At 39.9% G+C, this 144,179-nt stretch overlaps 1 protein-coding gene, 1 long non-coding RNA gene and 2 gene segments (V, D, J or C); 3 read left to right on the top strand and 1 right to left on the bottom strand.

Annotated features, from left to right (window-relative positions):
• The first annotated feature begins 11,380 nt into the window (after positions 1-11,380).
• LOC101105166 (actin-related protein 2/3 complex subunit 1A-like) lies at positions 11,381-12,941 on the top strand. Its single transcript, XM_042248569.1, is given in 2 exon segments — positions 11,381-11,882; positions 11,884-12,941. Coding segments are annotated over 2 exon segments (1,158 nt in total). The 5' UTR covers positions 11,381-11,426; the 3' UTR covers positions 12,586-12,941.
• A 78,776-nt stretch (positions 12,942-91,717) lies between these two features.
• On the top strand, positions 91,718-111,607 carry LOC101110403 (T-cell receptor gamma chain C region C10.5-like). The segment is given in 6 exon segments: positions 91,718-91,831; positions 91,985-92,278; positions 98,657-98,716; positions 104,482-104,811; positions 108,517-108,576; positions 111,155-111,607. Coding segments are annotated over 6 exon segments (927 nt in total).
• Positions 111,608-116,196: 4,589 nt separating this feature from the next.
• On the bottom strand, positions 116,197-119,636 carry LOC132659736 (uncharacterized). The gene is made up of 2 exons (XR_009600486.1): positions 119,184-119,636; positions 116,197-118,890 (listed from the first exon to the last, which is right to left on the bottom strand). It is a non-coding gene; the product is annotated as an uncharacterized LOC132659736 (long non-coding RNA).
• A 1,139-nt stretch (positions 119,637-120,775) lies between these two features.
• On the top strand, positions 120,776-143,123 carry LOC101107518 (T cell receptor gamma constant 2-like). The segment is given in 8 exon segments: positions 120,776-120,862; positions 121,031-121,314; positions 127,756-127,813; positions 133,728-134,057; positions 138,072-138,161; positions 138,444-138,491; positions 140,233-140,283; positions 142,674-143,123. Coding segments are annotated over 8 exon segments (1,044 nt in total).
• The last annotated feature ends 1,056 nt before the right edge of the window (positions 143,124-144,179 follow it).

The following is a 144,179-nucleotide window of genomic DNA, read 5'->3' as shown; positions in this document are numbered from 1 at the left end:
AAAACATAGTTTTGACTAGACAGACCTTTGTTGGCAAAGTAATATCACTTGTTTCAGCTGAAACCAAAATGAGGTTTGGCTACAGAGTTGAGTGCACAGGTAATGAACACATACCTTGCAGCAAACACCGTGGCAAAAGCATCTGGGTTTTCAGGATCAACTGTAGCAGAGTTCTAGCATCCAATACTTGATTTGTTTCAGCCTAAACATTGTAATGACTAAGAAATCATTGCATTTGACAGAGTCTACCTAAGAAATGACTTGATGTGTCTTCCTCCATTAGAGATAAGGGAAGTAAGATTCAGATACTATGGTAAGGAAAGTGAAGTTATATTTTCGTACAACAAAGCTTGTGACTATGAAAAATCCTACTTGCTACCTCATTTGTCTTGAAGATGGCTCCACATCAATAAATGTAGATTGACCACATTCCTTCACTTGCTGCCAAGATATGCTGTGGCTTTTTTCTAAGTCATCTCCATATATCATTGAAATCTTGGAAAGAATCACTTTTAGTAGCTGCACAAAATTTCACTGCATGTTTACACCATGATTTATGGAGCCATAGCTTCCTTTTTGCACATTTCTGTAACACATTTTTGCTATACTAACAACTCTGGGATAAAAATTCTTTTGACATTTTGAATTATTTCCTACAAAATATCCATAATCAAACTTTATGTTAATACTTTTGGTCATTTCCATATTCTGTAAGACTTTAATTTAGAACAAGACTAGCTTTCCAAAGAATATTCCTTATACTAACAATCCTCAGTTGCAAGAGAAACTGGCAATGAAATAGCCACCTTTATAGCATTTTACAAAACAGAAATTCTACAGTAGTTTTGATTTATATTTGTCCAGAAAGTACTTTGTTTTATTTACTCTTTGTTCGACTCTAATGTAAATGAGTTCAGAGAGAACAGAGAACCTATAAACACTCTCTGTGCTGAATGCCAGGACTGGGTTGGGAGTCTTATCTCCACAGGTCTCCTGGGTATTTAATCTGCGCTTTCATTCCTGCTTGGAGAGGCTGGCTCTCATTCAACCCCCTTCACCCTCACCCTCCCATCACTTGGGAGACTGATCCCTCAGGCACATACCATGCCTGAGGGCCAGTGTCATAGACCAGGTGGCAAGTCACAGAATGAATTTCTAGAGAACTATACTGATTAAACCACTGAAATGGACCATTTGATTAAGCTGGTCATCAAGGCCCTTCTGGATGATTCAGACAGGTGGCAGAAACATTGAACTTACTCTCATGAGGGGAGACCAATCTCTTAAGATTCTTAAACCCTGAAGAAACAGAAATATGTTGCTGAAATTGAAAAACAAAAAGAAGAAACAAAAGAAAGCATCATGACAAATAAAACTGTACTTGTGGCAATTTTTAAATTCAAATCATGGATGATTCTCAAAATGGGCTGCAGGCATTTCCATTCCATTTCTCTAGACTTCCAATTCCTGGGATAAATTTCCCTTTCTTAACACTGAACATTTTTTATATAGAAACTGAAGGGTAGAAGTCTGCAGGGAAGAGGGGTAGGGAGGTAGAAGAGGAATGAGGATGAAGAGGGAAAATGAGGGAACAGGGGAGAAAATAACAAAGGTCAAGAGGGAGGAAAGAGGAGAAAGGGGAGAAGTTAGCGAAATAAGCTGCATCGAAATGCCTTGCTCAGACTTCTTTAAATCACCACATCTCTTGTTTGATAATTTTGAAGTGTTTTTTTTTAAACAACAACAACAACTTTTGGGGTTTTTGTTTGGTTGGTTTCACTTTTGCTTGTTGGATTTGAGTTTTAACTGTAAAAGTTGTTTAATTGCCTTTTGTCGCAAGCACTGAAAGCTTTCCACTGTAGCAAACTGCAGATCTTCCAGATAAAGCATTTCTGCTTCTCTCCACCTTCTTTTGCTGCCCTGCAGCAGGTGGAGTGGTCCTGCAGCGCTGGCAGTGTCAAAGTCGAGGCTGTCGTGTTTGCAGTCCACTTGTTTGATGAGTGGCTCACTAGACAGAAATGACCATGCCCCACCATAAATCACAGGCTAACCAGCTCACAGGGAAGAGGAGGCCGAGATCTGCAGGCTGGCCTTGCTTTCTTCTTTGTGCAGACAAGCAAGAATTAAGTCAATGTTCTTTGCAGTAAAGTTCTAACTGCTTCAGAATTTGGGTTGTTTAAATAATGAAATATTTTTTATCACTTTGAAAACAAGAATACTTATGCTTGAAATAGCTGCTGCTGCTACTGCTAAGTCGCATCAGTCATGTCCGACTCTTAGCGACCCCATAGACTGTAGCCTACGAGGCTCCTCCGTCCATGGGATTTCCCAGGCGAGAGTACTGGAGTGGGGTGCCATTGCCTTCTCCAGCTTAAAATAGCATGGAATGACAAATATATGTGTATGTGTATATGTATATACATATATTTGGCTTCCCAGGTTACACTAGTGGTAAGAACACCCAGTCGCCAATGCAGGAGACACAAGAAATGTGGGTTGGATCCCTGGGTTGGGAAGATCCCTTGAAGAAGGACATGGCAACCCACTTCAGTTTTCTTGCCTGGAGAATCCCATGGACCAGAGGAGCCCGGCGGGCTACTGCCCAAGGGGTCTCAAAGAGTCAGACATGACTGAAGTGACTTAGCATAGGGGTGGGGGTGGGGGTGGGTGTGTGGGTGTGTGTGTGGGGGGGTGTGTGTGGGTGTGGGTGTGTGTGTCTTGATTCCAGCTTGTGCTTAATCCAGCCCAGCGTTCCTCATGATGTACTCTGCATATAAATTAAATAAGCAGGGTGACAGTATACAGCCTTGAACTGCTCCTTTCCCTATTGGAACCAGTCTGTTGTTCCATGTTCAGTGCTTTTTAAAAAGTTTATTTATTTATTTTAATTGGAGGCTAATTACTTTACAATATTGTAGTGGTTTTTGCCATACATTGACATGAGTCAGCCACAGGTGTACATGTGTCCATGTCCAGTTCTAACTGTTGCTTCTTGACCTGCCTTACAGACTTCTCAGGAGGCAGATCAGGTGGTGTGGTATTCCCATCTCTTTAAGAATTTTCCACAGTTTGTTGTGTTCCACATAGTCAAAGGCTTTGGTGTTATCAATAAAGCAGAAGTAGATGTTTTTTAGGAACTCTCTTGCTTTTCCTATGATCCAACAGGTGTTGGCAATTTGATCTCTGGTTCCTCTGCCTTTTCTAAATCCAGCTTGAACACATGGACGCTCACAGTTCACGTACTGTTGAAGCCAAAGATGGGCACAATAAAGGACAGAAATGGTATGGACCTAACAGAAGCAGAAGATGTTAAGAAGAGGTGGCAAGAGTACACAGAAGAATTATACAAAAATGATCTTCATGACCCAGACTTTGATACAACCTTTAAAATCAGAAGATGCTGTTTCAGAGATAATGATAAATGAGCCACTCTTCAGAGTAAATTAAACATACTTCTATATGAAAACTTCCTCATGCCCAAAAGGAGAAAATGATGCCATATTTTTTAATGTAATATTTCTAATTAGGGCATTGTTAGAAATGCCAAGAAACTTCAAGGAAGTTCATTTTATGTTATTATAGTCTGACACATTAAACCTCAACACCATGAAAAAAGAAATGTGTCCTTTCTATGTTAATAAATACTAAGAATCAGGAATTATGGAAGATTTAGGATACATAAGGTTTTCCAACTTTTCCATAGAAGCTCAATGGACTTCCCAGGTGGTCCAGTGGCTAAGACTCCATGCTCCCAATGCAGGGATCCCTGGTTGGGGAACTAGATCCTACATACAGCAACTAAGGACTCACATACTGCAACTGCAGGTCCCACGTGCCACACTGAAGATCAAAGATCCTGCGTGATGCATCCAAGACCTAGTGCGGCCAAATACAATTCATAGAAAAAAGAGAGAAAGAGAGAGAGAAGAGAGAGAAGGAAGAAACTCTAGTTTTAAAGTACCGAAAGTGACAGAAATATTCACTGACTCAGCTCATGAAGACAGGTTTCAGCCTCAAGTCATAACATTGGTGAAATAAGGATTTCTATTGGTGTGGCTTGTAAATGGAGATTTTGCTATTCTGACGTAAAACATCTAACTGCGCAGTCACCCGTTGAATGTGCTGTTTATAACGTTGACCTAACCACTTAGAACTCTGGCAACTCTCTTGGAAACATTACTCTTCCTAAGGATCAAGGATGGCCAAAAGCTTACACGACTCGCTCCCAATGTGCAGTTCTTCACAAGTGCAAAAAGCTTCATTCTTTTTACTCAAGCATGAAATTCTTATTTTCCATTTTTTCCCATAACAGTTCTCTAAAATTTTTTGCAGTGTTTGAGATTATTAATAACCTCCTTAAAAAAGTCTCAGCTTTTGAATTTTTCACAGTGCCCTATTAGTCTAAAACTTCTCTCTTCTACTATTTCACGTATCTTAAAAAGCAGCTCTAAGGAAGTGGGCAGGTTATCAAAAGATCTGGAGTGAAATCTCAGTTTTCTTAGCTACAAGCTGTATGATCTCAGGCAGGTCAGTTAAGGTCTGGTCCATCCTTCCTCTGCTCATGCATAAATGGAGATGATTACAACTGCTCAGCAAAGCTGTAAAAGAGGAATATAAGTCAGAGCAGTTTGTAAACCACAAAGTGATATTAAATCTAAGGTTTATCTGAGGGCTCTTCTGTGTCCTGTTAGCGAAACCGGAGCCTTCCCTTTGACTCCATCTCTTCTCAAGGTTTCTATATTGAAAAGAAGTAAGTTCCACAACTCCCATCCTGACCCCTGTCCCTAGCTTCAGTCACTCTCCCTGGCCTTCTAGAACTTATGTAACCTCAAGGTCATGGGACTCTTTTCTATATCTTTGCATGTGTGAGGCCAAGCAGCACAAAACTAGACCAGTCATATTTTCTCACTCATAATTTAAACATAAACTCAAATTTAGCATATCCATTTTAACCATTTTCCCCAAAACCTGATTTCTTTCCAAGTTTTCCAATTTTTCATAAACGTCATCAACACCCTGGAGCCATCTGTGAATCCAAGTCATCACTGTTCCTTTTTTTCTCACTTTGATACCCAGACTGGAAGCAATGATTTTCAAGTCATTCTTTTCTGCCTGTTTTGCATGTATAGCCTCCTTTTCAGCTTCCTACCATCCTGGTTTAGACTCATTACTTCCTGTCAGGACTGTTACAGTCGTCCTTTAGTTTACTGCTTCAACCACACACAGTCTCTAATTCACCTCATATATTGCTGCCAGATTTTATTTCTGAAGTAATTACAAAGCAAATCTGAGAATACGAGCCTGTACAAGTTCAGGTATTTCTGAGTTTGCCTGGTACTTCTACAAGAAACTCAAGATACAATCACCTCAAGAAACAAAAGGATACGATCACCTGAAAAGATGATAAATTCTCAAAAGTTGTGGAAGGCAGCCTCTGAAAGGGCCCCAGTGATCTTTCCTTCCAGGCATTCATGTCCTTAGTAATTCCCTCCCCTTGAATATGGCCTGGACCAACTGATTTCCTAACAAATAAAATATAGCAAAAGTGATGACACTTCAGAGATTAGTTTACAAAAGGAAGAGAATTATGTCTTGCTAGTTCTCAGTTGCTTTCTCCCTCACGTGCCCTGAGAAAAGCCAGCCGCTGTGTTCTGAGCTGCTGTAAGACAGGCCAATCTGATAAGGAACTGGTTAGCAGGAGACCTGAGCCCTCCTTCAGGTGAACCTTGATGTGAGACCCCTGCTGACGCCTTGACTCTGCCTGATGAGGAACACTGGGCCAGAGGACCTGGCTAAGCCATGCCTCAAGTCCTGACTAGCAGAAATCATGTGATATAGTACTTTTCTTTAAGTGGTTAAGTTTTGGAATAATGTGTTATACAGTAGCTAACTAATACAACTGTTTCGTGTGTGTAAATCAAAACTCTCTTCTGGCTTTCTCCCTTACCCTCTACAATTTGTAGTCAGAGCCCATGGGGAAATAGGCTGTGATAATTTTAGGCAACTTTATTTTCTTGAGCTCTAAATTCACTGCAGATGGTGACTTCAGCCATGAAATTAAAATATGCTTGATCCTTGGAAGAAAAGCTATGACCATCTTAGACAGCATATTAAAAAGCAGAGACATTACTTTGCCGACAAAGGTTTGTATAGTCAAAGCTGTGATTTTTCCAATAGTCATGTATGGATGTGAGAGTTGGACTACAAAGAAGGCTGGGAGTCATGAACTGATGCTTTTGAACTATGGTGCTGAAGAAGACTCTTGAGAGTCCCTTGGACAGCAGGGAGATCAAACCAGTCAAGTCCAGAATGTTCTTTGGAAGGACTGATGCTGAAACTGAAGCTCCAATACTTTGGCCATGTGATGCAAAGAACTGACTCACTGGAAAATACCTTGATGCTGGGAATGTTTGAAGGCAGGAGAAGAAGGGGATGACAGAAGGTGAGATGGTTGGATGGCATCACTGACTCAATGGACATGAGTTTGAGCAGGCTCTGGGACATAGTGATGGACAGGGAAGTCTGGCGTGCTGCAGTCCATGGGGTTGCAAAGAGTTGGACATGACTGAGCAACTGAACAACAATTTTAGGCAAGGCCCTGAGAAGAGAGAGCTTGCTGCTTCATTAACCAAGTAACAGAGTGTAACTTAAGTGGGCATAGTCCCACTTTAGCCATAGGACCATGAAGAGTTGAATGTTACAGACATTAGAAGCACAACAAAAGCAGGAGATAGAACCGTGACCTGGGTGCCAAGCCACAACATCTACACTGGAGATGAGAGATGATGTCATGGCAACAACCGAGGACACATGCAGCCATCGTTCAGGTTCATCATGGGGAGTTAGAGAGAAAACAAGATCGGCAGGATAAAACAGAGTCACTCACGATACACTCTAGAGTCTTCTTGAATAATTTAAGGAGAGCTGGTACCAAAGTCAAAGAGCATCCAATTTGTTTCTTTTGCGCTACTGAGCGGAAGAAAGTATAGACCTCACCTGCTTCCATAATGTCACTTCACTACTTTTGTTGCTTGCTTTTGAGTATTCCAGCATTCAGCTTTCACTTCTATTTTCAGCCTCTAATACAGTCAAATGGATGTTCTCACCCTCTCATAATCACTGTATTCACTGTCACTGGCCTTCCTACTAAATATAACCTTTTCTCCCTGTTTATCTAATGCCCATCCATTTGCAAAGTTCAAAGGAAATTCTAAATTCCATATGCCATGCAAAATTATTAAAACTTTTTCTGAGTTTGTACCATGAAATTATAGATTAATCTACTGAGTATAATATACTAACTTATCTAGAACATAGCTAATATTGCTTAGACATTTTCAGAAATACATGACATATCTGTGGCATAGTCACTCATCTTAAATCTCAATCAAATTATTAAGACAAAAACTTCTCCTGTGACACAATCAGAAAACATCGACACTCTTGAGTACATATTCTTGATCCTTTCAGAACAACTCAAGTTGCTGCTTAGAAGTACTTGCCTTCTAAATTGAAAGGAGAGACTAAAATGCTTTTGGATATTTCAAAGCAAATTTCTGTTTTCACTGTTATCTTGACATTGATCATAAATGCAGGAGAAGTGGGTTCAATCCCTATGTCAGGAAGATGCCCTGGAGGAGGGCACAGCAACCCACTTCAGTATTCTTGCCTGGAGAATCCCATGGACAGAGGAGCCTGGTGGACTACAGTCCACAGGGTCACAAAGAGTCGGACAAGACTCAAGTGAGCTAGCATGCATGCACACAGTGGTGGCAAAGATGGTTGCCAGGAAGTTAGTCCTTACTTGAATCTAATTTATCAGAGTTAATCCTAATGAGTAACTGCTGTTCTCAGCTGTTCCCTGCTGTTCTCAGCTGTCTGTCACCAAATCTAGATGTTAGAGCACCACAGAGAGGTTTTGAGAGAGTAGGAGTAATATCAGTCATATAATATCACCAACATAAATTTAACCTCATAACTTATTATGTGATACCACCAACACATCAACTCAATCTTCTTCTCATGCCCTCTCTTCATATGATTTAAAAAGTAGAAGAATCTATATTCCTTAAACTTGTTTCATAGGATAATTTTACTCTATCATGGAATACTCTTTCATTTCTTATAACTTGCCTATAATGCTGGTCCCGGAAAAGAATATACTTATGCTTGGAAATAACTAGAAGTGGTTAATAACTGTAAAATAGGGTAATAGTTTGAAATACCATCTGATATAATTTTCACTTTGGGGGTAATTCCTCTTATCCAAATCTTCATCAAGGATGAAGTGGTCATTATTTCAGAGCATAAGCAGAACCAGCCAAGAACAAAGAAGAAAGTCTTCATTTTCAGGTTTCAAAATAAACTTTTAAAAAGTTAGGTACAGTTGGTCATGAAAGCATAGGCTTAATGCCAAGCTCTGCACCTGAGAAAGAAAAGGGTTTCCTAAATTCCTAAAGCTTTCCTTTAAAGAACAAGAATCATAAAGCACAGATTTGCTACAAGCCATGGAGAAGAAAGGATGTAAACTGTAGTCTTTCTAGAGGCCTTTCTTGTCGCACAGGAGGGAGAGGGTGAGAGGAGAGAAAGGTGAGGTGACTGTGGAACCTCTGTTAATGTTTTGGCCCTGCCCCTCCCCCACCACAAACACCGTGGCTGAGAGTAGGGAGGGGATGGAAGGAAAGAGAGTTGGTGAGATCTGAGGGCAAACAGTAATTACACTTCTTTTAGAACTGATACCGATGTGCTCTGCATCGATACTGGGTAACTGTTGTTGGGAACATACAGCAATTAGCTGTGTTCAGATAAAAAGAAAGGTCTCAAATGAGAATTTGCTTTGGATTATTCAGGATTTATGCAACTCAAGGAAAGATCCAGAAGTTCCACCCAGGGAGAACTAGTAAAAGAAAAATGTTGAGAAGGTGCATGGAGCCATAGATTCGTAAGGCGAGTAGCCAGAAGCCATCACAAGGATCGCAGACAGCGGCAGCAACAGCTGCTGACTTGCCCTGAATACAAACAGAACCCACTGCTTTGTTGCTGTTGTTCAATTGCTGAGTCATGTTCGACTCTGTGACTCCATGGACAGCAGCACACCAGGCCCCCCTGTCCTCCGCTATCTCCCGGAGTTTGCTCAAGTTCATGTCTATGAAGCTGGTGACGCAATCTAACCATCTCATCCTCTGCCTCCCACTTCTCCTTTTGCCTTCAGTCTTTCCCAGCATCAGGGTCTTTTCCAGTGAGCTGGCTCTTCACATCAGGCGGCCAAAGTGGCCATCTTCAGCTTCAGCATCAGTCCTTCCAATGAATATTCAGGGTTGATTTCCTTTAGGATTGACTTGTTTACTTACAGTATCATAAATCCCACAGAGAATGAAACACACTCAGAGATGTTAGAGAACTCCCCAGGTCAGCACATAGGCCAGACAACTCTCCCTCTGATGCCATAAGGTTTCAGAGGTTTCCGGGTGCCCATATGCCATCTGGCAAGAAGAGAAGGAAGAAGGGAGGGAAAGAAAATTCGAGAAACTGACATTTATTCTAACCCTCTCCCCATCAAAAAAGTTAGTATAGAAGAGACAAATTTTCAAAAAGACAAACACCTTTGACTTGAAAAATCAAGGTTCTCATACCTGCTATCAGTATCTCCAGTCCTCTTCACCCCTTGCCCCCACCTACAGAGGTAAGCTGAGCTCAGTCTCAGTACCGTTATTACCATTCTTCCATTTGAATCATAGTATCTATAAATCTGATAGATTTCCCTTTAATACTTCTTCCTTTCCACATATATTCAGAGAAAAATGGGGAATATGTAGGGTCCTAAGCTTTAGTGTTTAGTTCTGAAACACAGTTTAACTACAGAGTAAAAGTCCATCATACACTGTTCAGAAAGGTCCAAAACCTTCAACTGTATAAATGGGGCAACAATTTGCTAAGTTAACGAAATAAGTCTGGTGACAGCCAATCACTGATCATATTATGTTCAAATTTACATCGTATACAAATTCGTAATGTTTCAAGGTGCTGCATCTGGAGGTAGTTAGAGTTCTTAAAAAATATATTGGGATAAGTATTTATTTTAAAACAGACAAGATGAAGACTACACCCTTTCGACAAAACCATTTTGTTTCTTTTTTCCTTTAATCAGAGTGCTGAGCAGACCACCAACAGACAGTGGAAGGATTTTAAGAAATGATCTCCTGCTTTTTTAAGTGTTTATAATAGTACTCATTATTTCTCTTTTTTAAAAAAAATATAAATTTATTTAGTTAGAGGCTAATTACTTTACAATATTGTATTGGTTTTGCCATACATTGACATGAATCCACCACGGGTATACATGTATTCCCCATCCTGGACCCCCCTCCCATCTCCTTCCCCACCCCATCCCTCTGGGTCATCCCAGTGCACCAGCCCCAAGCATCCCGCATCAGGCATCAAACCTGGGTACTCATTGTTTCTCATCTGAATAGACTGAAATCCTATAATACTTCATATTCCAAACACAAGAAATGCCTGAGAATTATGTATAAATCTGACCCATTCTTTCCATCTGTGCAAGTGAGGCCACACTTTCTGGTGATGAAAGTGATGGCACAGGAAAGGAGTCCTTTCCTATACCATCAAAATGTGCTACAATATCTGAAGGTTTAGCCTTATGTCCTCAGACCACCCAAATAATACCTGTTCTTGAAATTAGTTTATTTTTTGAAATACTGATCAAGATACAACCTATACCATGTTATAAAGTCTGGAGATGGAAGATGGAGTATTTCTATTTTCTGAGCATCTGAACCCACCCCGGTTGTAACAGTCTTCTTAATCTCCTGCTCTTTGAAAAGCAGCAAGTCTGCTTGGCCTTCAGCTGAATAAAAATTTCAACAAAGTCACTTTCACATGACTTGTCACAACTGTATCTGCTTCTCTCAAGCAAATGAGTCCAGTTAATGCTGCTGACAGCCCTTACCATTCTATTGTACCATACTGATATGGGGAGAATGAACATACAGACTGATGGAGACTGTCTCCTTCCCCCGCCAGTTTCCATTCCAAAACTCCTAGATCAGCATTATAAGCCATGTCTGAATATGCAATCCCTATGAAGACAGAGGAGCCCTCCAAGATATCTCCCATGGCACTCTCCAACATGCCACGTCTCCATCAACTTATATCACTGCTGGTCTTAGACAATTCTCCCTGATTACAGATGAAGGAAAACTATGGTACTCTCCAACAGAAACTCTCAGCAAATAGGAATTGTGACAATCCTCCCTTCACTCCCACCACAGCCAGACAACAGAAACACAGAGAAATCTAAGTGTGACCATGCTGCTGTTAGAAAGAAAACTCGCTCCGCCCGCGCCCTCCGGAGCCTGTTCGTGTCGACTGACCAGAGTCCGCGAATTCAACGCTCCAAGCCCGTCCGGATGGCCCCGATCCCAGCTTTCTATCCTTTGAAAACACTAAGAATAATGTCCCTGCATCAGTTTTTACTGGAGCCAATCACCTGTCATGCCTGGAACAGGGATCGTACCCAGATCGCCCTTAGCCCCAATAATCACGAGGTCCACATCTATAAGAAGAATGGGGGCCAGTGGGTGAAAGCCCATGAACTCAAGGAACACAATGGACACATCACAGGTATCGACTGGGCTCCCAAGAGTGACCGCATCGTCACTTGCGGGGCCGACCGCAACGCTTACGTCTGGAGTCAGAAGGATGGTGTCTGGAAGCCAACCCTGGTGATCCTGAGAATTAACCGGGCGGCCACTTTCGTCAAGTGGTCCCCGCTAGAGAACAGGTTTGCTGTGGGCAGTGGAGCACGACTCATCTCTGTCTGTTACTTCGAGTCTGAAAATGACTGGTGGGTGAGCAAGCACATTAAAAAAACCCATCCGCTCCACGGTCCTCAGCTTGGACTGGCATCCCAACAACGTCTTGCTGGCCGCGGGATCCTGCGACTTCAAATGCAGAGTGTTTTCTACCTACATTAAAGAAGTGGATGAGAAGCCAGCCAGCACGCCCTGGGGCAGCAAGATGCCTTTCGGTCAGCTGATGTCCGAGTTTGGGGGCAGCGGCACCGGCGGCTGGGTGCATGGGGTCAGCTTCTCAGCCAGCGGCAGCCGCCTGGCCTGGGTCAGCCATGACAGCACCGTGTCCGTTGCCGACGCCTCAAAAAGCGTGCAGGTCTCAACTCTGAAGACAGAGTTCCTGCCCCTCCTGAGTGTGTCGTTCGTCTCAGAGAACAGCGTCGTGGCTGCTGGCCACGATTGCTGCCCCATGCTCTTTAACTACGACGACCGCGGCTGCTTGACCTTCGTCTCCAAGCTGGACATCCCCAAACAGAGCATCCAGCGCAACATGTCGGCCATGGAGCGCTTCCGCAACATGGACAAGCGGGCCACGGCCGAGGACCGCAACACGGCCCTGGAGACGCTGCACCAGAACAGCATTACTCAAGTGTCTATTTACGAGGTGGACAAGCAAGATTGTCGCAAGTTCTGCACGACCGGCATCGACGGGGCCATGACCATTTGGGACTTCAAGACCTTAGAGTCTTCCATCCAGGGTCTTCGGATAATGTGAAGCTGAGCGAGCCTCCAGACCCAGCATGAGGACGGACCGGCTGCGCCGGGGCAGCGCTGCCATGTCACGGGGAGGGGAGCCCGCTGCCAGGAAACACTGAAGACGCACATGGCGCAAACCTCATTGTGTGTTTTGTTTGAATATAATTGGTGAAAGTGTTGGGTTTTTTTAAAGCAGCAGTGATTTGGGTTTTGCTTGGGGGGTTGTTTTGTTTTGTTTTGCAATTTCATTCCATTCTTGACCAAAGCTTCTCTTTAAGTAGTTTATTATGGAACGTTGTCAACACTAACTTAAAGGAAGGGGTGGGGAGGTATGTAAATTGTCTGCTAAAAAAAAAATTAAATAAAAACACTGAATATGAAAAAAAAAAAAGAAAGAAAACTCATGTATGCCTGGAAGGCACAATTTTCTTCATCATAAATGTCAATTGACACTTGCTCCACAGGTTACAACAAAGCTAGACAGTGTGTTGAGAAGCAAAGACACCACCTTGCTGACAAAGGTCTGTGTAGTCAAGGCTATGGTCTTTCCAGTAGTCACATACGGTTGTGAGAGCTGGACTGTAAAGAAGGCTAAGCCCCAAAGAATTGATGCCTTTGAACTATGGTGCTGGAGAATACTCTTGAGAGTCCCTTGGACAGCAAGGAGATCAAACCAGTCAAATCTTCAAGGAAATCAACCCTGAATACTCATTGGAAGGAATGATGCTGAAGCTGAAGCTCTAATATTTTTGGTCACCTGATACAAACAGTCAATTCATTGGAAAAGACTCTGATGCTGGGAAAGATTGAGGACAGAAGGAGAAGAGGGCATCAGAGGATGAGATGGCTGAATGGCATCACCGATGCAATGGATATGAACTTGGGCAAATGCCAGGAGATGGTGAGGGACAGAGAGGTCTGGCATGCTGCAGTCCATAGCGATGCAAAGAGTCAGACATGACTGGGTGACCAAACAACAACAAGTACAGGTTATGGTTTTCAATGTGGCTAGTTATATTTACTTGATCTAAATCAAGGTTCTTAGTGCTGTTGGGCAGTAAAGTATTATCCTTATGCTCCCTATGTGATAGTCATCACTGTTTTATAGGTCATTGTAAAGGGGATATTTGCATACTCAAATAAAAGGGGATGAGGAAACTGAGCCACAGAAATAGCATGTCTTCTCATAAATGAATACTGAAAAAAAAAGAATTAAAATCCTAGTAGCAAATTGTTCCTGTCACCTTCTAATCATAAAGTCAGAGCCAAAGGGAAGATAGTTGGGTGACAAGCAAGGAAGTTCCCACCATGTGGATATGGCAAGTTCCCACCGTAGGGATATGGACAACTTCCGAGGCAGCTCTGTTACTTGGTTGATGGTCATTATGTTCCAGTATGAGTTAGCACACATTTAAGACTTTCCCATTATTTTTGTAAATACTATACATATTGCAAACCACTGATCAAGCTTACTAATACTTTCCTTTTTACTGGAGATAATATTTAGGAACACTCTTCCTACTAGAACATCATGCTAAGAAGCCTGGGCCCATGTGAAAGGCAGAATCAAGGCCCACATTTCTGTGCACAGGTGGTGCTTGGAGATTTCTGTTCTCCATAATTTTGCCAGTGTTTTAATGATTGTATTTTAAGCAAAACAGAGTGAACATGTTTCAAACTCATTTACACTTCAGTACAGTTCAGTTCAGTCACTCAGTCGTGTCCAACTCTTTGCGAGCCCATGAATCGCAGCACGCCAGGCCTCCTGGTCCATCACCATCTCCCGGAGTTCACTCAGACTCATATCCATCGAGTCCGTGATGCCATCCAGCCATCTCATCCTCAGTTGTCCCCTTCTCCTCCTGCCCCCAATCCCTCCCAGCATCAGTCTTTTCCAATCAGTCAACTGTTCGCATGAGGTGGCCAAAGTACTGGAGCTTCAGCTTTAGCATCATTCCTTCCAAAGAAATCCCAGGGCTGATCTCCTTCAGAATGAACTGGTTGGATCTCCTTGCAGTCCAAGGGACTCTCAAGAGTCTTCTCCAACACCACAGTGCAAAAGCATCAATTCTTCAGCACTCAGCCTTCCTCACAGTCCAACTCTCACATCCATACATGACCACTGGAAATACCATAGCCTTGACTAGACGGACCTTTGGTGGCAAAGTAATGTCTCTGCTTTTGAATATGCTATTTAGGTTGGTCATAACTTTTCTTCCAAGGAGTAAGCGTCTTTTAATTTCATGGCTGCAATCACCATCTGCAGTGATTTCAGAGCACCCCCCAAAAAAGTCTGACACTGTTTCCACTGTTTCCCCATCTATTTCCCATGAAGTGATGGGACTGGATGCCATATCTTCGTTTTCTAAATGTTGAGCTTTAAGAGGGCCTGGAATCTGGCCTGTTTTAAGTTATTCTTAGCACTCTTGCCCTTCCTTCTCTGTGCAACGTAAAGGGTTTCAGTCACTTTAAACTCAATGAATACATTTTCATGACCCTAACTTTACTCTTTAATATACTTATCTAGGATAAAAGCTTTTACAAGCTAGATGACAATAACATAATCTCTTCAGCCCTTCTTTCATATTTCTGTGCCCTATCAAAATATACTGAATTTAGACTAAGATTTTAGAAACAAAATAGCAACCACAATATGGAAAAACCAACATTTAATGAAAAGAACATGTTTCCTGATTTCAAGTTTTGAGTTGACATCTAAACTATACATTAGTGAAGTAGCCAATCCATGGTGGCAATTACTATGCAATGTGATGGTTTAAAATAAAGGGTAGCTATTTTAATTTACTGTTGTGTCAGTGAAAGCTATCTTTATTTCTTGAAAATATTAGACATGTGGCCACCTAAAGAAGAACTAGATGACTCAGTTATTCATAAGTCGAAGACCATTCATTTACTTGTAAACTGTACTCAGAGTCTTAGCTACTAGAAGTCCTATCTGTTTTAGTCTTCCTGGAACTCACAGAAAATGGCATTAGTAGTTTTCATCTCACCACTCACAACAATGTAGCAGCTAAGGACAAGTCTTTATTTTTGTATCGATAACTTCAGCATCATCAGTTATACCTATGTTTTCCTAGGACTCCTATGTGGGAATTCAAATCACTAAATGCTGTTTAAATTATTAAATCCCCCCATGTTGCCATTCTCTGAAGAAAATATATGCCAAACATAGTAATTCTATATAAAAACGATTACACAAGTTATAACTTGCTCAGCAACCTTCATGAAACCTAGAAAAAAAAAAAGTGTACAAAGGTCTAATTAAACAAAAATTATTCAGACATTAAACAGAAATAAAAAAGATTGTTCCCCCCAATACCAACTAATACTTCATATTAAAATGCCTAATTTCCAAAAATAAATAGGGATAATTAAATCTGAACCTCTGGGGGATAGGTCTCAGGCATCTGTATTTTTTCAAACCATCTCAGATGATTCTTATATGAAGGCAGATTTGAAAAATCACTGACTTACAGGAATATAAACTAGAAACTAAACATAGGCTAGAGTAACTTTGTAGAAAATACATGCTGTAACAGGGTTCAGTGCAAGGCTCTGAACTTAGTCTTGGGAACCCGGGTAAAACCATGGCAAAATTAGTTTTGAAACCTGTAGTACTAAATGCTGAGTCTTTTGTTTGAAGCAGATAATTTGAATAATAGTTTCCTCATTCCTTTACAGGCCTGATTGTATCTTAGGCTTAACAAAACCACTGTTTATTTCATAAATATTTATTGAGTTCCAGGCAGTATGCTACTCACAGAATGACCCAGAGCAGAGAAAGCCTAGCCAGAGGCCCAGAAACTGTTTGTACCAACCATTGCATTTTCCAGAACATACTGACAATACTCATCACATCAAATCTGTTTTTTTTTCCCCCCCAGGCAGTTAATCTTTGTGGTAGTAACATTGCTACCATTCATTATTCTTACACTGCCAATTTTTATGATTTATATACATATAATTAGCACTGATGTGATTTTTTAAAAAAACAGCCAGCAGTCCACTCTCAGAAGGAAAAGCCTGTTTGAGAGCTATAAATGGGATAAAGAACCATAAGAAAATTTACATAGCCAGTCATACAGGTAAATATCAGACCAGTCAGAGATGAAGCTAACCACTGCAGGACAAAACAAAGAGAGTGAAGTTAACGAATCATTTATCCTCCTTAGGGTGGCATACTGAGTTCTGGCTCCTGAACTTAGTTTGGTTCAGGAATGGTTTCATACCAGAAAGTATTATATGGTAGTTATAATTGTTATAGGGTTTTGTTTTGTTTTCCCAGAGATCATAGAAGAAAACAAAATCTCACTGGTCATGGTGGGGAATGAGGTTGGGGAAGTCTTGTCAGAGGAGGGACCACTTGAGCTGAGTTCTAACAGACAAGTTGCTTCTAGCTAAATAAAAAAGAATGTATGAATGGAGAGGGAGAAGTGTACTTAAGACTAAGGGGATGTGTATATGTGAAGGCCCAGATGCAGGAGCCAACAGGATTGTTTCGAAATTTTCAAGTATTTGGCTGGAGCATAAGAAGGCAAGAGAGGGACAGCTGAAAGTTAAAGCCAGAACATAGGCTCTGATACACTGAAAAGACACTGGTGATTTAGCCCATAAACTGTGCAATTTTTAAATCACTTTAGTAATACAGAAGCACCAAAAGATTTATATTTTATGTTTAAGATTTGTTTGGGGGAGATTTCAGGATGAAAGACTGTGGAGGTGTGGAGATGGCTGGGGGCTATGGAAACTGAGAGCTTGGACTCAGGAATGGCAGTGGGGATGGAGAGAAGGGACTCCTACGAACCTACTTTAGTCTACAACTTTTGCCATTGTCTTTCTTTTCTGCAATACACACACACACGCACACATGCACACACAAGAATTATTTTCTATATAAAATGCTATGAGATACTATCTCCATCATGTTACCTGGATAAGAAAGAGGAGGGCAACTCCTATGTTTCTGGGTTAAAAACTGGTAAATAATGACACCTCTTGTGGAAACAGGATGCAGAGGAGACCCAGGGCTGGTTAAGGGGAAATGAGTTCAGAGTAAGATGCAGTTTTAAGTTAGTTTGAGAAACAGAAAATACACAGTCTCTAAAATCTCAAAAAATTCTTTTGAAAACCCAAATTTAAGAATATTCTACAAAAATAACTGATCTAGACTCATCAAAAATGTCAAGTTCATGATAAGAAAGAAAGACTAAAAATGCTTCTAGACTTAAGACAACTAAGGAGACTTGACAGCCAACATGGGTCCAGGATTTCCTTCCCCTAAAAAGGGTATTATTGTGAAAACTGGAATAGCAAATATTATTGTGTCAGTACAATCCAAACATTGTATTAATTTCTGGTAAAGGTACTGTAAGAAATGGCCTTGATTTTTAGGAAATGTACACTGAAGAATTGAGGGGTAAAAGAATATCAGACATGCAACTTACTACAAATGACTCAGGAAAAAACAAAACATGTATATGTAGAAAGACTGAATTGTAAAGGTAGTATGGTAAAGTATTAAATTTTGAGAATTTGAGCAAAGGGTATGTAGGAATTCTATGTTCTAGTCTTGTTAATTTTAAGTAAATATTAAGTTATGTCAAAATAAAAGTATTATAGTAAAAGTTCTTTTGTGAAATATTTAAAAATGTTGAGAAAGCATAGAGAATAACATTAACAGACACTAGTATTTCCTTCAACCAGAACAACTGATAGATAATATTATTTCATTTACTTTCAGTCATTTTTTAAGAAACAATTGCAACATTTTATATAGAAAATAATTTTTCAATGTGTATGCATATTGCAGAAAAAGAATTTGCATTTCTCTAATAAAGAACTACAAAGAACTATTTCTCTAATAAGGAACTATGGCAAAGGCCATAGATTAAAGAAGGCTGAATCATCCCTTAATTTAAGAAACAATGAAGCCTGTAATCTCCAAAATATACAAACAGCTCATACAACTCAACAACAAAAATTAAACAATCCAATAAGAAATAGGCAGGAGACCTTAATAGATATTTCTCCAAAGAAGACAGAAAGATGGCAAGTAGGCACATGAAAAGATGCTCAACGTCGCTAATTATTAGAGAAATGTAAATCAAAACTATAATGAGGTATACCTCACATGGGCCAGAATGGCCATCATTAAAGTCTACAAATAAAAAATGCTAGAGAGTGTGGAGAAAAGGGAACCCTCCTACACTATTAGAGGTAACGTTAAGTTGGTGCAACCACTAGAGAAAATAGTAGGGAGGCTCCTAAGAAAACTAAAAATAGAATTTCATACATCCAGCCTTCCCACTCTTGAGCATATACCTGGACAAAGTGTTAGTCACTAAACTGTGTCCAACTTTTGGTGACTCGTGGACTGTGGTCCACGGCTCCTCTGTCCATGGAATTCTCCACGCAAGAGTACTGGAGTGGGTTGCCATTTCCATTTCCAGGGAATCGTCCCAACCCAGGTTTCAAATCTGAGTCTCCCGCGCTGCAGGCAGATTCTTTACCATCTGAGCCATGAGGGAAGTCTACCTAGACAAAACTCTAATTCAAAAAGCTACATGCACCCCTATGTTATAGCAGGACTATTTGGAATAGTCAGATCATAGAAACAACCTAACTATCCATTGGCAGATGAATAGATACAGATGTGGTACATATATACAATGGAAAATTACTCAGCCATAAAAAAGAACAAAATAATGGCATTTGTAGCAACATGGATGTAATCAGAGATTATCATAGTAAGTGAAATAAGCCAGAAAGAGATACACAAATATGTAATATCACTTATGTGTAGGATCTAAAATACAAAATAAATGAACCTATCTACAAAGCAGAAGGGGCTTCCCAGGTGGCACTAGTGGTAAGAACTTGCCTGCCAATGCAGGAGACATGAGAGACATGGGTTCGATCCCTGGGTCGGGAAGATCCCCTTGAGGAAGGCACAGAAACCTACTCCAGTACTCTTGCCTAGAGAATCTCCCTGGACAGAGGAGCCTGGCAGGCTACAGTCCATGGGGGTCACAAAGAGTTGGACACGACTGAAGTGACTTAGTACGCATGCACACACAAAGCAGAAACGGACTCACAGATATAGAGATCAGACTTGTGGTTGCCAAGGGGGTAGGGGGAAGGGAAATGAATGCGCTAGGAGTTCAGGGTTGGCTAGAGGCAAACTTACTTTTAGAATGAATAAACAACAGGGTCCTACTCTATAGCACAGGGAATTATATTCAATGTCCTGGGACAAACTGGAATGGAAATGAATATTAAAAAAGAATATATGTATGTATATAAATGTGTCACTTTGCTGTATAGCAAATATTGACACCACATTGTAAATCAACTATACTTCTATACAAAATAAAAACTAAAAGAAAAAAAGTTTTTTAATATGGGTTAAAAAAATACGGAGGACTTCCCTGGTGGTCCAATGGCTAATATTCTGCATTCTTGATGCAGAGGGGCCAGGTTCAATCCCTGGTCAGGGAACTAGATCTCACATGCCACAAAAAAGGGTAAAGATCTCGCCTGCTGCAACTGAGACCTGGTGCAGACAAATAAATAAGTAAAATTTCTTAAAAAGGAAAAGAAGAGAAATGATCAAACCTAGAGTATTCTCAGAGATTATTAACCTTGCAGTAAAGCTAATCTTAGAGCATAATTTAGCTATCCACAAAAGGTCCAAAAAGTTAAGTTTTAATTTTAGTTTCTATAAAAAGCAAAAACAGTTTCTTCCCCATATACCAGCAAATGAAAAGAAAGTGTTTTTTTGTTGTCGTTGTCTGGATTTGATGGGAATGCACATAGAAAAGCTATTATACTTCAAAGGTGCCATTGGATTGAAAGTATAATACAAAAAAAAAAAAAAGACTAGCTATTAACAAAATGGGCTTCCCTTGCAGTTAGGCTGGTAAAGAATCCACCTGCAGTGCAGGAGACCCTGCTTCAAATCCTGGGTTGAGAAAATCCCCTGGAGAAGGGATAGGCTACCCACTCCAGTATTCTTGGGCTTGCCTGGTGGCTTAGCTGGTAAGAATCTGCCTGCGATTCTGTGGGAGACCTGGGTTCAATCCCTGAGTTGGAAAGATCCCCTGGAGAAGGGAAAGGCTACCCACTTTGGTATTCCGGCCTGGAGAATGACATAGACTGTATATCCATGGGGTGGCAAAGAGTCAAACAAAACTGAGTGACTTTCACTTTCAAGACTGGGCCACTTTCCTTCCAAATGTACAGTAGTAAAAAGAAAGCTCATCTTCACTTTCTAAGACACCATCTTGACGAAAGTGAAAGAAGAGAGTGAAAAATTGGCTTAAAACTCAGCATTCAGAAGACTGAGATCATGGCATCTGGTCCCATCATTTCATGGGAAATAGATGGGGAAACAATGGAAACAGTGACAGACTATTTCCTTGGGATCCAAAATCACTGTAGATGGTGATTGCAACCATGAAATTAAAAGACACTTGATCCTTAGAAGAAAAGCTATGATCAACCTAGACAGCATATTAAAAAGCAGAGACATTACTTTGCTGACAAAGGTCCATCTAGGCAAAGCTATAGTTTTCCCAGTAGTCATGTATAGATGTGAGAGCTGGAAAAGAAAGCAAGCTGAGTGCCAAAGAATTGATGCTTTTTTACTGTGGTGTTGGAGAGGACTCTTGAGAGTCCCCTGGACTTGCAAGAAGATCCAATCCGTCCATCTTAAAGGAAATCAGTCTTGAATATTCATTGGAAGGACTGATGCTGAAGCTGAAGCTCCAATACTTTGGCCACCTGATGCGAAGAACTGACTCACTGGAAAAGACCCTGATGCTGAAAAGATTGAAGGCAGGAGGAGAAGGGAATGACAGAGAATGAGACGGTTGGATGGCATCATCAACTCAATGGACATGAGTTTGAGTAAGCTCTGGTAGTTGGTGATGGACAGGGAAGTTGGTGTGCTGCAGTCCATGGGGTTGCAAAGAGTCAGACATGACTGAGCAACTGAACTGATTAACAAATAGACCCTTTGGAGAGCATCTCTTAAAAAAAAATAATAATATAAACTGGTAAAAATTAACAAAATATGTGATAACAAGTGTTAAAACCAGTGATAGATATTATATCCCAGATTTGCAACCAAGATATAATTTTTGCCCTTCTCTTCTTCCTCTGGGTTCCTGTATACTTTCCTTTTCAGGAAGGATTCAGGTCACTGCCTGGTGTTCATTTGGCTCCAGATAGAAGTCAGGAGACTTGATCTGAAAGGAAATTTAGATGGATACATGATATTAGCCTGGCCATTCAGGATGTCTGGTCTCCTTCAGCTATCTTTATCCAGATAGTCATCTCTAAGGTGTTTAATCTTGGTTTCATTGGAAAACAGAAGAAAATTTAACAGAGAAACAGGAATCCAAGACCAGTAAGCAAGTCAAAACAGTGTACACACAAGAACACATGGAACAAACCCATGTGACCCCATGAGAAGGAACAATGGTTTCCAAGGGTGGAGCCAGGACAGGGCACTTGGCCCCTTTGAGCAGAGGAGGGAATTAGAGGTCCTTGGGATTGAGGGTGCTGGCTCCCACATCCACCTTCTGCTTCACTTTCCTTTAACTCACCAAATGCATCCCTGGTGACTCAGAGGGTAAAGCATCTGCCTACAATGTGGGAGACTCAGGTTTGATCCCAGGGTCGAGAAGACCCCCCTGGAGAAGGAAATGGCAACCCACTCCAGTACACTTGCCTGGAAAATCCCATGGTCTGAGAAGCCTGGTAGGCTACAGTCCATGGGGTTGCAAAGAGGTGGACACAACTGAGCGACTTCACTTCACTTCACTTCATCTATGTTACAGTGTAAGCTAAAGTACAAAGAACATTTAGAAGCCATGGTTTCCAATTCCTGAAAATTAAATTCTGAAATTTAAAATAAAGTTTAAAAAATCAAGTTTTATGACATCATTAAAAAATATAGATTTAATGAAATTTTGATAAGCATATATGTGATATGTGCATTTACAGAGGTGTCTGAGGAGATGGTTGCCTAAATATGAACAAGACTGATCTCTAGGTGGTAGCATTTTATAAAATTTTAAGTGTTTTATGTATTTTAATGTTCTAATTATAGTATACATTATTTTTCTAATCAATAAAATGTTGTTTTCTTTTCAAATTGCAAAGCAATTCATGAACTGTCAAACACCAATTATTTTTCAGAGTTAAAAGTCATCTTAGAAGTACATATTTTTTAATACAAATACATTTTTTAAAGTGTGTGTATGCTCAGTTGCACTTGACTGTTTTCAACCCACCAGGCTCCTCTGTCCCTGGGATATTTTTTCAGGCAAGAATACTGGAGTGGGTTGCTACTTCCTCCTCCAGATTTTTAAATGAAGCAGCATTAGAATTGTTTACTACTAATGTTTAGATTCTTAAAATATTGAGTGTTTGTGACAGTCCTGATGTTAAATACAGGTTCCTGTGTACAAAAGGAGGTGCTATGGTGTCATCACTTTACTTGCCTCTGACACTTCTATGTTATAGGTTTATAATTTCATAATATCTCATTCCAACTTAGCTTTTTTAAAAAGTGCTTTTGATTATCAGCTATGGGGCTCAAATGACTCTTGCATTACTTTGCAGACAGAGAGACCACCAATCATAAGCAGTGAAAATAAGTTCTCAACACATTTGTAAGCAGAATCCAGGCCCATCTCAGCCCCCATCCCTTCCCACCTACCATCTGGACCTCCCTGCGGTGACGGAGCAGCAGGAGGAGGCAGAAAGGTGCACCCCTCCTCCATTAACCACTGCAGCCACTAGAAGCAGGATCCAGAAAAACGGGCCCCACATCATGACTTTCCTCCTTTTCAGCACCTTACTGACCTGACAAAAACTTTACAAGATTCTTCAAATCCCTTTCAAATCTATAATCTATGAATTTACAAATAATATCAAACAGTAGGCTTTCAAATTGAGTGAAATTGAGTATTTTATCCCCCCTTACTAATTAGATCAACTTTTTGATGGCAGATGTATGAATAAATTTCCAATTCAAACCCTATCTTTCCACCATTTTAAGAATTTTTTTTAATTTTAATTTTTATTTTATTTTACTTTACAATACTGTATTGGTTTTGCCATACATTGACATGAATCCACCACAGGTGTGCATGAGTTCCCAAACATGAACCCCCCCTCCCACCTCCCACCCCATATCATCTCTCTGGATCATCCCCGTACACCAGCCCCAAGCATCCTGTATCCTGCATCGAACATAGACTGGCGATTCGTTTCTTACATGATAGTATACCTGTTTCAATGCCATTCTCCCAAATCATCCCACCCTCTCCCTCTCCCTCAGAGTCCAAAAGTCCACTCTACACATCTGTGTCTCTTTTGCTGTCTCGCATACCAGGTCATCATTACCATCTTTCTAAATTCCGTATATATGTGTTAGTATACTGTATTAGTGTTATTCTTTCTGGCTTACTTCACTCTGTTTAATAGGCTCCAGTTTCATCCATCTCATTAGAACTGATTCAAATGTATTCTTTTTTTTTAATTTTAGTTTTTATTTTTAAATTTTAAAATCTTTAATTCTTACATGCATTCCCAACATAACATCTTTCTGGGTCATCCCCATGCACCAGCCCCAAGCATGCTGCATCCTGCGTCAGACATAGACTGGCGATTCAATTCACATGATAGTATACATGTTAGAATGTCATTCTCCCAAATCATCCCACCTCTCCCTCTCCTCTGAGTCCAAAAGTCCGTTATACACATCTGTGTCTCTTTCCTGTCTTGCATACAGGGTCATCATTGCCATCTTCCTAAATTCCATATATATGTGTTAGTATACTGTATTGGTGTTTTTCTTTCTGGCTTACTTCACTCTGTATAATCGGCTCCAGTTTCATCCATCTCATCAGAACTGATTCAAATGAATTCTTTTTAACTGCTGAGTAATACTCCATTGTGTATATGTACCACAGCTTTCTTATCCATTCATCTGCTGATGGACATCTAGGTTGTTTCCATGTCCTGGCTATTATAAACAGTGCTGCGATGAACATTGGGGTACATGTGTCTCTTTCAATTCTGGTTTCCTCGGTGTGTATGCCCAGCAGTGGGATTGCTGGGTCATAAGGTAGTTCTATTTGCAATTTTTTAAGGAATCTCCACACTGTTCTCCATAGTGGCTGTACTAGTTTGCATTCCCACCAACAGTGTAGGAGGGTTCCCTTTTCTCCACACCCTCTCCAGCATTTATTGCTTGCAGATTTTTGGATCGCAGCCATTCTGACTGGTGTGAAGTGGTACCTCATTGTGGTCTTGATTTGCATTTCTCTGATAATGAGTGATGTTGAGCATTTTTCGTGTGTTTATTAGCCATCTGTATGTCTTCTTTGGAGAAATGTCTATTTAGTTCTTTGGCCCATTTTTTGATTGGGTCGTTTATTTTTCTGGAATTGAGCTGCATAAGTTGCTTGTATATTTTTTTGATTAGTTGTTTGTCAGTTGCTTCATTTGCTATTATTTTCTCCCATTCAGAAGGCTGTCTTTTCACCTTGCTTATATTTTCCTTTGTTGTGCAGAAGCTTTTAATTTTAATTAGATCCCATTTGTTTATTTTTGCTTTTATTTCCAGAATTCTGGGAGGTGGATCATAGAGGATCCTGCTGTGATTTATGTAGGAGAGTGTTTTGCCTATGTTCTCCTCTAGGAGTTTTATAGTTTCTGGTCTTATGTTTAGATCTTTAATCCATTTTATTTCTGTGTGTGGTGTTAGAAAGTGATCTAGTTTCATTCTTTTACAAGTGGTTGACCAGTTTTCCCAGCACCACTTGTTAAAGACATTGTCTTTAATCTATTGTATAGTCTTGCCTCCTTTGTCAAAAATAAGGTGTCCATAGGTGTGTGGATTTATCTCTGGGCTTTCTATTTTGTTCCATTGATCTATATTTCTGTCTTTGTGCCAGTACCATACTGTCTTGATGACTGTGGCTTTGTAGTAGAGCCTGAAGTCAGGCAAGTTGATTCCTCCAGTTCCATTCTTCTTTCTCAAGATTGCTTTGGCTATTCGAGGTTTTTTGTATTTCCATACAAATCTTGAAATTATTTGTTCTAGTTCTGTGAAAAATACCGCTGGTAGCTTGATAGGGATTGCATTGAATCTGTAGATTGCTTTGGGTGGTATACTCATTAAACTCTGAAGTTCTTCTCATAAAATCATCTTTACCAATTTAGTGACATCTCCTTGCTTGGGGACTTTTCTGGGATTTGATCCACCAAGTACTCTCTCTCTCTGTCTCTATCTCTTCTGAAGTTCTCTACTGACTTGACATTTATAAACAAGTTTATCTGCTCCCATCCTTAAAAGGACTTTCCAGGTGGCACCATGGTAAAGAATCCAAAGCAGGAGACAAGAGTTCAATCCCTGGGTCAGGAAGATCCCCTGGAGGAGGGCGTGGCAACCCACTCCAGTATTCTTGCCTGGAAAATTCCATAGACAGAGGAGCCTGGTGGGCTACTGTCCAGGGGGTTGCAAAGTCAGGCCTGACTGAGTGACTGACCATGCATGCTTAAAGCAAGGCCTAACAATACCTTCTACTTCAGCTACAACCCCACCTTTTCTTCGCTCCACCCCCATCTTCACCTTTTATTTCTCCTCTTCACCCGTGATTGACTCCCCCTGCTGTCACTCTGAGTAGTACTGGCTTCTAAAGACAGAACCAATGGTCATCAGGCGGCACCTTGATGAATCATTTTATTTTGTTCATTTTTTCTTTCCTTCTTAAAATGTACTTCCATCAGGATCATGGACACTAAACTCTCCTGGTTTTTTCCCATTCCACTAGACTCTTTGCTGGTTTCTTGTCTTTTGCTTACTTCTAAATATTGGTGTTTTCAAGAGCCCATCCTATTTTCTCCATTTTCCTAGGCATCTCACCCAACTGATATTGTTGGTCACCCCTACTGCTGCTGCTGCTAAGTCACTTCAGTCGTGTCCGACTCTGTGTGACCCCATAGACGGCAGCCCACCAGGCTCCCCCGTCCCTGGGATTCTCCAAGCAGGAACACTGGAGTGGGTTGCCATTTCCTTCTCCAATGCATGAAAGTGAAAAGTGAAAGTGAAGTCGCTCAGTTGTGTTCAACCCTCAGCGACCCCCATGGGATTTTCCAGGCAAGAGTACTGGAGTGGGGTGCCATTGCCTTTTCCGGGTCACCCCTATATACCTCCATTTTTTTCTGAGTCCCACCCACATTAATATTTTTAATTTCTCAGCAGATATTTATTTTTTTCCTCAAACACTCAGGGAGTCTATCAGTGTACCAGTTAACAAACAAAAATATTTAGTCTGACTATTGGTTTCTTTTTATTCATTTTTCCCTCTTTCCAACCTATGTTTCATTCCAAGATGCAAATCTGATCAGGTTAATCCTCAACATTAAAAAAATTCCAGGTCTTCCTAAGGGTCCAAGTGAAAAATCCAAAATGTCAAAGCCTGGTTTGCAGAGTCCTTCCTCTCCAGCCTGCCTGTAGATCTTCATTTTCTTTCTTTCTCTTTTTTATGTCCTCAGGCCTGCCAAGCAACCATACATATAGAGAGGTACTCTCAAGCACACCATCTTCATGCATATCACTAGGTTTCATCAGATGGTTTTCTCAGACTGAAATGCTCTCCCCTTCCTTCACAGCTCAAATGCTTCCTGCTAAAATAAAATTCCCCAGTTTCATCTTCTTTTTCCCCACTCATGTGTTGATCTTTAATATGATATTTTTACTGTACTGCAAATCTTGGGCAAACTAGTACCCCATTTTTTGTGTCTAGAATAATTCTTAATAAACAGGAAGGCTCTTCAAATTTATGAATGAATTAACAAATGAAACTACAGATTCACACAATGGGTGAAATTTGGATAGCCAGAAAAATGAGAAAGTTTGGAGTTTAAGTGAATAAATAGGGCTTTCATTTATATCTCAGTTCAGTCCAGTCACTCAGTCATGCCTGACTCTGCAAAAACATGGACTGCAGCAAACCAGGCCCCAGAGCTTGCTCCAACTCATGTCCATTGGATCAGTGATGCCATCCAACCATCTCATCCTCTGTCAGCACCTTCTCCTTCCACCTTCATCTTGCCCAGCATCAGGGTCTTTTCCAATGAGTCAGTTCTTCACATCAGGTGGCCAAAGTATTGGAGCTTCAGCATCAGTCCTTCCAATGAATATTCAGGACTGATTTCTTTTAGGATTGACTGATTTGACCTTCTTGCAGTCCAAGGGTCTCTCAAGAGTTCTCCAACACCACCGCTCAAAAGCATCAATTCTTTGGCACTCAGCTTTCTTTATAGTCCAACTCTCATATCCATACATGACCACTGGAAAAACCACAGTTTTGATTACATGGACCTTTGTCGGCAAAGTAATATCTCTGCTTTTTAATATGCTGTCTAGGTTGATCATAGCTTTTCTTCCAAGGAGCAAGCATCTTTTAATTTCATGGCTTCAGTCACCATCTGCAGTGATTTTGGATCCCAAGAAAATAAAGTCTGTCACTATTTTCATCGTTTACCACCTATTTGCCAGGAAGCGATCGGACCAGATGCCATGATCTTTGTTTTTGAATATTGAGTTTTAAGCCAACTTTTCACTCTCTTCTTTCACTTTCATGACGAGGCTCTTTAGTTCCTCTTTGCTTTCTGCCGTAAGGGTGGTGTCATCTGCACATCTGAGGTTATTGACATTTCTCCTGGCAATCTTGATTCCAGCTTGTGCTCCATCCAGCCCAGGATTTTACATGATATACTCTGCATATAAGTTGAAAAAGCAGGATGACAGTATACAGCCTTGACGTACTCCTTTCCCAGTTTGAAACAAGTCCATTGTTCCAAGTCTGGTTCTAACTGTTGCTTCTTGACCTGCATACAGATTTCTAAGGAGGCAGATAAGGTGGTCTGGTATTCCCATCTCTTGAAGAATTTTCCAGTTTGTTGTGATCCACACAGTCAAGGCTTTAGCAGTTAAGCAGAAATAGATTTTTTTCTGGAATTCTCTTGTTTTTTCTGTGATGCAACAGATGCTGGCAATTTGGTCTCTAGTTCCACTGCCTTTCCTCAATCCAACTTGAAAATCTGGAAGTTCTCAGTTCACTTCATTCATATTTGTATGAATTACTTGTAACAACTATAATTAATATGTGCTATTATATGACTCCCTACTCTTTCCCCAATCCAAGCATTTTCATCAGGAGAAGTAGACTTTTGTCATCCTCTCCAACATTCCCTAGCTTGGCCTCCATGTCTCTCCCTGAATGCCCTTCTGTTCCTGACATTCTTCTCAGCACTAAATACTTACCCTGTGCTGCCATCTTGAACTTAACTGAGCTAATTCTGATTACTAAATCAAAACATTATTTCACACTTGTTTCAGTCTAATGGTGGTAAACTGGATAAGTACTTGTGACTAATACTTATTTATTCATCCATTTACCTCTTTGCAGTTGTAAAATAATGCATGCAAAGTGTACTGGAATAAGACAGATAGTAGAAGTTATTGATGATAAAGCTTAGTACATCTCTATACTGATACATCCTTAGCAGAAAGGTTAGGAATTGGTTTTCAGATCTTTTTCTTTCCTCAGGAGCAATCCTGAGATTCTATGTCCAGAGTAGAGGAGGACTTGTATTTGACATCCACTTTTCTAAGGTTATCATACCCAGCCACTGAAATTTAGAGAAAAACTAGAACCTATAAGCTGATAAAAGTCAGAAGTTCTTAATTTTTGGAGTGAGTGCCACTCCAGTAGTGAAATAGCAACCTGTTTACTACCTTTTATTTAGGTATCAAAGTCTTACCGTTTCACTGGAATGTAGCTATCATTCAAAATAAACTATTCATCATCATATTGGGGAGTCTCAATTGATTCAAACAATCACAAACTAAGTAATTGCTAAATGTCAATATATGTGATTTAGAAAAATAATTATAAACTGAGTATCACCTGAGGGAGAAGAAATATAGCTCAAATCTCCTTAAATAAATGTCTATGTCCTGTTTTGAATGAAGCAAGTATTTTGCATCTCAGAGCAAATTTTTAAAAACCACAAAATATGAATCAATTCTAATAATTTATCCATGTTTTCAGTATATGGGTACAGCAAAGATACAGGTTTTGATTTTGCTCAATTCAACTCCATTCTTAAGGACAGATATACATGAAATGTTACTGAACAGTGATACTATGTCTCCATCATTTTTACTTTTTTCTGTACAAAAGAGAATATCCAAGACTGAAGTTATTGAATCAACCAGAAAGGTTGATTGAGAACATATTATTATTGGTAGCAGTGAACCGTTGACAGAGCTGTGGGAAAACCCTAGCAACCTGGGGAAACATGGCCTCATAATCCTGGGAAAACTGAGCAAGATACCCTCCATGCTACTGTGCATTTTGTGCTAGACTTTGAGAGACAGGAGAGAGTAAACAGAAAGACAAACATTTTAAGTCTGTGCCTAAGGGATGCCAATACAGGAAATACTGAATACTCAATACCACCGATTCAACTTTGCCTGTGGAGGAAGCAGATTTAAAGGAAGGTGAGGCAGGCCTGAAGAGAATAAAAGACATGCCCAGAGATCATCCTAGGGGACCTGTGGAAGGACAATAAACAAAAACATCCCTCAGTGATGGGTGGGGGGGGGGGGGTGGATGTCACAAGTTGCTTAAGTGTGTATGAAACTTCAGTGTTTATGACCCCAGCTGATGGAATCAGCTCTCTCCTATTACTCATTGTATCACTACCCACTTACTAGCAGAAAGAATAGAGAAAGGGACCTTGTTTCATGGACAATGAGAGCTATCTCTCTGCTCAGATATCTAAAGAGTCTTGCTGGTGGGATGGTGCTTAGATAATGTTCATTAGCTGCGTATCTCTGTTGAGAAAACATGCCTACTTAACCTGTACGTGACATAAAAAGGCCACCTTTCATTTCTTTCTGTGCACAATTTTCCCCATGCCATGAAAATGAGGTAAATGGTAAGAATAACACACACATGTGCTGGTTCAGAATATTTATTTCTTCTAAAGGCCTCATGATTTTCTTTTTTAATGGCAGCTGCTGAAAATATGGAATAGCTACTGTATACTTGGTTTTATTATCCTTACTGAAAAATCTCTAGAAATAAATAATTCACATAGTTGAATTTATAAGGGCGACTTGGTTACTGTTGCTTTGGAAACTAGCTTTTCTGTGTATGTCCACAGACTCAGTTGATATTAACCATTATTTTTTAAATATCACAAATAATTCCAAATTTGCCAGGGATTGTTTTTCTTCTCCCTTTATTGGTTGGATAAAGGCTATTCAAATTACTTAGAAAAGGGTCTGATCACGAGTAACATCTAACCTGCACTTTCTGCTCTAGGAACTGCAAAAAGTATAGCAGAACTAGGGCTTTGTGTTCAGTCAGGGAAGCTAGGGGTTAAATCTAGGGTGCCTTTCAGGCATTATAAATTTGAAATTTATAATGTAGCAAGTGTAGCAAGGGTTGCTTTGTGATTCACTGAAGATTTCATTTAGGAAAATTTAATTAAATATTTACATGTGTAGATGCTATTAACAGATGGAAAATCCCATGGACAGAGGAGCCTGATAGGCTGCAGTCCATGAGGTCGCTAAGAGTCAGACACGACTGAGCAACTTCACTTTCACTTTTCACTTTCATGCATTGGAGAAGGAAATGGCAACCCACTCCAGTGTTCTTGCCTGGAGAATCCCAGGGACGGGGGAGCCTGGTGGGCTGCTGTCTATGGGGTCGCACAGAGTCGGACACAACTGAAGTGACTTAGCGGCAGCAGCAGCAGCAGTGTTCTTTTAAAAATAGTTAACAAGTTAAGGCTGTAGCTACCACTCCTCTGTTCCACCATAATTATATAATTTAATACTATTATTATTTAAAGAAAAAAATCACAAATAAATAAATATCAAAGCTATCTATTCAGGACATTTCCCTCTAGCTCTTAATTGTATAAAACAAAAATTGTAGAATCTTGGTTTTGAAATAAACTTTGGAAGTCCTCTAAGAATAGAGTGATAAGATTTTGTCTTGATGAGGATAAAAATGAATGATGGTGATTGAAGGCTGGATCTATGGACTGTCCAATCAGATAGGGGTGAAAGGAAAATCACAAAACTGCCCAGGGACGAAAGATACGCATAATGGAAGCTCTAAACTGCCCAGATATCCTGTAAAGATACAATCTGCTAAAAACCAGTTTATCTCATAAAATTTGCTTTGTTTTTCAGACAATATCATTTTTCAGATTTTAGAGAAAACAATAAAGGCAATTATTAGTCTGAACTTGGTTACTAAGACTGCGAAGGATTGATGAACAAAAACTGATGGGTGCTTTGGGACCATGCTGCTTCAAAATTTAGAACAGCCAAGGAAGTATGTATTAGGTAGAATCAATAGGGTCAGCAGTCTTTGAAAAGTAAGTAGTTCCACTACCCACCTATTAGAATGGCCAAAATCTAGGAACACTGGTAATACCAAAAGCTGGTGAGCTTGGAAGCAATAGAAATTCTCATTCATTGCTGGTGGGTGTGCAAAACAGTACAGCCACGTTGAAAACCAGTTTGGTGCTTTCTCATAAAACTAAAGCCACTTTTACCATAAAATCCAGCAACTGTACTCCTTGAAATTAACCCAATTGAACTGAAAACTTAAGTACACATAAAAACTTTCCCAAAATATTTATAGCAGCTTCATTTATACTCAGCAAAAGTTGGAAGCAACCAAGATATCCTTCAGTAGAGGAATGGATAAATAAACTGTGGTACACCCAAACAGTGAATATTATTCAGCACAAAACCAAATGACCTATCAAGCCGAAAAGATATGGAGGAACATTAAATGCATGTTACTAAGTGAAAGAAGTCAGTCTAAAAAGGTTACATACTGGGTGAGTCCAACTGCAGGACATTCTGGAAAAGTGAAAATTATGGACAGGATAAAAAAGATTAGTGGTTGCCAGGGGTCCAGGGGTGGTGAGAGGAGGTGAGGTGAGGGAACATGTTCAACAAACATTTGGTGACTAAGTAAGAGAATGAAAATGACCTGGAGAGAATTTGGAAAAACAAAGACAGTGATTATTAGATGGTGACCTTTGTCTCTCTTTTTTATTTCTTTTATTGCTGTTCTACATTTCATAAAGAACACTTTCAAATAACAAAGAATTCAAGATATACGTGCAAATAATGTTTCCCTGATTTTCCATTCTGGTAACTGAAAGAGAAAGCAAATCTAATTTGTTGTAACTTGTAGTTTACACCTTCTGATAATGACCACATTTTATTCTCTGCATTCACAAGTTATCTAAGTATTCACAAGCTTAATTATCATTCTGAGTGTTGCTCAAACTTGATATTAATCAGGTTTACCCAAACACAAAATACCCAACTTTTTTTCTTTTTTGATTGTTGAAAGTAGATTTGTCTATAAATTTAAACTGTCACACTGAGGAACTATCATGCTGAAGGAATGCTAAAAGATGACTAATACAGGTACATTCTTTATGAGGACAGAATATGTGGAGTTTGTAATATATTTTTGCTACTGCTGGTGTCCTTGCAAAAGATATAAGGCTGATTCTGAATCAGTTTATGAATGACTCATTTGGTTTCAAGTAGTAATACCATTTACTTCCTATTGTCTGGGACTAGATTTTAACTGGAAGTTAAAAATGAGAGCCTAAATATGCTTCTTCACCTCTTAACAATGCAAGTTTGCTTCCAAGGAGCACTAAATCATAAAGAAGACAAAATATTATGTTACTAATTCAATAAATATTTACCACATCTACTTAAAATACAAAGTACTGTGGGTGAATTAAAATTAAATAAAATTTATTTATTTAAAAAATGTATGATGTGGTAAGAGAATAATGGATATACAAACTACTTAAGACCTGACCTATAGAAATAAGTTCATAAAAACATTGGTGTTTGGCCACACTTCATGAAGAAGGTGGCATTTCATAGGTCCTTGCAGAATAATAAAATATGTAGAAGAAAAAGAGGAAGTTGAGGGGGGAGTGCACGTAAGGGGAGAGGTGGGGAGGTGGTTGGTCTAAGCAAAAACAACTTCATTAGCAAAGGCAGAGAGGACTAAAAGGGTCAGGTGTTTGTGGGATGTATGGAATATTTCCACAAAGGATGATTGTTTAAAAGGATAAAATGGAAGACAGACCTAAAGAGTATGTTTTGGATAATATTGTGGGAAGCAGCAGATTCTAGGCTAAAATGATTGTATTTGTTCCATAGGAAATGAGGAACGTATTAAGAGTTTACATGGAGAAGTGACATTATCATAGCTGTACTCCAGGGCCCTGAATATTCATTGGAAGGACTAACGCTAAAACTGAAGCTCCAATGCTTTGGCAGCTTGATGCGAAGAGCTGACTTATTGGAAAAGATCCTGATGTTGGGAAAGATTGAGGGCAGGAGGAGAAGCAGAAGACAGGATAAGATGGTTGGATGGCCATCACCGACTCAATGGACATGAATTTGAGCAACTCTAGGAGGTAGTGAAGAACAGGGAAGCTTGGTGTGCTACAGTCCATGGGGTCACAAAGAGTCAGACACAACTGAGTGACTGAACAACAACTCCTCCAGGGAAATTCTTTCAGCAGTGACATTTTTAATGTATTTCAGAGAAAGAGTTTGACATGGGTGATTAATAAAGAGTCTAAGTGAGTAACAAGGAGGGATGGTCTAAGTGGTGGCATAATATGCCTTATTTCATTACTCAATATATTTGAGTCTTTAATACAAAGTTTTCTTTTATAAACAAATATCATGGAAAATATTTATTCAGTATATTTTACTTAAAACCAAAGCAAAAGATCATAGGATAGATTATGGTAAAAATAAAAAATTTAAAATAATTCTATCATTACTGACATTTATAATACTGTTTCAGTTCAGTTCAGTTCAGTCACTCAATCATGTCTGACTCTTTGCGACCCCATGGACTGCAGCATGCCAGGCTTTCCTGTACATTATCAACTCCTGTACACCTACTCAAACATATGTCCATCACATCAGTGATGCCTGTCAACCATCTCATCTTCTGTTGCCCCCTTCTCCTCTGCCTTCAGTCTTTCCCAGCATCAGGGTCTTTTCCAGTGAATCAGCTCTTCACATCAGGTGGCCAAAATATTGGAGTTTCAGCTTCAGCATCAATTCTTCCAAAGAATATTCAGGCCTGATTTCTTTTAGGATGGACTGGTTGGATCTCCTTGCTGTTTAAGGCATTGCCAAGAGTCTTCTCCAACAACAGTTCAAAAGCATCAGTCCTTCAGTGCTCAGCTTTCTTTATAGTCCAGCTCTCACATTCATACATGACTACTGGAAAAACCGTAGCTTTGACCAGACGGACCTTTGTTGGTAAAGTAACGTCTCTGCTTTTTAATATGCAGTCTAGGTTGGTTAATAATTGTAAAATAAAAGGAGAGATCTAAAAATATTTTATAAACAAATCAATAACATTTTCAAAAATAATCTGAGAAAATAGATCTCTGACATAATGTAAAATGCAAAGGCCCTGCTAGTTGTCACTTCAACATCTTTCCTTCTATTCTTCTTGGTAACAGAACCCACAAACGTGTTAAGGTATGTGGTCACCCAGATTAAAGGGTGCTAGCTTCCCTGCAGCTAGCTGGGCTCATGTCACTAAATTCTGGCCTAGGTGATTTAGCAAAAATGTACTATATGACTTCTAGAAAACGTCCTTACACAGAGAAGATGTGTTTTGTCCCTACTCCTCCTTACCACTTGTTGTAGCGCAGACTCTGGGGCCAGAAGGTAAGAAGAGGCCAGGTATTCGGGATGGCAAAGCAATGATGCAGAAGGAATCTGGTGCTCTGATGACCATAGAGTCGCTACATGTTGCTAGGATGTGGGAGATAGATAAAAATCTTGCTTATGCTTATGGTTTTGATTTCCCCATCACTTGCAACCAAGTCTAATCTTTAGAATTACTATTGTTCTAGATCTTAAAATTTGTCATCAGAAGAAAAAAATTGTAAGTATATATGGGGATGGGTGTTAATAATACTTATTGCAGATATCGTTTTGTAATATATGCAAATTATGAGTTATTATGCTGTATACCTGAAAGTATTATAATGTTATATGCAAAATTCTTTGGACTTGGCAGGTGTTAAAAGCTCTATTCTCTACGGGAATGATTTTCAAGTTTCTTTGGAGGGAAGCCCATTACTGGGAAGACTTATCCAAGTTTCCTGTGGTGCAGGGCAATGCACCACCTCTGATTGACTGCCCATGATTCCTACCTGGGCCCCTAGACTTTCAGGGTGCCCCTCCAGCATCTCTCTTCTGAGAGAGAAAATCTCTCAGAGCCTCCTCACCTACTCTCCTCTACCTCTTTCCCTCGTCTGGTCTGTAAGAAACTCACGCATTCTTTGTTCCCAACAAATTCTGGAAAAACAGAATACCTCCATGGATCAATGTCTCCTCATTCCACCATCAGAGCAGCCAACCAGCCAACCACAGTCAGCCTCCTACCCTTTCATTTGTCTGACCTGAGACTGGGTCCAGTAGGTCTCCAAGAAGCAAGAGCTTGGAAGAACCATGCCAAGCTCGCTGGTTCTTCTGATGCCTGTTTTTCAAGGCAGTATAAAAAAGCAGAGGATAGTAGACTTAGAGTTCTCTGATAGCTTTCCCCTAATTCCTCTTCTAGTCTCCATTTCTGCCCTTTTGGATCATCAACATGGGTGGAGACCTACTCAGAACTAGTTTTTGATCATCTCCTTTGCAAGTACCCTAGGCTAATCTCACACCTCATTTGATATATGGGAGACATTTGCACATGCTTACAAGGCCTCAGCCAAAGCTAAGACTTAGATACTTTAGTTTTAGTATTCAGTTATAATCATGAATATCTACTTTTTTAAATTTAGTTTTCATCATGTTTAGATACACTTTGTTGGATTTTTGTTATTATTGTTTCGAAAACAATCTTTTGCTTGTATGGACAAGATTCACTATTAAAAATGATTGCCACCCACTGATCACAAAAGGCAACATGTTGCCCAATCTTCCAAATTTCCACTGGCTAACTTTCAAGGAATTCGCTTAAACTACCTGAGGCATGTTTGCTACTACCCCACCTTATTTTGTAACAGTTAGCCATTGTTTTCTCCCTGTTTAAGTTGGTACATCTGCAAAGGTTGTTACCTGGCCTTCCAAGCTAACAATAATGGCACTAAAGATGTTCGGCATAGTTGGAGACAATGGAAGGGATATCATAAGTAGGTTACACTTACTTGATCTTTTTTTCTATTTTGGTTTAATGAAAATAAAGCAATGGTTTTGTTGTACTGTAGGACCAACTTTAAGAAAACTGTAGAATAAAATTATTGAAATTTTCCAAATAATTTATCCTTTTGTATTTAGGATTTTTAAACTTTAGAATTTTAGAAGTTGATATTTTATTAGTTGGTCCCCAATTCAGAGGTTGGCTACTGCCCACTTTTGATTTTGGGCATCACCTCATTACAGACATGTAAAAAAATAGCCACCTCAGTGCTTTGTTAGAGAGGATAAGAAGAGGTCTGTAGCAATGCTACCAAATAAATATTTTGTGCTGATACTAGCAATCAAGCACTTTATTCACCAAAAATATAGTTAATAAAGTGTCTACTCAGTTAATAAGATAAAATTCTGAGGTTTTGTATGTGTTGGGATGTATTGTGTGTATGGTGGGAGGAGATAGAAAAAAGGGGGGGAAATGGTAAAATCTAAGAAGTTACACATGTGAAAGCAGCATTTTAAAAATGTGAAAGGAAACAGAATAAAGTGTATTTAATAACTGCCACATATAAACTGAGGTATGTTCACAGAAAAATTATCCAAAAGTGATAAAGTCAAACCATATTATGTGAAGAGGACCGAAGAATTGATGCTTTTGAACTGTGGTGTTGGAGAAGACTCTTAAGGGTCCCTTGGATAGCAAGGAGATCCAATCAGTCCATCCTAAAAGAAATCAGTCCTGAATATTCTTTGGAAGGACTGATGCTGAAGCTGAAACTCCAATGCTTTGGCCACCTGATGTGAAGAACTGACTCACTGGAAAAGACCCCAATGCTGGGAAAGATTGAAGGCGGGAGGAGAAGGGGACAACAGAGGATTAAATGGTTGGATGTCATTACCAACTCAATGGACATGAGTTTGAGTAAACTCCAGGAGTTGGTGATGGACAGGGAGGCCTAGTGTGCTGCAGTCCATGGGGTGGCAAAAAGACAGACACGACTGAGCAACTGAGCTGAACTGACTGATTCGTGTGCAGAAGACAATCTCAAGGGAAATATGTGAGCTACTTCATGTGTTGGAAGGTTTCTCATTTATAGAGAGAATAGACTCTCATGGTTCCCAGTTTCTTAAAGAACAAAGCCCATGCATCTCAGTCTGGCATACAAAAACCTTACACAATCTGATTCCAAACTGCTTTTCCAACTGTAGGCTTTCTAATTGCAAACACGTCAACTCCAAACAATTTCTCTCTTACTTCTACTTTTTCCTTGTATCATTTTTCTACCAAGAATGCCTTATTCCTCTTTTCTGTCTAAAGGACACTTACTCATCATCTAAAGATCAGTATGGATTTTTCTTTTTTAAAATTAATTAATTTTTAATTGAATGATAATTGCTTTACAGAATTTTTTCTTCTATCAAATTTCAACATGAATCAGCCATAGGTATACATATAATCCCTCCCTTTTGAACTTCCCTCCCATCTCGCTCCCCACCCCACCCCTCTAAGTTGATACAGAGTCCCTGCTTAAGTTTCCTGATCCGTACAGCAAATTCCTGTTGGCTATCTATTTTACATATGGTAATGTAAGTTTCCATGTTACTCTTTCCATATATCTCACCCTCTCTTCCCCTCTCCCCGTGTTCATAAATCTATCCTCTATGTCTGTTTCTCCATTGCTGCCCTGTAAATAATTTCTTCTGTATCATTTTTTAAGATTCTGTTTAAATGCATTAGAATATGGTATCTATCTTTCTCTTTCTGACTTACTTCACTCTGTATAATAGGTTCTAGGTTCATCCACTTCATTAGAACTGACTCAAATGCATTCCATTTTATGACTGAGCAGTATTCCATTGTGCCTATGTACCACAACTTCTTTATCCATTCATCTGTCGATGGACACCAAGGTCACTTCCATGTTCTAGCTATTGTAAATAGTGTTGCAGTGAACAGTAGGCTACATGTGTCTTTTTCAAGTTTGGTTTCCTTAGGGTATACGCCTAGGAATTGGCTTTGTGGGTCATGGGAATAAAAAATTATTCCTAATTTTTTAAGGAATCTCCATAACATCATCCATAGTGGCTGTATCAATTTACATTCCCACCAACAGTACAAAAGCATTCCCTTTTCTCCACACCCTCTCCAGCATTTATTGTTTGTAGACTTTTTGATGATGGCCATTCTCACTGGTGTGAGGTGATATCTCATTGTAGTTTTGATTTGCATTTCTCTATGCAAATGAGAATGAGAATGAGCGATGGTGAGTATCTTTTCATGCGTTTGTTAGCCATCTGTATGTCTTTGGAGAAATGTCTGTTTAGGTCTTTCCCCCACTTTTTGATTGGGTTGTTTGCTTTTCTGGCATTGAGTTGTATGAGCTGCTTGTATAGTTTGGAAATTAATCCTCTGTCAGTTGTTTCATTTGCTGTCGTTTTCTCCCATTCTGAGGGTTGTCTTTTCACCTTATCATTTCCTTTGCTATGCAAAAGCTTTTAAGTTTAATCAGGTCCCACTTGTTCACTTTTGTCATTTCCACTACTCTGGGAGGTGGGTCATAGAGGATCTTGCTTTATGTCATCAAGTGTTCTGCCTATGTTTCCCTCTAAGAGTTTTATAGTTTCTGATCTTCCATTTAGATCTTTAATCCATTTTGAGTTTATCTTTGTGTATGGTGTTAGGAAGTGTCCTTTTTTTTTTTAATTTATTTTGCTTTACAATACTGTATTGGTTTTGCCATACATTGACATGAATCCACCACGGGTATATACAAGCTCCCAATCCTGAATCCCCCTCCCACCTCCCACCCCATATCATCTCTCTGGATCATCCCCATGCACCAGCCCCAAGTATCCTGTATCCTGTATCGAACATAGACTGGCACTTCGTTTGTTACATGATAGTATACATGTTTCAATGCCATTCTCCCAAATCATCCCACCCTCTTCCTCTCCCTCAGAGTCCAAAAGTCCGTTCTATACATCTGTGTCTCCTTTGCTGTCTCGCATACAGGGTCATCATTACCATCTTTCTAAATTCCGTATATATGTGTCAGTATACTGTATTGGTGTTTTTCCTTCTGGCTTACTTCACTCTGTATAATCGGCTCCAGTTTCATCCATCTCATCAGAACTGATTCAAATGTATTCTTTTTAATGGCTGAGTAATACTCCATTGTGTATATGTACCACTGCTTTCTTATCCATTCATCTGCTGATGGATATCTAGGCCAAAGAACTAAATAGGCATTTCTCCAAAGAAGATATATAGATGGCTAACAAACACACGAAAAGATGCTCAACATCACTCATTATCAGAGAAATGCAAATCAAGACCACAATAAGGTACCATTTCACACCAGTCAGAATGGCTGTGATCCAAAAGTCTACAAGCAATAAATGCTGGAGAGGATGTGGAGAAAAAGGAACCCTCTTACACTGTTGGTGGGAATGCAAACTAGTACAGCCACTACGGAAAACAGTGTGGAGATTCCTTAAAAAATTGCAAATAGAGCTGCCTTATGACCCAACAATCCCACTGCTGGGCATACACACCGAGGAAACCAGAACTGAAAGAGACACATGTACCCCAATGTTCATTGCAGCACTATTTATAATAGCCAGGAAGTGTTCTAATTTCATTCTTTTACATGTAGCTGTCCAGTTTCCCTTGCACCATTTATTGAAGAGGCTGTCTTTGCCCCAGTGTATATTCTTGCCTCCTTTGTCAAAAATAAGGTACCCATAGGTGTGTGTGTTTATTTCTGGGCTTTCTATCTTTCTTCATTGGTCTATATTTATGTTTTTGTGCCAGTACCATACTGCCTTGATGACTGCAGCTTTGTGGTATAATCTGAAGTCAGGAAGGTTGATTCCTCCAGCTCTATTCTTCTTTCTTAAGACTGCTTTGGCTATTTGGGGTCTTTTGTGTTTCCATAAGAATTGTGGAATTTATTGCCCTAGTTCTGTGAAAAATGCCACTGGTAATTTGATAGGGATCACACTGAATCTGTAGATTGGTAATATAGTCATTTTCACACTATTGATTCTTCCTACCCAGAAACATGGAATATCTCTCCATCTGTTTATATCAAATTTGATTTCTTTCATCAGTGTCTTATAATTTTCTGTGTACAGTTCTTTTGTCTCCTTAGGTAAGTTTATTCCTAGATATTTCATTCTTTTTGTTGCAATGGTGAATGGGATTGATTCCTTAATTTCTCTTTCTGATTTTTCATTGTTAGTGTATATAAATGCAATTGATTTCTGTGTATTGATTTTGTATCCTGCAACTTTGCTAAATTCACTGATTAGCTCTAGTAATTTTCTGATACTATCTTAAGGGTTCCTATATATAGTATCATGTCATCTGCAAACAACAGGAGCTTTACTTTTTCTTTTCCAATCTGGATTCCTTTTATTTCTTTTTCTTCTCTGATTGCTGTAGCTATATGCAGAGTACATCAAGGGAAACGCTGAGCTGGAAGAAGCACAAGCTGGAATCAAGACTGCTGGGGGAACTATCAATAACCTCAGATATGCAGATATACCACCCTTACGGCAGAAAGTGAAGAGGAACTAAAAAGCCTCTTGATGAAAGTGAAAGAGGAGAATGAAAAAGTTGGCTTAAAGCTCAACATTTAGAAAATGAAGATCATGGCATCTGGTCCCATCACTTTATGGGAAACAGTGTCAGGCTTTATTTTGGGGGGCTCCAAAATCACTGCAGATGGTGATTGCAGCCATGAAATTAAAAGACGCTTACTCCTTGGAAGGAAAGTTATGACCAACCTAGATAGCATATTAAAACGCAGAGACATTACTTTGTCAACAAAGGTCCATCTAGTCAAGGCTATGGTTTTTCCAGTAGTCATGTATGGATGTGAGAGTTGAACTGAGAAGAAAGTTGAGTGCCGAAGAATTGATGCTTTTGAACTGTGGTGTTGGAGAAGACTCTTGAGAGTCTCTTGGACTGCAAGGAGATCCAGCTGGTCCATCCTAAAGGAGATCAGTCCTGGGTGTTCATTGGAAGGACAGATGCTGAAGCTGAAACTCCAATACTTTGACCACCTCATGCGAAGAATTGACTCATTGGAAAAGACCCTGATCCTGGGAGGGATCGGGGGCAGGAGGAGAAGGGGACAACAGAGGATGAGATGGCTGGATGGCATCACCAACTTGATGCACATGAGTTTGGGTGAACTCCAGGAGTTGGTGATGGACAGGGAGGCCTGGAGTGCTGCAATTCATGGGGTCGCAAAGAGTCGGACACGACTGAGTGAGTGAACTAAATTGAACTGAACTGAGGACTTCCTAAAACAAAAAAGCAAAAGCCCAGCACTAGATGGCTTCACAAGAGAATTCTATCAAACATTTAGAGAAGAGCTAATGCCTATCCTTCTAAAATGCTTTCAAAAAATTACAGAGAAAGGAACACTTCCAAACTCATTCTATGAGGTCACCATCACCCTGATACCAAAACCAGACAAAGACAACACAAAAAAAGAAAACTACAGGCCAATATCACTGATGAATATGGATGCAAAAATCCTCAAGAAAACTTTAGCAAACAGAATTCAGCAACACATCAAAAAGCTCATACACCATGATCAAATTGGGTTTGTTTCAGGGACACAAGGATTCTTCAGTATGTGCAAATCAATCAATGTGATATACTATATTAACAGATTAAAAGATAAAAACCATATGATAATCTCAATAGATGCAGAAAAAGCCTTTGACAAAATTCAGCACCCATTTATGATTTAAACTCTTCAAAAAAATGGGCATAGGAGAAATACATCAATATAGTAAAGGCCATATATGATAAGCCTACAGCAAATATTATTCTCAATGGTGAAAGACTGAAAGCATTCCCCCTAAGATAAGGACCAAGACAAGGGTATCCACTTTCACCACCATTGTTCAACATAGTTTTGGAAGTCCTAGCTACAGCAATCAGAGAAGATAAAAATCAGAATGAATTTCTAAGTAAACATTTAACTTCCTATGCTTCCTACATGATGATTCCTAGATCTAGGATTATTATTGTTGCTGCAATTTCCCATTATCATTTTTACATAATAAAGTTTAAATTTCCATAATGTAGATTAATAATTTGAAAACGAAAATTGAGCTTGGCCATTATGTCCCCACAATTACTGATGAATAGCTATGTAAGGTTGAGATGAAGAAAGTCTTTGTCAGCAAACACTAAAGACATAATACATTAGGAAAATATTACCTGATTTGTCACAAAAAATAGAAATAAAAAGTAAAAAATGAAATTAAGGGGCAAACAATAATGTTCCCATTATAAGTTGGGAAATTAAATATAGTCAAAACACACAGAGCACTGACTATTCAGTGCTCCACCTGCCTAATCAGAATGGATCACTTGTTCCCATCTAGTCTCATAGCATTTTTGTTTTCAATCACTTTCATCATGTTCTAATTCTATATGGATCTTTTTTGACTAGTCTGAGATTCCCTAAAATGGAGCTAGTTCACATTTATCTTCTCCTTTTTGCTCTTCAATTAGTAATTCAAACAGTGGAACTGTAATAATCTGAATTATGGGCTGAATTATGCCCCCCTAAATAATATGTGTATTTTCTAACCCATGGTACTTGTGAACATGATAATACTTGGAAATAGGGTATTTGCAGATATAGTCAAGCTAGAATGACATCATTAGGGTGAGCCCTAATCTGTGTTTTATAAGAAGTGAAAATACAAACACAGATACACAGGGAAATACCATATTATGATGGAGGCAGAGATGGGAGTGTGCTCAGCCACCCAGTCATGTCCAACTCTGCAACCCTTTGGACTGCAGCCTGCCAGGCTCCTGTGTCCATGGGATTCTCAAGGCAGGAATACTAGAGTGGGTTGCCACTGCCTACTCCAGGGGATCTTCCTGACCCAGGGATCAAAACCCTGTCTCCAGCACTGGCAGACGGATTCTTTACCACTTGGCCACCTGCGAAGCCTCAGAGATGGGAGAGATGCATCTAAAGCTAAACAAAAACAAAAACAAAAACAAGAACTGCTGGCAACACCAGAAGCTACGAAAAGAGCATGGAACAGATTCTTTCCCAGAAATTTCAGTGAGAGAATGGCCCTGCCAGTTCCTTGATTTTGGACTTCTAGGCTCCAGAGATATAATAAATTTCTATTGTTGTAAGCCATCCAGTTTTTGGTACTTTGTTACATCAGCTTCTACATGACCTCCAGGGATAAATTCAGAACCAAAAGTTGGATTTTAGAGGGAGAAAATTCTTACTCTATATTAGGAAAACGCTTCTTAGCGTGAAAGTAGTTCATAGGCGAAATTACTTCAGGAGGTACGGAGTTCTGCTTTGTGGCAAGGAATATAAATACAAATATATGATGCAGCTGTATAAAGAAATGCAAGCCACAGATAGGTATTTAGACGCTGTTCTAAATCTAAGATTCTGAAATATGCTACTTCAAATTAACAAAATAGTTAATAACTGTTCGACAGTCTAGTTTTTATAATCCAAGATTCATTGAAATAAGTAAGCTTAGTCAAGTTGTCCTGGGCTGAACGAGGTCAAGTAACATTAGCTCCATCTACTGGTATATGAACAATGACTCTGTGATAATATTTATGCAAGTTACCTTGAACAGCACATAACAGATATTCAGTAAAAAATGATTTCCTTTCCTTTTCCTTTTCCAGAAGGTAGAAAAACAAAAATAAGAACTATGGATGTCTTAAAGTTTTTAAATTTATCTAAAATCCCTATATCTGAAAAAGATAATTGAGGTAATACGCAAAGTTCATTTTAGACACTGATTTAGATTAAGGAGGTCTTATTAAAGTAGAATTAAAATTTGAGTACAACTGGGCCAAGCCAAAATACAAGATTATAATTCAATTAAACCAACACATAAAGCCCTTTGTAAGAGTCAAAAATAATGCAAGATGAGAATACAAATGTAAATACGGCTATTTTTGACAACACATTTCAATTACTGGAATAAATATAATCTTTCTTTATTGTGCTTGTATAGAAGAAAACATTCAATTAAGATACATTGAATTGTAAATGTCCGATGACTATTGGGGTTAAAACACTCTTCAAATAACTATGACGATTATAGCTCACCTTCTGTACTTTTTGTGGACTATTATTTTATGAAAACAAGCCAAAGAAAATCTCAACAATTTTGTATGTACATGAGAATAAATGGATATCATGCATATGTATAAGTGTATATATAAATATCTACATATTTATAGAGTCTCTGAATTGCTACAGTTTAGAGTATAAACACGTACCACATGTATATTTTTCACCAATTATGCGACAAATCTGTGTTAGAGTCGACTTTTCATAAATGTGTCTTCTCTACCTCAACTTTATTGTTGTAGTCTCCCTCTATTGCTCCCTATAGGAAAACATTTAGGAGCAAACATATTCCCACACCAGATCAGATCGACTATATTCTTTGTAGCCAAAGATGGAGAAGTTCTATACTGTCAGCAAAAACAAGACTGGGAGCTGACTGTGGCTCAGATCATGAACACCTTATTACAAATTTCAGACTGAAATTGAAGAAAGCAGGGAAAAACAATAGGCCATTCAGGTATGACCTCAATCATATTCCTTAAGATTATATGGTGGAAGTGACAAATAGATTCAAGGGATCAGATACGATAGACAGAGTGCCTGAAGAATTATGGACAGAGGTTCGTAACATTGTAGAGGAGGTGGTAATCAAAAAGAAATGCAGAAAGGCAAAGTAGTTGTCTGAGGAGTCCTTACAAATAGCTGAGAAAAGAAGAGAAAAATCAAGGAAGGAAAGGAAAGATATACCCATCTGAATGCAGAGTTCCACAGAATAGCAAGAAAGAGAACAAACATTTTTAACTGAACAGTGCAAAGAAATAGGGGGAAATAGTACAATGGGAAAGACTAGAGATCTCTTTGAGAATATTAGAGACACCAAGGGAGAATTTCATGCAAAGATGGGCACAATAAAGGACAGAAATGGTATGGACCTAACAGAAGCAGAAGATATTAAGAAGAGATGGCAAGAATACACAGAAGAACTATACAAAAAAGATCTTCATGACCCAGATAATCACAATGGTATGATCACTCACCTAGAGCTAGACATCCTGGAGTGCAAAGTCAAGTGGGTCTTAGGCAGCATCACTACAAACAAAGCTAATAGAGGTGATAGAACTCCAGTTAAGCTATTTCAAATCTTAAAAGATGATGCTGTGAAAGTGCTGCACTCAATATGCCAGCAAATTTGGAAAACTCAGCAGTGGCCATAGGAATGGCGAAGTTCAAATTTTCATTCCAATCCCAAAGAAGGGTAATGCCAAAGAATGTTCAAACTACTGCAAAATTGCACTCATTTCACATTCTAGCAAGGTAATGCTCAAAATCCTTCAAACTAGGCTTGTGAACTAAGTTGTTATGAATAGTATGTGAACTAAGAACTTCCAGACGTACAAGTTGGATTTCGAAAAGGCAGAGGAACCGGAGGTCAAATTGCCAACATTGACTGGATCATAGAAAAAGCAAGAGAATTCCAGAAAAACATCTACTTCTGCTTCATTGACTACACTAAAGCTTTGACTGTGTGGATCACGACAAACTGGAAAATTCTTCAAGAGATGGGAATACCAGACCAGCTGAGCTGCCTCTTGAGAAACCTGTATGCAGGTCAGGAAGCAACAGTTAGAACCGGACATGGAACAATGGACTGGTTCCAATTTGGGAAAGGAGTACATCAAGACTATATTGTCACCCTGCATATTTAACTTATATGCAGAGTACATCATGAGAAATGCTGGGCTGGATGAAGCTCAAGTTGGAATCAAGATTGCTGGGAGAAATATCAATAACCTCAGATATGCAGATGACACCATCCCAATGGCAGAAATCAAAGAGGAATTAAAGAGCCTCTTGATGAAGGTGAAAGAGAAGAGCTGGCTTAAAATTCAACATTCAAAAATTGAAGATCATGGCTCTGGTCCCATCAATTCATGAAAATAGGTGAGAACACAAGGAAACAGTGATAGACTTTATTTTCTTGGGCTCCAAAATCACTGTGGACAGTGGGCGCAGCCATGAAAATAAAAGACTTGCTTCACAGAAGAAAAACTATGACAAACCTAGATAGCATATGAAAAAGCAGAGATATCACTTTGCCAAAAATGGTCCACATAATCAAAGCTATGGTTTTTCCAGTATTCATGTACAGATGTAAGATCTGAACAATAAAAAAGGCTGAGCATCGAAGTTTTAATGTCTTGGAACTGTGGTGCTGGAGAAGACTCTTGAGAGCCCCTTGGACAGCAAGGATATCAAGCCAGTCAATTCTAAAAGAAATCAACCCTGTATATTCATTGGAAAGAATGATTCTGAAGCTCCAATGCTTTGGCCACCTGATGTGAAAAGCTAACTCATTGGAAAAGACCCTGATGCTGGGAAAGATTGAAGACAGGAGGACAAGGGGGCAACAGAAGATGAGATGGTTGGATGGCATCACCGACTCAATGGATATGAGTTTGAGCAAACTCTGGGATATAGTGAAGGACAGGGAAGCCTGGCGTGCTGCAGTCTATAGGGTCGCAAAGAGTAGGACATCACTGCATAACCGAACAACAACCCTCTACTGCCCCCTAAGGAAAACATTTAGCAGCAAACATATTCCCATACCAAAATCCTGAGTCCGTCGAACCTGACTCTGAGCGACCCCATGAAACAGAGCCCGCCAAGCTCCTCTGTTCATGGGATTCTCTAGGCAAAAATGATGGAGTAGATTGCCATGCCCTCCTCCATGGTATCTTCCCGACCCAGGGGTCAAACCAGTGTCTCTATCTCTCTTGCATTGGTAGGCAGGTTCTTTACCACTATGGGCCACCTGGGAACCCCAAATATCTTATTACATACCATTATTTTTTAACCTGTGTCTTATGAGGTAATAGATAATGAAATTACAGTATATCTATTCCCAGTCAAAATAACTCCTTGGAAAGACCATTTATGTGCCCTGTGCAAAAGTTAGTCCATTGTTCCAATATTTTAAGAAACTATAGTCCCAGAAAGAATATTGCCTGGTAAATGTTTATTTAAAACATGCCCCCAAACTGGACTGGAACTCTGAAATGTTAGAGTTCCTTCAGAAGTATTTACCCAGATTCACAAATCTTTCAGACTGTGTCTATACAGAGTTGCTGACTCAAGTCATTTCTTCAGGCAGGCTTCTCTGGTACCTTCTTATTTTGTTCCAAGAAAAATATTTTCAAGAGCAAGGAAAGTTTTTCTTGAGAGGCCATTTCTACACACTGAAAAGTTTATTTCAATAATTCTGCCTTTTTGGAAATAAATAAACTTTGAAACTGAAGAAGAAAAAGAGTAACTTAAATACTTGTGTAGCTTTAGCTATGTATCATTAATTTCCTTTCTAAACAGTTACCTTTGTGGGGTCTCCCACACTGTCAACTCTCACCATTATAAAAGTCTGATTACAGCACAGTAATTAAAATAAAGCTGAGAAAAGAAGATTTTTAAACTAATTTGCATCTCTGTTGGAGTTGTGTGATTTCCAGTGTGCACTTATTGCTTTGAGATGTTGGGAGGAATATAGCACAGGTTTTCAAATCAAACAGGCAGATTCAAATCCTAGCTCATAGTCATTAACCATGTGCCCTTGGGACATTCCTTCCCAGTAGTCTTGAGCAAATTGGAGAAGGGAATGGCAACCGGTTTCAGTATTCTTGCCTGGAGAATCCCATGGACAGAGGAGCCTGGTGGGCTACAGTCCATGGGGTCGCAAGGAGTTGGACATTACTGAACAACTAACAGTGTGCAAATAAGGGTAAGGTATACCTATACACTAGCTAGTATTGTTGTGAAAGTTAAATTAGATCTTTAAAATATCTAATATCCTTTATTAGACATAAAGCTTATGTCACATGAGGACACTTAATACTGACATTTCCTCTTTCCTTTTGTGATGAATAACTGGGGGGGTGGTGAAAGCAATCAAAATCAACTTTCAAAATATTCGTCATATGATTTTGGATTCACATTCTTTTTTGGAAAACAATGTTGGGTAGTTCATACGGATGGTTCCAGGAAGGCAGGGTACCATCCATGTCTTTATTTTTGGTAGAAATCACATGACTAAGAAATAAACAGTACTTTCAGAGACAGAGAGATCTGAAATTAAATGAAGGGTGGGTGAATGTCATTGCATTTCAGTATTTCATTTTTAAAAAATTTCAAGAGCGTGTTTGCACATAATGCCGCTCACATCATTATGTGCCTGCAGTAACATGGATGTTTAAGGCGGGGCCAGATTCACTGCAGGGTGTGGCATACAGATATCAATACATGGCAAATGTGGCTTGAGTAATTTTAGACTCCAGGTTTCTCAGTCATCTGATGGGCTTTCTGATAGAACACTGTAGGTGGAGGGCGTTAACACCAAAAGCTAAGAAAAATAAAGACAAACCTAGGGGTATTGCCATGGTTAGTTTCTTACCAGTGCATGGTGGCCTCCACAAGTTTGAAATTCATTCAACAACTATTGGTTAAGTACTAATTCCATGCCAGTCTCTGTATGGTTACTAACTAGAATACAGCAGTCAACAAAACTGATACTGTTCTTGACCTCATGGAGCATGCAGTCTTGTGTCAGAAAGACGTATCTGTAAGTACTTTTGAAGATGATTAGAACATTAATAAAAGGGCAACCAGACAACCCCATGAAGACAACTGGAAGGTTTAGTAGCCATCAAGGGGATGTACCTAAAATCTCTGTGAGCAATGATACTTCTTCAATAAGCTGATACATAAATACGTAGTGACAATATCACTTAGAGAAAATAGGCAAAATAAACCAAAAGAGTTAGAACTGTTGAAATATTTTCTGAATATGAAATATTTTACATAGTAAGTCTCTTATTTGGGCAATTCTTAAAGGCTGATGGCCACCATTTGCTTAGAATTCATCTGTTATGGGGGCTAATTTCAACAATCTCTTTGGGAAGATTCTGAGTATGAGTATCTTTTTAAGTTGACCTTTGAAGGATAAAATATCTAGATAATTTTACAAGGTATGACATATCTGTTGTGTCTGTTTTTTGGCTTTAGCCATTGAATTTTCATGCCTAATAACTGTCTTCAAATAGACATGGACTCAGACTCAAAATGACGGAATGCCACTTATAAAATTGAGAAAGATGATATAAGGAGTATCTGGGTATATTAACAACTAGGTATGGTACCTTTCTGGGAAGAATAAGATCAATACATATTGATGGAGTCTCTGGCTGTAATCCATAAGCTCTGCCAGCTGCTTTCTGCTAATCATTGAAAGGGCCTTAGTTGGTTTTCGAGCACTTCCAATCATGCCTTAAATGTTTTAAAGTATTTCTTTTTCCTTCTATATTGCCTAAGAAGAAGGAAAAATTATATTTGCATAGATGCATTCCTGTGATGTCAGCATGAAGTCTTTACAGATGTCTTTTTCAATCAGAAATAAGAAATTTTTTATATTATTTTCAAAAATCAAGAACACTGCTTTTCCTAAAAATAACCTCAATTACCATATAGCCATTGCTCAAATTTAAATGTGAAAATCTATTTTCGTTTGAGGTTATCCTTGTGTGCGTGCTCAGTTTCTCAGTCGTGTCCACCGCTCTGTGACCCTGTGGACAGTAGCCTGCCAGGCTCCTCTATCCATGGAATTTTCCAGGCAAGAATACTGGAGTGGGTTGCCATTTCCTACTCTGTGGGATTTTCCCAGCCCAGGAATTGAACATGTGTCTCTTGTATTGGCGGGTGTATCCTTTACCACTCTGTCACCTGGGAAGCCCACGGTTATCCTCAGTTCAGTTCACTCACTCAGTCAGCCCCATGGACTGCAGCACACCAGGCCTCCCTGTCCATCACCGACTCCAGGAGTTTACAGTTAGCCTAGAAATATGCAAATTTTATAAGCTGACTTCTTATACAGTAAGAAGTAGTTTCTTAAAGTATTAATTTCTACCTATGAACACAACTATTAATAATAATACCAGCTGTGAACACCTTACAAATAGGTAAGTGTAATTATTGATATTTTCCTGTTATAGAAAGTAACAAAGCAGGCAATTAATTTCCTCAATGTTATAGCAGAAGAGTTAGGGTCTGAATCGAAGTCTTTTTTACTTCAAAATTCTTGTACTTGACCACAAAGGCCTTATTTTGAACATAAATTTAAAAGAATATTTACATGTGATTTGTAATAGTTTCATTTTATGGCTCATAAAGTTTAAGTGATGGTTGGATAAGGACTCCAAAAAGACCCAATAGGGAGATTTTTTTTTTCCTGTAAAAATCATTTAGTTCACTTTCTTTGGCATCAGAGAGTAAATATCAAGTTCTTGTCAATGAAGAGTAGGGTAGACCCTGCCTCTAGAAGTTGGGGCAGTATGAAAACAGCTAATACTTGCTGCTTTAGTCTTCATTAAAATGAAAATCTTGGTAACTGCATTTCTTTTCTGTGTGTGAGTGTGTGTCTGTATATGCACATATTCTACTTGAAGCATTCTTAAATGTATTCTTAAGAATGTATGTATTTTGAACAGGATGCCACTATTGAATATTTTTTCCTTAAGGTTTCTATTTGTGAGTATGAAATATTTCCTGGTCTTCTTCCAAAAGTTTATTCAATTTTCAATCAAATTGCACTTACTAGCAAAAATTTTGGAAGGGTGGTCTTTCTCTGATAAATAGTATTAGATTGTAAATTGGTGTTCTTTCGTTTCACAATATAGAAAACAATTCTAGTTAATTTAGTCAAAAAGAGAAGCTTATAGGATATGAAGTGAGGGCTCCCAAAGGTGAATGAGAAGTTGAGGGACTGATCTAAGAGCAAGACCAGGGCAGTTCCAGGAGATGAGGAACAATGTCTTCAAGGAGCAACCTCCCCAGTGAATCAGCATCAATGGCATAGTGTCCTCTGTTTGGTCACTGAGCTCAAGATTCCTGTTCCAGGAGACAGGACTTGGACAGCTTCCACTGGGGCACAGGTCCACTAGCTGCCCAAAAAGGACAAGGCACCTTCCCCTCTTACCAGACTGTGCGCAGTGAGGATTAAGTCTTCCCCTCTTACCAGACTGTGCGCAGTGAGGATTAAGTCTTCCCCTCTTACCAGACTGTGCACAGTGAGGATTAAGTACCTTCCTCAGGACAAAATAGAGGTGCCTTACCCAAAGGAGGAGGAATGAATATTAAGAGGCTAAACAAATAAAGTTATCCTAGTTCAGTAACTACAGCATATTATTCTCTTCATATTTTTTTAATAAAGGGCATCAACATGCACTATTCTTAGTATTAAAATTTAATTTTGACAGCTACTTTTTTAACCAACAATAAAAAGCATGACCTTTTAGATGTACTTAACATTTTTGATGCTATCAAAATAATGTTGCAATTAACTTTTAGAATTAATTCACATTTTTAGCATCTACAGGAAGAGACGTCTTCACTTTCAAAATGCAAGATTTTTATTTCCAGGTTTGGGGTGGGGGTGAGTTGCTGGGAGGAGGACTCAAGTAGTCATCTAGAAACTTCATTTCATCTCTTTTTTCTCCTTGCCGTTCTATCCCAAGTCCCTTACACCCACTTTAGCTCATGGTTTTTTTTCATATGTAACTTCTGAGAAAACTAAAACTACAGTTTTTGTATTCCAAATCCAATTTTTAGTTTTAGCATCTAAATCTTATTTTTATGCTCACCTTTACCAAGCTTTCTAGATAATAAAAATTTACTTTGAAAGTACAGATCATTAGATATTAGTACATTCAACTTCACTTTTTATGTAAGTTTTTTTTTGTCAACTCAGGGTTCTTTTTAAATTTTTTTTAGCAACTCCTATGAACTTTCTATGTAGAAAATATGTCTATTTTTACTATCTGTCTGTCTCACATTGTATTATTAGGAAAGCACCTTTCAGTATGAATTTCATGAGATCAAGCAGATGACTAATTCCTGTCACACGGTTGCAGTGAGTTTCTTAAGCTTCCCTCTCCTGATTTCCAAAGATATCACCTCCTCGGTGGCCCATCACTCTACATCCACATCATTTGCTGTGCAGAAAATGTTTAGCATAAATGCAGAGTTAAATTGAGAAATAATTACTTTAGGAAGGGGAAATGCATGATAATGAATCCAGGTAATGTTTTGTTTCTGAATCTCGGTGCTGGTTCAGTTCAGCTCAGTTGCTCAGTTGTGTCCGACTCTTTGCGACCCCATGAATCACAGCACGCCAGGCCTCCCTGTCCATCACCAACTCCCGGAGTTCACTCAGACTCATGTCCATTGAGTCGGTGGTGCCATCCAGCCATCTCATCCTCTGTCGTCCCCTTCTCCTCCTGCCCCCTATCCCTCCCAGCATCAGAGTATTTTCCAAAGAGTCAACTCTTCGCATGAGGTGGCCAAAGTACTGGAGTTTCAGCTTTAGCATCATTCCTTCCAAAAGAACACCCAGGGCTGATCTCCTTCAGAATGGACTGGTTGGATCTCCTTGCAGTCCAAGGGACTCTCAAGAGTCTTTTCCAACACCACAGTGCAAAAGCATCAATTCTTCAGCACTCAGCTTTCTTTACAGTCCAACTCTCACATCCATACATGACCACTGGAAATACCATAGCCTTGACTAGACGGACCTTTGTTGACAAAGTAACATCTCTGCTTTTCAATATGCTGTCTAGGTTGGCCATAACTTTTCTTCCAAGGAGTAAGCGTCTTTTAATTTCATGGCTGCAATCACCATCTGAAGTGATTTTGGAGCCCCCCAAAATAAAGTCTGACACTGTTTCCACTGTTTCCCCATCTATTTCCCATGAAGTGATGGGACAGATGCCATGATCTTCGTTTTCTGAATGTTGAGCTTTAAGCCAACTTTTTCACTCTCCACTTTCACTTTCATTAAGAGGCTTTTTACAAGGGTGTGTTTTGTACACTTTGTGAATATTCATCCAGCTGTATGCTTACAATTTGTGCACTTTTCTTGGATAAAGATTTACTTAAAAAAATACTTTAAGGAAAATCACTTTCTATGTTCAATTACATCATGATCCATTTTTCCACCAATGTGCTCATCATTTTCTAATTGATCTACAAGGGCTCTTCAGTAACTCAGGACAAAAAAATCCTCAGTCAACCTCAACTTCTCTTTGTGTCACAACTATGTCCAATTTTAAGAAAATACCACCAATTAGCCCTTCAAATAGATCCACAGTCCTATCACTTCTCCCCACTCCACTGCTACTGCCCTACCCAAGCCAACATCATCTTTTGTGCAGATTATTACAATGTTAGTTGCTCAGTCATGTCTGACTCTTTGAGATCCCATGGACTGTAGCCCAACAGACTCTGTCCATGGGATTCTCAGGCAAGAGTACTGGAGTGGGTTGCCATTTCCTTCTCCAGGGGATCTTCCCAATCCATGGGGTAGAACCTGGGTCTCCTGCACTGCAGGCAGATTCTTTACCATCTCAGCCACCAGGCACGCCCAATTACAAAGGTCATAGTAAGTTACATTACTATGTCATGTCATAATAAATGTAATGGTCATAGTAAATGGTCTCACCACTCCCACGCTGTCTCCACCCCATTTCGTCTTTATATCACACAGCATCCTGTACAAATGAAAGACAGCTTTTATGATACCCCTGCTCCCAATCTGCTAGTAGCTTCACATTTCACTCCAAGTAAAAGCAAAATCATTCCTGTGGCTCAAAGGATCTCGTACAATTGTCCTGTGGTGACTGTTCTCATGTCACCACCTACTACTCACTTCCTGTTGCTTCTCCAAAACACTAGACAAGCTCCAACATCAGTTTCTTGCAGTCACTGTTCCCTCTGCCTGGAAAACTCTTCCTCAAGATACCCATCCACTTGTCTTGCTCTCCTCACCTTCAGATCTTAACACAAATGTCACCTCATTGAGACCTTCCCTGATTATCCTGTTTAAAGTTTCAACTGTCCTCTTCCCCTGCTTAACTTTTAGGTTTATCATCATTTAATACCTTACATATAGGTACACAGATAACAAATAAATGCAGATACAGAAATGTATAAACACGGTTGGCAGAAGATTGCTTTCAATAACTTCAATAATCCCTTGCCAACCATGAGAATCACATTCTTGAGGAAAATATTATTATTAAAAGCACTATTAGTAATCATGTTTCAGAAAATTAATGATACATGCTAAAATAATTTAAAAATCATTATATATTTCTGTAATGGATTTTGTAATGGATTTCATAGATTTGAAACAGGGTTCAGTTCAATTCAATTCAGTTCAGTCGCTCAGTCATGTCTGACTCTTTATGATCCCATGAATCACATCATGCCAGGCCTCCCTGTCCATCACCAACTCCCGGAGTTCACTCAGACTCACATCCATCGACTCAGTGTTGCCATCCAGCCATCTCATCCTCTGTCGTCCCCTTTTCTTCCTGCCCCCAACCCCTCCCAGCATCAGAGTCTTTACCAATGAGTCAACTCTTCACATGAGGTGGCCAAAGTACTGGAGTTTCAGCTTTAGCATCATTCCTTCCAAAGAAATCCCAGGGCTGATCTCCTTCAGAATGGACTGGTTGGATCTCCTTGCAGTCCAAGGGACTCTCAAGAGTCTTCTCTAACATCACAGTTCAAAAGCATCAATTCTTCGGCGCTCAGCCTTCTTCACAGTCCAACTCTCACATCCATACATGACCACTGGAAAAACCATAGCCTTGACTAGACGGACCTTAGTCAGCAAAGTAATGTCTCTGCTTTTGAATATGCTATCTAGGTTGGTCATAACTTTCCTTCCAAGGAGTAAGCATCTTTTAATTTCATGGCTGCAATCATCATCTGCAGTGATTTTGGAGCCCAAAAAAATAAAGTCTGACACTGTTTCCACTGTTTCCCATCTATTTCCCATGAAGTGATGGGACCAGATGCCATGATCTTCACTTTCTAAATGTTGAGCTTTAACCCAACTTTTTCACTCTCCACTTTCACTTTCATCAAGAGGCTTTTAGTTCCTCTTCACTTTTTGCCATAAGGGTGGTGTCATCTGCATATTTGAGGTGATTGATATTTCTCCCGGCAATCTTGATTCCAGCTTGTGTTTCTTCCAGTCTAGCATTTCTCATGATGTACTCTGCATATAAGTTAAATAAGCAGGGTGACAATATACAGCCTTGACGTACTCCTTTTCCTATTTGGAACCAGTCTGTTGTTCCATGTCCGGTTCTAACTGCCGCTTCCTGACCTGCATACAGATTTCTCAACAGGCAGGTCAGGTGGTCTGTATTCCCATCTCTTTCAGAATTTTCCACAGTTTATTGTGATCCACACAGGGTGAATAGAAGTTATAGAAGGCATCTGCTTCTGAAACAACCTAGATTAATCAGCAATAAAACCCTACCCTCAGGCACTCCTGAGTTTCATGTAATTGTTTACAAAATATTTCTGAGCCTTTCTGTGTCACCAGGCATGCCCTCCCACAAATTTCCATTTCTGTAGATGATTGAACCTGTTTACATTTCTCAAATCAACATTTATTAAACTAAAGATTTTAAATGCTTATGGATGAATTCTTTCTTGTTTCCCAACAGTAGGTGGGGAATCTATTGCTGATTCATGGAATCAATTTAGTGGGTTTAGTGGATCTTTTTTGGATGAAATAGAATAAAAAGTAAAAATATTATTGTGAATCCTGAATCTCAAAAGTAAACAATACTTTATGAAACTTCTGTTTCAGGTGTGTGTGTATGTCTGTCTGCCTTTATGGATTGGGTCATGATGTACAGTGAGTTACCTTGTGAGGTTTGCAGTAAAAACTCTAGTCCATAATACACTATTGTAGACACATCTACTGCTGTAAGTCACTCAAAAACTTGTATCACTTGTATCCAATAAAACTTGTAGCACTTGCTTTAACTAATAAAATATTCTTACATGTGTTTATTTGGAGATAGGAGGTGAGGCGAATTGGACATTTCTAGGAATCAAAAGGCTGTCAGCCAAAAAGTGCATTATTCCCAGAAAGTAAGGTTTCAGCAAAATAATTAAAATGAGTTTGGCCAGCACTACTGAAGAGCTCATTGGCCAGAACTGTTGTTGCTGATCGGAGAAGGCAATGGCACCCCACTCCAGTACTCTTGCCTGGAAAGTCCCAGAGACAGAGGAGCCTAGTGGGCTGCCGTCTATGGGGTCGCACAGAGTCGGACACGACTGAAGCAACTTAGAGCAGTAGCAGCAGCAGTTGATGCTGATTCAGTTACTACTTCTTTTTCTTGAACTGTTTTTCCCGTCATAAATGGGGCTAATTAATATCTTTAAAAATTCCAAGTATAAAATCAAACATTGTGCATCTTCTTGCTTTCATCCTCAGAGAGGATTGCAAAATTCTACAGTGCCCTGTGTTTCTTTTAGAGCTCTAAGTTCAGTTCAGTTCAGTCGCTCAGTCGTGTCTGACTCTTTGTGACCCCATGAATGGCAACGCGCCAGGCCTCGCTGTCCATCACCAGATTCATATTTTCTTCCCTACAGGCCACCTTAACAGGACTGGTTCAGAAACAAAGTCTGTCTGGTTACAGCTTACTAATCCACCCACAAATGATTCCTATGTCTCTACCATACCATGGTAAACCCCTCACCATATCCACCCCCTTTTTGGAAATCTAGAAACACTATGAGGTTGTTTCATTTAAAGGATCATCCACCTGTTGATTTCTTTTTTAGCCTTATTTTACCCAGTCCATTCTGAAGGAGATCAGCCCTGGGTGTTCTTTGGAAGGAATGATGCTAAAACTGAAACTCCAGTACTTTGGCCACCTCATGAGAAGAGTTGACTCACTGGAAAAGACTCTGATGCTGGGAGGGATTGGGGGCAGGAGGAGAAGGGGACAACAGAGGATGAGATGGCTGGATGGCATCACTGACTCGATGGACGTGAGTCTGAGTGAATTCCGGGAGTTGGTGATGGACAGGGAGGCCTGGCGTGCTGCAATTCATGGGGTCGCAAAGAGTCGGACATGACTGAGCGACTGAACTGAACCCCTATCAAAATACATATAATACAAAAATAAATGGTGACCTAGGTTTATTTAGGATAAGCCACATGAGATGGCCATTATTTGATCATTCTACAAAACAACAGATACAACCAAACAATGTGAGTATTCTCAGCTATGGTATAAGTCTATTAAGAAATTGTGCCCAGGGATTTGGAAGCTTGAGTGGGGAAGTTCAAATGATCTATTAAGAAGATAACTCCATGGAGATGTTTATGAGTTCTATTAAAACTAGCACTTAATAAATTTTATTATTTATCTCTTCAATACTGAGAACACCTATTGAAAACCCATGGTGTGCTCAGACCATTTCTTAGGTATTCAGGCAGGAAAGTTGAGTAAGATATAACTCCTAATCCAAAGGCACCCATAGTCTACTAGCCTGTGTTCTACTTGAATTTGAATGGAAGCATTAGCTTTAAAGTCTGTGTTGCCAAAATATTTTATCTTAAACATCAATTTCCCCCTATTTTTATAATTAAATATAACTTTTTATTTAAAAAGAAAGTAATACCTGCTCATTATTAGTGAAATGTTACATAAATGTGCTGGTTATATAGTAAACCTCCTTTGCTGGTGTTATCTATTTGGAATTTTAAGATATTTCAGTGTGACCATAATCTAGACAGTGCTAAGGAATCGTTAGAGTGGCTATTTCATTTAAAAAATCTTTGGAATGCCTTCTCTTGAGAAAATTTAGGGAAGAAAAGATACAAAGACAACCTTCAAGACCTGTGCTGTCAAAATACAAACATAATGAAGGGTCATTATCAAATCCAGGTCTCCTGCATTGCAGGCAGATTCTTTACCTTCTGAACCATCAGGGAAGCCCATATATATATATATATATATGTATATATGTATATATATATATATCACATTCCAAAGATTCCTGTTGGAAAATTTTGAAAGAAAGGAAGATTTATTGAATAAACATTAAGAGCAACAAAGAATTCCCAAAGAAGAAAAAAGTGTTCAGGGAATTTCTAATTAAATAGAACTGAAGACTTAAATAATGGCACAGATCATAGACTGCCAAGGTTCAGAACTGTTTCCATCCTGACATTTAAGAAGAACGAAAAGCCACTCTGCAGACATTATCCAGCAGCCTTGGGTGGAATGTCTCAGCGCTCCAAGGGCCATCTGGGCCAGAAGCCACCTTGTTTTTCCAACCTCCTTTGGGACCAAGAGGGTGATGGAGACCAGCAGTGGTGAGGTATCAAGCGAATATTTAAAAGAGATTATGTCAGAGCACATACTGCATAAATCCCTTGGCAGCAATAAATAACTTAGCTCTAGAATCAAGGTGAATGGAAAAAATCAAGAGGGCTATAATGTGAGAAATGAAACTATTTATAACAGTAGTTTTCAAACTTTTTAGTCCTGGGAGATTATACTCTTAAAAAAATTATTGAGGCCCTTAGAGTTTGTTTAAAGGGTTATAACTTAAAAAAAAAAGGGGTTATAACTAGCTTATCAGTTATAAATTAAAACTAATAAAAAGTTTAAATATTACTTTATTCACTTAAAGAGGGCAATAATACAGCCACTATTCTTGTTTATTTAGTTGCTAAGTCGTGTCTGACTTTGCAACCCCATGGACTCCTCCGTCCATGGAATTTTCCAGGCAAGAATACTGGAGTGCATTGCCGTTTCCTTCTCGAATAGTCAGTATATGTTGACATAGATGTTTTTATGAAAATAACTTTTGAGTGACGTGCATCCCTCAGTGTCTTGGGCTCCCAGACATCTTGCTGTGGATGCCAAGAATGCAAGCCTCTGACAGCTCTGTACCCAGATTTTCCCATGGTTGGGTAGACAGCAAGCAGCCTTGAGGGATAAAGTAACATGTCCCTGTAGTACAAAGAGTAGGTTTGCTCATTGCTTGCGATAAATGACAGGCTCCTCAAGGTCAGTCCTTCTCTTTATCATGCAGCTCACTGCACATACAGGCATCCATCTAGACCCATCCATGTCACCCCTGGGGACCTGGTGCTCACTGGGGAAATTGACGTAATATACTGACCTTCTGGCTACTGGTTCTGCTGTGAGCGATAAAGTCTTTTGACTGACACAGAAGTCTCATGCCTTCTGTCAACCTCCATTAAACTGGATAAGCTAACTTGTTAATCTGCCAAACCTCAGAGCTTTTATAGTTCTTGACAATAACAACCAAACACTGTAATAATAAGAGCATTAACATTTTTGCAAATCTCTAATGTCTGGCTTAATAGAAGAGAGGTTGTCATCTGATTCAGTCCTTTGTAATATGTTGTTTCAGTTGAAACAGATGAAGAAAATCTGGCCTCACACAAACATGTAGTTGGAAAGTTGACAACTTTGTCAATCCCCTAACAAGATCTCAGCATCCCTGTAGCTCTTGGATTACACTTAAAGAACTGCTGATTGACTGCCATGTAGCTTATTTCCTACATCAAGATGATTTTAATATTGGACTTTCTGCAATTACAGGACTTACATATTCTACAAAATTCTTGCTTTGGACGATGAAATTGCAAAAAGCTTAAAATTATGTGTTTTGTTACTGTTATCATTGTGTTTGCTCTTTATTACAGAAATGTTCTCAAAATCCACTTATCCAAATAATCAACCACTAAACTTTCCCTCAGAGTAACAGATCACTTATAGGACTCATCAAAGACTATTTATTCTTCAAGTCTAACTTCAAATCCCTTGCCTTGCTGGGCCCATCAACTGTAAACAACTATTTCATAAATTTTGCCAAATCTCTTTCATCCTTTCTACCACATTGGAAGACCCACAATAGACTCCCCAGTCCTTGCAAGTACCTTGCCTTGACCACCACTTCTTGAGACACTACTAAACTACTATCAGTATAATGACTTCCCTTAGTGGAATGAGCAATAAACTTGTTTTTGTTTTTTTTTTTTTGTTTTTTATAAACAGGTTTGGTAGTTTTTATAAGATGTTGGTAACTGACAATTTACTTCCTAGTTAGATCGCTGTCTCTCCAATAAATGGGTCTCTGCTTTGAGAAACTAAGCATCAGATATGTTTAGTTCTTGGATCTTCCCTGGGGGCTCAGATGGTAAGGAATCCTCCTGCAGTGCAGGAAACCAAGTTCGATCCCTGGGTCAGGAAGATTCCCTGGAGAGGGGAACAGCTACCTACTCCAGTAGTCTTGCCTAAAGAATTCCATGGACAGAGAAGCCTGCAGCTACAGTCTATTGAGTTACAAAGAGTCAAACACGACTGAACTACTAACACTTTCACACTTGGTAGTTTTTACAAGATATTCTCAATTGACCATCTATTTCCTATTTAGATCACTGTCTCTCCAGTAAATCTCTGCTTTGAGAAAATAATTATCAGATATGGTCAGTTCAATCTTTCCTGCATAGGTTAGAAAGAGAAACTTATGGAGTCTTTCATTACATGGAAAAGTCTTGATATTCAATCTATCATCAAATCTATAAAATTAGGGTTTCTGGATTTAACAAACAAAAATACAGAAGACCCAGTTAAGCTTAAGTTTCAGAAAACAGTGAATAATATTTTAGTATAGATATGTCCCAAATATTGTATTCAATGTCTTGTGTTTTATCTGTTAGTGTGTTAATGTTAGTTGCTCAGTCGTGTTGAACTGTTTGTGACCCTGTGGACTGTAGACAACCAGGCTCCTATCTCCACGGGATTCTCCAGGCAAGAATACTGGAGTGGGTTGCCATTCTATTCTCCAGGGGACCTTCCTGACCCAGGGATCAAATGCAGGTCCCTTGTACTTCAGGAAGATTCTTTACTATCTGAGTCAGCAGGGAAGTCCGTGTTTTATCTGTTAATCCTACATAAAATCTGTGCTGCCAGTTTTATAACAAACATTACACATTTGCTTATTATTCTTGATCATGAAAGTTCCTAATCACTCTATATAATTGATTACAGTTATTAGCTTGCTGTGGGTTCCTTACTTTAGGTAAGTAAGCCAATTTCAGAGAAAGTATGAAAAGAGCAAAATCCAAAGGAGACAAAAGAAAACTCACTCTCAAAGAATCCTGAAATTTCCTTTTGGTTTAAATTTTTGAGCCCCAAATTTTAAGGTGTCAGCTATAATGGTAGGCTGTCATGGATTCCAACTATGTAGAGAGAAAGTCATGGAATAGTGTAGTGTAGTGCCATGGAACAGCCGACATTATACTTGGTATATAAGAGACTAAGTTCAGATGTTGGGATGCAGAGGTAATGCCGAAGATGAGACTGCTGCTGCTGCTGCTGAGTCGCTTCAGTCGTGTCCAACTCTGTGCAACCCTATAGACAGCAGCCCACCAGGCTCCCCAGCCCTTGGGATTCTCCAGGCAAGAACACTGGAGTGGGTTGCCATTTCCATCTCCAATGCATGAAAGTGAAACGTGAAAGTGAAGTCGTTCAGTCATGTCCGACTCTTCGCCAACCCATGGATGGCAGCCCACCAGGCTCCTCTGTCCACGGGATTTGCCAGGCAAGATAATACAATAACAAGTGTCAAAGTTTTTCATAGCTTATAGGGCTCGTATACTGAAACGGTAAGATTTTTTTGTCTGGATTTCAGGGTGATAATGTGTTAAACCTAATGTTCAACCACATGCTGATATCCAACACTTGTTGAGATCATCTAATGTTTAAGGTGAATGAAGAATAAGAACAATCTGCAAACTGTTCTGGTATACTAATAATACTATGATTTTGTATAACTAAACCTTTTTGAGAACTAATCTTTTATTAGCACATGACATAGAGCGACTTATACCAAACTGAGAGGTAGAAGCCTTGGATTCCAGCCCCAGTTCTATAGCTCATTAGCTCTTTAAACTTGGGCAGTTTGTTTCCTGTGTTAGTTTTCTGTGGCTGCCATAACAAAGTATCAGAGGGTAGGTGGCTTAAACAACAGAAATTTATTTTCTCACAGTTCTGGAGGCAGAAAGTCCAAGAAAAAAGTGCCATCAGATTGGTCTCTTCTGTGGCCATTCTCTCCCTGCGTGTTCACATCACCTTCCCTCTGTACACACCTGTAAAAGCCTGAATGTATTTCCTCAAAATTTACATGATAAAATCCTAATCCTCGATGTGAAGATAGTTTTAGAGAGTGAGACCTTTTGGAGGTGAATACATCTCGAGGGTGGAATCCTCATGAACGGCATTAGTGTCCTCATAAGAGACCCCAGAGAGATCCTTTGCCCCTTCCACCATTGAAGACGGCAAAAAGATAGCCATCTATGAACCAGGCCCTAACTATACACCTAACCTGCCTGCACCTTGATCTCAGACCTCCCCGTCTCAAGAACTATGAGAAATAAATTTCTGTTGTTAATAAGACACCCAAGCTCTAATATTTTGTTACAGCAAGTCAAAGAGAATAAAAACTGCTATGTCCAAATTTCCTCCGATAAGAACACAAATTAAATAGGATTACCTTAATGACTTCATTTTAATTACCTCTTTAAAGGTCCTATCTCCAAACACGGTCACTTTCTGAGATACTGGGAGTTACAACTTCAACATGTGGAATTTGAGGGGACACAATGCAGCCCTTATCAGTTCCCCTTTTCAGAGTCTTGGTTTCCTGTCTCATAAAGGAAGGACATTAAAATTGATGATTTCTAATGTCTCCTCTCTATGATTTATTTATAATAAATCAGATTACCTGTTACAGTTTATGGACTACAAAATCAAAACTAGCTGGTAAAAGTCTCAAGAAAACTATTATTCATCAACAGAAATGTCTGAAATCATGATGCCATTACAATGTTAATGAAGACCACAGATGGCAAATATTCATCTGAATTTCAAACAGTTATAGCTTTTTAAAGTGTAGTGAAATGATTCAGCAAAATTTGTATGGTATGAAAATGTACATAATTGTCTTTCTCTTATTCGAGTAGGATCCAGCAGGACACTGCAAATATCTGCTGAAATGTCCATTGATTGATGCTAAAATCAAATTATTTTTATTGAGGCTACATCAATCAGGGCAATAACACCATCATCTACGGTCTGAGGATAAAGGAAGAGATTTGTATTTACACCTCTTATTTTGTTTCTTTCTTTCTGTAATGATTTTATAACTAAGGTCAAAGCATAGTATGTGTTTTCTCAGAGTTTTAGATTTTTTGATTAATGACCTAGAGAAGACACATTTGTCTCCATACTTGCTTGGAGAAACTCAAAGGAAAAGCTACATGAAGCATCTCTATGGTGGATAGAGAGGCCTCAATAAGTTTTTCTGATGCATCTTGGTCATAACCTCATAACCATGAATGTGTTCAATAAAAGTAATATAGGCCAGTGGATAAGAAACTTTGGCCACCTAGAATTATCTGAGAAGTACCTTCAAAATAAGATTATTCTGGCCTCATTTCAGCATATTTTGATTTTAGACAGAAGCTAAGAGTCAAAATGTTGACAAGGACATTAAAAGGACATTCCTACCCCACCTAGGAAGATAAACACAGGCTGGTCCGCCTGTGTTTGGAAATTGCTAATAGAACCCTGGATCTCATAAGCCTTGGGACCTTATGTGTTATACAGTGTTATAACCTTGGACTCTACTTACAAGATTAGCACCCCCATAGCATTGGGATGGTTTGGTTTTACTCTCCATTGCCAGAGATATTCTCTATTCCATAAGGTCAAGAACCATGTGTAAGGGAACAGTAATGTATTATCGAAGTATGGAGATACAGCTAAGAAACTAACATATTTAAGAAGCTCTATTTCCTAATCATCAAGAAACTTGAGTCTCCTATTAAGCATCCCAACTGCTTACATGAATTTAAAAAGAAAAGAGCTATGACTATTCTCTAGTTGGCCTTGTCCTGGGATGCATTTTCTCCCAGTCTGTACGATTCATTTGCAAGAAAAAATTTGGCAAGATTTTGAAATTTAGTGAGCACACCATCTAGTTCCCCAAAAGGTTATCTGAGTCTTTGTCTTTGACTATATTACTTTACAGCACCTAGAGGGGGAAGCTAATTGTAGAAAACTGTGGTAGGCAGAATACTTTTTGTCCACAGAAATGCAAATTGTATCCCGTGTGTTTAGTGTGGCCATTGATTATTTCCCTGTGAATACTGACCAGTTTTGCCAGTTTGAACTCATTTATTCAAATCATGTCAACATTACTTATCTGATAATAAATATTTGGTCCTTTAGGTTTTTATTCAAATGGTTTTTAATCTTACTTTGTACTCTGATTAATTGATGAGTTAAATAAAAGATTTAGCAGGTGTTCACTTAAATAAGGGTCATGATCATATCCACTTTTGAAATTTATTTTTCACTCTGTTCATTTATTAAACATTTACTGACTATGCACTGGGTACTGAATTTGTTACAATAGTAAGCAAAACAGATACAGTCCTTGTTTTTACAGAGTGTACAGTCAAAAGGGAGAAACAAAGTCAACAGGTTCTAAGTAAGCAGGCAATTACAGTATGTTGTCTCTGTGGTATGAGTCCTTAAAATGGCCTAAGAGTCCCAATACACCAGTATTCATGCTCCAACATCATCCCCCCCCCCCACACCTTTCATATGGGTTGGATCTATTGACTTGTCAGAAAGCAGAGAACGGGAGAGAAGAGAAGGAAAGGAGAGGAGGAATGTTACTTCTAAGATTAGGTTATAGAAAATTATAAATCCAGTATTGGGCACCCTTCGTTGTTTCTTGCTTGCTGGCACTGTGCTGAAAGCCAGCTACCATGCTGTGATCTGCCCCGAGGAGAGCTTCCTATGGAGAGGAACTGCTGTGTCCTGCCAACAGCCACACAAATGAATTTAGAATTGCATCCTCACTAGGTCAATCCTTGAGATGACTACAGAGCTAATCAAGCTCATAATTGCACACTTGTGAGAGACTGAACTGGAGAGGCATGGGTAATTATTACCCATGGTAACTATGGATGGACTTCCCAGGTGGTGCAGTGTTTTAAAAAAATCCACCTGCCAATGCAGGAGATGCAAGAGACAGGTTTGATCCCTGGGTTAGGAAGCTCCCCTGGAGTCAGAAATGACAACCCTCTCCAGTATTCTTGCCTGAAAAATTCTATGGACAGAGGAGCCTGGTGGTTTACAGTCCATGGGGTCACGAAGAGTCGGACACAACTGAGCATGCATGCACACACGTAAAATACTTATGTTGTTGTTTTGAGCCATTAAGTTTTAGAGTAACGAGTTATGCAACAATAGATAACTATTATATTCTTTTTCTTGGAAAACCATTAAAATATTCTATCACAGCTACCCCACCAGTAATCACAAAGCTTAGGTCAATCATCCAGGAATCAGAGTATCCAGGTCCAAGTGAACCAAACTGGAAACTGCAAACACCACGGTGCAAACATTCAGAAAGGCAAACCATTCTTCTCCCAGAGGGGATCTAATGTGACAAGAGAATTCTTACCACTACTACAGATGTTACAGTAGCAAAAGGGAAGTATCAGTTTGTGATGCTATATTAATCATGCAATAGCTCATTTTAACAAGATTTTAAAAAAAATAACCCAGCCTCCACTTGAGCCCCCATGGTTTCTTCTCATATTGTTTCCAACACTAGTCCTGTTTTGTTTTCTTTTTTGTGATTTCAGCAGTTTCATATGTCATCCTTTTGTGAGAGGTAACCTGGGCCAGCTTGAAAAACAATAGGCAAAAGAGAAAGTCCACAGATTTTGAAACAAGAAATGCCTGGGTTTGAATTCTGGCTGTCACCAACTGTAGAGCCTTGGGTAGATCTCTGAACCTTTAAACAAGCATGCTAATACCTTTATGAGTTGCTGTATTTAAACTTCAGATTTTGAAGTAATGCATTGAAGGACTCAGCACACAGTAAGTCTACGTAAATACAGATCTTTCTCCGCTTTGACATTTACATCCCAATAAACCCATTGCAAACTGAAAATATCTTAAGCCAAAACAGCATTTAAAACACTTCATCTGGGACTTCCCTGGTGGTCTAGTGATTAAGACTCCAAGCTCCCAACGCAGGGGCTCCAGGTTCTGAACTAGATCCTGCATGCCGCAGCTAAGATCCAGTGCAGCCAAATAAATTACACACACACACACATAAGTGCTTCATCTACCGAACACCATAGCTCAGCCGAGCCTACCTTAAACATGCTCAGAATACTTACATTAGAATACAGTTAGGCAAAATCACTTAACACAAAGTCTATTTTGTAATAAAGTGTTGAATATCTCATGTAAATCACTGAATACTGTGCTGAAAGTGAAAAACAAAATGGTTTTAAGAGTGTGGGTTGTTTCTCCTTGCCACTGTGTGGCTGACCAGGGGCTGTGGCTCACTGACTCTGCTGGCATCACAGGAGGGTATCTATTGCTGTGTCACTAGCAGGGCAGGAAAATATCAAAACTCAGCCTGAAGTATGGTTTCTACTGAATGTGTCTCACTTTCACACCACATGCTAAGTGTGTGTGCTAAGTCGTGTGTGACTCTTTGCAACCCTATGGCCTCTAGCCTGCCAGGCTCCTCTGTCCATGGGATTCTCCAGGCAAGAATGCTGGAGTGGGTTGCCATGCTCTCCTCCAGGGAATCTTCCTGACCCACGGATAGAATGTGTCTGCCTTAAGTTTCCTGCCTTGGCAGGCAGAGTCTTTACCACTAGCACCACCTGGGAAGCCCACTGTAAAGTCAAAAAATCAAGTTGAACCATCATCAGCTGGGAACCATCTATAATCATCATCATTCCTTCTCTCACGTTTTTTCTTAAGGCCAATCTTACAGCATCTCCAACATATTTTATTAAAATTCCCTTTGTCAAGCTGTTTTTAATAGCAAAAGACATACTAGGTTCTACCCACATGCTGATCCCAGAATCTATAAAATCCTATTTCAGAGTACAGGTATATTTACAACATGGAAGTATTGGCTCAGGGATTATGGAAAGGTTGTTTACAGACATTTGCCAAGAAAAAGCACAGCAAGCTGACCACAGGCAACTCATAGTCTGCCCTCTCCCCTAAAATAAAATAAAATGAAATATAGAATAATTCACCAACAACTTAAAACATTTAAAAATCTTTGAACTAAATTTAACAATATATATTTGGTTGCCTCCTGAGTGAGAAAATCTTGAGATTCAGGGTACAGGAATAGAAGGGAGAATTCATCTTAATGGCATTTTTGCTACTAGTCTAAAATTTTGTACTGTATGCAGATATTACCAAAGCAAAATGTGACTGATGAGAACATACCCACTCTGAACCCTATTTATTACTGTACAATTTCCCCTTCAGTTTTATTATTCCCAACATTTATTTTTTCTCTTTTAGTAGAAGAGAACATGAATTCTAAAAGTTTTTTTTTCCAGAAGTTATACACATATCAGTTTTTTATCCCATAGAACAGAGGTTCCCAACATTCTTGGTACCAGGGACTGGTTTCATGGAACACAATTTTCCCACAAAATGGGGAGGGATAGAGGGGTGATGTGGGTGGTGGGGAATGGTTTCGGAAGGATTCAAGCATATTACATTTATTGTGCGTATTATTTCTATTATTATGATGTCAGCTCCACCTCAGATTATTAGGCATTAGATCCCAGAGGCTGGGAGCCCCTGCCGTAGTCACCCCCAGTGGCAATCTTACCTCCAGTTTGATCTAGCACTTCACCCTGCTCATCTGTGGTCTGGAAGGTGGTCACCTCTTTGCCGGCCTCTTCTGGAAGAAGGAAAAAACTCCCCACCAACTTTCAGGCCATCACTGCTCATTAGCCACAGCTGTAGGCAGTCCACCCTCAGATGCACAGGGACTCGCAGACTCTGTTGATGGGCCAAACTAAAGCCCTTGTTCTCCCCTCAGCCTCCAAGATCCGGACAATGATGTGGGCTGCTTGGGTATTGTCTGTGTTCCTGGATATTTATAATAGTGCCTCCTCATTTAAGAGAAAGAGTAAGACAAGGAGGGGGAAAAAACACTTAACAAAACTTAGAAGAGCCTTTTAATTGTCGTTAAACCCAGCTGATAGTAATAGTTATTTCAGTGGGCTTAGGGTTCTTATCTCTGCTGGATGGTTAGTGGAAAATGTATGTCTTTGAAACCATTAGAGCCAAGATTCCAAGGAAACAAAACAAAAGCAAAGAACTTGAACCAATTCAAAGCAAATTAACTCCTAATTAACCAGCACAGACCAAATGTTTTGTACCTTTGATAAAATAAATAAATAAAAGAACCAAATGGAGGCACTGTCACTGTAACAGACATGACATTTATGTTACAGGGATTTTTATGGATCTAAGATCTGCTTTGGCTTCTATGGAGATTTGAAAGGTCTTGAGAGGGGCTGAGGAGAAGGGAAGGTGATGAGGGTGTGCCCACCTCTCCCCCATCACTTCTTCACCAGGAACAGTAGGTCGGTTTGGCCCCAGGCCCTGGGAAGGCACAGTTCTTTTTGTTTCTTCTGTTTTCCCCTTTCTGTCTGATATGAAGGAGGCCAGATGTCATTATTTTTATAAAAATTTCACTGATACTCCTCTGATTCTAACTTTTAGCTTATTTTATTGGATTTTAATTTTAGCATTATATTAGTTCTTTTTTATTTTTAGTTTTCGCTATCATTTAAAAATCATTGTGATTAATTTTCTTTACCATTAACATTCTCCAATAATTTACTCCGATGACTAGTTTAGGTCTGTCCTTCACTTGGGTTTTGCTGACCTTCTGCTGTGCTTTCTTTTTGGTTGAATTGGATAGGGTGATGTGAATGGGGCCTATTAGGATGGTAGTGGTCATTTACTTCCAGTTTTCTGACTTTAAGATAAAATTGCTGTATGAAATTATGTGAGTTTTCAGGAATATAACATTTTGATTCGACATCTGATGCTAAAGCTGAAACTCCAGTACTTTGGCCACCTCATGCAAAGAATTGACTCATTGGAAAAGACTTTGATGCTGGGAGGGATTGGGGGCAGGAGGAGAAGGGGATGACAGAGGATGAGATGGCTGGATGGCATCACTGACTCGATGAACACGAGTCTGAGTGAACTCCAGGAGTTGGTGATGGACAGGGAGGCTTGGCATGCTGCGATTCATAGGGTCGCAAAGAGTCGGACACGACTGAGTGACAGAACTGAACTGAACTGAACTGAACTGATCCTCTATAAAGCAATCATAGTCATGATAACTTTTAATCATCATGGGCAAAGGTGTGAGTCTGGAGAAGTGGTTACCACTCTTCAGTGTCCCTCAGGATCATTTAAAGGGCTTGTTAAAACAAAGATAGACACCACCACTCCCAGAGTTTCTGATTCAGCGGGTCTAGGTTGGGCTCAATAAGTGTACTGGAGTGTCAATTGGTGACTACATTTTGGGAAACAGTCATCTGGAGCAGTATATAAAGGGGAGAGAGTCCTTATTATAAACCTGGGAAAACCCTTTCCATGCAGCCTAACTCATTTCTTTCCAGGTACCCAGAGGTTTATTAGATTCTCCCCAACACATTCCACTCCCTGATTAGTCTGAGCTTCTCCTGGAGCAATTAACTTCGTGTGTATATGTGTCGCTGATTGGCTGAAAAAGTTACTTGCTAAAATCTCATGTTATTCTGCCCATGAGGAAATATGTAACTTTGAATCCATGGATCCAGAATACATAATAATTGGGTTTTAGGCAAAGTTTGGCAGTTGCCTGCTAGGTGGGAAGAGCATAGTGAATATCATACTGAAGAAAACACAGTTCTGGCCTGAACCTTGTGAGGAGCCAGATATAATGGCACTCGAGAGGGACAGGAGCTCAGGGACATGGAAGTCAGGTTCCCATCTCTGCTTTCAAAATTACTGCTTCTAATATAATTTGGGGAGAATAATGACAGAGACAACCCCCGCCATGGCCCATCTTGGTCTCCTTTTCTTCTCCCCAGGTATAACTGGTTCCTTCCAGTGAATGTGTACTCTTCCCAGGCATGTTAGCATAATTTTATTATCTATATGTGTGTGTGTGTTGGGGCGGGGTTGGGGGGCGCGGGCTGTGTTCAGTTGCTTCAGTCGTGTCCAACTCTTTGTGACCCCATAGACTGTAGCCCTCCAGGCTCCTCCGTCCATGGAATATTCCAGACAAGAATACTGGAGTGGATGGCCATTTCCTCCTCCAGGGGATCTCCCCAACCCAGGGATCAAACCCAGGTCTCCTGTGTCTCCTGCATTGGCACATAGATTCTTTACCACTGTGTCACCCGGGAAGCTTTATCTGTGTGCCTACCAGCAATATATAGCATTATTGCATGTTATATGATACTTACAATAGTTTGCACCTTCTTTCCTACATTTCAGTCATGTCCAGGTCTCCCCTTTACCTCTATTACCCCGTCCACAACCTCCCTCTTTCCCCCAAATTCTGAAGTCACAGGAATATGGCTGGGCTGGGCTTTTCCAATCCTTTTCCTTCATCTCTGGAGAGCTTAAGATGGTATCCTGAGAAAACTAGACTCCCTCAAAGGACACTTTATCAAATTTGGATCTAAGCCATACCAATAATTCTGATAATAGTTCCCTCTTTCAACTAAATCTCTTGTTGGCTTTGTGTCCTCCACTGAGAGAAGGATTTTCCCACTGAAATGATTCTTCCCCAATATTGTTATCTTTCTGCCTCCTTCCTACCTCTCCACTGTGACATCTCAAACACACCACAAAGTTTCAGAAAATGGGATGTCATTTCACTCCCTCCAGTTGGAGGGATCTGCCCCACAGCCTGATTCCAGCCATCTCCCAATGCGGTAGGGATAATGGTCAGTTAGAAATCCTGTAGACCCATTGACCATGTTGGCCCAGATTGGCACGGGCAGCTGGACATGGGATGCACTGCTCCACAGGAAACAGCATACGCCTGCAGACCACGAGTCACACAGCACCAGCAACGAACATATCTTTTTTAACCTTGATAAATCTGGAGTATGAATTCCATTCTCCAAGAATCCCTTCATCCATTGTGACTGGTTGGGACTCTGGCAGTAAGTTCTCCAAAATGTTAAGGACTTTTAATATTAATTATGTGCTAGAATTCTGGATTCTTCATTATCCATTTCTCTCTATTTGGTCTCTGGGGCCTTTTAATTTTCCAGCCATGAGGGAAAAAAAATATCTTACAGAGCAAGCGTGGATCTATCATCCTTACCTCTGTCAGTGTTAGAGCTGCTGTTACAAAATTGTCTAACTCATTAGGAGAGAACCCTTTTCCTGTGAGTTTAGATCTTGCTCCTAGGCAAGCTGCCTATGACGTGTCTTCACATTGAAGTAAGCACAGAATTTATCACCTAAACTGGGACATTTTTGAAAGTGACAACTGCTAAACCATTTGGGGTTCTAGTACAACAAGAGAACACCAGGCAGTCAGACAAACCAGGCTTATTGTCACGGTCACCCTACTTAACATGCAAAATCCCTCTCCTATAAGAAGCCTCCAGAGGATGCTTTCAGCAAACATGCTGTGGCGTCACCCCTGCCAGGACCATCTGCTTGTGTTTGCAGCTCCAGGAAGCCTTGAGATTGTCTAAGTTACACAAAATATATTTGGACACATGTGGGATCTGTAGTCCAACTGCCAGAGTTCTACTGGTGGAGAAAACTGTACCAGTCCATGTTATAAATAGAAACTTCATTATCTGTGCACTCTGTGTTTCTGCCTTGGCTCAAAATGTAGGAACTGCCATCAACATTTCCTTTCTCTAAGGAAAGTGTTGGAGGCTTTGACAAACACTTCTGCCCTCTCCAAAGCGCCAAAGAAAAATCTATTCTTGGCATCTCGGTACTAGCAACTCCTCATGCAAGGAGGAGTAACTTAAGTGATCCCATAGACCACAAAGAAACCAGGATCCATTAGGCCACATTTTTCTATAGTTCAGGGGAAATTATAGTAATGCCTAATATTTGTTAGTTGCTGTACACCAGGAACTATACATAGTTTGTGTTTTGGCTGTTAAACTACAACAAACTTGGTTTAAAACAACAGCAATGTATTCTCTCATAGTTCTGGAGGCCAAAGTTTGAAATCAAGGTGTTGATAGATTGTGCTTCCTCCAGAGGTAATATATCAGAGAATCAATTCCTTGCCTATTCCCACTTCTGGTGGCTGTTAGCTTCGCTTCACTTATGGCTGAGTCAGTCTGATCTCTGCCTCCCTGGCCACATAGCTGCTTCCTCATCTGTTGATCTCATCTTTCTCAGCCTCACTCTTGTAAGGATACTTGTCTTTTGGTTTAGGACCTCTCCAGATAATCTAAGACAGCCTCCTCATCTCACAGTCTTTAACTTTATTAAATCAGCAAAGCCCCCTTTTTTTTTTCCAAATAAGGTAACATTCATGCATTCTGGGGATTAGAACCTGGACATATCTTTTGGAGGACCATACTTCAACACTGCATATGTATTACTTCTCTAAATTCTTCAAACATAAGTCTAGACAATGGGTACTAGTAATGTCATCTGTATTGTTCCAGGGGAGAAACGGTGCACACTTTCCTAGGTCCCAGAGCTAATCAGTGGAGGAGCCAGGATTTGAACCAAGGGAGCTAGACTATAGGTTCCACATCCTTAACCATGATGTCACAGGTCAGAGTTCATGAATAGCCTTTCTTGTAGATTTCTCACTCTCATACTTCTTTCCACATAAATTTTTAAAAGGCCAGAGTTCTCTGTTACTTTTGGCTTCCATGTCATAAACAGACCAAGTACAGACCAAAGATACAAGTCCTACCTACAGAACAAATAGATTAGACCGAGCAGGGAAGCCCCATTCTCCGCATTCTCTTGGAATATGCTGTAATTTTAATCAATCAAGATATAGATGTTTCTACACTTCATGGGAAATAGATGGGGAAACAGTGGAAACAGTGTCAGACTTTATTTTGGGGGGCTCCAAAATCACTGCAGATGATGATTGCAGCCATGAAATTAAAAGACACTTTCTCCTTGGAAGGAAAGTTATGACCAACCTAGGTAGCATATTCAAAAGCAGAGACATTACTTTGCCAACAAAGGTCTGTCTAGTCAAGGCTATGGTTTTTCCAGTAGTCATGTACGGATGTGAGAGTTGGACTGTGAAGAAGGCTGAGTGCTGAAGAATTGATGCTTTTGAACTGTGGTGTTGGAGAAGACTCTTGAGAGTCCCTTGGATTGCAAGGAGATCCAACCAGTCCATTTCTAAAGGAGATCAGTCCTGGGTGTTCTTTGGAAGGAGCGATGCTAAAGTTGAAACTCCAGTACTTTGGCCACCTCATGTGAAGCGTTGACTCATTGGAAAAGACTCTGATGCTGGGAGGGATTGGGGGCAGGAGAAGAAGGGGATGACAGAGGTATGAGACGGCTGGAGGGCATCACCGACTCAATGGACGTAAGTTTGAGTGAACTCTGGGGGTTGGTGATGGACAGGGAGGCCTGGCGTGCTGCAATTCATGGGGTCACAAAGAGTCGGACACGACTGAGTGGCTGAACTGAACTGAACTGACTACAGAAGGAAGCATATGTGTTGTTCAGTGAAATTACTAGAGCTTAATAATAGAATTATCAGAGTATGAGTGGATGACTCTAAGTCTGTGTAACTTGGTGACCAAACACAGTAAAAAACAAACAAATAAAAAGAAAAGAATAATAATCTCAGAGAAAACTTGGAATGCCTAGGAATGCGATTCAGCATGGCTGGAGGATGCCACAGAGGATATTAAAAAAGTACAAGCAAAACAAATCCAAAATCCCCAGGAGAGTCAACTTTGGGACACATGGTTTACTCTGTGTGCATATGTGTGCATTAATTTCACTCCACAAGTCCCTGGCAGAACTGATCATCTGTGGGTGTCTATACCCTCCCATTGTTGGTAAGCTTGCAGGACCCCACCTGCAATTGCTGAGGCCTGCTTCCGCTTGCCTTGCACCAGCAGGAGCTGGTGCAAATAATAGCTGACATTCAGATTTAACCTTAAAATGAAAGAGCACACGTGAGTCCCACCATCATGGAACAGGCTGCTACACATAACTCTGTAACGTGATTTAGCTCACACATAACTGGCAAATAGGCGAGTTTTAATCAGGTTAGCACAGAAAGCAAGTCAGTTCATACTCAATTTTTCCTTAGCCAAAGGAGAGCAGAGGAATTATAATCTTCTGCAGGAAAGAAAGAACTCAGGTTTTACAGTGGCAGCAGCAACACTGCAGCTCTAATTTTTAAATATGAAGCAAACATCTGCTCTCTGAGACAGAGACCTCTGACCTTGTACTTTTCTTGGCTCAAGTCAAGTTGTCCTCAAGTGCTCACCTTCCAGGGAGAACCAGAGGCTCAGGGGACCACATCCACCCACATGTCTCTGCTCCATCTGGTTCTACTGCCTTCTTATGTCTGTTCTCTCTAGTGGTTCAGAATCTTGAAGGAAGGAGAAGTGAGGCATAAGATTCTCCCTCACCTGTAACACTAAGGACACAAACTGTGGAACAGCAAGCTGGACCCAAACCTCCATTATAGATGCTCACAGAGGATCCTACATGACAGTCACAGCAGTCACAGCTACTCACACTCAGAGAGTGCTTGCTGCTTGTCAGGAATGTTCTAGCACTATTACATGGTCTTATATATTGAAGGGGATCAGCATACGCCATCCCCAAATATGCCACTTAACATAAGGATTATTTCAAGCTGAAGGCATTTTAGTTCCTGAAATTCCTTATCTACTTAAGAGCAGAGCCTCCCCAAAGATCTCAACTGTCATAAGTCCCCGGTAGGAAGCAACTATAATCTCTTTTGGGAGAGGAGAAGCCAATGCCACACCCAGACACACAGACACCCAGACACACAGACACCCAGACACACAAAGCCACCATCACCTCTCCCATATATCCCCTCCAGGGCCCATTTATCTGACCAAAGAGTCATTTGCTTTTCCATAAAGGTCTTCCCCAACTCCGAGTTAGGTAAATATACCTCAGCTCTAAGGACTCCTTTGAGTTACCCATCTCTGAGTATGTCTCCCATAAGTCTATGCAATGTACACGTGAATAACCCTCTTTTTCCTTCCAATTAATCTGTCTTTTGTTAGTCCAATTTATAAGGCCTCAGCCAGAAAACTTAAGAGGATAGGGGAAAAAAAACATTTCCCTTCTATACAGTATGATTGTATTAAGTTAACTTATTTAATTACCACAACCCTAATTCCTCAGGAGTTTTCACCTGAGGAATCTGAGACATGGACAGGTTATGTGGTTTGGCTAAGGCCACTGCTATTACAAAGGCACAGACTGCTGAGAGAGCAAAGTTCTAGAGCTGAAATAACTGTGTTGGGGAAGGGGAGTTGAGATAAAAAGGAAAAAAAAAGCTAACACCAAACTTCTTGAGCTGGTGACAAAGGGAACCTATAGGATCAATCTTGATAGACTGGAGTAATGGGTTTGCAAACATTATCCTGGGGATGCCCAAATCATTGATAGCTGATTAAACATACTATTTTTTTTTCATTTTAATGTATTTTTAAATTTTTATTTATTTTAATTAGAGATTAATTACTTTCCAATATTGCAGTGGTTTTTGCCATACATTGACATGAACCAGCCATGGGTGTACATGAGTCCCCCCTCCTGAACCCCCTCCCACCTCCCTTCCCATCCCATCTCTCAGGGTTGTTCCAGTGTGCCGGCTTTGAGCGCCCTGTTTCAGGCATCAAACTTGGACTGGTGATCTATTTCATATATGGTAATATACATGTTTCAATTTTATTCTTTCAAAGCATCCCACCCTCACCTTCTCCCAGAGTCCAAAAGTCTGTTCTTTATATTTGTGTCTCTTTTGTTGTCTCATATATAGAGTCATCATTACCATCTTTCTAAATTCCATATATATGCGTTAATTTTACTGTGTTGGTGTTTTTTCTTTCTGGCTTACCACTCTGTAAAATAGCCTCCAGTTTCATCCACCTCATTAAAACCGATTCAAATGCATTCTTTTTGATAGCTGAGTAATATTCCATTGTGTATATGTACATCTTTCTTATCCTTTCATCTGCCAATGGACATCTAGGTTGCTTCCATGTCCTGGCTATTGTAAACAGTGCTGTAATGAACATTGAGGTACACATGTCTCTTTCAATTCTGGTTTCCTCAGTGTGTATGCCCAGCAGTGGGATAGCTGGGTCATAAACATATTAATTTTTAAAGTACATAACAACTATTCTTAACTAGAATAGCAGCATAGAATAATTATTTTTTCTTTTCTTTCTTTTTTTCTTTTTTTAAGAGACATCAGTGATTTAATGGATGAGGGAGCTTAAAGGTCTGGGTAAGGTCCTGGAGCAGCACCTCCGCTGTGTGCAGCAGACAGCAGGTAGGACATGGCGGCAGTCTCTGCTCTAGAACAAGTCTTAAATTTATCAGAAGTGGACTTCTGATAGAAGAGCTAAAATTTTCCACAAAGGCGAAGTGAAGCGATCACCCCCACCATTCTTGCTAACTTTATTCTTGATGATAAGACACCACTTCCAATGAGTTGGACACAGTCCCACAGAGAGGAGAAAGATGAACACTGTTTTGTAGACTAATGATGTGGTTATATTATTATCTCAAATCGTGAGTGGCCTGAACAGGCACTGCAAGCTCATTATTGCCAGGAAACAGTTACAGACAACTTTTTAAATGTGAAAATCGCTGTTTGGGGAAGATATCTCAGAACTTTTAACCTGTTTATATACAGGTCAATACAAGTTGTCTCAGTCCCTTGTACAAAGCCATGTAGCCAGATCTGGGGATTCAACCCAGGCCAGTTCACACACTTAGTTCTCTGTTCCTCCTATAAGATATAGAGATAGAACAAGAATCCCAAAGCTAAGGCCCTGAGACAGGATGGATCCACGGGCAGGGGTGTAAGTACGTGGGCTTCTGAATTATCGAAGCCTGGAATTAACCCCAGTTCTTTGATTATTAGTTGCACGAATGTGGGTATATTACTTCTATTTCTGAGCAATACTGCCCTCTTCTGCCAACTGGGAACAATTGCACCCAACTCTATTACAAAGATTGCCTACGTGGCATGTCTCCATAGGGTATCCATTTAGATGGCTATTACAATACTAGTTGGTGGCCCTTCTCCCTGTATGAAAGTTCTCAGTGAATTTAGAAACACTGGCTCTGGTCCTGCTGATCCCTCCTCCATCCCCAGTGTCAGGGGGCCTGGAACTCAGCTAACACCTGACCTGACCCTGGGCAGTGAGTTATGAGCATGTCACCTTTTGAGATCCTTTCCACACCAAGTGCTAGTGATTCTGGAGTTCTGACTCCATAAAGATAAAATACAGAAAAGCAAAACTTATATAGGAATAAAATCAGCCTTGTGGTCCATCGAATAGCCAAGTCAGGCTCATCATCAGTGTTGCTGTTAATTATTTTTTGACATCATATATTTGTTGCAAAACTTCAAAGGTACATAAGAGCAGTTATCCTATGACATCACAGTCACGATGTTAGACATCCAAGAAAGATAGGTAAGTGAGGCACGAGCTCCTGATGTTTCAGGAGTTTGGGACTAAAGGCTTTCTTCCATTTTGTGAAATGTCCTCTTTACCAAAACCTCTCGCCCACCCCAATGTGTCACAGCCAGGTTTCCCTGGTTTATACCCTTCATAGGAATTTCACTGCTGCACAACATGTAATGGCTCAGATACTTCCATATCAGCAATTCAACTTTCTATTTATGCTTAACTTTGATGTCTGGGTATTTATTGCATGTGAGATGCAGAACTACAGAGCAGCTAAGAATGTGTTCTTCAGAATCAAGTTGCTGGGATTGAAATGTAGTTTCTGGTACTTTCTAAATGTGTGACACCAGACAACTGCCCTCAGTTTACTGGTAAAATGGAGTTGAAAATAATAATCTCATAGGTTATTTGAAAACTTAAATAAGATTAGGATTTTGCATGCAGAGCTCTCAGAATAAGTGTTTAATATTTGGCTAGTGGGCTTCCCTGGTGGTTTAGATGGTCAAGAATCTGCCTGAAATGCAGGCAACCCAGGTTCGATCCCTGGGTTGGGAAGATCCCCTGGAGAAGGAAATGGCAACCCACTCCAGTATTCTTGCCTGGGAAATCCCATGGACAGAGGAGCCTGGTGGGTTATAGTCTATGGGTCACAATGAGTCAGATACGACTGAGTGACTGATACTTTCACTTTGTTAATGAATATTGCCTGTTATTATTACTCAGAGATTAAGGGGATGCTAAATGCTATTTATCACAAATATTTTTCCTTTGGACTCATTCAATAAAAACATAATCTTGCCTTTTAATATTTTGGAAGGTTCTAGTGAATTTAACTGAGGTTGTTGGTGGACTTGAATTGTCAACTGGATTCTGATTTTTCCTGGTGGACGTGGTCATGGTGGTTGTACATGTTTTGTTTGAGGTTTGGGGTATGAAAAGTACTATTTCATTGTAGGTCACCAGAAATAAATAGTTGTGATCACTGCTTTCAATAATATGTCCTATCCTCTCAAAAGAACACGTGAAACTAACCAAAATGACTTCTAGGTACCCTGAGGCTGCAGCTCATGAACACCTCTGCCTCTTACACCTACCTCTTACTCCTCCTTATGAGCACAGGCCACTTTGTTGTCATCACCTCCTGTGTGTTTAGGAGAACAGGCGTCTGCTGTGACTGGAAGATCTCATGACAGAGGGTGCTACAAACAGGTCAGCTTTCCTTCATCATCTATTGTCTCAGAAACTCTACTTTCTTGGTGGGTTTAATATATCTCAGTTCATATGTGTGTTTATCTATGATGTCATTATTGCATAACAGTTTTTAAAATCATTGATTTTCATAATAGGTGCAAAAAAACTTAAAAATATTCAGAAGTCCCCTTTGTCTCTGTACCTTAATTTCATGAAATCTAAACAAGGTAAGAAGCAGCAAGGCAACCGAGCTGTCAAATTCAGCACTGATTGTAATAATAGTCAACACCATATTTCTAAGTCTTTCCCTGAGATGGTAGTTACGGTGCTTCTTTGGAGCACTGGCTCCAAGTGAAACTACTGCCAAACAAAGGTGCCCAAGTTCCTTTTCTTTCAGAGTCACCAGACTCAGACCCATTGGTTTGGGATGCTCCTGAGGTGACAGTGTGACACCCAGCATGACTTGCACTGGGTGTTTAGGAGAACAGGCATCAGCTCTGTACTAGTGTCTCACAGGCACTGCCTCCTGCTCTTGACATGAATCCCATGAAACCTGCACCAATGCCAGAGGGGTAGCGAGTGGAGGGTAAAGCATGCAGACTCTGACCCTCGTGGGCTTAGATTTAAACTCTGGGTCTATATTAGCATCTGTGTGGCCTCAGGCAACTATTGGAACTCTCTGTGCTAAGATTTCCTCATCCGTGTAATAAAGTTGCAACACCCTATCTCCTGGAGCATGTGGAATTGATGAGTTAACGATGCTCTGTCCGGGCAAGTCCTCAACAACGTTATAGCTTCTACTGTTGGTACCTCTGCTGTAGAAACAGTAGATTCCACACATACCCATAAGCCCTGAAAGCCATCTCTAATCTCATTTCCCCTGCAGACAAGTTAGATATGGATAGAGCAGGAACTCAGTTTCTACTCTTCACTAGGTAGTTTTTTTTAATCCTCTAAGAGCCTTTTGGAGGAAGGTACAGTTACAGTTCACAGTTTACAGCTGGAGATGTGGAGGTATGTGCTTGTCACAGCCATTTTAGAGCTGGGTCTCTCTGATCGCCAAGCCTGTATTTTATCACCTAGTATCTCCAGTTTGCTGATAAGAAGAGGAGGTTCCAGAGAGTCTATGAAATATGCCCAAAGTTCAACACAGAGTAGTGCCAGAGTCTTCATGGGCCAAGTCCACCTGACAGAAATCCTGCTGCTGTTTCATTATACCAGTGGCTCTCTTATTAGAGCTGTAAATAAATGATTACAGTGATAAATAAATAAATAATACATAGAAATAGTAAACAGATAAATACATAACTGTATAAGAAAAAATTTCCAGCCCTCATCATAGCCCAGGCATTAGACTCTAAAAATGCTCCTTCAGTAATTATAACATGCAGCCAGGGGTTGAGGCATCAGGTGACTGAAACAGTTTCAGCACTGCCAGCTCAGATCTCAGGCATCAAGGAACCATCACAGAATTCATTACACAAGCTACCACATGCTTTCCGTGGAAAGTTATCTTACCATTCACTCGTCAGTTTCCTAAGGAAACAAAATGTATGTACTAAGACTTACATGCCCAGAGGTTCATTCACTGTGGTACCATTTACTGCAGCCCCCAATGTTCCATGATCACCAATAAGAAACTGAAAAGCAGACAGTGTCCTATGACCGACTGCTATGCATCTTCAAAAAGATACTTATTCAAAGAAGTGGAACCTTAGTCAGGAAGGGCCACTGAAAAGTAATCTGCATTTCAGGGACCTTCTACAATTGTCAGATAATATCTTTGCATGAATCAAAAATCAATCAAAACCCTCTAAAAAATGCATTAGTCTCTACCTCTCCTCATCTTTCAAGTCATGATTTTGTTTTCTCTGTATCCTTGGTAGAAAATACGAGTGTTCATATAAATAAATATATGCATGTGTATATATTCTAATTTCCCTCTTTATGCTCAAAGGTAGCATACAGAATATATTGTTTTGTACTTCTCTCCACTGACACAATCTTAGAGCTCCTTTACTGTAAATGTAGAGATGAACTGATGAACATAGATGCAAAAATCCTTAACAAAATTCTAGCAATCAGAATCTAACAACACATTAAAAAGATCATACACCATAACCAAGTGGGCTTTATCCCAGGGATGCAAGGATTCTTCAATATCTGCAAATCAATCAATGTAATTCACCACATTAACAAATTGAAAAATAAAAGCCGTATGATTATCTCAATAGATGCAGAGAAGGCCTTTGACAAAATTCAACATCCATTTATGATTAAAAAAAAAAACCTCTCCAGAAAGCAGGAATAGAAGGAACATACCTCAACATAATAAAAGCTACATATGACAAACCCACAGCAAACATTATCCTCAATGGTGAAAAATTGAAAGCATTTCCCCTAAAGTCAGGAACAAGACAAGGGTGCCCACTTTCATCACTACTATTCAACATATTTCTGGAAGTTTTGGCCACAGCAATCAGAGCAGAAAAAGAAATAAAAGGAATCCAAATTGGAAAAGAAGAAGTAAAACTCTCACTGTTTGCAGATGACATGATCCTCTACATAGAAAACCCTAAAGACTCCACCAGAAAATTGCTAGAGCTAATCAATGAATATAGTAAAGTTGCAGGATATAAAATCAACACACAGAAATCCCTTGCATTCCTAATAATAATACACTAATAATGAGAAAGTAGAAAAAGAAATTAAGGAAATAATTCCATTCACCATTGCAATGAAAAGAATAAAATACTTAGGAATATACCTACCTAAAGAAACTAAAGACCTATATATAGAAAATTATAAAATACTGATGAAAGAAATCAAAGAGGACACTAATAGATGGAGAAATACCATGTTCATGGATCAGAAGAATCAATATAGTGAAAATGAGTATACTACCCAAAGCAATCTACAAATTCAATGCAATCCCTATCAAGCTACCAGCGGTATTTTTCACAGAGCTAGAACAAATAATTTCAAGATTTGTATGGAAATACAAAAACACCTCAAATAGCCAAAGCAATCCTGAGAATGAAGAATGGAACTGGAGGAATCAACTTGCCTGACTTCAGGCTCTACTACAAAGCCACAGTCATCAAGACAGTATGGTACTGGCACAAAGACAGAAATATAGATCAATGGAACAAAATAGAAAGCCCAGAGATAAATTCACACACCTATGGACACCTTATCTTCGACAAAGGAGGCAGGAATATACAATGGATTAAAGACAATCTCTTTAAAAAGTGGTGCTGGGAAAACTGGTCAACCATTTGTAAAAGAATGAAACTAGATCACTTTCTAACACCATACACAAAAATAAACTCAAAATGGATTAAAGATCTAAATGTAAGACCAGAAACTATAAAACTCCTAGAGGAGAACATAGGCAAAACACTCTCCTACATAAATCACAGCAGGATCCTCTATGATCCACCTCCAGAATACTGGAAATAAAAGCAAAAATAAACAAATAGGATCTAATTAAAATTAAAAGCTTCTGCACAGCAAAGGAAACTATAAGGAAGGTGAAAAGACAGCCTTCTGAATGGGAGAAAATAGTAGCAAATGAAGCAACTGACAAGCAACTAATCACAAAAATATACAAGCAGCTCCTGCAGCTCAATTCCAGAAAAATAAACGACCCAATCAAAAAATGGGCCAAAGAACTAAATAGACATTTCTCCAAAGAAGACATACGGATGGCTAACAAACACATGAAAAGATGCTCAACATCACTCATTATCAGAGAAATGCAAATCAAAACCACAATGAGGTACCATTTCACACCAGTCAGAATGGCTGTGATCCAAAAGTCTACAAGCAATAAATGCTGGAGAGGGTGTGGAGAAAAGGGAACCCTCTTAACACTGTTGGTGGAAATGCAAACTAGTACAGCCGCTATGAAAAACAGTGTGGAGATTCCTTAAAAATTGCAAATAGAACTGCCATATGACCCAGCAATCCCAATGCTGGGCATACACACCGAGGAAACCAGAATTTAAAGAGACACGTGTACCCCAGGACATGGAAACAACCTAGATGTCCATCAGCAGATGAATGGATACGAAAGCTGTGGTACATATACACAATGGAGTATTACTCAGCCATTAAAAAGAATACATTTGAATTAGTTCTAATGAGGTGGATGAAACTGGAGCCTATTAAACAGAGTGAAGTAAGCCAGAAAGAAAAACACCAATACAGTATACTAACACATATATATGGAATTTAGAAAGATGGTAATGATAACCCTGTATGCGAGACAGCAAAAGAGACACAGATGTATAGAATGGACTTTTAGACTTTGTGGGAGAGGGGGAGGGTGGGATGATTTGGGAGAATGGCATTGAAACATGTATATTATCAGGTAAGAAATTAATCACCAGTCTATGTTCGATGCAGGATACAGGATGCTTGGGGCTGGTGCATGGGGATGATCCAGAGAGATGATATGGGGTGGAAGGTGGGAGAGGGGTTCAGGATTGGGAACTCATGTACACCCATGGCTGATTCATGTCAATGTATGTCAAAACCAATACAGTATTGTAAAGCAAAATAAAGTAAAAATAAATTTTTTTAAAAAAATGCATTAGCCTCTACCTCTCCTCCTCTTTCAAGTCATGATTTTCTTTTCTCTGCATCCTTGGTAGTAAATATGAGTGTACATATAAATAAATACATGCATGTGTATATATTCTAATTTCCCTCTGTATGCTCAAGGTAGCATACAGAATATATTGTTTTGTACTTCTCTCCACTGACACAATCTTAGAGCTCCTTTACTGTAAATGTAGGGAGATGCTTAGACAGCTAGATCATATTTTGCTGGTGAATGTACAATAGCTTATAAAATCATCTCCTCATAATACACTACTGTTTTATTTACACATTTTGCTGCATTTTTTAAATGCTAAAATTCCAATCGTGTTTTATGTCATTAAGATTGTGTGTATTGGTCATTTTAATAGATATGGCCAGTGGAGATATCACTATCTTGCATTTGTACCAGAGATACGTGAATGCCAGGACAGTGCTGTGAAATGTCAGGATTTTGCTAGTTGGATGAGTAAACAGTAGTATGTGCTTGCTATTTCAATTTGCTTTTCTTTTATTATGAGTGAGATAAGCATTTTTCACATATTTTAGTCTATTAAATTTCCTTTTCTATGAAACAATGTTCATGTCCTTTAACTATATTTTCTCCTAGGTAATGATACTAACAAATACAACACTATGCATGTCTATGTGTACATTTCTAGGTGTGTCTGTGTATTTCTAAAAAAGGCAAAGGCATAAAAAAAATGTTCAATTTATAGGACAAGGAGGAAAAAATAAGTGATGGTACATTTTTCCAATTTTCTCTAATAGATCTTTTTAACAGAAAATTTTTTATGTACTAGAATTACAACAATGTCTCATTCACAACTGGGAAAGCTTTTTGCTTATCTGTTTACACTCAGCTTCAGTGTGTGTGAAACAAATCCATGTGAAACAAAAAGGAGGTCTCCATTTGAAAATAAATAAACAACCATCCACAAGACAGATGAAATCTAATCTAGGTCAGCTCCTAGGTTCTCATGAATTTCATCAGACTTCTCTAGACAAAACACACCACCCTCGTCTTAGAGATTTGGAACTGTTTCTTCATTGGGATGAAACAGTGTATTAAGCATAGAAGGCAAGAAGGTAAACTTGCAAATCGCAGAAAATTTGGTGCAACTGATTTCCCCACCAGGGCCCCAAGGGCAGTGTCTGCTGTGGTTTCCAGCTTCTCAGCAACTTCCTGCCCCTCTCGCCCTGGGCTGCCCTGGCCTGCTAGGTGCAGAGAGGGGAGGGGAGTGGGGGTGGAGAGACAGCCTGAGTAGCAGCAGGAGGGCGCTTGTGCGGCTGGAAGGGTTTCACTCTTTCAGGCTCCTTTGTTCACCTGCTCTGTCAAATGTGGTTGATTCATGGAAAATGCTCAAAGTCAAACTAGCCCCTACTGTTTGGGTTTGTGCAAGGGGTAGCTGGGATGTCACAAGAAAATAAGCACAATGAAACCACAACTTACTTTGTTCACTTTCAAAGGGTCACAGCTAACGGAAGAAAAGGTCCTTCTGCACAGGCACGCGATTGTTATCACACATACTCTAGGCTTTGTGGTCCAGATTCCCCATTGTTTCTGTATACAGTTCCTCCAATGAGCTCCTAGATGAGTTGGGAAACTTACACCCAGGATGTTCAGATGCTGCTCCTTCAACCATGCTCACGACCCTGAAGAAAAGAGCAGACAGGACTCCTTGCAGCACTAAGGTGCAGACCAGCCACCCGCGGTCTTCCCTGATCTGTGACTTACTGAGGCTGGTACCTCTTGATTCATTTTCTCAGTGCAGATAGGGTGCCTCAAGACCCAATCCCTGAACCAAGCTGTGTGGACAGATGTGAGATGCTTTCTTCCTCATAAGAACAGAGATATGGAGGCCCTGACCTCATCTGTGCAATGGAATCTCATATAGTGAGACATCTATGTCCCCGCAAAAGGACAAAATGACTTCAGAGTCAACCCAAGCAAGGCTTACTAGGGGCGCTAACATCAGATAACAGTGTGATGAGTGAATAGCAGAGGGTTGCTCAGCAACATGAGCGTGAAGAGCAGCTCTCCCCCAACCCAGCAGGTCCAGAGTAGGAGTCCAGGCCCTGCACTCCATCCCTCCAGCCCCACAGGGAAGCTGAGCTCCATGGCTAAGGTCAAGGCTTCAGCTCGCACAGTCTGACCTCACCGCACATTCAAGTCACATCCTTATTCCTCTTGTCTCTTGTTTAACCATATTTTCTATTAGGTAACTATATTAACAAGTATGACCCTCATTTCTATGTGTGTCTGTGCATTTCTGTAAAAGGCATAGGCATAAAATAATGTTCAATTCATAGTACGAGTGATAAAAATAAATGATTGCATATTTTTTCTATTTTCTCTAATGGATCCTTTTAAAGGAAAATCTGAGAGCCAACATCTGGGGTCTTTGTCCTCCTAGGAGGACTGGCCACATCCTTCTCGCCCAGCCCGAGCATCGGGGGAGAGCTCCCTCTCTGATTAAAGTCACACACTGATGTCCAACTCAGGCCCCAGCTATGGTCGTGGTGTAGACGCAGGTCCACTCCTGACACAGGATATTCTCATTGTGATGACACCACTGAAGGCTTGAGGTTTTAGTCCATGGCTGGACTCTGGAGCTCCCTCTCCGCCTCTTTCCTTATAAGAAGCTCCTTTGGTGAGGCCCCAGGCTCCCAGGGATTCTCCATTGTACCTCTATTCTGTGGCCCATTCTTAGACCAAGCACAGATGGAGCCGATTAGATTTCGGTGGCCAGTTTCCACCCAAACCAGCACCATTTCCATCAGACACAGTTCGATCTTTCTTGAATGACAATGAATACTGAAAGGAAACTGACAGATAACACTGTCTTCCTATGAAGCATTGAGTTGAATGTTCCTGTTTAGCAAAACAACTTATAATATAATTGAGTGAATTTTAATTCAAACTAGCTAAACACAACGGAGAATGATTTCATAGAGTTGGTTCAAAATAAGATAACTCAGACAATTTTAGGTGATATGTCAAGAGAAAACAATTATTTCATGATACATAATACAAAATGGTATTTTTTAATATGTATTCACAACTCATCTTGTCTTCCTGTTGTAATTCTAACACTTTAGGCCAAATACATAATGCAAAATAAGAAAAATAAAACTAATTGTTTTGATAGATTCAGTTTTATTACCTTCTACAATTGTACATATATTGCATGTTCATGAGCTAAAAAATAGAAGAGAAATGTCAGATGTTGAAAAAATACTAAAGAAATCTGAGACATGAAACAGAAATTCCATTCTGCAAATCAAAATAGAGATTTTGCTTACAATGTAATGCCATTCCAATATATTAAGAGGGCTTTCAATTAGAAAGACAGCACAAGACTTTTCTGCAACTTTGCATTAAGAGATCAGACTCAGTCTCACTGAATATAAGGGGTCCAAGTTTTCCCTGGTAGCTCTAATGGAAGAAGCCACCTGCAATGAGAGAGACCTGGGTTCTATCCCTGGGTTGGGAAGATTCTCTGGAGAAGGGAATGGCTATCCACCCCAATATTCTTGCCTGGAAAATTCCATGGCCAGAGGAGCCTGTCAGGCTACAGTCCATGGGGTCGCAAAGAGTTCAACATGACCGAATGACTTTCACTTCACTTCATGACACTATCGTACGAGCCATGGGCAGGCAACTTTTTGATGTATGTGAATAGCATACCATGTCTGTGAGATAACACAGTAAATTCTTCATTAGCCATTCAGTAACATCAGCAGTGGGTGTCTTCATTTCAACTTTCAAAAAAGGAGACCCCATCTGATGACTTTCAATGGAGGGTCTTTTCATGCAGAAAAAGACAGAACACATCAAATACTGGAGGTGTAACATGAAAGGGCAAAAAGCTACATTTTACTCTGAGTTTTTATAACAAAGCTCATGTACCAAGCATGAGCTTATGTGACAAACATGAGCTGTGACACTGAAGAGACCATGGTTGAGGTCACTCAAGAATTTATTATACAGTATTTTAGAAAAGGATCTGCTCTTCACACACCCGCATTTTTGCTTCATGTCTGAACACTGCTAGGGGAAGATAGGACGAAGCGTGCTGGATACACTGATGCAGGCAGGGCCTCGGTTTGCCGGGACTATGGCTGCCTCTGCCATCTGTCTGTCCCTATGCCGGTGCCCCCATCTACTCCATTCAGTCCACCGCTTTTCCTTTCTTTTTTTAATTAAATGTACTTTAAAAAATAAAAGTGGCATAAAATATTACATCAGGCTCAGGTACACAACACAACGATTCAGTATTTGTTCATATTTTGAAATGGTCACCACACTAAGTCAACATCCCACACTGAATGTAGATACAGAATCTTTTTTTCTTATAACATGAAGTTTTAAGATCTACTCTTTCCCTTCTGTGGTTAAATAATTAAGCAGAGTTACGGCTTTTGCAATTGACTGTTTGTTTGCTCCTATCTGTGAGGCTGAAATGCTTCCTTTGATGATTTGAAGGGACTGAACACTGTACCCTGACCTGGAGGCACAGGGAGCCTGACTGCCGTGACTGGACCACACCTGTCATCTCAGAAGCTCCAACACACTCCAGAGACGACCCGCCTGTGCGGACCAGAGTGGGTGCTGGTACAGACGGGGCACCTGAGTCCTGGCTCTGCCCCTGCCAGCTGTGGGACCCTGGACCAGTCACTCCCCCTCAGTCTTTCCTGCCAGTGGAGACTAGGACAGTACCACCTCCCGCGACTGCTGCCCTTGCTGCCCTCAGAAGTCAGGGGTTGTCATTAAATCATGCCTGACATGGAGACATTCTGGCTCCAAGACACAAAAATGAACTAAGTCATCCTTCTTCAGAAATGTGGGACTCTGACGTAGTTTTCATTCTTCACCAATGCATATCTATAAAGAAAATGTTTTTAAAATCCACATTATAAAAATATGGCTATATAATCACAACCATATTCTTTAAATTTTGATTTGAAACTACTTGGAGTGGTACATACAATGTGTTGTGAATAGCTCTGCAAAGTCTTTGAAAATTGCACGATCTGGACCTGCCCGTCGAGAGCATTCCACAACTGGGTCAATTCCCGGCTAACAAAAAAACTCAGCATACTCCATAGTAGTAAACACTGCCTAAAGTCAACATTCAGAAAACAAAGATCATGGCATCCAATCCCATCTCTTCATGGGAAATAGATGGAGAAACAGTGGAAACAGTGTCAGACTTTATTTTGGGGGGCTCCAAAATCACTGCAGATGGTGACTGCAGCCATGAAATTAAAATACGCTTACTCCTTGGAAGAAAAGTTATGACCAACCTAGATAGTATATTCAAAAGCAGAGACATTACTTTGCTGACAAAGGTCCGTCTAGCCAAGGCTATGGTTTTTCCAGTAGTCATGTATGGATGTGAGAGTTGGACTGTGAAGAAGACTGAGCACCGAATAATTGATGCTTTTGAACTGTGGTGTTGGAGAAGACTCTTGAGAGTCCCTTGGACTGCAAGGAGATCCAACCAGTCCATTCTGAAGGAGATCAGCCCTGGGATTTCTTTGGAAGGAACGATGCTAAAGCTGAAACTGCAGTACTTTGGCCACCTCATGAGAAGAGTTGATTCATTGGAAAAGACTCTGATGCTGGGAGGGATTGTGGGCAAAAGAAGAAGGGGACGACAAAGGATGAGATGGGCTGGATGGCATCACTGACTCAATGGTCGTGAGTTTGAGTGAACTCCGGGAGATGGTGATGGACAGGGAGGCCTGGTGTGCTGTGACTCATGGGGTCGCAAAGAGGCAGACACGACTGAGCAACTGAACTGAATTGAACTTAAAGTCCATAACATGATATTCCAAATGTGCAGGATATGATCCCAAATTCCTTACCTTATAGAACCAGGAACATCACAACATGGTAATATAGAATAGTCAGTTACCAGATGCCTATCCTGAGAGATCGCAGATGTTGGAATCAAAGAAAGTTTAAAGTAGTTAGGATGATCATGAGAGAAAGTGGAAAGAGAGGGAGAGAGAGAGAAGTCAAATCAATAAGAAATATAAATGGAGAAATAGAAAAGGAAAGACAAGTGTAGAGATAAGCGAGAAGAGAGACAGAAAGTAACAGAAGTAGAGACGAGGAAGAAAATTGTAAAACAGAGGAGAGATAGAGAGAAAGATAGGGAAGAAAGTCAGAGCTGGAAAGAAAGAGAGTGTGGGGTAGCAATAGAAATAGAGAAGATCTGTGCACAGAGATGGAGAAACAGAGGGAGGTAAAGAAACAGAGGGAGGTGGAGAAACAGAGGGAGGTGGAGAAACAGAATGGTAGAGAAAGAACTGGTGAAGAGGCAGAGCTGTGCAGCAGCTGGGAGAGCTGTCTAAACCCATGACATAATTAGGGGCCACATGATGCTGTTACATGCATGTATATGTGTGTGTATACACTCACACACCACATGTACTTGATTCTTCTCCTGATGGGCACTTGCCTTGTTTCCGGGCCTTGGCTGTTAAAGCAGTAAACACAGGGGTGCAGGCATCTCTTAGTGTTTTGTTTTCTACGGATAAACCCTCAGAAGTGGAACTGCTGGGTCAGGTGGTAGTTTCATTTTTAACTTTTTGAGGAAACTCCATACCGTTTTTCATAGCAACTACACCAATTTACATCCCCACCAACAGTGCACAAGGGTTCTATTTTCTGCCCATCTTCAACACGTTATTTCTAGCCTTGTCAATAATAGCCATTCTGACATGGGTGAGGTGATATCTCATTGTAGTTTTGATTTGCATGTCCCTGAATTTCAGGAAAAATCTACATTTTTAGTTTGTCTGTTCCAACTATTGAGAAGCTCCTTCTTTTTTCATGAAATCTGGATATTCTGTATGAGGCAGCCTTTTACTTGAGGATGAACATGAGTCCTCTCTCCAACTGATTTATAATACATGCACACACACGAACACACATCCATTTAGTTTTAAGGACCATCAAATGTAGACATAATCAATCCTAGTTTCTTATAATAAAGCAGGTTCAGTTCTTATTGGGTTCTCCAGTTGTTGCCTCCGAGTTTGCTTACAGGGGAAAAAGGAAAGGTAGTTCAGGGAAGGAATATAAAGATGTCACCGGACAAGACCGTGGCAGCAGCATACACACTGACATGCTGAACTGCAGGGAACTTAGCCCCGCTCAGGACTGCTCACTCCATAGGCAACAGGCAAGCTTGGCCCATGGCTCTCCTCCCATCAGTTCGCATTTGATCCATCTGCTTGCAGTTCTGAGTTCTCAGTGCTCAAGCCCCTCCTCTCCTGTGGGGGAGATAGCAGCTCCCAGCCTGCCACAGGGGGGCCCTCAAGAAAGGGTTGGTGCAGAGAGGCGGGGCTCCTCCCCAGGCCTCCGCCAGCACCCACCCCCTCTGGAATCAGCCTGGTGGTCTTTAAGAGAGATCCTCCCTGACTTCTCTGCCTGTCACATCTGCTCAGTATCCCAGTCTAGCTGACTGCTGGGGCAGGATGCGGGCCCCAGCACTGCTTCTGGTTGTCTTGGCTCCTGGTAAGTGTGTTGCCTGAATGCTCCTGGAATTTTTCTGTATGTTGTGGCAATGTGTGTGTGTGTGTGGGTGGGGGGGGATTGTGGGGAAGAGGGTCAGACTAAGAAATTAGTGCTTCTCTTCCTCATTATTTTTTGTTGCCTTTTCCATTGCAGTCATGCAGGTATCTTCCAACTTGATGTTAATCACTAGAAAGACTGGGGAGACTGCTTCGTTCCCTTGTGATCTTACACATGGGGCTATCTATATCCACTTGTACAAACATGAGGAGGGGATGGCCCCCCGACGCCTTTTATACTATGACAGCTACAACTCAAAGCCTGTGTTTGAATCAGGAATCAGTGGAACAAAATACCATGTCTATAAGGGCACAGGGAGTAGCTATACATTTACAATCGTAAATCTGCAAGCAAGTGATTCCGGCATATACTACTGTGCTATCTGGGATAAGCACGTTGGTTCAGACTTCCTGTACACTGCACTGGAAATTTTGCTTGTGGCTGAAAATCACAGCCCTGATATCAGCAGCTACTTCACTTCCTCCCCCAATTTCTTTTTACTCTAAACAAAGAAAAACCCTGAACTCAATGCCCATGAATCAAACTTTATATTCCATGGTCACAGTCTATAGGCAAGCAGTCTGGCAGGCAGGATATTCTTAGCTCTCCCAGAAGCTGGTAGAGTTCATATGATTTTCTCTTTAAGACAGACAGAGAACCTAGGATTATCTGTGAGGGGAGATATTTAGGAGAGGTAAATGGAAAGGCTAGATAATACTGAACCATTCACCTGATGATTATCCAGAGAAAATGGCTGGGAATAGAGCATCTTTATTATCCAGGAGCATGAAGAATGAGAAATGATGGAATGAAAACTCGGACTTCTTGAACCTCAAGCTGGTATCCAATTTATCTTTTGGAAAAACTGATATTTCTCTTACATAATCAATGAGGGCATGGCTGACGTAGTGAAAGTGTACGGAAAGTGATTGTTTTAGATGGTGGTGGTTGGTGGTTTAGTGGCTAAGTCATGTCCAACTCTTGAGACCCCTCAGACTGTAGCTTGCTAGGTCCCTCTGTCCACAGCAAGAATTCTCCAGGCAAGAACATTGGAGTGGGTTGCCATTTCCTTCTCCAGGGGACCTTCCAGACCCAGGAACTGAACCCAGGTCTCCTGCATTATTGCAGGTAGATTCTTTACTGACTGAGCTACGAGAGAAGCCCCGTTGTTGTATTCTACTTATACCCTCTGTTGAAGTTCAGTCCACAGCCAGAACTGTCTAAAACAGGTAAAGCCAAAGCTTCTTTCTACCCCAACTCCCTACCATTAATAAGGCCATGTGCCAAACTAGATTGAGACTTATCAGATCATAATTTTCTCAATAATTAAAATTAAAGAACACTTTAGGTGAACAATCAATGAATGGTATATATTTCCATTGAAAAGTTATATAGCCAAGGGTTGTGGCTGCCTTATTGGGCTAGGTTTAAGGAAGCAAAATTAATATTGAAATACAGAAACGTCAGCTCACGTGTATATGGTCTCTATGTATTGGTTCCTCCAAATTTGTACCAGTGTCTGAGCTTCTAGAACAATGTTTCTCAAATGTGGTCCATGTAACGCCTGCATCAGAAGAACCTGAACTGGAATAAAAGTGCATGTTCTGGGCGACACTCGACACAGTGAATCAGAACCATGGAATGAAGGCTGAAATGTGCAGTGTTTGATAGGCTCCTACTGACTCTTCTCCACACTGATTTGCAGGCCTTGCTGCACTAGCGCAGGAGTGCCTACGAGGAGAGCGCGCATGGTCTTATCCCCAACCCCGAGCCCCATCTGTCTTGTTGCGTCCTGGGTGCTGCTGCTCTCCAGGTCATCACATTTCTCCATCAGAATATCGCAATCAAATCAAATCAAAACAAAACACAGCCTCACACCGCAAGTCAAAGCTTCAGATCCTGCTTAGTTCAGTGACTGCAGACAGCAAGGAACTGGATAGTAAACGCACTGCCTTTAGCTTGCTCTGCTATATCAGCAACCACATACTGTAACCATTTGCAGCTTTGGGAAAGCCTGAAGCATAACTATATTTTCATTTATACTTTTCCAATGGTGTTAAGACTGTCTGTGCATTTGATACCTTGATCCACTTTAGTTTGAATTTTTGTGTATGGGTGTAAGGTAGCAATCTTAATGTGGAGATCCAATTTCTCCCCCAATTACTGACTAATGCATTATTATATCACGGTTTTTCTTGACATTGTGAAATAACTACTTTTCCATGTACTCACAGAACCCTTATGATCTCTCCCTCAGTTTCCATTCTCTGTCTCTGTTTATACAGGTCAGTTTCTCTAAGGACGCAGCTAGCGGTAGAGACACTGTGTATGTACAAGAAACAAAAACACATGTAGGATAAGAAGTATGCCATACACAACCCAGGTGTGATTGAAGAAATCAGAGGAAATAAAAAATACTTGAAGGCAATGAAAATGGGAAAACACCATAAAAAAAAAATCTGTGGTATACAGCAAAAGCTATTCTAAGAGAGAACTTTATAGTGATACAAGCCCACCTCAAGAGACAAGAAAAACCTCAAACAAACAGCCTAATCTTACACCTAAAAGAACTAGGAAAAAGAACAAATGAAACCAAAGGTAAATGACAGAGAATAAAAATCAGAGCAAAGTAAAGTAGAGACAAAAACATCGTAGAAAAGATCAATACATCAAAAGCTGGTTATTTGAAAAGACAAACAAATTGGTAAAGCTTTAGCCAAATTCATCAGGAAAAAAAAGAAAGAGAGAGAGAGAACTCAAAGATACAAGATTAGACATGAAATTAGCAGAAGTTAACAACTGATACCACCAAAATACAAATGGCAATAACTCATTACTATAAATAATTACTCCATACATGTCAAGAAAATAGACTGCCTAGAAGAAATGGATACATTCCTAGAAATGTAAAAAGTACAAGTTCTCCAGCAAGAATATAAAAACGGCGGGGGAGGGGAAGTCTCTTCAGGAAGTGGTGCTGGGAAAGTTGGACAGATGCTCATAAACCAATGAAGTTAGAACACACTCTCACACCATACACAAAAAGAAACTTATAATGGCTTAAAGATTTAAACATAAAACATGACCATAACTTTCCTAGAAGAAAGCACAGGCAAAACATTCTCTGACACAACTCATACCAATATTTTCTTAGGTCAGGCTCTGAAGGCAATAGAAATAAAAACAAAAATAAACAAATGGGACCTAGTCAAACTTATAAGCCTTTTCACATCAAAATAAACCATAAAAAAAGACAACCAATAGAATTGGAGAAATATTTATAAATGATGTGGCCAACAAGGGCTTAATTTCCAAAATATGTGAACAGATCATACAACAAAAACAACAAACAAACAACCCAGAGGCAAAGTGAGCTGAGCACCTTAACAGACATTTCCCCAGAGAAGACATACAGATGGCCAGTAGGCACATGAAAAGATGCCCAACATCACTAATTATTAGAGAAATGCAAATCAGATCTACCACAAGGTGCAACTTCATACCAGCCAGAATGGCTATCATTAAAATGTCTACAAATTACAAATGCTGGAAAGGGTGTGAAGAAAAGGGAATCTTAATACACTGTTAGTGGGAATGTAAATTAGTACAAGCACTATGGAAAACAACATGGAGGTCTCTCAGAAAATTAAAAATAGAATTACCTATGACCTAGCAACCCCGCTCCAGGGCATATGCCAGGACAAAACAGTCATTTGGATAGGTACATGCACCCCTCTGTTCACAGCAGCACTGTTCACAACAACCAGAACATGGGGACAGCCTGAATACCCACTGATGGATGAGTGGATAGGGAAGATGTGGTACCTGTCTACAATGGAATACTGCTCAGCCATAAAGAGAACAAAACACTGCTGTTTGCAGCCACATGGATACAACTAGAGATTATCATATTCAGTGAAGTCAGTCAGAAAAAGAAAGACAAATACCATATGATATTACTTATAAGTGGAATCTAAACTATGACACAGAGAAATCTATCTGTGAAACAGAAACAGACTCACAGAGATCAGACTTGTGGTTGCCAACAGGGGGGAAGAGAAGAAGAGGGATGGACTAGGAATTTGGAGTTGGCAGGTGTAAACTATTAGATTCAGAATGGATAAACCACAAGATCCTACTGTATTGCACAAGGAACTACATCTAATATCCTGGGGTGAATCATAATGGAAAACAATGTTGAAAAAAAGAACATATATATGTGTAAAACCGAGTCCCTTTGCTATACAGCAGAGATTGGCACAAATTGTAAATCAACTACACTTCAATTAAAAATTAAAGAGAAAAAATTCTCCAAATTTCTCCTTCTTAAAAATTAAACATTAAGTAAAAGTGTCTCCTGTCTGCTTCACATTCCAAGATTTTCTGCCGCAGGACTCAGTTAGTCCCCTGCTCATAGCTCAGTCGGTAAAAAATCTGCCTGCAATGCAGGAGACTCGGGTTTGCTTCCTAGGTCGGGAAGATCCCCTGGAGAAGGAAATAGCAACCCACTCCAGTATTCTTGCCTGGAGAATCGTATGGACAGAGGAACCTCGTGTGCTACAGTCCACGGGGTCGCAAGAGTCGGACCCGACTGAGTGACCTTCATTCCTTGTTCTTTATAACTCACACTTTTAGATGCCTTTTAATGCAGACTTAACTTTTATGGTATTTGATAGAGTTATTTTTTCTTCCAACATATAATTAATAGTTCATAAATAATTTTATGACAATCTATAATTTCCTTATAATTAAAAATGCCTTAATTATATTTTTATATTAACATATGCTTGGAGGATTTGCATTTTATTCATGTCACAGTATTCTTACACCATTATTGTGTTATGTCAGTAACTTTGCAATAAGGGTTAAGAGCTGCTATGCCAGATTAGTTATTTAAAATCATTATTTTAATAAAAAAATTTTAAGTTATTTCATATTTCATTTTTATATCAATTTAAAACAAATATAACTAGCTCAGCCTCAATCTTTACAACAGGGAACAAAAAAATAAAATGTTACCTTAAGTCTCATTGGAATTAGTCTATTTATACACATGATTTTAAGAAGAATTTGCATGTTTATGACATTGAGCTTTTCCTTCATGAATATGATATGTCTCTCCATTTATGCAGGTTTAATTTTATGCCCTTTAGTAAAACCTTGTACTCTTTCTTCTTACTGTTCTTATATTTAATAAAGCATTAATTACATAACTCTTTATTCTTTTGCATTCTATTGCTTAAATCTTTCATGCATTTTGAAAAACAAGCAATTCCTAAAGCTCCCAATAATTCTGCTCATGGTCTTGGAACAAGGAAAATCACAGGACAAGTTTTCAGAAAGGAGCTGAGGGGACATCATTCATGACTACAATCGATGCAAAGGGTACACGGCAGCCCCAAGTACTAACAACTTAGAATTCTCAATTTTTTTGGTGCACATTCTGTGGATCATGAGATCTTATTTCCCCAACCAGAGATTGAGCCCAGTGAAAGCAGTAAAAGTGCAGAGTCCTAACCACTGTACTGCCAGGAAATTCCCATGAACTCTCAATTTTAAAAAAAAATCTGTCTAAATGTAATTGGCATCTGAATCTCTCATCCCCTCCCATTGTGTTGGGACTGCGAGCTGAGCTCCTGTGAATGGACAGTTGCCCAACATGACCCTCTTACTTTCATCCTTGGGGCAGAGAAACTGATTGCTCACGGGACTGAGACCATGAACAAGTGCCTCTGGAGTAGACATGGAGACAATAAGAGGCTGTCCTGTCTGGTCCTGGCAGATGGACAGCTCATCCGTGCTCAGAGGAGTACTCAGCTGCTCCTGGCAATGTCTTTCCCCTTGCCCCAAGATGAGTGGCTTGAAATTACAGAATAGCCACGAAGAGACTTCTTTTGACTATCAGAGAAATGGATATTGTTTCAAGTTTTCATTTAAAGACAGTATTATGTCAATGGAGAGAGAATTCTGCAAATTTCTTCCTTTATCCTAGGAAAATTAATATTAAATAAGTCATCATAGCACTTATTTTCTCATTTCCCTTTCCCTTGGTAAAGAATTGTGCTGCCCAATGAATGGAGAGCTTTGTTCACATTTCTCAAGTACACGTGAGATGGCTGATGGGGTATTTGTATTTTCAGTTACTGAAGGTTTTCCTCCTTTTAGCAATACATTCCAAATCACTAAACAGCCCTGGTGTTTGTGAAAAGAGAATTGCCTTTCAACTGATGCAAACTCTGAGCAGTTTCAACAGAACTGAACACCTGCAAAAAAAAAAAAAAAAAAAGTCTTGATTCTTTGAATACCATTCCTGGAAATTTAGAAAACCAGGTGGTTAACCACTTGGTGTCAGTGATGTCTTTTCCTGTTTTTATACTTTTCATCTTTCATCAACATTTTCAGTGATTACTACTCCTTGGAAAGCAGATATTTGGGTCCATTTATCTGAGGAAAGTGGCTTCCCCAGTGGATCCTTGAGTCAGGAAGATTCCCTGGAGAGGAAATGGCAACCCACTCCAGTATTCTTCCCTGGGAAATCCCATGGCAGGCTATAGTCCAAGGGGTTGCAAAGGAGTCGGACATATCAATGTGACTGAATAATAACAATAAATCTGAGGAAAACTTATAAAACATTGGCTGCTGTGAAACCTATATCCAAGGACTTCCAAAAGAACTCAGATCAAACTGCCAGTATGAAGTTTTTAGACTTCTAGTCACTTTATAAAGGTAGGAAAAGGCTGGATTATTGTAGGAGCTTTTATCATTGTGACAGCTCTGGCTGGAAGAAGATATTTGGAGAAGGAGCTAACGTCATAGTAACTCCTCCTGGTAAGTATCGTTTTTCTATTCTTACTGTAGTCATAAAATACTGATAGATGCTTTGTAGAAACAACTTGGGATCTCCCTGATCTGGCTGCCACGTTCTTGGTCTCAGCATCTAAACCGTAAACTACAGCAATTGGTCGTTGTATATGGAAACTAAATCACCTTGTAAATGGTTTATTCTTGTCCCTGCTTGTAAGCAGTTGAAATTTGTATTCTAGAAAACACACACAAAATAGACTCAGGCTCGATAGTGAAGTATTCTGAACACCATGTCTGTCTTATTGCTTTGTTTATCTTTCTATATTCTAACATAAATAGCATAGTATATCATCACATTGGTATGAGTTATTAGTTCAAGTTCCTTTTCTTGTAGGCAGTCTATTAAGTGAGAAATGCTTTTCTTACTATCTCTTCTCTATATTTTGAGATAAAATACTGTGCTCCTGAATCTCCTGCAAAACCAATATTACTGATTTTCGTCTCATCCCTGAGAGCAGTGGAAGAAAATTCTTACAGTAAATGATTATACAAGATTGATAAACCTCACTTCCTATTACTCTAGCTTCTTAGAAGGAGGCTGAGATTATTTGAAACTTAAACTATCTCATTTCTTGTGAAACTGTCTGAACATGGACCAGTTTGTGAGCTCAATGAGCCATTTCAGCTCCAAAGTTCACAAATTGTCTTCATGGCTGGGCATTCTCCTTTGCTCTTTCATTCTCTCAGCAAATATTTATTGAGGACAGTTTCTGTGCTGGGAGCTGCAGACAGATGACGGGTGAACAAGACTCAGAACAGGTCTCAACACCAAGCAGCTTCTGTTCTAGTGGAAAGGCATTCTAGATTCTGGCTTAACTGAGACCTGTCTTCATGGCTGCAGAGGGAGGATGTCTTGGATTTTTGAGCTTGGTGTAATAGTTATTGCTTATAAAAAACATATCTTTGATGGAAGATTTTGATGAAATGGCCTCAAACCATGCCATTAAAGAGAATTTTAATATTAGTCAATATTTACTGAAGGATAGATACCATGATACGTAGTTTCAATGCCTTATACTTTCCTCACCAGTAATCCTTTCATTCCCATTTTAGAGATAAAGAAACTGAGGTTTAGAGAAGTTTAGTTACTTGCCTAAAGTCACATGACTAGCACTGTGGCAAAGTTTGGGATCCAGTAGAGACTTGTCAAACTTAGAGGACTGGATCATTACGTGATATTTGAAACATTAAGTCATGTCTTTACATCCTGAATATGTACCCTTCTGTAGCCTGACCTGGATTCTGTAACTATTAGTAATAGCTCATACTTTGTATTGCCACTCACATGTGAAAACAATGCTCTTGCTTTCAATCATAGCACTGAAATGACGTCTCTTTCCCTCACAAAGATCATGTAAGTCACATGAATGTGCATTTATTAAACATTCAGAATATGTGTCGGTTCTATCTCAATCCAAAAGAAGTGAATTAAAAACAAGAAATAAGAAAGCAAGAAAAAAAATGTAGTGGAATAGATACCCTATATTAACTGGCTAAAAGAGGCACACCAAAGTTGCAAATATGTTTTCCCGCCACAAAATTAGAAAAAAGAACTTCAATGTGGAAGTCTTTAGTAGGAAAATGAAGTAAAAAGGGGACATTGCCTTCAAAATCCAGTTTATAAAATGGAAGAAATGCTCTTCAAACAAATATGTTTATACTCCCAATGCATCAATGCAATGGACACCAAAATGTACTGTCATTCATGAATGGTGAGCCTCAGCTGAGAAGATGAGGCAGGCAATGAAGCGATCCAACTTAACAAAGGAGAATTTGAGTACCAGGCATCCCGCCATTTTGTGGTCATTTGTCATAAGGCCCATAACTGGAGCTGCAAGCTGAACTTTGGGCATGAACTGGATAGATTTCTTGAAGCTGAAATTTCTGGTAAAATCTTGAGATACCCATAGATTGTGCTGTTGGGGAAAAGGCCATTTGTGGACAGCAGAAGTGAAGTTCCGTATACTGGCTGCATACATTAGGCTTTAGCCAATGTTCCCTTTGATTTTGTTCACCCTGGAAATGCAGCAAGTAGGACAGAACAAATGACTGCCTATTAACTGGGTGTGTTAAAAGCTGTGATACAGGCTTGGAGAATCCCAGACATATCAAAACACAGAGGAATGCAAACAAGTCATCAGTTGCTATGGATCTACTTGTAAACCCCAGATCCTGAATTCCCATCAGATAGGCAAGATTTGCTCCCATGATATTAAAATGTCATGTTGGACCACACAATTATCACAAATAAAAATACTAATCATAATATCAATGATCATATAGTAATATTTACAATCTCTTACCTCTATATAATTTTTATTCAAATGACTTTTCAGATCTTGTTTCATTTTGAGCTCACCAAAACACTAATAAGGATGTTCACTTGACTTAACAGTAGCACTCTCATTTTCAAATAAATAAGGTACCCAGGGTGTTAGTTTATTTGATTTGCTCAACCACAGAGCTTGTTAGGAGCAAAATGAACCAGGACCAGAAGCCTAGTGTCTTGAATTCGAAGTCATCATAGTTCTACTAGAATTTGGAGAAATCAGAGAAGCTAATTAGTCTAAAGTTTTTGATACAACTTGAATCACTGTGGAATGATTACATAAAAAACTTCAATGTTGGGGCAAAACTCATTGTCACAGGTAGGTATCAGAAGAATTTTTTTTTTTCAGGGAAATAGAAGGTAAGAAATAATTAAATAAGAATGTTATTTACCAAAAATGGGAATATGGATGGGAATTAGATGTAGAGATTTGGGAGAGATTTTACAACAAACTCACAAAGTAAAGAAGAGCATAGACAACACTGTACAAATATTATAAAAGAATTTGGCTTCATGTCTGTGTGGACTTCTAGAAAGGGCTCATCTATAATGTACATAATCATCATGAAAGTATTTGGCCCAGGGTTGAAGTTTGTCATTACAGGTAAGTTTTATGAGTTAACATGTCTCCCTTCCTGATGCTGAAGGGGTATTTCCAAAGAAAGTGGGCTTTGGAGTCAGGCTGACCGAGAACTTCGATCCACCACTAACTACACATGTGAACATGGAAGTTCTTCTCTGGACTCAGTCCCCTAATCTGTAAAATAGCATAACAGTATTATCCAGCAGGGGTTGTACGAGAATTAAATGAGACAGTGTGATGAAGTATTTAGCACATTGTCTAATGCATCAGTATTCCTGTCTGGATAAGCCCGTGGACAGAGGAGCCAGGCGGGCTACAGTCCATGGGGTTGCAAAGAGTTGGACACGACTGAGCACTGTATGTTTTGTTGGCTAACACATCATATGTGTTGGATAGGTGTTTACTCTATTCAAATGTAAAGGGAAAATTGCATCCAAGAGGGAGAGTGTTGGTGGCCAAACTATTGATGAATTGAAATTCTTCAGAGGATGCATCTGTACAATTAACAAATGGAAAGTTATCTTATGGTTCCCTCACACACATAAAATTGAATTGGAAGCTCTCTGTCTCTCTTTAGCAGACTTTGGTTTACATGGCAAGAAAAAAGGAGATTAAAATATGTTTATTTTTATATGTCTGTTGTTCTATGTGCTTTAAATCTTAATCCTTTAATTTAATTGATATCATTTCTAACAACAACATTTACTGGCTCTAAAATATATAACCAGGAAGCTTGGGCTTCATGCTCATACATATCAGAAAAAAGCTTTACTTTATAAAGAAAATGATCAAGAAGTGAAGTCAATTAAATATAGATAGAAATCTCATGAATTAAAAATTCTTATTTAAGTATGAAAGAGCTTCAATTATTTAGTTTGGAAAAGAAAAATGAGAGGGGAAGAAAGAGGGAAGACCTAAATCACTATCAACAAAGTATATGGTTGCAGAAATACACAGTGTCTTGCTTTTATAATGTGTAAAAATACTACTTGTACTAAAAGCAAGATGTATAAAATTAAAATACCACATCACAACCCAACTTTATTTACAACATAAGTGAAAAATCAACCCTGTCTGCTTACTGATTTAGAAGAAAAACCAGGAACTTTGCTGCACAGGCAGAAGTTCCCAAGAGTTTTCTTTTCTTCTCAGATGAGAAGTCCAATTTCTCCCTTCTTAAGAGATTTCCCCGTGAAGGACTTTCCCAGTGGTCCAGCGGTTAAGACTCCACCTTCCAATGCAGGTGCACAGGTTCGAACCCTTGTCAGGATACATGCTTTATGCAGCTGGTGAAAAACAAGAAAATAGTGGCAGTAAAGCAGTTCAGCAGCCTTAGGGGGCAAATTCAAATTATAGGGAAAACACCAAGAGCCAGAATATTGTGTATTATTCCTCAAGCTAAAACTTCAGATGAAATTCCAAAATAAAATGTGCTTTGGGGGAACATTTTCTGAATTTGGAAAAATTCTAAGTAGATTGCTTGATAAGTTTAGTATAAGAGCCTTTCTGAAAATACATTGTTTTTTACACGAAAGTATAGTTAATTCACAATGTTGGGTTATTTTCAGGTGAACAGCAAAGTGATTCAGTTTTTGTGTGTGTGTGTGTGTATTATTTTTCAGATTCTTTTCCATTAAAGGTTATTACAAGATATTTAATATACTTCTCTGTTCTACATAGTAGGTTCTTATTGTTTATCTATTTTATATGCAGTAGTGTGTATCTGCTAATCCCAAATTAGGAGTTTGGGATTAATAATACATTTTCAATAGAAGTTTTGGAGATACTGTTATACAATCAAGGCACTATAAATAACATGCTGCTCTACTCCAAAATCTGGAGTGGTTCAGGTATAAAATTGAGAGGTCATATAAAATTAGAAATAAAGAGAATTTCATCACTTCAGAATTGGGCATGGGATCCACATCTGGAGCTCAAAGTTCAACGTCATGGTACACATGTCAAGTACACGTGGGTGTTGATTCCCATTCTCAAAAGCAGATGTATTGTTTTGTAAAACCAATAAATTTTCTCTGGGTATTTATTTTTATGGTTCATTCCAGAATCAGTTAAATGAAGAGCGAGATTCCACAGAGTTGCAGAATCTGAGAATGTGTTATTTGGACAAGAGAGCGTAAACTGCAAAGCACAGGACAGGAAAGGGAAGTAGTTTAGAAGCTAGCAAAGATTTTCACCAATACAGGAACCGTCAGTTACCCAATTGCCCCCACCATCCCTATTCCCACCACCTGCCCATCCACTTCAAAACAGGCTCCAGTATTATAGAACAAAAGAGATTTTTAAAAAGATTAATTGGGGACTTCCCTGGCAGTCCAGCGATTGGGACTCCACATTCCCACTCTAGGAAGCATGGATTCAGTCAATAAACATGCTCATGAATTCTGGAAGTCTTGATACGGGGTATTTATATGGGATATTTAAAAGTCATAATCCCAATGGACAGAGGAGACTGGCAGGCTATAGCCATTAGGTCACAAGAGTCAGACACGACTGAAGCGACTTGGCATGCACACAAGATGCACCCCATCTCTGTATATGGAGAGAAACGGAAGGTCAACTTATAATCCAGCTCTGCTACTTAACAGCGGTGACTTTGGGCAAGTTCCATGAAGTCTTGAACTTCTCTTGCCATTAAACATAAAATAGTACTAAGCACCTAACCACGTACTGCGGATGAAAGGCCATAGTGAGCAGTAGCCTTTTGTTTTTTCACTACTCACTAGGTTTTTCCAAGCCACAACATGTTGGTGTTGCTTTAACCATTCTTTTTAATTACTATTCCATATTCCCCTACAGAGAGAAACCTTGCTGCAGACACTTCCCCCAAGCCCACTGTTTTTCTTCCTTCAATTGCCGAAATCAACCATGATAATGCTGGAACATATCTTTGTCTCCTGGAGAAATTTTTCCCTGATGTGATTACAGTGTCTTGGAGAGTAAAAAATGACAAAAGAGCTCTGCCATCCCAGCAGGGAAACACCATGAAGACCAAGGACACATACATGAAGCTCAGCTGGCTGACCGTGACCGAAAACTCTATGGATAAACAACATGTGTGTGTTGTCAAACACCAGAAAAATATAGGAGGAATTGATCAAGAGATTATTTTTCCTTCAATAAAAGAAGGTAAGTGAATATAAATGTAAATGTAACCTCCCAAAATACTGTTTTTCAAAGGCAATACCCACCATTCCGGCCAAGCGTTCATGAAAAACAAATATGTCTTGATAAAATGATGTTTCATTTAATGGTAGCTATCTCCCCATAAGATTAAAATAGGATAGGCTTTGAAATATAGAAAAGAAAATATGTTACTTCTCTCACCCTCAGTTTCCTCTTCCAAAATATTAAGATCATATGAAGTTTAAGTGTTAGAGTTGTTGTATGGATTAAGTGAAACAACATATGTGAAAGCATCGAGCAACTTAGCACACAACAGATCTTCGCTGTTGGTGATCTTGGTTGGTCAGGAAATAACCACATTTATACATCTTTCAGGAATGTCCTTCAGCAGGCAAAGTCATTCTCAATTCAGTTCTCCTTTACAATTCCAAAGCAATGAGTTATTACATGACAAAATGGTGTTTGTATAAGGGAGCCAAATTGCAGCTCAGCAAAGAGAATAATTTGACCACTGTGGTTTTTTAAGGTCTTAGGTTTTTGAAATTTGTATTTTACATACCACTATAAGATAAAATTTGTAATCAAATTTAAAGATTGGGTGATGCTAAAGTGTACAAACTTACTCCCATTCTACATAATGAATGCATTTCTTGCTGTTAGAAAAGGTCTTTCAAGATATTTTTATTGCAGCCCTAGCACATGCCAGGTCTGGAGGGATGTATGGATGGACACTCAGGGGTGAATTACTGTCCATGGAGGATGCATTACAGTCAAGAGAACATACACTTTGCTTGATGACTTAGGGTCACTTGTGATTCAGGTATGACTTCTCAAAGCTGCCCCTGTGAGCAGATGCTGGACATGTCCATGCAGTGTGGACAGAGAGCTGGGAGGGGCCTTGGCCCTGGCAGTGGTCCTGTAACTAACTGGACTCACGATTGAATGTCCTGCATGTTCACCTAACAGACCAAAGGCCCCAAAGCATCCATCAGAAGGAATCCTTCTGTGCTTTTCCCTGTGGTTAGGAAACCTTTTTAAAGCAGTGGGAACCAAGCACATAAGATGTGCATAGATGTTTGCTGTGCATCAGTCTGAATTTCTGAAGTAAGTCTTTATCTTCTCTGATTCTTAGTCTATCCAGTGATCAAATCAGGTGTGAACACTTGTCTTGGTTTTGTCCTGGGGCTGCAATGAAGAACAAATGAAATAACATCGGAGGAAACCCTTGTTTTCCAAAATAAGACATGGCTGTACTTATTTATATATTCATCATATCCATTTACATCCTCTCCTAAAACTAATTAAAAATAAAATTACCAATATAGCTCTAAATTTTTATTTTTATTCTAATAGAAAAGAAGCAAATTTGCAGTTTAATATAATCATGGTTTTAAGTGTCCTACTTGAGGACACTAAAAGCACTAGGTTTTAAATTTTCTTGTGATGAGAAAAAAATAAGTATATAAGTTTCATTGTGACGGTTACCATATGAGAGAGACATTCCAGTTCATAATGTGTTTTACCTGAACACAATTCTGAAACAAATGCATTCCAAGGGTTTCTAATGGCTGTAAAGCTAATGATGGCATTTCGGTTAATGTTATTCTATAGCAAATTTCCATTGCTGTTTCTTAAAATTGTTTTGTTTTTGATAAAAGCTAAGAATATAATATGAAGTGCATATCAATGAAATGACTTTACAGAGAAATAAATCTAATCAGGTCCTAGTTTTCAACCAACCTTCACTGAGAAAGAGAACTTATAATAAACACATGGAGTTTATTATGAAACTTTGTTACTTGATTGTTTCTGCCTCAACCAAGGCATGTTAATAAGAGGTTTGTTTATCTTTTAGTGAATAAAGTCATTGTAAGGGAAAGAAGGAGGCTTTCAAGCACATTAAAGTCAGTTTCTGAAGATATTTTAACATGGGCTCCCTTGTAGCTCAGTTGGTAAAGAATCTGCCTGCAGTGTAGGAGACCCAGGTTCAATTCCTGGCTTGGGAAGATCCCCTGGAGAAGGAAATGGCTACCTACTCCAGTGTCCTTACCTGGAAAATCCCATGGACAGAGGAACCTGGTGGGCTGTAGTCCATGGGATCGTGAATAGTCAGGCACGACTGAGTGACTAACACTAACATCTAAATATGACTACTAATATTTTCACTCTTGCGATTTACTCTAAAGTCTTTATACCTCAAATCAATTTTTCAGAGCTTACTGAACAAAGACCTCATTGAGGGCATAAAATGGCATATCAGAACCAAATCTGTATGAACAAAAACACATCCAGGAGAAAAGGGATAAATACAACAATCATTGTTTTCTTCCACCCAATAGTCCATTATCTTTTTTAAAACATTTTCTACTTGTATGACTGTCTTTTTATTTTTTTTTTACATTATTTATCTCAGTTTCTATCGAGTCACAGAACTACAAATGTGGTTTGGCCTGTTTTTCTATATCTGGATCTTTCTATATCTGGAATTGCACTGAAATGTTGAGCTCTTATAATAAAAAAAAGAAAAGTCATTGATAAGAATAATGAAGGTATCTGGAAAAGAAGATGCTTTTAGTGTCTACAGTAGTGGAATTATATTCTTTATAGGTTTATTTCTCTTTATTTCTGGGGCTTATTTTACAAAGTACTCCCCACAGGCCCTGTCTCATTTAATCTCCCACGATGATCCTTTGAATGCTGGCTCTGCCATCACTGGTACCACTGGTACAACTCTCTGCCAGTCACTTTCCGTCTGATCCTGATTTCCTCTTTGTAACATGGAATCCTCCAAAATACACCCCGCTCAGTGTCACTGGAGGATGAAAGAAGATAATACATGTGAAGTACTTAAGCAAGCTACAGTCACTCTCTGGCTATCAGCCTAATTAATACTGTTTTTTTTAATGCCACCAACCCCACAAATGCAGAAAATCAGGGTTGTGCTTGATTTGGAAAGGTGTGGCTGCTTTCCTCTGCTTAGACAGGAAGTTTGCCTGAGCCAGACTCTTTCAAACGTGGGATTCCCTTGGTGCACTCTTGGATTGGATGAATAAGACTGGGTAGCAACTCTTCATCTCGGCAGTGGGTGCTGACCATGCAGAGTAGCCACTTTTTCTGATGATTTGTCTTTGCAACAAGTATTTCTCAAACACCTACTTTGTAGCAAACACAGTGCTAGGAGCTATGAATACAGAAGGAAGATAAGATGCCCTCGGGTATTAGCCTCCAGTTACGGTGAAAAGTAAAATGTAACCCTCATGAACTTCAACATTTTCACGTGTAGAAAATCATATATGAATTAAAACTATGGATTACATAGAATCAGACCAACTATTTTTGTAATTGTAGGGCTCATGTTTTTAATTACTGTCTCTCTGTCAGCAGGTTTTATAATATATAATATATATTGCAACATACACACACGTATAAATATATGTGCATGCGTGTGAAGTCGCTTCAGTCACGTCCAAATCTTTGCAACCCCATGGACTGTAGCCCACTAGGCTTCTCTGTCCATGGGATTCTCCAGGCAAGACTATCAGAGTGGGTTGCTATGCCCTCCTCCAGGGGATCTTCCCCAGCCAGGCACCAAACCTCTGTCTCCTGTGACTCCTGCACTGCAGGTGGATTCTTTACTGCTGAAACATACTCGCAGTATCAAATAATGGGCACAGATAATTCATTAATACTTTTTCTCATTTCTCGTAGTTGTCACCTCAGCTGTCACTACTACTAAGCCTCCAAATGATTGTTTGACTGATGAAAGCAGTAAGTTTTTGTACAGATTTGTCTTTATGTCATGCTTTTGTCTTTCTTTCTGCCTGATCTATTTATCTTTTGAACTTCTCTGTTTTAAAGTGGAAAAGACCAATTATCTGAAACTGTGGGGCTCATCATAGTTATACTGATCATCTCTACTGTTACCTGTCAATAGACTATATACATAATGTATGTATATATACACAGACACCAGATTGTACATACATATGCACGCACTGTAAAATAATGGGTGTGCACAATCGATTAACACTTGCTTCCTTTGCTTTTAGAAGTTACTTCCTTGATTTAAGGTAGAAAAAAACAAAATGTCTGGATATTGCAGAATAGACTGCATATTTTAAGTAAACCCATCATTCCTGAAGAGTCATCTTAACTCACTAAATGCTGGTTTTGGTGTAAGATGGCTCTAAATGAGAGGGTGCGCTGATAGGCTCTAAATTATTTCCACAGTGGGCTTCACCCACTTGTGTAGATTTTGTTTGTAATAATTGGAGAAACTTGATATCAAGTGGCTTCTAGATTTTTTTTAAAGTTTTAGCCCTTGCTGATAACTAATACGTGAACTGACACTTGCTGAGAGCTGGATGTACATAAGGTGCTGTGCTGTATCTTATGTGCATATTTTGTTTATTCATCATAACACTCCTGTGAGGTGGTGCAACATTTTCCCATAATTTTTCAATGAGGGCCATGAGCCAAAATTACTTAAAACCCTTATATCAAGCTACACAATTAGATATGAGGATTCAACAAAGGCCATCTGAACCCACGGTTCAAACACTCACTCAGTTCTCTATTCCATCTCTAAGATATAGAGCAAGAATCCTAAAACCAAGGCCGTGAGACAGGGTGGACCCATGCGCAGGGTATAAGTGCGTGAATTTCCGACTATCACAGACAGGACTTTAACGCCAGTTCTTTTATTATTAGTTGCACAAACCTGGGTACATGACTTCTATTTCTGGGCAATAGTGCCCTCTTCTGCCAATAGGGAACAATTGCACCCAACTCAGTTATTACAGAGATAAGGTGGCACCCCACTCCAGTACTCTTGCCTGGAAACTCCCATGGATGGAGGAGCCTGGTAGGCTGCAGTCCATGGGGTCACTGAGAGTTGGACATGACTCAGGGACTTCACTTTCACTTTTCCCTTTCATGCATTGGAGAAGGAAATGGCAACCCACTCCAGTGTTCTTGCCTGGAGAATCCGGGGGATGGCGGAGCCTGGTGTCCTGCCGTCCATGGGGTTGCACAGAGTCGGACACGACTGAAGACTTAGCAGCAGCAAGGTCACCTGTGTGGAATGTGTCCCATAGGGTATCCATTTAGCTGGCACAGGATCAGTACCAGTTGGGGCCCCTTCGCCCTGCATGAAGGTTCTCAGTGAATTTAGAAGCACTGGCAATGGTGCTGCTGATCCCTCCTCCGTTCCCAGTGTCAGGGGGCCTGGAACTCAGCTAACATCTGACCTGACTCAGGGCCATGAGTTATGAGCACGTCTGTCCCCTCCTGAGATCCTTTCCACACCACATACTAGTGATTCTCGAGTTCTGACTCCATGAAGGTAAAGCATAGAGAAGGGGAACTTATACAGGAAGAAACTCAGCCTTGTAGTCCACTGAGCAGCAAGTCAGGCCCAGTATCCTTGTTAATTGCTTTAAGGAGAGTAAGTGCAATTATGCTATAACATCAAGGGCACGAGGTTAGATATCTAAGAGAGACAGGTGACGGAGGCGTGAGCCCCTAAGCTTTCGGGGCTTGGGACTAACCACTCTTTTCCAGTTTGTACAAAGTTCTCCTTACTGAAACCTTCCACCTGCCTCACGGGGCCACAGCCAGATCTCCCTGGTTGACCCCCTTCATAGGAATCTCACTGGCGCACAACATGTCATGGCTCAGATGCTTCCACATCAGCCATTCAGCTTGCTGTTTATGCTTAACTTTGATGTCTGGGGCATTAACTGCACATGGAAATGCAGGACTCCAGAGCAGCTAAGGACGCCTTCTTCAGACTCAGGTTGCCGGGACTGAAATGTGATTTCTGGTGCTTTCTAAATGTGTGACACCAAGCAAATTATTTCTCTCTGTCCTCAGTTTACTGGTAAAACGGGTTGAAAGTGATAATCTCATAGGTTATTTGAAAACTTAAATAAGGTTAGAATTTTGCATGCAAAGCTCTCAGAATAAGTGTTTGACATGTGGCTAGGGGTTAACAAACAACCCCTGTTATTATTACTCAGAGATGTGATGGGGCAAAAAATGCAAAATGCTATTTATCACAAATATTTTTCCCATTTGGACTCATTCTTTCAAAACACAACCTTGCTTTTTAATATTTTGGAAGGTTCTGTTGAATTTAGTTGAGGCTGTTGATCGACTTGAACTGTCAGCTAGATGCTGAGCCTTTCTGGTGGGGGTGGTGCTCACGGTGGTTACACCCATTTTCTTTGGGTTTGGTGCCACTTCTTTGCAGATCACCAGCATTAAAATCATTGTGACCACTTCCGTGAATATGTCCTCTCCTCTCAAAAGAACCTTTGAAACTAACCAGAATGACTTCTCCTAGGTGCCTTGCAGCTGCAGCTCACGACCACCTCTGCCTATTACACCTACCTCTTACTCCTCCTCCTGAGCACAGTCTACTTTGTTGTCATCATTTCCTGTGTGTTTAGGAGAACAGGCGTCTGTTCTGACTGGAAGATCTCATGACGGGGGGTGGCTACCGAGAGGTCAACTGTCCTTCGCCATCTACAGTCCCAGAAATTCTCTGCTTGCCTTTTGGTTTGGGTTATCTCAGTTCAGATGTGTATTTATCTCTGATGTCATAATTGTCCCACCCCCAAGTCCTTTCAACTCCTGAGCGCACACTGTGGGCAGCTCCCTGTCTCCTCCCTCAGCACCTCCACCCAGACCACAACCCTGACCCTCCCTGTCACACACCCTGGAGAAGTCAGCTTTGCTGCTCGAATTCTGTACTTAGATTTTCATAGCATGCACAATAAATACGAAAGAATCACAAGCCCCCTTTGTCTGTGTACTTTAACTTCATGGAATCTAACCAAGGTGAGAAACAGCATGACAATCAAGCTACCAAACTCAGCGCTGATTGTAATAGTGGTCAACACCGCGTTTCCAGGTCTTTCACTGACATGGTGGTTATGGTGCTTTCTCCGGGGCACCAGCTCCAAGACGACCGGTGGAGCCGGTCCAAGAGGAGCCAAACAAAGGTGCCCGTGTTCCTTCTCTTTCAGAGTCACCAGATGCAGAATCGTTGGTTTGGGGCTTTCGGATAGTGACAATATAACACCCAGCATGCCTTGCACTGTGTGTGCTCACATCTGTGCTAGGGTCTCACAGGCCTGACTCCAGGTCATCGTGTTGACCCCTGATGAGACCCGCACCAACACCAGGGGAGCCTCGGGCGGAGGACGAAGCATGCAGACTCTGACCCCCGAGGGCCTGGGTTTGAACCCTGGGTCTGTGTTAGCACTTGTGTGATCTCAGACAGCTCTTTGAGCTCTCTGTGTCATCATTTCCTCATTGGTGTAATGCAGTTACAGAGCCCTGTCTCCTGGAGTGTGAGGATTAGATGAGTCCATGAGGCCTGGTCCATGCAAGTTCTCAACAACATTAGTATCTACTGTCGGGACAGATTCCACACGTACACAAATGCACTGAGATTCATTGCTAAGCTTACTTCCCCGCAAAGAAATTCGATGTAGATGGAACAGAGACTCCGTTTCTACTGTTCATCAGGTAATCCCATTAATCATTGAAGAACCCCTGGAAGAAGCAACAGTTAAAGTTCTCAGTTTATAGGCTGGAGAGGTTAAGTTGTCTGTTCCTGAATGCTGTTTTGTAAATAAGAGTCCTTCAGGTTTTTCTGAACCTGGAGCTCACATTTTGTAATCTAGTATCACATGGCTTTCCCTTGATTCACTTTCTGCTGGGAAAAAACAAACTACAACAGGACAAAACACACACTGCTCTTTCCTAAAGGCTTCCTCCAAGGATTCAGAGAGAATTTTCTTAAGAGTTTGTGGTTGCATCTGTCTTTTTTTTTTTTTTTAATTTTTACTTTATTTTACTTTACAATACTGTATTGGTTTTGCCATACATTGACGTGAATCCACCACGGGTGTATACAAGCTTCCTACTCTGGTCTCAACATATCTACTTCCTTGGATGTCAACATGGTGGAAATCCTGCCTTAGTCTATGTGTGTGGTTTTACAGCTTCTTTTTCTTTTCTGCTGAAATGTTTGTTCGTGTCTTTCAACCATTTTTCCTATTGAGTAATAATATTAATAAACAGGACACTCACTTTATGTGTTTCTGTGTATTTCTGTAAGTGCAGACATAAAAGAAAAAGTTAAATTCATGGTAGAAGGAAGAAAAAATAAGTTAGTGTACATTTTCTATTTTCTCTAATGAATCCTTTTAAAGGAAATTTTTTATGTATTAGAACTGAAACACTGTCTTATTTAAAATTGGAAAAGCTTTTTGTTTGCTTCTTTGTGTATAATCAGCTTCAGTGTGTATGAAACAAGTTCTTAGGAAATTAAACAAAGGTTCCCATTTGAAAACAAAAAGAATCCGTGGGATTCTCCAGGCAAGAATACTGGAGTGGGTTGCTATTTCCTTCTCCAGGGAATCTTCCCAGCCCAGGAATCAAACCTGGGTCTCCTGCATTGCAGGCAGATTCTTTACTGACTGAGCTATGAGGGAAACCCTTAGATTGAGCCCTTCGTTCCCATTAATTTGACCAGTCCTCTTTAGGTAAAATACATTGCCCTCATCTTAGAGATTTGGAAATATTTATTCAATGGGAAGAAATAATGTAGTAAGTATAGAAGCCAAGAGGGGAAACCTGCCTCTTTAGGGTGCAAGTTTCTTTTCAAATTATGGTTTTCTCCAGATATACACCCATGAGTGGGATTGCTGGATTATATGGTAGTTTTATTGCAACATGGGTGGATCTGGAGATTATCATACCAAGAGAGGTAAATCAGCCAGAGAAAGACAAATATCGTATGACAACACTTATCTATGGAATGCAAAAAAAAATTATACAAATAAACTTATATTAAAAAAATACTGGATTCACAGACTTAGAAAACAGTTTTACGGTTACCAAAGGGGAAAAGTTGGGGGAGGGATATATTAGGAGTTGAGGATTAACATATACAAACTGCTAAATATAAAACAGATGATCAACAAGGACCTACGGCATAGCACCAAGAACTCTGCTCAATAATCTGTGATAACTTATATGAGAAAAGAATCTGAGGAAGAATGGATATATGTATGTGCATAACTGGATCAGCTTGCTGTACACCTGAAACTAACACAGCATTATAAATCAACTATACGCTACTATAAAATAAAGATTAAATTTTAAAAAGGAAGCAATAAAAATTTTAACAAGGGGAAATTTGCAAATCTCTGAAAAGTTTTGTGCAGCTGATTTCCCAGCCAGGACCATACTGGACAGCGTCTCCTGTGGTCTCCAACTTCCTGCCCCTCTCGCCCTGGGCTGCGCTGGCCTGGGCTGGGTGGAGAGGGGAGGGCAGTGGGGCTGGGGCGGCAGCCTGAGTGGCAGCAGGAGGGCGCTGGTGTGGCTGATGGGGGTTCATTCTCTCCGGCTTCCGTTTGGTTCACATGCTCAAAACCACATTTTGGTTGATTCGTGGAAAGTGTGTAAAGTCAAACAGGCCCTACTGGTTGAGACTGTATAAGGGGTAGCTGAGGTGTCAAAAATATATAAGCACAGTTAAACCACAACCAACTTTGCTCACTTTCAAAAGGTCACAGCTAATGGAAGAAAAGATCTCTCTACACAGGCATGTAATTGTTATCAAACACACTAGGCTGTGGGTCATGGTTTCCCATTACGGAAGTATATGCAAGAGCATACTCAGTTGCTTCAGTCATGTCTGACTCTGTGACCCTATGGACTGCAGCCTGCCAGGCTCCTCTGTCCATGGGGATTCTCCAGGCAAGAATACTGGAGTGGGTTGCCATGCCCTTCTCCAGGGGATCTTCCTGACCCAGGGATCGAACCCAAGTCTCCTTTGTCTCCTGCATTGCAGGCAGATTCTTTACCACTGAGCCACCAGGGAAGCCCATTTAAGTATACAGTTCCTCCAATTAACTCCTAGATGATTTGGGAAACTTATGCCCAGAACGTTCAGATGCTGCACCTTCGACCACGCCCTTGACCCTGAAGGAAAGAGCAGACAGGACTCCTTGCAGCACTAAGGTCATCCCTGATGTTCCACCAGCCACCTGTGGTCTTCCCTGATCTGTGACTTACTGAGGCTGCCACATCTTGATTCATTTTCTCAGTGCAGATGGGGTGCCACAAGACCCAATCCCTGAACCAAGCTGTGTGGACAGATGTGAGATGCTTTCTTCCTCATAAGAACAGAGATATGGAGGCCCTGACCTCATCTGTGCAATAGAATCTCAATACACTGAGACATCTATGTCCCACCAAAAGGGCAAAATGACTTGAGTCAACCCTAGCAAGGCTTACTAGGGGCACTAACATCAGATAACAGTGTGATGAGTGAATAGCAGAGGGTTGCTCAGAAACGTGTGCGTGAAGAGCAGAAGTCCCCAGCAACCCAGCAGGTCCAGAGTAGGAGTCCAGGCCCTGCACTCCATCCCTCCAGCCCCACAGGGAAGCTGAGCTCCATGGCTAAGGTCAAGGCTTCAGCTCGCACAGTCTGACCTCACCACACATTCAAGGCATCATCTTTATTCCTCTTGTCTCTTGTTTAACCATATTTTCTATTAGGTAACTATATTAACAAGTATGACCCTCATTTCTATGTGTGTCTGTGCATTTCTATAAAAAGCATAGGCATAAAATAATGTTCAATTCATAGTACGAGTGATAAAAATAAATGATTGCATATTTTTTCTATTTTCTCTAATGGATCCTTTTAAAGGAAAATCTGAGAGCCAACATCTGGGGTCTTTGCCCTGCTAGGAGGAGAGGCCACATCCTTCTCGTCCAGCCTGAGCATCGGCGGAGAGATTCTTCTCAGATTAAAGTCACACACTGATGTCCAACTCAGGCCCCAGCTATGGTCATGGTGTAGACACGGGTCCACTCCTGACACAGGATATTCTCATTGTGATGACACCACTGAAGGCTTGAGGTTTTAGTCCATGGCTGGACTCTGGAGCTCCCTCTCCGCCTCTTTCCTTATAAGAAGCTCCCCTGGTGAGGCCCCAGGCTCCCAGGGATTCTCCACTGTACCTCTATTCTGTGGCCCATTCTTAGACCAAGCACAGATGGAGCCAATTAGATTTGGGTGGCCAGTTTCCACCCAAACCAGCACCATTTCCATCAGACACAGTTTGATTTTTCTTGAATGACAATGAATAATGAAAGGAAACTGACAGATAACACTGTCTTCCTATGAAGCATTGAGTTGAATGTTCCTGTTTACAAAAACAACTTATAATTGAGTGCATTTTACTTCAAACTAGCTGAACACAAGGGAGAATGATTTCATAGAGTTGGTTCAAAATAAGATAACTCAGACAATTTTAGGTGATATGTCAAGAGAAAACAATTATTTCATGATACATAATACAAAACGGTATTTTTTTAATATGTATTCACAACTCACTTTGTCTTCCTGTTGTAATTCTAACACTTTAGGCCAAATACATAATGCAAAACAAGAAAAATAAAACTAATCGTTTTGATAGATTCAGTTTTATTACCTTCTACAATTGTACATATATTGCATGTTCATGAGCTAAAAAATAGAAGAGAAATGTCAGATGTTGAAAAAATACTAAAGAAATCTGAGACATCAAACAAAAATTCCATTCTGCAAATCAAAATAGAGATTTTGCTTACAATGTGATGCCATTCCAATGTCTTAAGAGGTCTTTTGATTAGAAAGACAACACAAGACTTTTCTGCAACTTTGCATTAAGAGATCAGACTCAGTCTCACTGAATATAGGGAATGCAAGGTTTCCCTGGTGGCTCAAATGGAAGAAGCCACCTGCAATGAGAGAGACCTGGGTTCTGTCCCTGGGTTGGGAAGATTCTCTGGAGAAGGGAATGGCTATCCACTCTAATATTCTTGCCTGGAAAATTCCATGGCCAGAGGAGCCTGTCAGGCTACAGTCCATGGGGTCGCAAAGAGTTCAACATGACCGAATGACTTTCATTTACGTCATGACACTATCGTACGAGCCATGGGCAGGCAACACTTTAATGTATGTGAATATGATACCATGTCCGTGACATAACACAATAAATAAATTCTTTATTAACCATTCAGTAACATCAGCAGGGTGTCTTCATTTCAACTTTCAAAAAAGGAGACCCCATCTGATGACTTTCAATGAAGGGTCTTTTCATGCAGAAAAAGACAGAAGACGTCAAATATAGGAAGTGTAATATGAAAGGGCACAAGCTGGAATCAAGATTACCAGGAGAAATATCAATAACCTCAGATATGCAGATGACACCACCTTTATGGCAGAAAGTGAAGAGGAACTCAAAAGCCTCTTGATGAAAGTGAAAGAGGAGAGTGAAAAAGTTGGCCTAAAGCTCAACATTCAGAAAACGAAGATTATGGCATCCAGTCCCATCACTTCATGGGAAATAGATGGGAAACAGTAGAAACAGTGTCAGACTTAATTTTTTTGGGCTCCAAAATCACTGCAGATGGTGACGGCAGCCATGAAATTAAAAGGTGCTCACTCCTTGGAAGAAAAGTTATGACCAACCTAGATAGCATATTCAAAAGCAGAGACATTACTTTGCCGACTAACGGCCATCTAGTCAAGGCTATGGTTTGTCCTGTGGACATGTATGGATGTGAGAGTTGGACTGTGAAGAAGGCTGAGCGCTGAAGAATTGATGCTTTTTCAACTGTGGTGTTGGAGAAGACTCTTGAGAGTCCCTTGGACTGCAAGGAGATCCAACCAGTCCATTCTGAAGATCAGCCCTGGGATTTCTTTGGAAGGAATGATGCTAAAGCTGAAACTCCAGTACTTTGGCCACCTCATGCGAAGAGTTGACTCATTGGCAAAGACTCTGATGCTGGAAGGGATTGGGGGAAGGAGGAGAAGGGGACGACAGAGGATGAGATGGCTGGATGGCATCATGGACACGATGGACGTGAGTCAGTGAACTCCGGGAGTTGGTGATGGACAGGGAGGCCTGGCGTGCTGCGATTCATGGGGTCGCAAAGAGTCGGACACGACTGAGCGACTGAACTGAACTGAACTGAACATGAAAGGGCAAAAAGCTACATTTTACTCTGAGTTTTTATAACAAAACTCATGTACCAAACATGAGCTTATATGACAAACATGAGCTGTGACACTGAAGAGACCATGGTTGAGGTCACTCAAGAATTTATTATACAGTATTTTAGAAAACAATCTGCTATTCACACATCCACGTTTTTGCTTCATGTCTGAACACTGCTGGGGGAAGAGAGGATGAAGCGTGCTGGATACACTGATGCAGGCAGGGCCTCGGTTTGCCGTGACTATGGCTGCCTCTGCCATCTGTCTGTCCCTATGCCGGTGCCCCCATCTACTCCATTCAGTCCACCACTTTTCCTTTCTCTTTTTAATTAAATGTACTTTAAAAAATAAAATTGGCATAAAATATTACATTAGGCTCAGGTATACAACACAACGATTCAGTATTTGTTCATATTTTGAAATGGTCACCACACTAAGTCAACATCCCACACTGAATGTAGATACAGAATCTTTTTTTCTTATAACATGAAGTTTTAAGATCTACTCCTTCCCTTCTGTGGTTAAATAATTAAGCAGAGTTACGGCTTTTGCAATTGACTGTTTGTTTGCTCCTATCTGTGAGGCTGAAATGCTTCCTTTGATGATTTGAAGGGACTGAACACTGTGCCCTGACCTGGAGGTACAGGGAGCCCGACTGCCGTGACTGAACCACACCTGTCATCTCAGAAGCTCCAGCACACTCCAGAGACGACCCTCCTGTGCAGACCAGAGTGGGTGCTGGTACAGACGGGGCGCCTGAGTCCTGGCTCTGCCCCTGCCAGCTGTGGGACCCTGGACCAGTCACTCCCCCTCAGTCTTTCCTGCCAGTGGAGACTAGGACAGTACCACCTCCCGCGACTGCTGCCCTTGCTGCCCTCAGAAGTCAGGGTTTGTCATTAAATCATGCCTGACATGGAGACATTCTGGCTCCAAGAAACAAAAATGAACTAAGTCATCCTTCTTCAGAAATGTGGGACTCTGACGTAGTTTTCATTCTTCACCATGTATACCTATAAGGAAAATGTTTTTAAAATCCACATTATAAAAATATGGCTATATAATCACAACCATATTCTTTAAATTTTGATTTTAAAACTACTCAGAGTAATACACACAATGTGGTGTGAATAGCACTGCAAAGTCTTTGAAAATTGCACTATCTGGACCTGCCTGTCAAGAGCATTCCATAACTGGGTCAATTCCCAGCTAACAAAAAATCTCAGACACTCCATAGTATTAAACACTGCTTAAAGTCCATAACAAGATATTCCAAATGTGCAGGATATAATCCCAAATTCCTTACCTTATAGAACCCGGAACATCACAACATGGTAATATAAAATAGTCAGTTACCAGATGCCTATCCTGAGAGATCGCAGATGTTGGAATCACAGAAAATTTAAAGTCATTAGGATGATCATGAGAGAAAATGGAAAGAGAGGGGGAGACAGAGAAGTCAAATCAATAAAAAATATAAATGGAGAAATAGAAAAGGAAAGACAGGTGGTAGAGATAAGCAAGAAGAGAGACAAAAAGTAACAGAAGTAGAGACGAGGAAGGAAATTGTAAAACAGAGGAGAGATAGAGAGAAAGAGAGGGAAGAAAGTCAGAGCTGGAAAGAAAGAGAGTGTGGGGTAGCCATAGAAATAGAGAAGATCTGTGCACAGAGATGGAGAAACAGAGGGAGGTGGGGAAACAGAGGGAGGTAGAGAAACAGAGGGAGGTGGAGAAACAGAGGGAGGTGGAGAAACAGAATGATAGAGAAAGGACTGGTCAAGAGGCAGAGCTGTGCAGCAGCTGGGAGGGCTGTCTAAACCCATGACATAATTAGGGGCCACATGATGCTGTTACAGGCATGTATATGTGTGTGTATACACTCACACACCACAGGCACTTGATTCTTCTCCTGATGGGCACTTGGCTTGTTCCCGGGCCTTGGCTGTTAAAGCAGTGAACACAGGGGTGCAGGCATCTCTTAGTGTTTTGTTTTCTACGGATAAACCCTCAGAAGTGGAACTGCTGGATCATGTGGTAGTTTCATGTTTAACTTTTTGAGGAAACTCCATACCGTTTTTCATAGCAACTACACCAATTTACATCCCCACCAACAGTGCACAAGGGTTCTATTTTCTGCCCATCTTCAACACGTTATTTCTAGCCTTGTCAATAATAGCCATTCTGACATGGGTGAGGTAATATCTCATTGTAGTTTTGATTTGCATGTCCCTGAATTTCAGGAAAAATCTACGTTTTTAGTTTGTCTGTTCCAACTATTGAGAAGTTCCTTATTTTTTCATGAAATCTGGACATTCTGTATGAGGCACTGTTCTACTTGAGGATGAACATGAGTCCTCTCTCCAACTGATTTATAACACATGCACACACACGAACACACATCCATTTAGTTTTAAGGACCGTCAAATGTAGACATAATCAATCGAACTTTCTTATAATAAAGCAGGTTCAGTTCTTATTGGGTTCTCTGGTTGCTGCCTCCGAGTTTGCTTACAGGGGAAAAAGGAAAGGTAGTTCAGGGAAGGAATATAAAGATGTCCCCGGACAAGACCGTGGCAGCAGCATACACACTGACATGCTGAACTGCGGGGAACTTAGCCCCGCTCAGGACTGCTCACTCCATAGGCAACAGGCAAGCTTGGCCCATGGCTCTCCTCCCCTCAGTTCGCATTTGATCTATCTGCTTGCAGTTCTGAGTTCTCAGTGCTCAGGCCCCTCCTCTCCTGTGGGGGAGATGGCAGCTCCCAACCTGCCACAGGGGGGCCCTCAAGAAAGGGTTGGTGCAGAGAGGTGGGGCTCCTCCCCAGGCCTCCCCCAGCACCCACCCCCTCTGGAATCAGCCTGGTGGTCTTTAAGAGAGATCCTCCCTGACTTCTCTGCCTGTCACATCTGCTCAGAATTCCAGTCTAGCTGACTGCTGGGGCAGGATGCGGGCCCCAGCACTGCTTCTGGTTGTCTTGGCTCCCAGTAAGTTTTTGCCTGGATGCTCCTGGAATTTTCTGTATGTTGTGGCAATGTGGGAGGGAAGGGAGCCGGGGTGGGGGGGGGGGGCGGGAGGACTGTGGGGAAGAGGGTCAGACTAAGAAATTAGTGCTTCCTCTTCCTCATCATTTTTTATTGCTTTTTCCATTGCAGTCATGCAGGTATCTTCCAACTTGATGTTAATCACTAGAAAGACTGGGGAGACTGCTTCGTTCCCTTGTGATCTTACACAAGGGGCCACCTATATCCACTTGTACAAACATGAGGAGGGGATGGCCCCCCGACGCCTTTTATACTATGACAGCTACAACTCAAAGCCTGTGTTTGAATCAGGAATCAGTGGAACAAAATACCATGTCTATAAGGGCACAGGGAGGAGCTATACATTTGCAATCCTAAATCTGCAAGCAAGTGATTCCGGCATATACTACTGTGCTATCTGGGATAAGCACGTTGGTTCAGACTTCCTGTACACTGCACTGGAAATTTTGCTTGTGGCTGAAAATCACAGCCCTGATACCAGGAGCTGCTTCACTCCCCGCCGCCCAATTTCTTTTTACTCTAAACAAAGAAAAACCCTGAACTCAATGCCCATGAATCAGACTTTATATTCCATGGTCACCTTCTACCTCCCCACAATAGTCGTAGTTTTTCCTAAAAACAGGCTTCCATCTTTAGTCTGTAGGCAAGCAGTCTGGCAGGCAGCATATGCTTAGCTCTCCCAGAAGCTGGTAGAATCATGATTTTCTCTTTAAGACAGACAGAGAACCTAGGATTATCTGTGAGGGGAGATATTTAGGAGAGGAAAATGGAAAGGCTAGATAATACTGAACCATTCACCTGATGATTATCCAGAGAAAATGGCTGGGAATAGAGCATCTTTATTATCCAGGGGTATGAAGAATGAGAAATGATGGAATGAAAACTTGGACTTCTTGAACCTCAAGCTGGTATCCAATTTATCTTTGGAAAAACGGATATTTCTCTTACATAATCAACGAGGGCATGGCTGACCTAGTGAAAGTGTAGGGAAAAGTGATTGTTTTAGATGGTGGTGGTTGGTGGTTTAGTGGCTAAGTCGTGTCCAACTCTTGGGACCGCTCGGACTGTAGCTTGCTAGGTTCCTCTGTCCACGGCAAGAATTCCCCAGGCAAGAAGATTAGAGTGGGTTGCCATTTCCTTCTCCAGGGGATCTTCCAGACCCAGGAACTGAACCCAGGTCTCCTGCATTATTGCAGGTAGATTCCTTACCGACTGAGCTACGAGAGAAGCCCCGTTGTGTATTCTACTTATACCCTCTGTTGAAGTTCAGTCCACAGCCAGAACTGTCTTAAACAAGTAAAGCCAAGGCTTCTTTCTACCCCCACTACTACCATTAACAAGGCCATGTGCCAAACTAGATTGAGACTTATCAGATCATAATTTTCTCAATAATTAAAAGTAAAGAACACTTTAGGTGAACAATCAATGAATGGTATATATTTCAATTGAAAGGTTAAATAGCCAAGGGTTTTGGCTGCCTTATTGGGCTAGGTTTAAGGAAGCAAAATTAATATTGAAATACAGAAACGTCAGCTCACGTGTATATGGTCTCTATGTATTGGTTCCTCCAAATTTGCACCAGTGTCTGAGCTTCTAGAACAGTGTTTCTCAAACGTGGTCCATGTAACGCCTGCATCAGAAGAACCTGAATTGGAATAAAAGTGCATGTTCTGGGCGACACTCGACACAGTGAATCAGAACCATGGAATGAAGGCTGAAATGTGCAGTGTTTGATAGGCTCCTACTGACTCTTCTCCACACTGATTTGCAGGCCTTGCTGCACTAGCGCAGGAGTGCCTACGAGGAGAGCGCGCATGGTCTTATCCCCAACCCCGAGCCCCATCTGTCTTGTTGCGTCCTGGGTGCTGCTGCTCTCCAGGTCATCACGTTTCTCCATCAGAATATCACAATCAAATCAAAACAAAACAAAACACAGCCTCACACCGCAAGTCAAAGCTTCAGATCCTGCTTAGTTCAGTGACTGCAGACAGCAAGGAACTGGATAGTAAACGCACTGCCTTTAGCTTGCTCTGCTATATCAGCAACCACATACTGTAACCATTTGCAGCTTTGGGAAAGCCTGAAGCATAACTATATTTTCATTTATACTTTTCCAATAGTGTTAAGACTGTTCTGCACATTTGATTCCTTGATCCACTTTAGTTTGAATTTTTGGGGATGTGTGTAAAGTAACAATCTTAATGTGGAGATCCAATTTCTCCCCCAATTACTGACTAATGCATTATTATATCACGGTTTTTCTTTGCATTGTGTGATAACTACTTTTCCATGTACTCACAGAACCCTTATGATCTCTCCCTCAGTTTCCTTTTTCTGTCTCTGTTTACATGGGTCAATTTCTCTAAGGACACAGCTAGAAGTAGAGATGCTGTGTATATACAAGAAACAAAAACACATGTAGGATAAGCAGTATGCTATACACAACCCAGGTGTGATTGAAGAAATCAGAGGAAATAAAAAATACTCGAAGACAATGAAAATGGGAAAACACCATAAAAAAAAAATCTGTGGTATACAGCAAAAGTGTTCTAAGAGAGAAGTTTATAGTGGTATAAGCCCACCTCAAGAGACAAGAAAAACCTAAAACAAATATCCTAATCTTACACCTAAAAGAACTAGGAAAAAGAACAAATGAAACCAAAGGTAAATGACAGAGAATAAAAATCAGAGCAAAGTAAAATAGAGGCTAAAAACATCGTAGAAAAGATCAATACATCAAGAGCTGGTTATTTGAAAAGACAAACAAATTGGTAACCCTTTAGCCAAACTCATCAGGAAAAAAAAGAAAGAGAGAGAGAGAACTCAAAGATACAAGATTAGACACGAAGTTAGCAGAAGTTAACAGCTGATACCACCAAAATACAAATGGCAATAACTCATTACTACAAATAATTACTCCATACATGGCAGAAAATAGACTGCCTAGAAGAAATGGATACATTCCTAGAAATGTAAAAAGTACAAGTTCTCCAGCAAGAATATAAAAACAGGGGGGAAAACGTCTCTTCAGCAACTGGTGCTGGGAAAGTTGGACAGATGCTCATAAATCAATGAAGTTAGAGCACACTCTCACACCATACACAAAAAAAACTCACAATGGCTTAAAGATTTAAACATAAAACATGACACCATAACTTTCCTAGAAGAAAACACAGGCAAAACATTCTCTGACACAACTCATACCAATATTTTCTAGGTCAGGCTCTGAAGGCAATAGAAATAAAAACAAAAATAAACAAATGGGACCTAGTCAAACTTATAAGCTTTTTCACATCAAAATAAACCATAAAAAAAGACAACCAATAGAATTGGAGAAATATTTATAAATGATGTGGCCAACAAGGGCTTAATTTCCAAAATATGTGAACAGATCATACAACAAATACAAAAAACAAACAACCCAGAGGCAAAGTGAGCTGAGCACCTTAATAGACACTTCCCCAGAGAAGACATACAGATGGCCAGTAGGCACATGAAAAGATGCCCAACATCACTAATTATTAGAGAAATGCAAATCAGATCTACCACAAGGTACAACTCACACCAGCCAGAATGGCTATCATTAAAATGTCACAAATTACAAATGCTGGAAAGGGTGTGAAGAAAAGGGAATCTTAATACACTGTCAGTGGGAATGTAAATTAATACAATCACTATGGAAAACAACATGGAGGTCTCTCAGAAAATTAAAAATAGAATTACCTATGACCTAGCAACCCCGCTCCAGGGCATATGCCAGGACAAAACAGTCATTTGGATAGGTACATGCACCCCTCTGTTCACAGCAGCACTGTTCACAACAACCAGAACATGGGGACAGCCTGAATACCCACTGATGGATGAGTGGATAGGGAAGATGTGGTACCTGTCTACAATGGAATACTACTCAGCCATAAAGAGAACAAAACACTGCTGTTTGCAGCCACATGGATACAACTAGAGATTATCATATTCAGTGAAGTCAGTCAGAAAAAGGAAGACAAATACCATATGATATTACTTATATGTGGAATCTAAACTATGACACAGATAAATCTATCTGTGAAACAGAAACAGACTCATAGAGATCAGACTTGTGGTTGCCAATAGGGAGGAAGAGGAGAAGAGGGATGGACTAGGAATTTGGAGTTGGCAGGTGTAAACTATTAGATTCAGAATGGATAAACCACAAGATCCTACTGTATTACACAAGGCACTACATCTAATATCCTGGGGTGAATCATAATGGAAAACAATGTTGAAAAAAAGAACATACATATATATAAAACCGAGTCCCTTTGCTATACAGCAGAGATTGGCACAAATTGTAAATCAGCTACACTTCAATTAAAAATTAAAGAGAAAACATTCTCCAAATTTCTCCTTCTTAAAAATTAAACATTAAGTAAAAGTGTCTCCTGTCTGCTTCACATTCCAAGATTTTCTGCCGCAGGACTCAGTTAGTCCCCTGCTCATAGCTCAGTCGGTAAAGAATCTGCCTGCAATGCAGGAGACTCGGGTTTGCTTCCTAGGTCGGGAAGATCCCCTGGAGAAGGAAATGGCAACCCACTCCAGTATTCTTGCCTGGAGAATCGTATGGACAGAGGAACCTCGTGTGCTACAGTCCATGGGGTCGCAAGAGTCGGACCCGACTGAGTGACCTTCATTCATTGTTCTTTATAACTCACACTTTTAGATGCCTTTTAATACAAACTTAACTTTTATGGTATTTGATAGAGTTATTTTTTCTTCCAACATATAATTAATAGTTCATAAATAATTTTATGACAATCTATAATTTCCTTATAATTAAAAATGCCTTAATTATATTTTTATATTAACATATGCTTGGAGGATTTGCATTTTATTCATGTCACAGTATTCTTACACCATTATTGTGTTATGTCAGTAACTTTGCAATAAGGGTTAAGAGCTGCTATGCCAAATTAGTTATTTAAAATCATTATTTTAATAAAAAAATTTTAAGTTATTTCATATTTCATTTTTATATCAATTTAAAACAAATATAACTAGCTCAGCCTCAATCTTTACAACAGGGAACAAAAAAATAAAATGTTACCTTAAGTCTCATTGGAATTAGTCTATTTATACACATGATTTTAAGAAGAATTTGCATGTTTATGACATTGAGCTTTTCCTTCATGAATATGATATGTCTCTCCATTTATGCAGGTTTAATTTTATGCCCTTTAGTAAAACCTTTTACTCTTTCTTCTCACTGTTCTTATATTTAATAAAGCATTAATTATATAACTCTTTAGTTATTCTTTTGCATTTTAGTGCTTAAATCTTTCATGCATTTTGAAAAACAAGCAATTCCTAAAGCTCCCAATAATTCTGCTCATGGTCTTGGAACAAGGAAAATCACAGGACAAGTTTTCAGAAAGGAGCTGAGGGGACATCATTCATGACTACAATCGATGCAAAGGGTACACGGCAGCCCCAAGTACTAACAACTTAGAATTCTCAATTTTTTTGGTGCACATTCTGTGGATCATGAGATCTTATTTCCCCAACCAGAGACTGAGCCCAGTGAAAGCAGTAAAAGTGCAGAGTCCTAACCACTGTACTGCCAGGAAATTCCCATGAACTCTCAATTTTAAAAAAAAATCTGTCTAAATATAATTGGCATCTGAATCTCTCATCCCCTCCCATTGTGTTGGGACTGCGAGCTGAGCTCCTGTGAATGGACAGTTGCCCAACATGACCCTCTTACTTTCATCCTTGGGGCAGAGAAACTGATTGCTCACGGGACTGAGACCATGAACAAGTGCCTCTGGAGTAGACATGGAGACAATAAGAGGCTGTCCTGTCTGGTCCTGGCAGATGGACAGCTCATCCGTGCTCAGAGGAGTACTCAGCTGCTCCTGGCAATTTCTTTCCCCCTGCCCCAAGATGAATGGCTTGAAATTACAGAATAGCCACGAAGAGACTTCTTTTGACTATCAGAGAAATGGATATTGTTTCAAGTTTTCGTTTAAAGACAGTATTATTTCAATGGAGAGAGAATTCTGCAAATTTCTTCCTTTATCTTAGGAAAATTAATATTAAATAAGTCATCATAGCACTTATTTTCTCATTTCCCTTTCCCTTGGTAAAGAATTGTGCTGCCCAATGAATGGAGAGCTTTGTTCACATTTCTCAAGTACATGTGTGATAGCTGATGGGGTATTTGCATTTTCAGTTACTGAAGGTTTTCCTCCTTTTAGCAATACATTCCCAAATCACTAAACAGCCCTGGTGTTTGTGAAAAGAGAATTGCCTTTCAACTGATGCAAACTCTGAGCAGTTTCAACAGAACTGAACACCTGCAAATTAAAAAAAAGTCTTGATTCTCTGAATACCATTCCTGGAAATTTAGAAAACCAGGTGGTTAACCACTTGGTGTCAGTGATGTCTTCTTTTCCTGTTTTTATACTTTTCATCTTTCATCAATGTTTTCAGTGATTACTACTTCTTGGAAAGCAGATATTTGGGTCCATTTATCTGAGGAAAGTGGCTTCCCCAGTGGACCCCTGAGTCAGGAAGATTCCCTGGAGAAGGAAATGGCAACCCACTCCAGTATTCTTCCCTGGGAAATCCCATGGCAGGCTACATTCCAAGGAGTTGCAAAGGAGTTGGGCACATCCAAGTGACTGAATAATAACAATAAATCTGAGGGAAATCTTATAAAACATTGGCTGCTGTGAAACCTATATCCAAGGACTTCCAAAAGAACTCAGATCAAACTGCCAGTATGAAGTTTTTTTGACTTCTAGTCACTTTATAAAGGTAGAAAAAGGCTGGATTATTGTAGGAGCATTTATCATTGTGACAGCTCGGGCTGGAAGAAGATATTTGGAGAAGGAGCTAACATCATAGTAACTCCTCCCGGTAAGTATCGTTTTTCTATTCTTACTGTAGTCATAAAATACTGATAGATGCTTTGTAGAAACAACTTGGGATCTCCCTGATCTGGCTGCCACGTTCTTGGTCTCAGCATCTAAACCGTAGTTTTACAGCAATTGGTCACTGTATATGGAAACTAAATCACCTTGTAAATGGTTTATTCTTGTCCCTGCTTGTAAGCAGTTGAAATTTGTGTTCTAGAAAACACACACAAAATAGACTCAGGCTCGATAGTGAAGTATTCTGAACACCATGCCTGTCTTATTGCTTCGTTTATCTCTCTATATTCTAACATAAATAGCGTAGTATATCATCACATTGGTATGAGTTATTAGTTCAAGTTCCTTTTCTTGTAGGCAGTCTATTAGGTGAGAAACACTTTTCTTCTATCTCTTCTCTATATTTTGAGATGAAATACTGTATTCCTGAATCTCCTGCAAAACCAGTATAACTGATTTTCACCTCATCCCTGAGAGCCATGGAAGAAAATTCTTACAGTAAATGATTATACAAGATTGATAAATCTCACTTCTTTTTACTCTAGCTTCTTAGAAGGAGGCTGAGATTATTTGAAACTTAAACTATCTCATCTCTTGTGAAATTATCTGGACATGGACCAGTTTGTGAGCTCAATGAGCCATTTCAGCTCCAAAGTTCACGAAAGTGTCTTCATGGCTGGGCATTCTCCTTTGCTCTTTCATTCTCTCAGCAAATATTTATTGAGGACCGTTTCTGTGCTGGGAGCTGCAGACAGATGACGGGTGAACAAGACACAGAGCCAGTCTCAATGCCAAGCAGCTTCTGTTCTAGTGGAAAGGCATTCTACATTCCGGCTTAACTGAGACCTGTCTTCTATGGTTCATGGCTGCAGAATGAGGGCATCTTGGATTGCTGAGCTTGGTGTAATAGTTATTGCTGATAAAAATCATATCTTTTGTTTGATGGAAGATTTTGATGAAATGGCCTCAAACCATGCCATTAAAGAGAATTTTAATATTAGTTAATATTTACTGAAGGATAGATACCATGACACATAGTTTCAATGTCTTATACTTTCCTCACCAGTAATCCTTTCATTCCCATTTTAGAGATAAAGAAACTGAGGTTTAGAGAAGTTTAATTACTTGCCTAAAGTCACATGACTAGCTACTGTGGCAAAGTTTGGGATCCAGTAGAGACTTGTCAAACTTAGAGGACTGGATCATTACGTGATATTTGAAACATTAAGTCATGTCTTTACATCCTGAATATGTACCCTTCTGTAGCCTGACCTGGATTCTGTAACTATTAGTAATAGCTCATACTTTGTATTGCTACTCACATGTGAAAACAATGCTCTTGCTTTCAATCATAGCACTGAAATGACGTCTCTTTCCCTCACAAAGATCATGTAAGTCACATGAATGTGCATTTATTAAACATTCAGAATATGTGTCGGTTCTATCTCAATCCAAAAGAAGTGAATTAAAAACAAGATATAAGAAAGCAAGAAAAAAAATGTAGTAGAATAGATACCCTATATTAACCGGCTAAAATAAGCACACCAAAGTTTCAAATATGTTTTCCCACCACAAAATTAGAAAAAAGAACTTCAATGTGGAAGTCTTTAGCAGGAAAATGAAGTAAAAAGGGGACATTGCCTTCAAAATCCAGTTTGAAAAATGGAAGAAATGGTCTTCAAACAAATATGTTTATACTTCCAATGCATCAATGCAATGAGCACCAAAATGTACTGTCATTCATGAATGGTGAGCCTCAGCTGAGAAGATGAGGCAGGCAATGAAGCGATCCAACTTAACAAAGGAGAATTTGAGTACCAGGCATCCCGCCATTTTTGTGGTCATTTGTCAAAAGGCCCATACCTGGAGCTGCAAGCTGAACTTTGGGCATGAACTGGATAGATTTTTTGAAGCTGAAATTTCTGGTAAAATCTTGAGATACCCAGAGATTGTGCTGTTGTTGGGGGAAAGGCCATTTGTTGTGGACAGCAGAAGTGAAGTTCCGTATACTGGCTGCATACATTAGGCTTTAGCCAATGTTCCCTTTGATTTTGTTCACCCTGGAAATGCAGCAAGTATGACAGAACAAATGACTACCTATTAACTGGGTGTGTGAAAGGCTGTGATACAGGCTTGGAGAATCACAGACCTATCAAAACACAGAGGAATGCAAACAAGTCATCAGTTGCTATGGATCTACTTGTAAACCCCAGATCCTGAATTCTCATCAGATAGGCAAGATTTGCTCCCATGATATTAAAATGTCATGTTGGACCACACAATTATCACAAATAAAAATACTAATCATAATATCAATGATCATATAGTAATATTTACAGTCTCTTACCTCTATATAATTTTTATTCAAATGACTTTTCAGATCTTGTTTCATTTTGAGCTCACCAAAACACTAATAAGGATGTTCGCTTGACTTAACAGTAGCACCGTCATTTTCAAATAAATAAGGTGCCCAAGGCAATGGCAGCCCACTCCAGTATTCTTGCCTGGAGAATCCCATGGATGGAGGAGCCTGGTGGGCTACAGTCCACGGGATCACAGAGTGTCAGACACGACTGAGTGACTTAACTTGCAACTAACTTTAACTTTCAAGGTGTTAGTCTATTTGATTTGCTCAACCACAGAGCTTGTTAGGAGCAAATTGAACCAGGACCAAAGCCTAGTGTCTTGAATTCAAAGTCATCGTTATTCTAGAATTTGAAGAAATCAGAGAAGCTAATTAGTCTAAAGTTTTTGATATGACTTGAATCACTGTGGAATAATTACATAAAAAACTTCAATGTTGGAGCAAAACTCATTGTCACAGGTAGGTATCAGAAAATATAATTTTTTTCAAGGTACTAGAGAGAAGGTAAGAAATAATTAAATAGGAATGATATTTACCAAAAATGGGAATATGGATGGGAATTAGATGTAGAGATTTAGGAGAGATTTTACAACAAATTCAAGTAGTAAAGGAGACCATAGACAACACTGCACAAATATTATAAAAGAATTTTGCTTCGTGTCTGTGTGGACTTCTAGAAAGGGCTCACGTATAATGTACATAGTCATCATGAAAGTATTTGGCCCAGGGTTGAAGTTTGTCATTACAGTAAGTTTTATGAGTTAACATGTCTCCCTTTCTGATGCTGAAGGGGTATTTCCAAAGAACGTGGGCTTTGGAGTCAGGCTGACCGAGAACTTCAATCCACCACTAACTACACATGTGAACATGGAAGTTCTTCTCTGGACTCAGTCCCCTAATCTGTAAAATAGCATAACAGTATTATCCAGCAGGGGTTGTACGAGAATTAAATGAGACAGTGTGATGAAGTATCTAGCACATTGTCTAATGCATCAGTATTCCTGTCTGGATAAGCCCGTGGACAGAGGAGCCAGGCGGGCTACAGTCCATGGGGTTGCAAAGAGTTGGACACGACTGAGCACCGTACGTTTTGTTGGCTAACACATCATACGTGTTGGATAGGTGTTTACTCTATTCAAATGTAAAGGGAAAATTGCATCCAAGAGGGAGAGCGTTGGTGACCAAACTATTGATGAGTTGAAATTCTTCAGAGGATGCAGCTGTACAATTAACAAATGGAAAGTTATCTTATGGTTCCCTCACACACATAAAATTGAATTGGAAGCTCTCTGTCTCTCTTTAGCAGACTTTGGTTTACATGGCAAGAAAAAATGAGGTTAAAATATGTTTATTTTTTATATGTCTGTTGTTCTATGTGCTTTAAATCTTAATCCTTTAATTTAATTGATATCATTTCTAACAACAACATTTACTGGCTCTAAAATATATAACCAGGAAGCTTGGGCTTCATGCTCATACGTATCAGAAAAAAGCTTTAATTTATAAAGAAAATGATCAAGAAGTGAAGTCAATTAAATATAGATAGAAATCTCATGAATTAAAAATTCTTATTTAAGTATGAAAGAGCTTCAATTATTTAGTTTACAAAAGAAAAATGAGAGGGGAAAAAAGAGGGAAGACCTAAATCACTATCAACAAAGTATATGGTTGCAGAAATACACAGTGTCTTGCTTTTATAAGGTGTAAAATACTACCTGTACTAAAAGCAAGATGTATAAAATTAAACTAGCACATCACAACCCAACTTTATTTACAACATGAGTGACAAATCAACCCTGTCTGCTTACTGATTTAGAAGAAAACCAGGAACTTTGCTGCACAGGCAGAAGTTCCCAAGAGTTTTCTTTTCTTCTCAGATGAGAAGTCCAGTTTCTCCCTTCTTAAGAGATTTCCCCATGAAGGACTTTCCCAGTGGTCCAGCGGTTAAGACTCCACCTTCCAATGCAAGTGCACAGGTTCGATCCCTTGTCAGGATATATACTTTATGCAGCTGGTGAAAAAAAAGAAAATAGTGGCAGTAAAACAGTACAGCAGCCTTAGGGGGCAAATTCAAATTATAGGGAAAACACCAAGAGCCAGAATATTGTGTATTATTCCTCAAGCTAAAACTTCAGATGAAATTCCAAAATAAAATGTGCTTTTGGGGAACGTTTTCTGAATTTGGAAAAATTCTAAGTAGATTGCTTGATAAGTTTAGTATAAGAGCCTTTCTGAAAATACATTTTTTTTTACATGAAAGTGTAGTTAGTTCACAATGTTGGGTTATTTTCAGGCGTACAGCAAAGTGATTCAGTTTTTGTGTGTGTGTATTATTTTTCAGATTCTTTTCCATTAAAGGTTATTACAAGATATTTAATATACTTCTCTGTTCTACATAGTAGGTTATTATTGTTTATCTATTTTATATACAGTAGGGTGTATCTGCTAATCCCAAATTAGGAGTTTGGGATTAATAATACATTTTCAATAGAAGTTTTGGAAATACTGTTATACAATCAAGGCACTATAAATAACATGCTGCTCTACTCCAAAATCTGGAGTGGTTCAGGTATAAAATTGAGAGGTCATATAAAATTAGAAGCAAAGAGGATTCCATCACTTCAGATTTGGGCATGGGATCCACATCTGGAGCTCAAAGTTCAACTTCATAGTACACATGTCAAGTACACGTGGGTGTTGATTTCCATTCTCAAAAGCAGATATATTGTTTTGTAAAACCAATAAATTTTCTCTGGGTATTTATTTTTATGGTTCATTCCAGAACCAGTTAAATGAAGAGTGAGATCCCACAGAGTTGCAGAATCTGAGCACGTGTTATTTGGACAAAGAGCGTAAACTGCAAAGCACAGGACAGGAAAGGGAAGTAGTTTGGAAGCTAGCAAGGATTTTCACCAGTACAGAAACCGTCAGTTACCCAATTGCCCCACCATCCCTATTCCCACCACCTGCCCATCCACTTCAAAACAGGCTCCAGTATTATAGAACAAAAGAGATTTTTAAAAAGATTAATTGGGGACTTCCCTGGCAGTCCAGCGATTGGGACTCCACATTTCCACTGTAGGAAGCATGGATTCAATCAATAAACATGCTCATGAATTCTGGAAGTCTTGATGCAGGGTATTTATATGGGATATTTAAAAGTCATAATCCCAATGGACAGAGGAGACTGGCAGGCTATAGTCATTAGGTCACAAAGAGTCGGACACGACTGAAGCAACTTGGCATGCACGCAAGATGCACCCCATCTCTGCATATGGAGAGAAACGGAAGGTCAAGTTATAATCCAGCTCTGCTACTTAACAGCGGTGACTTTGGGCAAGTTCCATGAAGTCTTGAACTTCTCTTGCCATTAAAAATAAAACAGTACTAAGCACCTAACCATATACTGCGGATGAAAGGCCATAGTGAGCAGTAGCCTTTTGTTTTTTCACTACTCACTAGGTTTTTCCAAGCCACAACATGTTGGTGTTGCTTTAACCATTCTCTTTAATTACTATTCCATATTCCCCTACAGAGAGAAACCTTGCTGCAGACACTTCCCCCAAGCCCACTGTTTTTCTTCCTTCAATTGCCGAAATCAACCATGATAATGCTGGAACATATCTTTGTCTCCTGGAGAAATTTTTCCCTGATGTGATTACAGTGTCTTGGAGAGTAAAAAATGACAAAAGAGCTCTGCCATCCCAGCAGGGAAACACCATGAAGACCAAGGACACATACATGAAGCTCAGCTGGCTGACCGTGACCGAAAACTCTATGGATAAACAACATGTGTGTGTTGTCAAACACCAGAAAAATATAGGAGGAATTGATCAAGAGATTATTTTTCCTTCAATAAAAGAAGGTAAGTGAATATAAATATAAATGGAACCTCCCAAAATACTGTTTTTCAAAGGCAATACCCACCTTTCCGGCCAAGTGTTCATGAAAAACAAATATGTTTTGATAAAATGATGTTTCATTTAATGGTAGCTATCTCCCCATAGGATTAAAATAGGATAGGCTTTGGAACATAGAAAAAAAAATTTTACTTCTCTCACCCTCAGTTTCATCTTCCAAAATATTAAGATCATATGAAGTTTAAGTGTTAGAGTTGTTGTATGGATTAAATGAAACAACATATGTGAAAGCATCGAGCAACTTAGCACACAACAGATCTTCGCTGTTGGTGATCTTGGTTGGTCAGGAAATAACCACATTTATACATCTTTCAGGAATGTCCTTCAGCAGGCAAAGTCATTCTCAATTCAGTTCTCCTTTACAATTCCAAAGCAATGAGTTATTACATGACAAAATGGTGTTTGTATAAGGGAGCCAAATTGCAGCTCAGCAAAGAGAATAATTTGACCACTGTGGTTTTTTAAGGTCTTAGGTTTTTGAAATTTGTATTTTACATACCACTGTAAGATAAAATTCGTAATCAAATTTAAAGATTGGGTGATGCTAAAGTGTACAAACTTACTCCCATTCTACATAATGAATGCATTTCTTGCTGTTAGAAAAGGTCTTTCAAGATATTTTTATTGCAGCCCTAGCACACGCCAGGTCTGGAGGGGTGTACGGATGGACACTCGGGGGTGAATTACTGTCCATGGAGGATGCATTACAGTCAAGAGAACATACACTTTGCTTGATGACTTAGGGTCACTTGTGATCCAGGCATGACTTCTCAAAGCGGCCCCTGTGAGCAGATGCTGGATATGTCCATGCAGTGTGGACAGAGAGCTGGGAGGGGCCTTGGCCCTGGCAGTGGTCCTGTAACTAACTGGACTCACGATTGAATGTCCTGCATGTTCAGCTAACAGACCAAAGGCCCCAAAGCGCCCCTCTGAAGGAATCCTTCTGTGCTTTTCCCTGTGGTTAGGAAACCTTTTTAAAGCAGTGGGAACCAAGCACATAAGATGTGCATAGATGTTTGCTATGCACCAGTCCGAATTTCTGAAGTAAGTCTTTATCTTCTCTGATTCTTAGTCTATCCAGTGATCAAATCAGGTGTGAACGCTTGTCTTGGTTTTGTCCTGGGGCTGCAACGAAGAACAAATGAAATAACATCGGAGAAAACCCTTGTTTTCCAAAATAAGACATGGCTGTACTTATTTATATATTCATCATATCCATTTATGTCCTGTCCTAAAACTAATTAAAAATAAAATTACCAATATAGCTCTAAATTTTTATTTTTATTCTAATAGAAAGAAGCAAATTTGCAGTTTAATATAAGCATGGTTTTAAGTGTCCTACTTGAGGACACTAAAAGCACTAGGTTTTAAATTTTCTTGTGATGAGAAAAAAATAAGTATATAAGTTTCATTGTGACGGTTACCATATGAGAGAGACATTCCAGTTCATAATGTGTTTTACCTGAACACAATTCTGAAACAAATGCATTCCAAGGGTTTCTAATGGCTGTAAAGCTAATGATGGCATTTCGGTTAATGTTATTCTATAGCAAATTTCCATTGCTGTTTCTTAAAATTGTTTTGTTTTTGATAAAAGCTGAGAATATAACATGAAGTGCATATCAATGAAATGACTTTACAGAGAAATAAATCTAATCTGGTCCTAGTTTTCAACCAACCTTCACTGAGAAAGAGAACTTGTAATAAACACATGGAGTTTATTATGAAACTTTGTTACTTGATTGTTTCTGCCTCAACCAAGGCATGTTAATAAGAGGTTTGTTTATCGTTTAGTGAATAAAGTCATTGTAAGGGAAAGAAGGAGGCTTTCAAGCACATTAAAGTCAGGTTCTGAGGATATTTTAACATGGGCCCCCTGGTAGCTCAGTTGGTAAAGAATCTGCCTGCAGTGTAGGAGACCCGGGTTCAATTCCTGGTTTGGGAAGATCCCCTGGAGAAGGAAATGGCTACCTACTCCAGTGTCCTTACCTGGAAAATCCCATGGACAGAGGAACCTGGTGGGCTGTAGTCCATGGGGTTGTGAATAGTCAGGCACGACTGAGTGACTAACACTAACATCTAAACGTGACTACTAATATTTTCACTCTTGGGATTTACTCTAAAGTCTTTAAACCTCAAATCAATTTTTCAGAGCTTACTGAAAAAAGAGCTCATTGAGGGCATAAAATGGCATATCAGAACCAAATCTGTATGAACAAGAACATATCCAGGAGAAAAAGGATAAATACAACAACCATTGTTTTCCTCCATCCAATAGCCCATTGTCTTTTAAAAAAATTTTCTACTTTTATGACTGTCTTTTTATTTTTTTTTTACATTATTTATCTCAGTTTCTATCGAGTCACAGAACTACAACTGTGGTTTGGCCTGTTTTTCTATATCTGGATCTTTCTATATCTGGAATTGCACTGAAATGTTGAGCTCTTATAATAAAAAAAAAAAAAGGTCATTGATAAGAATAATGAAGGTATCTGGAAAAGAAGATGCTTTTAGTGTCTACAGTAGTGGAATTATATTGTTTATAGGTTAATTTCTCTTTATTTCTGGGGCTTATTTTACAAACTACTTCCCACAGGCTCTGTCTCATTTAATCTCCCACGATGATCCTTTGAATGCTGGCTCTGCCATCACTGGTACCACTGGTACAACTCTCTGCCAGTCACTTTCCGTCTGATCCTCATTTCCTCTTTGTAACATGGAATCCTCCAAAATACACCCCACTCAGTGTCACTGGAGGATGAAAGAAGATAATACACGTGAAGTACTTAAGCAAGCTACAGTCACTCTCTGGCTATCAGCCTGATTAATACTGTTTTCATTATGCCCACAAACACCACAAATGCAGAAAATCAGGGGATGTGCTTGATTTGGAAAGGTGTGGCTGCTTTCCTTTGCTTAGACAGGAAGATTGCCTGAGCCAGACTCTTTCAAACGTGGGATTCCCTTGGTGCACTCTTGGATTGGATGAATAAGACTGGGTAGCAACTCTTCCAGAGAAGGCAATGGCACCCCACTCCAGTACTCCTGCCTGGAAAATCCCATGGATGGAGGAGCCTGGAAGGCTGCAGTCCATGAGGTCGCAAGAGTCGGACACGACTGATCGACTTCACTTTCACTTTTCACTTTCATGCATTGGAGAAGGCAATGGCAACCCACTCCAGTGTTCTTGCCTGGAGAATCCCAGGGACGGGGGTGCCTGATGGGCTGCCGTCTATGGGGTCGCAGAGTCCGACACGACTGAAGTGACTTAGCAGTAGCAGCAGCAGCAACTCTTCATCCCGGCAGTGGGTGCTGACCATGCAGAGTAGCCACTTTTTCTGATGATTTGTCTTTGCAACAAGTATTTCTCAAACACCTACTTTGTAGCAGACACAGTGCTAGGAGCTATGAATACAGAAGGAAGATAAGATGCCCTCGGGTATTAGCCTCCAGTTACAGTAAAAAGTAAAATGTAACCCTCATGAACTTCAACATTTTCACGTGTAGAAAATCATATATGAATTAAAACTATGGATTACGTAGAATCACACCAACTATTTTTGTAATTGTAGGGCTCATGTTTTTAATTACTGTCTCTCTGTAAGCAGGTTTTATATGTGTATATATATACACATATATATTACACATTCATATATATTGCAATATACACACATGTATAAACATATGTGCATGTGTGCGAAGTTGCTTCAGTCATGTCCAAATCTTTGCAACCCCATGGACTGTAGCTCACATGGCTTCCCTGTCCATGGGATTCTCCAGGCAAGACTATCAGAGTGGGTTGCTGTGCCCTCCTCCAGGGGATCTTCCCCAGCCAGGCACCAAAACTCTGTCTCCTGTGACTCCTGCACTGCAGGAGGATTCTTCACTGCTGAAACATACTCGCAGTATCAAATAATGGGCACAGATAATTCATTAATACTTTTTCTCATTTCTCGTAGTTGTCACCTCAGCTGTCACTACTACTGAGCCTCCAACTACTGAGCCTCCAACTACTGAGCCTCCAAATGATTGTTTGACTGATGAAAGCAGTAAGTTTTTGTACAGATTTGTCTTTATGTCATGCTTTCGTCTTTCTTTCTTCCTGATCTATTTATCTTTTGAACTTCTCTGTTTTAAAGTGGAAAAGACCAATTATCTGAAACTGTGGGGCTCATCATAGTTATACTGATCATCTCCATTGTTACCTGTCAATAGACTATATACATATATGTATGTATATATACACAGACACCAGATTATACATACATATGCACGCACTGTAAAATAATGGGTGTGGACCACTGATTAATACTTGCTTCCTTTGCTTTTAGAAGTTACAGGTACTGGTTCTAAAACAGCTTGTCTGAAAGACGAACGTGGTAAGTTTTGCTTATGTTTGCCTTTAAGACATCCTATAGCACTTTTTCCCCTCCTGACCAATTACCTTTCTAAAAATGTTATTTATGTATTTTTAAATGTAACAAAGATGAATATTTTGAATGATGCAATTTAAACAAGTACAATTCAAACAAAAAGGATACCAAAAAAGGGTACAATTCACAAAGTAATAGACACCATAAACAGTTAGACACCTAACAACAAAGAAACAAAGATACCTAAAGCAAAAATCAGAAGAAATATAAGGGAAAAGAAAAAAATATAATCATAATGAGACATATTAACATTTCTCTGAGAATATTTTATCAAGCACAGAAAAAATAAAAATGGGAGCATCTTGAATGATGTCATTGATAATTTAAATATAGTAGATGTCTATTTATATTAATTTACATTAATCTTATATCCTATACCAATATATTTAACATTTTGTATCTCATATGTTGTTATTAGATATCCATAGGCAATTTAGAAAAACTGACAAAAAGATATACATTACCAAATTTCTAAAAGTAGAATTTTTTTGTCAATCACTTATACACACATATTACTTTTGAAATTATTTTCTGTTATAGGTTATTACAAGATAGTGACTATAGTTCCTTGTGCTAAATAGTAAACATTTGTTTCTTGTTGCATATCTATTTTTTTTAATTAGAAATCTAGCATCTTATTCAAACTAAGTCAAACAAATGAAATCAAAACGTCATAGTTCAGATTGGCTGGGCAAATGCAACATATGCATGTAGGCACCCCCATTTACCATGTCACTCCGCTTGACCCCCCAGACTGTATGTAATTGTTTTATATTGTTAGGTTAATCATGTTCCCATTATGGCTTGCAATTGTAATTATCTTTTATTTTTTGTTTGGCTATTGATTGTGAAAACTGATACGCATCTTTCACTATTGTGGTTATGAAATGGCAACCCACTCCAGTGTTTGCCTGGAAAACCCTAAGGACGGAGGAACCTGGCAGGCTATATTGTCCATGGGGTCACAAAGAGTCAGACACGACTGAGTGACTAACACTAACATTAACTATTACTCACTTAATACCGTTGCATCATGACTGGTCAACAGAAAAATAATAGAATTCTATATCACCAAAACTACCATTTCATAGAAAAACCTGTAAACACTTTTAAAAATCCAGATGTGTATTAGAATTAACTTGGAATTTTTTGAAAAATACAAATGCCCAGGTATTGCTTATTTTTCGCAAGGGCTCCAGATATGTTTCTAATAAGAAACCGTGTTTAAAAACAGCTGGACTGTATGAGGATCTTTTACTTTTATCTAGTTTGTTTTACTTCTTCTATTTCATATCAGTGCTCCCACTTCATTTAGTTTACTTTTTCCAATTTCTCCACCTCTTCTTTTCTTTTTTTTGATGTTCATTATCAAGCCTTTATCAAGCATAGTAGAAAAGTTACTGTATACTTATATATAAATAATATGTATAATATATATATTTTAGAAAGCATGAATTTTTACCTGGTCAACTATCTCTTGAACTTCCTTGGCTAATGTTAAGAAAAAGTGAATTATTCCTGAAACTGTGGTGTTCCTATGTTTAATCAGAGTATTGTTAGCAGATCTTCTGTTATATACACATGCATATTAACACACACAGAGTTAGTCACATATGTGCCACTGTCTAATAATATATATGAATGATTGACAAGACAATTGATTAATACCTGCTCTCCTTTCTTCTAGAAGTCACTGGTGATACTAATTCTACAAAGGCATGTCAGGAAGGTGAAAGCAGTAAGTTTTGTCTTTGTGTCATGTTATAGCACTTTTTTCCCTCTGGATAAATTTAACTTTTGAACTTCCTTGATTTAAGGTGGAAAAAAGAAAATGTCTGGATATTAAAGAATAGACTGCATATTTAAGTAAATCCATCATTCCCAAAGAGTCATCTTAACTCACTAAATGCTGGTTTTGGTGTAAGATGGCTCTAAATGAGAGGGTGCGCTGATAGGCTCTAAATTATTTCCACAGTGGGCTTCACCCATTTGTGTAGATTTTGTTTGTAATAATTGGAGAAACTTGATATCAAGTGGCTTCTAGATTTTTTTTAAAGTTTTAGCCCTTGCTGATAACTAATACGTGAACTGACACTTGCTGAGAGCTGGATGTACATAAGGTGCTGTGCTGTATCTTATGTGCATATTTTGTTTATTCATCATAACACTCCTGTGAGGTGGTGCAACATTTTCCCATATGTTTTCAATGAGGGCCATGAGCCAAAATTACTTAAATCCCTTGTACCAAGCTACACAGCTAGATATGAGGGTTCAACAAAGGCCATCTGAATCCATGGTTCAGACACTCACTGAGTTCTCTATTCCATCTCTAAGATATACAGCAAGAATCCTAAAACCAACGCCCTGAGACAGGGTGGACCCATGCGCAGGGTATAAGTGCGTGAATTTCCGACTATCACAGACAGGACTTTAACGCCAGTTCTTTTATTATTAGTTGCACAAACCTGGGTACATGACTTCTATTTCTGGGCAATAGTGCCCTCTTCTGCCAATAGGGAACAATTGCACCCAACTCAGTTATTACAGAGATAAGGTGGCACCCCACTCCAGTACTCTTGCCTGGAAACTCCCATGGACGGAGGAGCCTGGTAGGCTGCAGTCCATGGGGTCACTGAGAGTTGGACATGACTCAGGGACTTCACTTTCACTTTTCCCTTTCATGCATTGGAGAAGGAAATGGCAACCCACTCTAGTGTTCTTGCCTGGAGAATCCGGGGGATGGCGGAGCCTGGTGGGCTGCCGTCTATGGGGTCACACAGAGTCGGACACGACTGAAGCGACTTAGAAGCAGCAAGGTCACCTGTGTGGAATGTTTCCCATAGGGTATCCATTTAGCTGGCACAGGATCAGTACCAGTTGGGGCCCCTTCGCCCTGCATGAAGGTTCTCAGTGAATTTAGAAGCACTGGCAATGGTGCTGCTGATCCCTCCTCTGTTCCCAGTGTCAGGGGGCCTGGAACTCAGCTAACATCTGACCTGACTCAGGGCCACGAGTTATGAGCACGTCTGTCCCCTCCTGAGATCCTTTCCACACCACATACTAGTGATTCTCGAGTTCTGACTCCATGAAGGTAAAGCATAGAGAAGGGGAACTTATGCAGGAAGAAACTCAGCCTTGTAGTCCACTGAGTAGCAAGTCAGGCCCAGTATCCTTGTTAATTGCTTCTTGACATCATATTTTTCTTGCAAAACTGCGAAGGAGAGTAAGTGCAATTATGCTATAACATCAAGGGCACGAGGTTAGATATCTAAGAGAGACAGGTGACGGAGGCGTGAGCCCCTAAGCTTTCGGGGTTTGGGACTAACCACTCTCTTCCAGTTTGTACAAAGTTCTCCTTACTGAAACCTTCCACCCGCCTCACGGGGCCACAGCCAGATCTCCCTGGTTGACCCCCTTCATAGGAATCTCACTGGGGCACAACATGTAATGGCTCAGATGCTTCCACATCAGCCATTCAGCTTGCTGTTTATGCTTAACTTTGATGTCTGGGGCATTTCCTGCACATGGAAATGCAGGACTCCAGAGCAGCTAAGGACGCCTTCTTCAGACTCAGGTTGCCGGGACTGAAATGTGATTTCTGGTGCTTTCTAAATGTGTGACACCAAGCAAATTATTTCTCTGTCCTCAGTTTACTGGTAAAAGTGGGTTGAAAGTGATAATCTCATAGGTTATTTGAAACTTAAATAAGGTTAGAACTTTGCATGCAAAGCTCTCAGAATAAGTGTTTGACATGTGGTTAGGGGTTAACAAACATCCCCTGCTATTATTACTCAGAGATGTGATGGGGCAAAAAATGCAAAATGCTATTTATCACAAATATTTTTCCCATTTGTACTTATTCTTTCAAAACACAACCTTGCTTTTTAATATTTTGGAAGGTTCTGTTGAATTTAGTTGAGGCTGTTGATCGACTTGAACTGTCAGCTAGATGCTGAGCTTTTCTGGTGGGGGTGGTGCTCACGGTGGTTGCACCCATTTTCTTTGGGTTTGGTGGTACAGGGGTGCCACTTTTTTGAGATCACCAGCATTAAAATCATTGTGACTACTGTGAATACGTCCTCTCCTCTCAAAAGAACACTTGAAACTAACCAGAATGACTTCTCCTAGGTGCCCTGCAGCTGCAGCTCATGAACACCTCTGCCTATTACACCTACCTCTTACTCCTCCTCCTGAGCACAGTCTACTTTGTTGTCATCATTTCCTGTGTGTTTAGGAGAACCGGCATCTGCTGTGACGGGAAGATCTCGTGATGGGTTTGCTACCGAGAGGTCAACTTTCCTTCACCATTTACAGTCCCAGAAATTCTCTCCTTGCCTTTTGGTTTGGGTTATCTCAGTTCAGATGTGTATTTATCTCTGATGTCATAATTGTCCCACCCCAAGTCCTTTCAACTCCTGAGCGCACACTGTGGGCAGCTCCCTGTCTCCTCCCTCAGCACCTCCACCCAGACCACAACCCTGACCCTCCCTGTCACACACCCTGGAGAAGTCAGCTTTGCTGCTCGAATTCTGTACTTAGATTTTCATAGCATGCACAATAAATACGAAAGAATCACAAGCCCCCTTTGTCTGTGTACTTTAACTTCATGGAATCTAACCAAGGTGAGAAACAGCATGACAATCAAGCTACCAAACTCAGCGCTGATTGTAATAGTGGTCAACACCGCGTTTCCAGGTCTTTCACTGACATGGCGGTAGTTATGGTGCTTTCTCCGGGGCACCAGCTCCAAGACGACCGGTGGAGCCGGTCCAAGAGGAGCCAAACAAAGGTGCCCGTGTTCCTTCTCTTTCAAGTCACCAGATGCAGAATCGTTGGTTTGGGGCTTTCGGATAGTGACAATATAACACCCAGCATGCCTTGCGCTGTGTGTGCTCACATCTGTGCTAGGGTCTCACAGGCCTGACTCCAGGTCCTTGTGTTAACCCCTGATGAGACCCGCACCAACACCAGGGGAGCCTCGGGCGGAGGATGAAGCATGCAGACTCTGACCCCCGAGGGCCTGGGTTTGAACCCTGGGTCTGTGTTAGCACTTGTGTGATCTCAGACAGCTCTTTGAGCTCTCCGTGTCATCATTTCCTCATTAGTGTAATGCAGTTACAGAGCCCTGTCTCCTGGAGTGTGAGGATTAGATGAGTCCATGAGGCCTGGTCCAGGCAAGTTCTCAACAACATTAGTATCTACTGTCAGAACAGATTCCACACATACACAAATGCACTGAGATTCATTGCTAAGCTTACTTCCCCGCAAAGAAATTCGATGTAGATGGAACAGAGATTCTGTTTCTACTGTTCATCAGGTAATCCCATTAATCACTGAAGAACCCCTGGAAGAAGCAACAGTTAAAGTTCTCAGTTTATAGGCTGGAGAGGTTAAGTTGTCTGTTCCTGATCGCTGTTTTGTAAATAAGAGTCCTTCAGGTTTTTCTGAACCTGTGAGCTCACATTTTATAATCTAGTATCACATGGCTTTCCCTTGATTCACTTTCTGCTGGGAAAAAACAAACTACAACAGGACAAAACACACACTGCTCTTTCCTAAAGGCTTCCTCCAAGGATTCAGAGAGAATTTTCCTAAGAGTTTGTGGTTGCATCTGTCTTTTTCTTACGTACATAC

The sequence above is a fragment of the Ovis aries genome, chromosome 4 (genome assembly GCF_016772045.2).
Source record: "Ovis aries strain OAR_USU_Benz2616 breed Rambouillet chromosome 4, ARS-UI_Ramb_v3.0, whole genome shotgun sequence".
Classification (NCBI taxonomy): Eukaryota; Metazoa; Chordata; class Mammalia; order Artiodactyla; family Bovidae; genus Ovis; species Ovis aries.
Note: the sequence above shows the minus strand (reverse complement) of the source record. Positions and strands in the feature narration are given on the sequence as shown.